General features: G+C 41.9%; 8 protein-coding genes across 11 annotated transcripts in view; 5 read left to right on the top strand and 3 right to left on the bottom strand.

The window, feature by feature from the left end:
* ucmaa (upper zone of growth plate and cartilage matrix associated a) overlaps positions 1–2,884 on the bottom strand; it is a 10,931-nt gene extending 8,047 nt beyond the window's left edge. The window contains exons 1-3 of the mRNA XM_083935160.1: positions 2,758–2,884; positions 673–732; positions 496–588 (exon numbers count right to left, since the gene is read on the bottom strand). Coding sequence (XP_083791286.1) covers positions 496–588; positions 673–732; positions 2,758–2,815 — 211 coding nt within the window. The 5' untranslated portion in view covers positions 2,816–2,884. The remainder of the gene's footprint in view (positions 1–495; positions 589–672; positions 733–2,757) is intronic.
* A 2,801-nt stretch (positions 2,885–5,685) lies between these two features.
* On the bottom strand, positions 5,686–11,825 carry phyh (phytanoyl-CoA 2-hydroxylase). Of its 2 annotated transcripts, none has more exons than XM_083935616.1 (9): positions 11,700–11,825; positions 10,681–10,736; positions 10,131–10,241; positions 9,680–9,848; positions 8,806–8,887; positions 8,454–8,635; positions 8,221–8,370; positions 7,919–8,053; positions 5,686–6,415 (listed from the first exon to the last, which is right to left on the bottom strand). In XM_083935616.1, the coding sequence occupies exons 1-9, from the start codon at positions 11,763–11,765 to the stop codon at positions 6,362–6,364; spliced, it is 1,005 nt and encodes a 334-aa protein (XP_083791742.1). In that variant the 5' UTR covers positions 11,766–11,825; the 3' UTR covers positions 5,686–6,361. The 2 variants fall into 2 exon arrangements, with proteins under 2 accessions (XP_083791742.1, XP_083791741.1); XM_083935615.1 differs by having other exon boundaries at positions 10,681–10,776; positions 11,588–11,781.
* A 3,753-nt stretch (positions 11,826–15,578) lies between these two features.
* On the top strand, positions 15,579–56,368 carry cdk17 (cyclin dependent kinase 17). The gene is made up of 17 exons (XM_083935295.1): positions 15,579–15,804; positions 36,641–36,785; positions 41,673–41,837; positions 47,233–47,366; positions 50,433–50,558; positions 51,518–51,574; positions 51,662–51,776; positions 51,980–52,074; positions 52,416–52,478; positions 53,427–53,550; positions 53,731–53,851; positions 54,139–54,236; positions 54,446–54,551; positions 54,756–54,798; positions 55,295–55,385; positions 55,523–55,600; positions 56,305–56,368. The coding sequence occupies exons 2-17, from the start codon at positions 36,659–36,661 to the stop codon at positions 56,343–56,345; spliced, it is 1,584 nt and encodes a 527-aa protein (XP_083791421.1). The 5' UTR covers positions 15,579–15,804; positions 36,641–36,658; the 3' UTR covers positions 56,346–56,368.
* A 3,347-nt stretch (positions 56,369–59,715) lies between these two features.
* On the bottom strand, positions 59,716–70,262 carry elk3 (ETS transcription factor ELK3). The gene is made up of 5 exons (XM_083935571.1): positions 69,982–70,262; positions 66,302–66,537; positions 65,487–66,194; positions 63,531–63,653; positions 59,716–61,770 (listed from the first exon to the last, which is right to left on the bottom strand). The coding sequence occupies exons 2-5, from the start codon at positions 66,506–66,508 to the stop codon at positions 61,675–61,677; spliced, it is 1,134 nt and encodes a 377-aa protein (XP_083791697.1). The 5' UTR covers positions 66,509–66,537; positions 69,982–70,262; the 3' UTR covers positions 59,716–61,674.
* A 1,629-nt stretch (positions 70,263–71,891) lies between these two features.
* hcfc2 (host cell factor C2) lies at positions 71,892–79,584 on the top strand (the record flags this gene model as incomplete). 2 transcript variants are annotated; one of them, XM_083935581.1, is made up of 16 exons in its annotated part: positions 71,892–72,057; positions 72,887–73,035; positions 73,121–73,281; positions 73,620–73,822; positions 74,166–74,250; positions 74,357–74,460; positions 74,678–74,908; positions 75,400–75,570; positions 75,723–75,787; positions 75,952–76,042; positions 76,616–76,672; positions 76,755–76,906; positions 77,597–77,782; positions 77,863–78,160; positions 78,289–78,361; positions 78,456–79,584. In XM_083935581.1, the coding sequence occupies 16 exons, from the start codon at positions 71,892–71,894 to the stop codon at positions 78,463–78,465; spliced, it is 2,202 nt and encodes a 733-aa protein (XP_083791707.1). In that variant the 3' UTR covers positions 78,466–79,584. The 2 variants fall into 2 exon arrangements, with proteins under 2 accessions (XP_083791707.1, XP_083791706.1); XM_083935580.1 differs by having other exon boundaries at positions 75,400–75,585.
* Positions 79,585–82,008: 2,424 nt separating this feature from the next.
* On the top strand, positions 82,009–92,786 carry caprin2 (caprin family member 2). Its single transcript, XM_083934723.1, has 21 exons — positions 82,009–82,135; positions 82,698–82,932; positions 83,007–83,069; positions 83,149–83,235; positions 83,810–84,048; positions 84,225–84,307; positions 85,552–85,686; positions 85,796–85,833; positions 85,919–86,146; positions 87,206–87,247; positions 87,319–87,447; positions 87,580–87,694; positions 87,953–88,002; positions 88,081–88,188; positions 88,268–88,369; positions 88,474–88,614; positions 89,065–89,191; positions 89,285–89,461; positions 89,611–89,672; positions 91,650–91,701; positions 92,011–92,786. Exons 2-21 carry the CDS (start codon positions 82,711–82,713, stop codon positions 92,583–92,585), a joined length of 2,775 nt encoding a protein of 924 aa, XP_083790849.1. The 5' UTR covers positions 82,009–82,135; positions 82,698–82,710; the 3' UTR covers positions 92,586–92,786.
* A 1,666-nt stretch (positions 92,787–94,452) lies between these two features.
* Positions 94,453–120,719, top strand: ipo8 (importin 8; the record flags this gene model as incomplete). Of its 2 annotated transcripts, XM_083934768.1 has the most annotated exons (25): positions 94,453–94,605; positions 97,418–97,499; positions 98,151–98,307; positions 98,728–98,886; positions 99,196–99,352; positions 99,688–99,777; positions 100,841–100,935; positions 101,030–101,114; positions 101,217–101,351; positions 101,944–102,043; positions 103,058–103,134; positions 103,469–103,585; positions 103,685–103,774; positions 103,857–104,022; positions 104,211–104,371; positions 104,555–104,680; positions 104,842–104,908; positions 108,664–108,789; positions 109,659–109,756; positions 109,873–109,968; positions 111,249–111,469; positions 112,053–112,258; positions 114,087–114,308; positions 115,241–115,370; positions 119,879–120,719. In XM_083934768.1, coding segments are annotated over exons 1-25 (3,048 nt in total). In that variant the 5' UTR covers positions 94,453–94,521. The 2 variants fall into 2 exon arrangements, with proteins under 2 accessions (XP_083790894.1, XP_083790893.1); XM_083934767.1 differs by lacking the exon at positions 119,879–120,719 and having other exon boundaries at positions 104,842–104,917; positions 115,241–115,374.
* Positions 120,720–134,101: 13,382 nt separating this feature from the next.
* The window catches only part of tmtc1 (transmembrane O-mannosyltransferase targeting cadherins 1), a 98,652-nt gene continuing 89,154 nt past the window's right edge, over positions 134,102–143,599 (top strand). The window contains exon 1 of the mRNA XM_083934881.1: positions 134,102–134,472. Coding sequence (XP_083791007.1) covers positions 134,177–134,472 — 296 coding nt within the window. The 5' untranslated portion in view covers positions 134,102–134,176. The remainder of the gene's footprint in view (positions 134,473–143,599) is intronic.

Raw genomic sequence — 143,599 nt, 5'->3', positions numbered from 1 at the left:
ACCATATTTAAGACTATCCACAGTGTGGCCACATCAACCACACATATTTAGACAAACCATTTTACTCATGATCCTGCTGGTTTCCTGCCAGCGATATGACAGACACCATTTTAAACCCGCTCTGTATCATGGCAGTGAGGGCAGTGTGAGCAGATAATTGGTGTTCGGCTTCCATCTGTGATGAAAATCCCTGTGGAGCAAAGCAGCATAGCTGCCAAAATCCACTGGATGACGCGTTTCGCAGATTTGGATTTCGGCGGACCTCCGATGCTTCATTTTGTCCACCATTTATCCTTTACAAACCTTGTTTGAAGCTGTCATGCATGATTATAAACATTTATAAAGAGTTTTATGAACCCTTAAAAATGCATTTTAATGTCTTCTGAATGTGCTCATAATCCACCAGAATGCAATTTCTTCCTGGAAGCCATCTACTGATCTATCTACCATCTTTGCCTTTAAGTAAACATGTTAAACGGATCTTGAGGAACTTACCTTGGAGCTCATAGTATCGGGTTGAGCGGCGACTTCGACGTTTGAAGAAGTTAGAGGCGTCCGACTCGGGCATGAACACCTGCCGTGCTGCGCCTTAAAGTCAGAGGTCATAATGGGTTAGTCACATGAAGAGAGACATGTGTGAGATTATGTGAAATAGGGTTAAACGTGTATCACCTTTAGGATCGTCTGGTTTTGAGTCGTCCCGCACTGCTGCACTTCCCACCACACTGGAAACTATAAGGAAAAGGAAAAATGATAATTTTCTGTCTTCTGAGATTTCAAAAACTGAATTTGTACGTGCATATTTGTAAATGTGTCCACTAATCTTGAGATGTGCAAAGTGTTTGAACATAGGTATCGGATTCGGAAAATACATGTATGTACTCAAAAGGTGAATGTAAATGGCCTTTTATTAATGAATATTTGGAGAAGAGACATAAAAAAACAGAGAAATCAACATGTGCCTATTGATGGTAGAGCGACTTTGAAAACCTCATGTATCTACGGAATAGAACTCATGCAGGCAAACTAGATTATTACATTTACAGAATTCATAGCCTACGACTTCTTAAGTTAGTAATGTTTGTGAGACTTCAGCTAACAATTAGAAATTATTTCTCAAGGAAACTGCAAACAAACAATAAACTTCAATGTCATCAATATTCGGAATGTTACGTTGGGCATAATCATGACTTAACAAATGGTCGATGTGGCAGAACAGGATTTTTAAAAAGCCATAACTATAATTTGTCACAATTACTACAAATCGTAAGATGTCTCGCCTTGCATAGTCTTCTACCAAGTTTCCCTTTGCTCACTGTGGTCTGGAAAGTCCAATTAGTGTTTCTCATTCTCATCATTACCTACTGTATACCCCACCCAGCAGTTCACTGATTGTGCGGGTCACAGCTGTCTTCTAGACACATGTCTCTTTAAGGCCCTTTCACACAGCATTTTCGTTGCGGGACTATTGCAACTTTGTTACTCCCCCCCGTCTGTGTGAAAGGCACAGTGGAGGGTCGAAAAGTGACAAAGCAGCGACCAGAGGAGCCTGAGTTATTAATAAACTTCTTTCGTCTTGCAATCCACTATACTGTAAACCTATAGAGTTGGTGGTTTGTGAGTGGAGTTGGAGTGGTTGATTGGATAGGCTTACACACTAGACACTTCTTTTTCTTACAGAAAAACAGCTGGCTATTTTTGTGAAATCACATCTTTGATTTGTTCTGTGTGAATGAACAAAAATCCAGCGTCATGGCTGGCCTACCTTCAAAACAGCGCTGTTGTCTCTGTGTGGGTATGGTAGAAAGGAGGACATTTCCTGCTAAAATTACATATTTTTTTCTTTCCTTAACTCAAAGAAAATGGAGGGTTTTTGCCTTTTTTAGCCAAACATATGGTGCTTACTTGCCTGTACTGTTGTGGGAATTTTGGATATTTGTAATTCATAATCATAGTTTTGTCAGGTCTAACGCAGTTCAGTGTCTCCTCTGTCTCACCTTCTTAATGGATAAAGCAAATAACTGCCTCATGATGGTATAATGGCATATGTGTGCATCTGCAGCCTGTGTTGGAGACCTTGTGATGAGAGAGTGTTCAGAATTGTAATGTCTGAGACATGTTTTGTTGCGTCTAAAGACGTCACCCAACCAAGGCTTAGCACGTTCTGGCGCTTCCTCTAAGAGACCGAGCACCGGGTGGATCGGGGTTCATTCCTGCTAAACTCAAGGGTTTTGTGAGGAGGCACAGGTGAACGTATTTTTGTCTGCAGAGGAAAATACTTTGTCAGAATAAACCACGGAGAAAAAGCTGATCCTGTTTGATGATCTTTATTGAAGAAATCCATTTCCATAACACTGCCCTTCACTGAAAATATGTTTTAAAACTTCAATGAAAATTAAATTTGGGAGTCCATTAAAGATAACAATCAGCATTTATTGTACAAATGGTCTTTTGCAACTTTTACAAATTCATTCACACTGATCCCTATTGTCGGTAAATTAGATTACACAAATGACGTGCTTTTATGAGGGTAGAATTTTTAAGTAAATGTGGAATTTACAAATCAACCCAAAACAGTTCTGAATTCATGTGAGGCTACAAAATAATATCAGATATGAGTTTTCTTTTCCATATAAAGAAGGACCACACATATCAGTGCTTTATACCCTCAAAACTGTTCTACTTATCTCCCTTGAGGATGTATAATATAAAAACTCACCCAAACCTTTTCCAAACCCACCCAGACGAGGTACTCACATGTGAGGATGAGGAGGGTGGTGGGCAAAAACAGCACGAAGACTCGAGTCCAGGACATCTTGAGAGAGAGAGAGAGAGAGAGGCAAGAACTCTACTGCAATCAACAGCACACCTAACTGAACTGAACTGAACTGAGAGGAGAGAAGGATGAGGGAGGGAAGGAAGGAAGATAGGAGAGTGGGAGGAGAAAGAGGGAGAAAAAGGGGAGGGGAGGGGAGCGAGGCTGCTGGAATATCAATGTCCCAAAGGGAGAAAAAGAAGGGGGGTGATAGGGAAAAGTGAATTAAAAGAAGAGGACAGCCGAATGGAAACTGCTTCAGTCATAGATGGAATTCTGCGTAAAGTCTTTTTTAAAAAGATAATGTTGTCAGAATGCGTGTTAGCTCTGCATCTCTTTGACCCAGGATTGTCATATGCTGTCTAGTCTGAGCGGATGATTCACCCTTAATGTTAATGGCTCTTCTGTGCCTGTAGGATGGAGCTCATACAGACTTCCACAACAGTCGTTTTTCTGTATCACTAATCAAATTTCAGTTTGCTGGCCAAAGTTCACTAAACTTGATTTAGATTGAGCGAGATGAATAGGTCAGTCTTTAGTCTTAAGACTTAAAGTTTAAAGCTGGAATCCCCTCAAAGATTTTGTATCATATAATAGCTGAAGATACTGTGTAGGCAGGTCTTAACACTAACTAATTATAAGTGTTTTCCAGGCTGGCAGTGTTGCTGTCTGTTAAATATAACTAATGCAACAAATTTTAAGAATTTATTTATTTTGGGGTGCACATTTTGTTGTTTGCTGTCCCTATTTTTCATCATTTGCACTGATAGGAACCAAAGGCCAATAATTGGTTGCCAATTTCTCAATATGGATGCCAATGTCAACCCCAATCCCTCTTTATAGCACAGTTTAAGGGACCTTTTGTTGCCTTACTTACATGCTTTATTGTGCATTGTTTCCCTATGAATGATGCATATAGTGTGTGCTGGTGGGCACCTTAAAGCTGTCCTGGACCCATTCATAATCATTCCAGGTAGAAGTGATGTCAGGCCACGCCTGTACCACTAACCTGTGTTTAATGCTACATTCTGCTGCCAGCTATTGACCTGTATATATGAGAAGTTTGGCTTAGATTGAGAGATGCACAAATCTGATTTTTTTCCTTGGACTGTAGTGAAATGTGAAATTAGTTTCCTGCAAAGGAAAATGGGCAGAGACGACCGACCACTTTGCTCTACACAGATTTGCTGTCTGGGAAACATTTAGCGGTGAACGAGCCTGTGTGTGTGTGTGTGTGTGTGTGTGTGTGTGCATGCATTAATGTTTTGCATATGTGTGGAGTGGATAGAAGTAAATGTGCGTGAGTTTGCTTCTGCTAAAGCTTATTTGTCAGACTGTGTGGTACATTTAGATGTGATTCCGACTGCGACAAAGCCCAGCTCAGCTCTCCTGCGAGTGAATGTGAATGTTTCCTGCATTTCTGAATTAAAGAGCTGAGAGCTTCCATCTGGGTTTGAACAAAGACAATCTTTTAACGCACCCACACACACAAACACACATCTTTATGAAAACACACATGCAGGCACATACTCGCTCTCTCTAATAACTGCGCTGGATCAGGTGTTTTTTGGGGAGCCAGGAAATAACTTGGCCTCTATCTGAAAGCAGTCAAACCCTGTGAGACTAACATGTGACTGCTACTCTCCCAGTGTCACTCAGTGTTTAACATGTGGTAGGCTAATACTTAGAAACGGCTGAAGAATCCAAAATGCGATTTAATCGTTTTGAATGCCGTTTGTTCAGGTGCCCAGTTCCAGAGCAACCGGAGCTGAAGCAAGAGTCCCACTGACAGTAACCCGTTGTGGTTATTGTAAGCTGTCAGTGTAACTTTATGTTGTTCTTTTCATCTTTCCAAGCCCGTTGATCCCAATAATCTGCTGAAACAACTCACTGAAGTTGTATTTTTCTATTTGATAAAACAAGTTCTGCTTTTGCCTTGAGGCCAAAGGGAGACTTGGTGAGGACACCTTTATGTCTGTGCTGGACTGTGACGATGTTATATTCTCACACATGCTGGATATTGTCGACCACTGAGATTTATCACAAATCTCACCATTGTTTGTTGCATGCTGGGTTTGGGTTGTCGGCCTTGTCCACCCGTACACTTAACCATTGATTATTCTTATTGATAAGGCTGATCTCTCCAGAAAAGCTTGGGAAGTTATTGTTTTTGCTCCCAGTTCTGAAGTTTCATCTACGTGTCCCTAGAGTCTGTACTGAACTGGGGAAAAGGGTTTTGAAGTTTGCTGCTCTCTCTGATTAAAACCAGCTACAAAACCACCCCAGTGTTCTGGAGCTGGTTTCCTCGGGCGCATTTAAAGTGACGGTAAATTACTTGAAGGCCGGCACATCTGGCTGTAGATTTTTAGTTGTTGTTCAATTTTGTAGATTTGAATCTCACTGAGCCTTTTGCTCCTGGTTAAATAAATAAATAAAGTAAAGAGTGTTTTGGAGTTTCTCTCTCTGGTTAAGTGATTTACAACCCCACCCCCACTGAAGCACAACAGTTCTCTAGTTACAGTTTCACATTTTCCGTAATTGTCCATATTAGAATTCCCAGAGCTTCATCATCACTTGGACGGATAAGATTTTTTAGATAAATCAATACATAAATAAATCATAAAGCCAACATAACATGCTGTCCCTGAATGCAGCATCTTTAAACAAATGTTAATGTGCAAAGTTTTTGCCTTATAATCCATTACTTACTGGATTTAGAGATTATTAATTATTAAGAGATAGAGATAGAGATTTTATTACATTATTGGAGCTACATTATGTTGTCGATTTAATCATTTATAATCGTATGACGTAGCTGACTGTTATGAAATGACATTACAGGTCACATAAGGTGTCATTTATATAGCTGTCATTTTTATTATTAAAGTAATTAAAACATTACATTTGTCACAGCAAGATCTTAGAAAACAAACATTATCTCACTTATTATCAACCTGACACATGGACACATGTATAAGTCAGTAAAAGGTTAAGGCTTCTGTTGGAGTTCATTCATACTGATTATTCACACTTTTAATATAGCTCTCATTATTCTCTCTCTCAACTTAGCTCGACCTCCTTAGCACTCATGACGTTTACATTTTTCAACATGCAGTAAATCCTCATTAACATCCCTCTCCATTAAGGTTTTGGTAAATTAAACTGCATTATTTTGCAGCCGGTGTTCTCATCCCAGTGTGCACATGGTAAATAGTTTATATTTAAATAGTATTTCCTTTGTTTTGTTTAAACGACATGTTCTAGATTACAAAATGTTACAATGAGGACAAGCTCAGAAGCCTCAATTAAATGAGTATTAATCTAAAAATGACTTTCCTTCCATTATGAAAGGAAATTAGGGATTGCCTGATAAGAAAGATTAGACAACAAGATATTTATGAAGACTTCACAGAGCGCTCAGAGGAAGCCTTGAACGCTCTCTGTGCCACTGTGAACATCTTATGCTTCTTATCCAGTCAAAACATCAGTCTGTGGTTGGTCACCCTACAGCCAAGTGGTGTTTCTTTGTTGCACACTTATGGTCCATCACAGTGAAGTCCTCTCCCCTTGCACCAGGCGGCCTCTGAAAGCCCAGGTGTCCTGGAGGAAAAACAGAGTTACAGGATCACTTCAGCAAAAACAAACTTCAAAAGAAAGTCAGTGTTCAGATACTCGTCCGACAGGTACATAGCGTGTAGTGTGCATGCCCGAGAGTGAGACTTTTTATGTGGTAGTGTATATACACTGTATTAAGGTTTTGTGTTTGTGCAGTACTGAGAATACAGCTGGATAAATAAGACTGGGATTATACTGCACGCATGAGACAAAAGTAGTCTACACCAGGAGTCAGCAAGCTTTTTGATATGAAGCGCCTTTTTCACATTTTCTTGTTAATCTGGACAGAAAGCCGACAATTTAAATGCCTTTTTGCCGGACTGGTCCGCATATTCAGACAGATTGCGTGCAGTATATTGCCAGCTGGATTTAGCTGCCGGCTCGGACTCTACACATATTGGCTCGATTTCCATGTAAATAGAGCTTCGCAGCTTGCCGGCACATTGGACTGAGGTGTCTATGATGTGAACTGTTGTGCGACCAACCCACAGCCGGGAGTTTTAAAAGCAGGAAACAGCTGACAGCAGGAAAGAGAGAAAGCAAGTCATCATCTGGTCATTACTTCAACCGCGGCAGCAAAATATCGACCGTAGAGATGAGCAACTGGAAAGCCTGATTAATCCGTGAGATGCTGACCATCACGGCAGAGAAAGACTTAAATTCTCATATCATGGGGACGGTGACATCTTCTGACGCATACGTTGTACGCCACACGTTGTACGCCCCACGTTGTAGGCCACACGTTGTACTCCCCACGTTGTAGGCCACACGTTGTACGCCACGCGTGGTACGTCACGCGTTGTACGCCACGCGTTGTACGTCACACGTTGTACGCCACACGTTGTATGCCACACGTTGTACGTCACACGTTGTACGTCACACTTTGTACGTCACACGTTGTACGTCACACGTTGTACGCCACACGTTGTACGTCACACGTTGTACATCACACGTTGTACGTCACACGTTGTACGTCACACGTTGTACGCCACACGTTGTACGCCACACGTTGTACGTCACACGTTGTACGCCACACGTTGTACGCCACACGTTGTACGCCACACGTTGTACGTCACACGTTGTACGTCACATGTTGTACTTCACGTCACGTCACGTTTACGCGTATCCCAGAAAGCCACATTTTTGCAAAAGAGGAATATCACGCCTCGGTTTCACATAGACAGGACGGCAAATTGCCGCCTTTGCCTGGCCGCCAATTTGAAAGCTTCTCTGTATAAAAACCAGGGGGAACATTTGTTATCATCACTGACTTCTCATCCTGCTAAGCTTTAAAGTATGTGCTGCAACGACGGACCAGTTTAAAAACTACAACCAAGTATCAACAATTTACCTGCTGTCATTTATCCCCATTTATCTGCTCACGTGTTCTGTCTGACTAAAACATAACATTGAAGCCTTAAATGCCAAACTGTGTTGTCAGTAGCCAAAGGGAATGTTTTAAATGTGACATGAATGTACATGTCTCACCTGGAAGGTAATTTCGTTGTCCAAAGCATACTTGCTGGTTGCGATGTCATGCACCTCTTTCTCGATGTTCTCCTGTGTCGTTCCCTTCACATCGATGTAATAACAGTCACTGCTGGCATAGTGGCAGGAGATGGCCTGGAAACACACACATTTTCACACATTATTGCCTTTAAATTTATATTACTTGTATATACATATATATATTTCTCAGCACATCTGTTGTTATAAGAGCATAAAATCTCCTGAGCTGATGAATTATGAAGTTTGTTGAGACTCCAGGTGAATTATAGGAAGCGTAGTACCTTGCGGAATCCCTGTGTCTGATTCATGCCAGAGCCGTGGATCAGCAGTGGATGGAAGAAGACGGTGTCGCCCTTCTCCATCTCCAGGTGCACCCTGGGGTGCTCTGGGTCATAGCTACGCACTCCATGGTACATCTTGTTCACGCCACCCTGAGGACACACGAGACTGCTTATATGTGCGTGTACCTCTGAGCAGGTGTTGTCATACTTCTTGAAGAAGTTTGTGTTTATACCTCCCACTCTGGGTAGTCATGCTCCTGCAGGGTGGTGGTGTGTGTTCCCGGCAGGACGACCAGGCAGCCGTTCTGCCTGTCCACTTTCTCCATCGCCGTCCACGAGCAGACGATCCTGTCTGCTGGGCGGAACGGGAAGTAATGCAGATCCTGATGCATCGGGTGACGAGACGTCTTCTTACCTGAAACAACGTTTGGATCAAATTACATGAGGCTTCCTTTGAAAAGGGAAAAGGGACGCTTTAATGCAGCAGTTTCCACATTGAGGCCCAGGGATCTCTGAGGTTGTTCTGGTTGTTCTCCAGATAATTGAAAAACAGTTTATTGTAGATATTATGGATTAGCTCCAAACCTGCATCGGGAGGTTTGTTGATCAGCATCGTGTGCATGGCCATGATGTTGTGTCCAGTGAAACACTCCACATACTGCAGAATCTGACATAGAAAGCACATATTTGTGTTCAGGTTTAAGTTAGTTCGAACTTAAAGCCGTAGTCTTTATATTTGAGAAACCGTGTTTCTAGCAGCCTCTTTGGTGGTAAGATGTAATTGAATTTTTTTGCTCTTTTGTAAACTTTATTGACACACATTCACCGTTCTACTTCCGGTCTGTCCCCTATAAGTTACCCTCTTAAATCCAAACACACATACACACACATGTTCCTATTATACTTCTGCCCTATACAAGCCTGACTCAGAAGATGGAAGTTCCTGATTTCGGAGTGCAAGTGAATGCACTATATGCTTCAGTAACAAGCTCCACCTGGGCAGGCCAACCGCTGCTGACTGAGGTAAACAGTGCCACTAACATGGTGGTGCATTTTTTTAGAGAGGGAATGTCGCCACGGACACAGATTGTAATACTCGGCAAAGAGGCAAGTACAAGTGCTTAGTGGGTCATATGATCAGGGTCACCGTTGTTTTAACTCACTCTTTGATAGATATTAACTTAACAGACAATTAACTTGATGAAAATAGTATGGATTTTATCTTTAAGTGGCTTAAGTGGTTGTCCTGCAGGGTCAAATCTGTGTTTTTGATAATACTACCAAGGGGGAATCTACACGACTTAAAAAAACAAAACATATGACACTAATATACAGGATAGGGTTTTTAAACAGTGACACACTGCATCTTGGAGTATTAATTGAAATAAGTTTTGAGAGAAATGACCTGCTGTGATCTATCTGTGTGTGGTGTGTGTGTGTGTCTGTGTGTGCGTTGTACCTGTGGTAAATTGCAGTACCGGAAAAGTTCAGGATATTCCTGGAAATCCTGGATTTTGGAGACCGCTTTTTGATCCGGAACAAACTCTGACTTAACGATCGCCACGTCCCTCATTACTATCAGACCGGGAACCTCCACTTCCCTGCGACAGATCCGTTCAAACGCCTTCCTGAAGAACACACACAAGAACACACACAGATCACTTTCAGCCCCTTGATACAGCCATATTTATATAAACTAGAATTACCGCATTGCCGTTGTAACCAACCATCAAACATCAAGCTGCAGATTTCATTCAAACTGTCCAAACCTACATAATATATTTAGTGAAGACTTTGAAGGTTTGATATAAATATACAGTAAGTTGTCATAGTTTTATTTTAGAGGTCTTAAAGTTCAATTCCAGTGACGTTTCCATGTTTATATGCTGGGAGAAAAGTCTTCTTGTCACCTGAACTCATCAATGTCCTCTTCACACACCAGATTCTTGATGAGGATGAAGCCATTTTCCTCATAGGAGAGTCGCTGTTCTGGGGTCAGCAGGTCTGTATTACAGGTGTATCTACCAAAGGAAGTGATAACACACGACTATTTCAGCATTGGGTGTTACTTGAATGTTTATTTGTGATAAAAATGTTTTACTGTAAGTGTGCATGTGAATGCTGCATTCAAGTCATATCTGATGTACAGTGAATTCTGGCTTTCTTTATACTTTGAGTAACGAAAAGCTGCTTTCCAACATGAAACACAAACTAAAGTATCTTAGAAATAGGGCTTGTTGTGTTGTTGTCTTCCAAATAAATGAACCTGAATGCACCGGCAGTTATTACAGAGCATAAAAGTGTGACATTATGAGACACGATGAAGGGAGCAAAGGAGAAACTGTGTTAGAGGTGAATGATAAACATGGGTTATATAACTGTGGATAACCTAAATCCTGATGCCCCTGTTAACCATGCCAAATGCTGTGTTGGAATGAGTGTCCGTGCGTCCGTCCTTACCTCAGTCTCTGTGGGGGACTGTAGGTGAAGGTCTGAGCAGAAGTTGGTGCAGCTGTCTGAAGACGATCAGTGAAGGATATGAGGCAGCAGTAACAACTGAAGACAGTGTGAAAAGTAAAAGTAACAGAGAAGCATTGGAAGTTTTCATTTAACTTAATAATCAAAGATAAAATGCCCACACCAATAGGCTTCAGCTGAACTAAAAACAGACTATCCCTCTAAATAAGGAAGGTGGAGGAAGTACTCATCATCATTTACTTAAAGTAGCAATACCACACACACACACACACACACACACACACACACACACACACACACACACACACACACACACACACACACACACACACTGTAACACATTTTTTTTACCAGGAAGTCCCACTGTAATAAAAATCTCCTGACCTGAAGTAACATTTTACAGCTGGTGAAGGTGGAGCACATATCAACTGCTTTATATAAGCCTAATCAATAACACAGTACCATATTTTATACGTTTAATATGTTTGTTTGTGAAAACTTAATCTGAAAAGAAACTAAAGCTGTCAGATAAAAAGACCAATACTTATGCTACCTCTGAGATGTACCTTAGTGGAGTAAAGGTCAAGTACAGTAGCATACAATTTAAATACATAAGTACAGTAAAAGTACCTCAAATGTGCACTTAAGTGTGGTACTTGAGTATATTTAGGTACTAAGTGACTTAAGTGTCTCCACCAAATAGCTATTAATACAAAATACTGTATAAAACACTATTCCAGAGCCTTCACAATCACCTAGCATAACTAGCATCACACCAACAATGGCGGCAGCCTTAATAATGTTCATCAAAAACGATTAATAATGCATTATAAACAATAATAGCGAGCTGTGGGCCCGCGGTCCACCGAGGGACCCCGGTCTAGCCCACCGGAGGTAACCGCCGCTAGGTGCTCCGCTGCCGGCTAACGGTTCAGCCTGTGGTGCTGTGTGCAGCCGTTGATCATCCAACATCCTAGAAACAAAGCCGAACAAAAGGATACGATGGCGGCGGGGGGGCGATCAAGATGATGGATCAGCAGTCTGAGTCTCTCCGCAGCCCGAGACATTTTCAGAACAGGTAAAGTCCCAGTGTGAGCCTGTGAACACGGATACTGGAGAGAGGCAGCGGGTCTGACTGGAGCAAAGGGCAGTGATGTCAACACACCCGCACACAGCTCATGTGCACCGCTCATGTAAACAGATCTGCACAGCTTTGTACAGTGAAGCAACTAAAGACACACTCAACAAAGTCTGTGTGGGTGTGCCATAGTGTAGCGTGTTGCTGTGACATTTGTCATTTTATATATATATATATATATATAATGACAAATGTCACAGTTATATATATATTACAGTGACGTGCGGTCAGGGGAGGCAGGTGAGGCTGTGCCTCCCCTGTCATCATCAGAGGAAAAAGAAACGAAATAATAAAATAACACAAGTATTAATATTTGTCCTCTGGACTATGATTTTGGTGTGGTTTTTAATGTATTTTGACCGTTTTTATAGTAAAAATCGCAGAAAATTCTGTATTTCCTGCTTAAATAAACGGAGTCTCTTCGGATGCGAGAGGTGAGGCACGGACAGCCGAGCCTCCCTCCAGATTGCGCAATCACTCACAAACTGGATTGAGCGCGTGCAAACTGCGCGTGCTTGTTCCCATTTCTGTGTATGTTTCCAATATGAAGGTTGAGGACACTTTTATGGAATAAAAGCATACGTCTTCTTTTCCATGGTGTTCAGTAATGTATTTTACGTATGTGTGTAATATTTACATCTTATTGATGTGACATAAATCCACAGGGGAAATGCCTGCCTTGAGGCAGGCAGTACCTCTGCCTCAAGGCAGGCGGCGATAGTGAGCAGCCTGATAGCCTGCAGCCAGATCACGGTGAACTCTGACCTGTGTGCAAAAAGTAAACACAGAAGTGTGCTGTGCCAGGCTGTAGAGCTTAGCGACAAGCTGTAATTTCTCACCCTGAAAATGGAGGATTTTATTTCTAAACTAAGACATTTTTCAAAGCTGGACTTTCAGTCAGTAAAGGAAAGATATACTGCAATATACAGTCATTTAAGGTAAAGGTAAGATATACTGCAATATATAGTCATTTACAGTAAAGGTAAGATATACTGCAATATACAGTCATTTACAGTAAAGGTAAGATATACTGCAATATATAGTCATTTACAGTAAAGGGCAGATATACTGCAATATACAGTTGCACTGGTGTTTTAAAATGGTTTTCAGCATCCTATTCTCTCCTCCTATCCTATTGGCATCCTACTGTATGTTTGTAAATCTGACTTGTGAGTCAGTGCCTCCCCAACCCCAACCCTCACTGCACGTCACTGATATATTATATATATGTATATATAACAACAACAACAACAACAACAACAATATTATACAGATAACATATATTTGTAAAAACAGAAATAATATAAAGCAATGTATAATTATCATCCGATTTTTCTTAACAAAAGGGTACAAAAATAACTCATTCAGTAGTGTTCAGGTAGAAAGTGTTCAGATTGCAGACTTATATATAATATATATATATTGTTATTTTTATTATATATGTATTATATATATATAGTTTATAGTTATTTTTTATTTTTTTTTACAAATATATGTTATCTGTATAACATTGTTGTTGTTAAATATGTTGTTTCTTTAGCTGGAGATTGCAACGAAAACAATTTCCCCCTGGGATTATTAAAGTATTGCTGATTCTGATTCCGGAAAACCACAAAATAGTGCAGATGTCATTGACCTCTATTATAACTGGTTATATTGTTGTTGTTGTTGTTGTTGTTGTAGTAGTAGTATCTATTCCGTTGAAGTATGTCTGTGTTGTGTATGTAGTATATTCTTCATATTGAGTATTCTATAGAAATGCTATATATAGCAAAGGCTTGCTGATTCAGTGTCCTCTTTTAAATCACTTCTTAAAATGTTTATAGACTTGCCTTCCTGTGATGCCGTCTTTTTATCTTTTTATCCTTTAATCTCATTGTTCTTCTTTCTTTGCATGCACCTTAAATTAATTAACTAAGCTAATCCTAATTCCCCTTTTCCTTGTATACAATGATGCGTTATTTACGGTTATGATTTACCTCATTAGATTTTACTATTAATATTATTATTCATTTTTTATACTGTAGTTGTGTGTATGTTTGGATTTCTGATGTCAAAGCACTTTATTAACTGCTGTTTTTAAAGGTGCTACACAAATAAAGTTATATTATTATTAGTATTATGTATTTATTCATAGTGTGCAAACGTTTTGTTTTTATATTTTGTTGTATTTTGCATTGAGCTATTGTTGCATCTATCTATCTATCTATCTATCTATCTATCTATCTATCTATCTATCTATCTATCTATCTATCTATCTATCTATCTATCCATCTATCTATCTATCTATCTATCTATCTATCTATCTATCTATCCATCTATCTATCTATCTATCTATCTATCTCTCTATGTATTTATTTATGTAGCCTATTTTCTGGTTTAAGTAAACTGACCCTTTAATCACTCAAGATTATTGTGAAATATTAAATGTCATCTATTGTCTTATTGTTTATAAGGATTTCCAGAATATAATGTATTCAGATTTCCTTATTTAGCTTAACAATGTTGCTGCAGATTGACTCCAGCAGGTGGTGCCATACAACCAAACAATAAACTTAATACTGGCTGTGCTTCTTGTCTGTCCAGTATTTATGTCCAATGTCCCGTTTAAACGTTTCTACTGGTCAAGCAGATTATGGCCATTGATATTAATAATTCATCCTTTTCGAATCAATCAAATTATAGAAGGGGAAATTATTTCCTGAAAGTGCTTGTTTATCTTTAGTGTATGGTTGATCTGTTATTACAAATGGACAGCCAGTAAACCACAATGTAATATTTCAAGGATTACTTTAAAGACGCTTTATGTCTTTTGAATTGGTGAATTAAGGATTTATAGTTTCTTGTCTTCATTAAATGTGTGCGTTCAGTATTTCATTGAAGACTGACTTCATTTTGTAACATTTCTACAGTGTTAAAAGCTGAAAAGCTCCAGTGTTGTGAGTTACAACCAACAGTAGAAAGGAAAGCTCTTCAAATAAAGATACCATTGTTTCGTTTATCTGCATTTCCTACTGCTTCCCTTGCTTTCGTCAAGCTAGCCACATTTTTTTAGCATTAGAGAGGAAGTGGATCAATACACAACATAACAATCTATGTATACATGTATGTAAAGTGTTTGTTTTCATACTAAATGTCTTGAAAACCTAATCCACCCATTGTTAAGACATTTTATTTCATTTGTATGGTATGATTTGCTCAACGATGTTGTCTGCTTCGACTGCTGTTGCTTGCTCGTCCATTCAGTTCCTTTATTTTTTTTAACTTTTTAATTGTTCTGTTTTAGTTGTTATTTTGCTTTTCAATGGTCTTTGTTGTTGTTTTTACTCTTTTTTTGCTTTTTATGTAAAGCACTCTGAGCTGCAGTTTTTGCATGAAAGGTGCTCTATAAATAAAGTTTAATAATAAATACAGATTATTATCATTATTATTATTAGTAGTAGTTGTTGTTGTTGTATTATAACTAATATAAGTATGGGGGTTGTAGAAATTATAGAATGCAATTATTTATATCTCTTTAATTTTGAATACTTTGACTGGAAAATGTCTTTTTTAGAGAGACTTGTGATAGAAAACGACATGCCTTTATTTTGAAACTCTACAGGAAGCCGTGTCCTGAAGCCCCGTGTGGAGCTTGATTACAGTTATTGCGCACCCCTCCCGTCTCCTGTGTCGACACCAGATCCTCCTCCAGCCTCTTTAAACGGCTTTGGCCGCCACTCTAACGACATTTTGGGGGGGGTTTGGTCTCCAGCTCTCCGTCCTCACACCCCTTCATATCTCTCGGCGTGTGTGTGTGTGTGTGTTTCGGAGGATATATTTCTTTTCTAACGTTAGGTAAGCGACACCGAGCACAGCCGGAGCGGGTTTAGGCTGCTTCAGTGGGCGGATAAAGCGGAGGAGGTTCATCCGGGCCTGGCTACTCCGGACAAGAGTCGGGTTGAAACGACGGAATTCACCATTTTCAGGTAAATTGGCTCAAATGTCATTACGGGGTAACAAGCAGCGTGTCCGATAATGGACTCCGCGGCGTTACATGTTGTCCGGCCGCTCAGGACGAGGACTGAACATAGGTGTGTGGAAATGTCAACTCAGAGGAAACAGGCAGACTCCACAGCAGCTATGTTTCATTATTTTACAGCTACCTGCGGGGTTGCCCTTTACACATGGGACTGTTATGTTCGCGCCTCGCACACATTTTACACGTAAAAGTTATTTATTCTTTCTTAATTTTATTTGCTTATTTTTGTTGTTTATTTATTTATTCATATTTTGTATTCATTTATATTTTGGATACTCAAATACATCACTAAGTTTATCGTTTTGAATTAAATACATATATGCAAGACATTTTAATATATATTTTTGATAGAAATATATGGGAAATAAATTGTATTTTGTAAGATACTTGTTAAGTTAAGTTAAAACAATTTTGGTTGAGTTTGGAAAAAACAACATAAATACAAATGTATGACAGAGGAAGCTGTTAACTAACTAACAGTGAATTATAGAGAAGGGGTAGAGGATTAAATAAGTGTATTCTTCCCACTCCTTTTCAGACATGTCAAAGAGAAAAAGAAAAAAAATGTGTAATAACATTATTTTATGTATGACCTTTTCTATTTTCTTTTTTTACATGTTTGAAAATTTGTTTGAATTAAATCAAATCAAATCTTATTTCGGTATAACGGGTGCCAATCGTCTGCTTAGTTTATGTTGTGGCAGCCTTTTCCTGATGTGACATAATACACATCTGGACACATTTGCTTTTCTGCTGTTGGAAGTGCCTTTAGTTCTGCTTGTGCCACTTTCAGTTCATGTGGGAGTAAATGGAAAAACCAGCTGAAGACATTTATTTCCTCCTGTTGACTTGAAAGCATACGTTAACTTGTTGCAATGCCCCCCTTTGAATTGATTGTGTTGAATTAATTTAAAAATGACTCACTGTGACTTTGAAATTAGGCTTTGGGTGGAGGATGATGGTGTGCATCCTGGTTATTAGTTAACTAAACATAACTATGTTTTTTGTAGCCACCTGCTCGAGTGTATGGTCGTTCTGACATACTGTAAACCAGGGGTACCAAACTCAGGCCCGTGGGCCAAATCTGGCCTGCGGTGTAATTATATTTGGCCCCCAAGATCATATCAAGGTTCTGTGAGAGCTGGCCCGCGAGTATAAAGCACATACACCGCTACTTTTCTGTTGACAAACATGAATGTGCATCCATGCTACCAGTGTCTTCGGACAAACTTAATCCACCCCTCCCCAAAAACGGCCAAAAGAAAGATGGAAAACAGGAGCTTTCAGCCTCGGTGGGAGGCAGATTATCTGTTTATGAAGGTAAAGAGCTGTTTGTTTCGTCTGCAGAGCCACCGTGGCTGTAACCAAAGAATAACACATAAGAAACACCACGACAAGAACAAGGACCTGCACTGAAAAGGTTCAACGTTACACATCTGGAGAGAAGGGAACACATGCACATTTGCAGTCTTTTTTTTTTATTTTATTTTTTAGTAAATATTAAGTTTGGCCCACAACTTTGTCCCAGTTTTTAAATTTGGCCCACTGTGAATTTGAGTTTGGCACCACTGCTGTAAACGCACCATGCTGTCATCACGCTGGAACAGTGAGATATTAATTTAATTGTTGTTGGATAAACTCCAATAGACTTCTAAAAGTACATCCCTTCTGTTATAGTTAGTGTGTACAGGACAGTAGCCAATCATGATTTCATAATAGCATCACATCATTACTGTATAAATCAACGGCAGTTATATTGACCACCTGTCACTCATTTCTATAGCGAAGCATCCATGATGCGTTTAGGCTCTCTTCCACTTCCTGTTTGACCTGAATTTACTTCCACTGACCTTCATCTGGATCAACTGGCTGCTCATTTGTGTGCGAGTGTGTATGAGTGTGTGCAAATGCATTGACCCACATTCAGAAGTAGCCTGTTGGCAGTGAGAGTGATACACCCCCAGAGGACAAAGTAATTACCCCGACAACCCCCTCCCCATGTCTGTGGGGCCTATAGCAGCACTGGTATTGATCTGTCTCTGCATTATGTCCCATTCAGCAGGAACATGAGAGCTGAGTGTATGCACACACACTCGCATACACACACTCTTTCTCACGTTTTCTCTTGGGACTGACCAATTAGAATAGGTAGAGTGGAGTTGGTTGTCTCTCAGCAGAGTTAAATCAAAGACAGAGTGAGAGTTTTGGCAGCCCTGTTTTCAGAAGTGGCCACTTTTTAGAGAGATGGATGCAATCAGGGTAGAAGAAGAAGCTTCATGTGCTGTTAAAGGGGCATTCCACCAACCGAGACACACATCAAACTCTGTTTACTAGTCATGAAGAGGACCTTTCAGCCTGTAAGAATAGCCTTCTGTGGCTCTGGAAGAGGTTGCCAAAGTCTGATAAAGTACCCTGATGATGTCATTAGGGGTTATCTTGACTACAAATTTATAGCAGAAAGCCCCGGCCTCTGCTCCTTTTGATTTTGACTGTTCATTTTTTAAACTGTGTCTTGTTAGTCCCAAAATGTTATGAGGTCCAGTGGCTGAATCATTGAAGTGCCCTATTAACTTTAACAAATACTGAAGAGACACCAACAGAAATCATACTTGTTAGAGAAACCAATGAAATCCAGTTGATCACAATACGATATTGCTGCACTGTAGCAGGTAGTCAAAAGCTGGGACAGAATCAAGTGGGCAAATTCTAGCTAAACATAAGACATATACATTTTGAAATGTATAATTAAATGTTTATGATTACGAATACATGTAATGATACAGTTTAATAATACTTACGCTACGATAAAATAATCATCTGTGGTGTGAAGGATTGTGACATCCCACCATGCTTTGCAGCAGAGCTGACTGCTCTTACAGATGATCAGTCTCCAAAACACTGTTGCTATGGACAACCAGGCCAGCCGCTTGCTATCTGTGTCTTTCTCTCTCCCGTTTATATAACTCCGACTTGTGCAATGTTTTATTGATCAGAGAGGTGTGTATGTGCGGCGGGCAGGCTCTTTCAGTGCATTTGATAACATCTTATATGTTACTGTGTGTGTGTGTGTGTGTGTGGGAATGTGTTTCAGTGAATGCAGCACTGTATGTACTGTATGAATGTGTTGCCTGTGTGCATGTGTTTCTCAAAGTGTGTGTGTGTGTGTGTGTGTGTGTGTGTGTTTGTGATCATGTATATATATTGAGCTCAATAAGGCCTTTCTCCTATTTCTTCCTATTCTCTTCTTTGTTGTGTAATGTAAAAAGTAGTCGAAAGTAACTAAATCTGAGAGGAGGACTTGCGAATAGCCCCTGGGGATGATAGGAAATGTCTTCCTGCCACAGGGTGGGCATCATGGAGGTGAAGTAGTAATTATTGGGCTTTTTTGGGGTCTGACTAATTCTAGGGCTCCAGAATGAGTACAATTAGTGTGGGCTGGGTGCAGCAAGAACACACAATTACACGCAGTCGTAGCCATATCAACGCACACACACACACACACACACACACACACACACACACTGATGAGGAAAGTTATGTGAGTCATGCAAGGAATGTGAAATCTCTCTCTCACTGAAACACACACAGTGAGAGAGAGGTGGGTTTAGTTTGGTGGCTGAGATTGGCTCATAATCTGGAGATTAACAGTGGCATTGTTAGAGCAGCAGCAGACAGGGATTACCCACACACAGAGGTCACACTTTAAAACAAACAGAGCTCTAACTTTCCCTCATGTGGTGAGCGCTCGCTGTGAACTCAAGTGGTGTCGTTTGACAGTGAAGATGCTGAAATATTCATCATTTTACACACACACACACACACACACACACACACACACACACACACACACACACACACACACACACACACACACACACACACACACACACACACACACACACACACACACACACACACATACATTAGTGAGGACCAAACACGAGTGTCTCAGGTGATGTTTCACTCTGTTTTCCTGACTGAACAGGAAGAGTGTTCTTTAAATGGACTAAATAACACCAGGAGAAATTACATGTTAATGTAAGAACTGAAAAACACACACTGTTATGCTCATATTGTTTTTCAATCCTGTGTTGCTGATAGTGTGTGCACTACCCGTGCATTGGTGTGTGCGTGATAGAAAACGTTTTTCACAATACAAGATTATAACAGTAGATTTCATGTGCACACAAACACATTAACACACCAATACAGCAACACAGTGTTAGTGCCAAGTACAGTCAGCTGTAGTTGACATTCTGCTGTTCAGTACATCCCGTCCTACACAACTCTTCCCATCTGCTTCTCTAAAAGTATTTTTGCCAACCGTCTCACACAACCGTAACAATGGAATTATTCTATGTGCAGTTGAATTTAGATGATTTCAGAGTCAAATATAGTTTTTAGTGGATGTTGTCTGTTAAACCTTTGAGCTCTGGCATTTCAAGACAGACTGTGTGACCTTGTTCTGATTGCCCTCTATTACTCCAGTCTCAATATAAAAGTGAGTTTCCTTTTTAATTTCAAGCAGGAATCTCTAATTATCGTTCTACTTTCTTCCCAGTGGGTTAATCATCGCCCCACAGACAGACAGAATCAGTGCCAAAAAGAGCATTGAAAGTTCACAGGATACAGGATACAGTCACGAAAAGTGGATCTCTTTACAGAGCCCAGAGAGAAGATAGTCTTTTTAACTCAGCCATTTCAAACTAATGCCGTCAGAAATGTTGCTGTAATGGCTTAAAGCCTTCAATATTCCTCTAAGGTTTCATGTTCCTCAAGCTCGTCACCGTATTAGCACCAATAAGCATCTCATTCATCATTATCTGAAAGGTCAGATCAATTTGAGGTCAGTATCACTTGGAACGTTTGCTCACTCACTAATAATCTGATCTAATCAGATTATCACAACACGTGCAGTGGAAGCAGACTGAGGCTGTATTCTCATATGAACTTTGGACAGTGTCAGGAGAATCAGGTGCGGACATGTCTGGAGTTTCTCGTTCACACATGAAGCACACAACAGGAGATGCTCTGTGTCAGATGTGTTCTAACACCTGAGGAGAGGCACCTGGGGAGCGCATGCAGGAGGCAGGACATGACCCAGATGACACCAGGGTCATGTAGCAGACGATTTCGGCATCAGCCCTTACCGACAGAAATTCCTGAATCTCTTCATTTCTCCAGGTGGATTTTTTTATTGCCATCTTCGTGTAAAGCCCAGGACACACCAGGCCGACAGTCAGCCGTCGGTTAAAGTTGGGCTGACGGTGAGCATCTGGCACTCTAGTTTTTGCAGTGTGTCACCGTTGGCACTAGTCGGCCCTTGTCAGTGACTTTTCAGCAGGCTGAATTGGCGGCATAGCCCATCAGTGAGAGAAATCACTCGGATTGTCAGTTTAAGCGAGTCAGTGCACGAGAAGAGAAAAGGAAGTGAGGAAAGTAATTAAATGGTTAAAGTCAAGAGGCTATGACATTAATAACAGATGATTTTTTTAGCAATCAAGCTCTTTAGCAGAATAAGGTCATAATAGTTTATTTTATAGTTCACCACTTAAATGTAATTTTTCCTATCATCGAGTTGGTAATGTGCTAACCTGCTAACTAGTGTCTTATATCCATTCTGTCAGTCTTCCGGTTTCCACTTTTCAATGATGAAGACTACCACCACCTGAGTTATTTCCTCTCACGCAAGTGCTGAAAGTACGTGCTGGTTGGCCATTGGCTATAAGTTGGGGTGTATACCAGTGAAGCTCTTTGGGCAAGACTCAGGCGACGTGAGCCAGCGCAGTAGCTGGCCTCCATTGCGCTTCTTCTTTGACTTCAGGTTGGTGTGTCGGGGTCTTAAATCACCCTTCTTCTTACCCTCAGATGTTTGGTTTCTTCTGGTTTCGCACCGGCCGCATGATAGAGCATCATTGTCCAGAGAATTCAGAGCAAGCACGTGGCTGTGTTGATGCTTTCTTTATCACACACACTTGGTACAATGGAGCTGCGAGTAAAGTCTGTTTAATGTTCGGTCCAACTGTTTCGGGCATTTGCATTCTCACATACAGCATCTCCATCTTCATTGGTAATGTCTCGATAAGCTCTCGGGTGCTGCGCATTTGTGCTTAAGGAACTACAAAAACTCTGACTTTATTAACAGAAAGACCATAGAAGAAGGCCCTGAACACACCACTGCCGTGAGCACATGGCATCAAATATGGAAACTAGATATTAACAGTAAACAGTCGTCCCTAATGAATATTGCAGCAAGCGAAGAAATAGAGGATCGGCTCCATCATGTTTCTTGATTGTCAGCTGCAGAGAAATATACTTTATTTCTTGTCTGACTGTACAGTAAACATGAAGCTGCATTTAGCAGCTGTTTAACTTAGATTAACACAAAGACTGGAATCAGAGAAAAAAGGCTACAAGGGGTTATGTGCCAGATTACTTCTTGGCCGGACACAGTAACTTCCTGGAGTCTTGTCGTCAATTTGACATTGCCTGGCAACCAGTGGAGAGTCCAGAAAATTGCAGAACACGGCCAAGATATAATCGGGCATGTAATCCCTGTAAAACCTTGCTGTTTCCCAGTGTTTCTTGTCTTTGTGTTAAGCTAAGATAACTGGCTGCTTGATATATATATATATATATATATATATATATATATATATATATAAATATAAATTTTCTGTGTGTAGTTCGACAGAGTTTTTCAGCTTAAACAACACAACTGTTATCTGGTATCTAGTCGAGTCTAAACACAGTGCAGTTTTCTTAGTCACAGCAAAAATCTGCTCAGTTTGCTCGCATGGCGCTAATGTTATTATAACACAACATTTACCCACAGTAATGGAGTGTAATTTATGTCTATGCACCTTACTTGAAATGATAATTTAACAGACATTACAAGCTCTACTCTTCCTCTTTCTTTGTGAAATAGTCTTTTGGAGCCAGTTCTTGGTTCCATACCTAATGAATTGTATGGATAAGCAGAATCGATTACGACATTGGTATCAATAAGATCTGTTCCCATCCCTAGACATGAGAATGCTTTCATTCTTCTCATGTAACTCTTGTCAGGAGACTGAATGCGCTTTGTATGTTTCCCAAAGTTAACAGTATAAAGGCAACAAGTAGAGCCAGTTTCTTCTTTGTTTTCCTTGGAGATAGAACCTCAATACTTGACACATCAGTACCACTGAGTATGGGAAACAATGTTAATGTCAATACTGAAAGTTATAAAAGAATATCTGGTCAAATTTGTAATTTTCTTTTCTTTTTAATCTCCTGATTCAAATGCAATTTCTTTTTAATGGCTTTTGATTTGAAACTATATATTTGTTTAAAAAAGAGTTTTGTAGAAAGGCATGCTTATACCTCAGGTATTAGAAATTGTTTTGATATCTCTATGGAAACTCCGGTAATATACTGACACTAATAAAAAATTCAAACGATACCCAGGTGTTAGACGGCATTAAAGACATTGTTTGCAGTCGACAAACATACAGACCATGATGGAAATTACCATTCATTACCAGCCACGATGGCAAGGCTTTTATAGTTTTCACCTTGTGTGTGTGTGTGTGTTTGTGTGCGTAATCATGACAAAATGTGGACCTGGAGGAACTATCACAGAGGCAGTTTGGAGTAGTTAGCTACGTGTTTAGATGTGTGTCAAATGTGTTTTGATGTTTTGTCACTTTGATAGCATCACAACCATGCAAGACACAGTCACGTAATTTTGCAGGTGTGTAGATGAGATCAAAATGAAAGCTGAGTTTGAAAAAAATGGATCAGAGCAAGTGCGCTGGAAGTAGCGGGGATCAAAAGTGCACTTTGCGCGTCTGGCCTGATATGGCGTCGTGGCTTGTGTGATTGCGTCGCAAAATGGTCTAGTTGTTTCTTGTTTCATGAACTCCAGAAATCATAGATGCCAGCAGGTTTGATAAAGCACCTGAGGTAAGCACACAGATATTCTTTGGCCAGAAAATGTAATGATGTAATGAATTTATGGGAAATGTAATGAAATGAAGCGCCCAGGCCGGTGTTGGATGGTGTAAGCAATACATTTACAGACACACAAACACACACACACACACACACACACACACACACAGCATGGAACATCAGGGAGTGAACACCTGTTCCCAAAGGCCTCGGGGTGAGTGGAGATAGATTTGGAGACTGTGTTCAGGGAGTGGTGGGGCGTGGGAAAGAGGATGTACGATGGAATGCCATAAAACAGACAGAAGAGGAGGAGAGGTGATCATAGAGGCAGGGAGGTTAAATCATGTTGTTCCATTGTGTAAGGTAACCCGCCATCCTCAGAAATGTCTCTATGGTTGAGAGTTGCTTCTGTTTCTGTATTGATGGGTGTGGGAGACTGGAGCTGCTGCTGCTTTGATCTGACTGAGTACATTTTAAAGCTGCATATGGATGACCCCAACTGCCAGCAAGAGAAGGGATGTTTTTTTTTCCATTGAGCTTTTCAAATTAAAAGCAGCAAGTTGTCAATATCTTGCTGAATATGCTCCATTCATAGGCTTTTTTTCAGTCAAAGATGTTTATGTGGAGCAAATTCTCTATCTAAAGGAAAGGATGAGGGTTTTGCATTTGTCAGACCTACTTTGTAGGTCTACATAGTTTGTAATATTATTTGTATGTATTTGAAGTTTAAGAATTTTTTTGTTTAAGTCTTAATTTTCCATTAGAAAAATGTTCATAATACACTCTCTTTGGGAACACAGGTGTGTGTGTGTGTGTGTGTGTGTGTGTGTGTGTGTGTGTGTGTGCGCGTGTGCGTGTGCGTGTGCGTGTGCGTGTGTGTGTGTGCGTGCATGTCAGTTTAAGCTCCTACAGTTTCCCTTCTCTCTCCACTGGAATGTGCCATCTCCAGCTGTGTGTTTGGATTCACCAACCAAACATCCAGACAGGAAAACACACATTCTTGTAGATTGTATTCATCAAGATCTGTGTGTGTGTCTTGAAGCTCCTCATTAACCCTTGTTAGTCTGGTGTGGATGTAATGAGACAGATGAGTGATATGTAAGAGACAGACAGACCACAGGAGAAGGAGTGTGGGTATTGTATATATATGCTGTCGCAGCAGATTATTGTGCCTGGAGGAGCAGAGAGGGTTAACAGCAGGTGGTTAATGTTCAACAAAATCATTCTGCCTTAATTTGCCATAAAAGGCCATATCTTCATCCCTGCACATATTTCAGTGAGCAGGATGACTGTGTATTTATGCCATACAGAGAGAGCCATTTAGACATAACACAAGTTAAGCACATTTGGCAATTTTGTATTGCAACAAACTTGGACCTGATGCAGCTATTCACACAGTTAGTAGTGGTAAATCACTTGTTAATCCAGTCCGTAGCGACAAGGAGGTAAGCAGGGCAACATCATTCATGTTCAGTAAAATCACCTCTTATGTAGTGGACAGCGCCAGACAGCAACCACTTTCACTACAACAGAGATTAGTCAGAGAACTTGCCTCTACTTGTATTTTCAAGCAAAAAAAAATGTTTGGCGGCAATTGATGGAGAGCAGAATCATCTTTCTCTCCACCATGTCACTGAGCTGAAAGACAGCTTTCTCTAATACTGCTCAAAATAGCACCAAACCTCTTCAGTAGCATGAGAAGAGTCCCTGCACATTCAACGAAGCACCAATAACGTAGTTAGTGAATCCAGAGTTTATTTTAAGAGTGTTTTGAAAGACTTTCCAACTGGCCCCGGTACCAGCTCCTCTCATAGTAAAGTCAAGAAGGGACTCCTCTCATGCTACTGCAGAGGTTTGGTGTTATTTTGAGCAGTCTTAGTGGTTAAAAAAGCTGTTTTAATGTCTTCACCGTACTGCCCGAGCTAACTGACTGTCTGTGATTTCTCCGTCAATAGTTATTAAACAAAAATCTGTCTCGATTTCTTATTTGATGTATATAAGGGCGCACTCACACTGTCCTTCCGTATAGTGCCCAAACAGGTTTTACGGGTCAAGCCTAGTTCGTTTGACCAGTGTGAGTGCAACTGCACCGCGCCTAGCTTCGGCCAGCTTGCCGTCCACAGCCCGTTTGAGAGAGGTGCACATGTACAAGCACGAGTGTGCGCAAGTGAACGAGCACGAGGCCTACGGCGGCTCTGACGTCATTTTATGTGCGCCTGTTCGGACATAGAAAAAAAAAAGGCGGACATTTTAACAACAGCAACAAAGGTTCACGTTGGTGTGATGCGGAAGTGTTTACTGCAGATTTGGTTGGATTAAAATATTCAAAAACAGTCGGACAAGACGCACAAAAAGTGCCGAAAAAGACCATGGGATGATTTTGCACCAGAATTACGCCCAAGGGCTCTGACTTGGCTTGATTGTGCATTCAGGTGCACGTTGGCGAAACTGAAAGTTTTTTTTTACTTTTTCTGTACACTATTTTCAAGTTGTCAGTACATTTTTTGTGTGCCTAGGACTTCTTTTTCATGTTTGCCGTGGTAGCGAAAGAGCTATCCAGTAATGTTTTCATATCCTTTGTGTGTGTTTATTTGCTCCAAGTCAGTGTCCACACACAAACATGAATACAGGCGTTGGTGCGCAAAATACTGTGCCTTAATTGCAGTAGAGCAGTCGGTCTGTTGCTGCAGAGAGCTGCACCTTCTCCCAAGTGTGTGTGCGTGTGTGTGTGTGTGTGGATTGATTACAATGCCGGCGTGAACCACTGATAAGAGGATCATCTATCCTGCACACTATCTGTGTTTTGTAATTGGAGATGGATGAAGTGGATTGCCTTTGGCATGACCCCAAGCTAACCCCCTCACACAAACACACACAAATGCACCTCTATATATTTATATATACACAGTGTGTTTGTTTCTTTGGAACCTCACCCTCCCCCTGCTGCAACCAGATGACACTGGAGTGTCTGGGCGTGCAGTCAAACCGTGGCGTGTGTGTGTGTGTGTGTGTGTGTGTGTGTCAGCTGAGTTCCCTGTATGTTTTGTGGCCTGTGGGCTTTGTGTTTGTGTCATGCGGCAAGAGAGCGACGGTAATGGTGCACCATGTGCTATGTTTACATTGCTTGTGTGTGTGTGTGTGTGTGTGTGTGTGTGTGTGTGTGTGTATTCATCTGGGAGACACTGCAGCCTTCATACCTAAAAATAACATCTTCCCCCAGCTCGCCCTTCCTCTCCTCAATCTTTATCTTCATTCCCTCCGTCTTTTCCATTAAACCCCAAGATCTGTCTGCTTGTGCATGTTGTTTTCTTCTCCACTCCTGAATCATGTTTTTGTCCGTCCTTGGTTGATTATTTGTTCTGTTTTGATACGTCGAGTCATATACAGGTAGAAGATACCAGCCCACCAAAGTGAGATATTATTTGTCATTGATATGATTAATTCCATGAAACTTATATAGCCAGTGTCTACAATTTTATGTGAGAAACTGTTCTTTTCTGTCGTGAAAACAGGAAATCGATGCTGTCATTTCTGTTTCTATATCCATATGCTGTTGCTTATCTAAATCTGGGTCCGGGTGCAGTGACAACAGGCCAAGCAAGGTAGCCCCTTGACCTTTCTCCCAGCTTCTATTGGGGGATCTAAAATGCCCCAGGTGGAATGTATGATCCCTTCTCCTGCTCTGGGTCTACCCTGGGGCCTTCCACTTCCGCAGGGTCATCTTAGGCTATCCTTATCACATTTCCAAAGCATCTTAACTGGATTCTTTCAATCTATCTTTTGGAAAAAATGTATTTAAGGTGTACTTCTTTTTAGTTTGTCCCATGTCCCATCCGCTTGCATCGAGAGGCAGCCGATCAAGATGCTTTGGCTTCACTTTTAGGGAGCTGTCAAGTCGTCCATCGTTATATACAGTCTATGGTTGGAACATGGATCAAGTGGTAAAATGATAGCTTCACTTTCAAGCTCCTGATCCTCTTCATCTCCTGCATCACTGCGTGTGATGTCACCTTTCTGTCTGTCATTCTCACGCTCCATCTTACACGGCCTCCAGAGACCCTGATATACCTTAGCTCTTTCACCTGGGGCTGCAGCTCACTTGCAACTCTCAATCCATAATTTTCCTGAAAAATGCCACAGCCCCAGGCTTGTTTTTTTTTTTTGATGATTGGATGGATTGCCATGAAATGTAGTACAGACGTTAATGGTTTCCAGAAGACAAATCTCTATTAATTTGGTGATCTCCCCTTTTTGACCGAAATGTTCCAGGTACTATGCAAACAGAGGAACTTCTCTCAGGACCTTAATATCGCTTTTGTGCATTTCTGATTACATTTCCACGACATCTGAAGAGCTGTGAAGATTAGCCAAATAAGCAAAACAACATTTCAAATTCAGTTTTCACACATGGGAAAACTAGCATCCTGTTCTTTTTGTTTTGTGATTGCTGTTGCGTGACTTATGTTTATTGATTAACAGATTTCAGATTTTATTTAGATATACGGCTGCAACAGTAGAAGTTAAGTTACATGAGCTGTGAGAGATATAAAGAGAAGTGAGATTTAAGTGAGACAACTTTGAGCCAACAAGACACCATATCATCTTCAGCATGTTGAGTGTTTGTACAATTAGTGTCACTGGAAGTGAGGGAAGATGTTTCCCTTCTCTTCCTACATTTCTTTATCAACCGAAGGCATTTTTTTTATTCATGGGATTTGTTAATTTCCTGTTAGTATTAACATTGTAGCCTTTTGTGCTCTTCTAGACACACACAGGGTTATTTCAGCTCGCCCCTCTGGGTCAGTCACGCTGAAGCTCTTTTTTAGTTTTTCTCAAGCAAAACAAAGGGTCTTTCAGAGGAAAGCACCCACTGCACCGGGCAGCGGCACTGATGCTCTGTTTGTGTGTGTTCTCATAGCTGCACAAACACATGATTGTGACTGTACCCGCTAGGGTTCAGCTGGAATGGGTTCTTGAAGACTGATGGAAGTGCTAAAAGTTTTAATATGAGGCAGAAGCTATTTTGGGTTGGTTTTCTAAGGTTTTAACATTTGCTTGTCAAAAAAAGTTTTTGGTGAACAAGCCTCTGAAACACAGTATTGGGCATGGAAAAATTCATAAAATATTCATTCACCTCATGGGTTCAAAGCTGGAAAACTCGACCGACCTAAATGCGGGGGATCTACAGAAAGTACAGCGGAATGGTCAAAGATATCAGATGCAAGGATTCTTTCACCCTTTAGGTTTTGACACCGTGAACGCCTTTGGGGCTCCTGGTCTTTGAAGTGTTTGTAGTGGTGTAGCTCGTGTAGGACAGATGGTAGTGCTTTGATTGTAATGTACACCTTCAGGATGAGGGAAACTCCCCATCTGTGTGATCTCTGTATGATTGCAACCTAAGGCAGTGCAAACATTATATTCACCTGCGATCCTAAAACCAGACATTTGTAAACGAGGAAAAATCAAGAGTGAATTCAGATTTCACCTTCAAGCTTTTTTGGCTGAACTGTAGTTTTTCATCTAGCTTTTTCATCTCTTGCTTTTTAAAATAAAACTGTGATTTCCATAGCGTGTGCAAGGGCAGCGAGAAGCTGCGAATGAGAGAGTAATTGGTCAACGAGAGACATTTGCAGATAAAGGAGAGGTGACGAATGAATTATGAAACCATTTGAAACGAAAAGAAATGTTGTGAAACCACTTTTTTATTAGATAAAAGTGTGTTTGGTAGTCAAGTCAAACAAGGGTTAAAACAGTTAAAAATGATGCTATGTAAGTTGCTGCCAAAGGTTGGAGCATGATTTTAGATATTTTTTGGTGTCATGATGAATTAAATGATGAGGCTGGTGTAATTATATCATTCTTAACATCAGGCTTTGGATAGGAAGTCTTTATTGTATCAAGGAGACAATAAAGACTTTGAGTCGAAAGGATTTTAGAATGTTAGAATTCAATTTCAGGTGTTTACACTGCTATTAGTTACAGCATTAGGTATTTCAACTTTCCTAATAGCGCTACTCTCTAGAGGTGGAGGAAAAAAATGATTCTCTGATGCAGATTCTCTATTGAGTCTAGTGTCTTGTCTCGTCTAAGTCTGGTGGCTCAGTTGGTAGAGTGGGTCAGCCAACGTCTGAAGCCCTGCCCTACATGTGTCATAGTCGTGTCCTTGGGCAAGACACTTCACCTCGTGGGAATGTGTGTGACTGCTGTATGTTTGAGGAGGTGGTCGGAGGGGCTGTAGGTACTGATTAGCACCCAGCTGTGACTACTATCGTAGTTTACCACCACCATGTACAGGTATATCTGTGTGACTGAATGAAACCTGGACTCTGTAAAGTGCCATGAGTACCGAGAAAGGCGCTATATAAATCCAATCCATTATTATTATTATTATTATTAGTCTCAAAAAAGTAAATAATTGTCAATAATAGTCAATAATAATTGATAAATTCTGATTATTTATCTTTTTTACAATATGACAGAATTTGGGTGCCTTAACTTGAGAATTATGACCAGTGAGATTTCTGCATTTATACCCTTATACAAGTTGTGTCTAACTAAACTAATGAGATAATAGAAATAAATTCATCTGTTGTTTTTGTTAATGAATTATTAGAAATATGCCATGTTTTAAAAGTAGCAAGAAGTCACACAGTGAGACAAAATAAATCATGAACGGAGATTTTTGATGCATCAAGATGCAAGGTGCCTAGAGAGTCACACCCGTACTTCTCTCCAACATAGAGTACACGGTGTCAACTCCAAATTGATTGAAAGAAATCAACATTTCAACACAGTTTTCACAGCTTTACGTTGTCTCAATATGCTGCACATGTTGCATACCCAAAAAACATAAATAGATGGCTTCAAATAGCCCCAGTGATTGTTATCAGACGATACTGCTTCTAGTGATTGGTGATCAGCACCAACAATCGTGATCGGAGCCCTTACTAGGGGGGGCATTATGACATCAGCATTAAGGATTGAACCACAAATTAAGCGATGATTAATAGACCTGTTTGACATGAGAGCCTTTTCCCTTGGAGCCTTTTCTGTCCCGGCTCCCTCGTGTCTGCTCTCCAAAAGAAAATGATGATTTTATCTTTTTATAGTTGTGATTACCATATGAGCAGGTCTATTTTGAGCAGCAGTTTTAACAGCGTTATCTTTTGTTTTCCTTTTAAGAAGTGGCGACTGATCAGCCTTCCTCTCAACTCTCCCTCTGGTCTTTGGTCGCCTTGTTTTTATCATCCGTTTTAGATGCTTTTATAGAACTGACTGAAGTTTTAAAGAGCAGTTTTTACATAAGATGGTAGGAGATACTTGTCAGTGTTTGGGCGTTGGATACTGTGGTCAGAGCTCTCTTTAGCTTTTACAGAGTTGGATTTCTGATTCATCATGATTCTGTTCAATACTAATATGAAACCAAACTGAAGAACTGATAAAATCCACTTTTTATGTAACGCTATGAATTTAGGGAACAAACACTGTTTCGATCTGGGTAACACACTCAAAGATCCATTGGATTTGGGAACAAACACCTAATAAGGGAGTGTATTTCGATGACCACACACACACTCTTACACACACACAGACACACGCACACACACACACACACACACACACACACACACACACACACACACACACACACACACACACACACACGATTTGGAAGAGAAGAACACTCCTATCTGTCTGTTGAATATACAGCTAGCTATCTTAGCTTAACCTAGCTTATCTTAGCTAAGCATAAAAAATGGAGATAGGGGAAAACAGCTGGCCTGGCTTCGTCCAAATGTATCAAAATCCATCTACCAGTACCTCTAATATGTTGTCGTCACTGTGAGGTGGTTAGACCGCTATGTAAGGGGCACAAGTTATTCTTCTGAAATTTTTGGCAATTACAAAACAGCTTCAGGTGCATTACCACCACACGGTAGCCCAGGAAACCAAGATGCATTGCAATCAGATTTGTGATCTGTGTGAAGCATTTTGGTAGATCTCAGTTGTATTGAGGTTTGAAACCCAGCACTATTTCAGATTTTAGTAACGCAGCTTTATTACAGTTTTAGGAACATAGTTTATTATTAGTAGCTGACCATGCTGCCGGACCCACCCTCACTCAACAGCAGAGCCTCTGCAGCAGCAGGATCTGATCTGAACTCATCAGCTGTTCCTGTCTCACTTCCACCCTGTTGTGTTCTTTCAGCAGTCAGTCTGGTTTCCTCCTATTCCGATTGGCCGGCAGCACACTGAAACTAGCATGTATGCTAGAGACTAAAGCTAGTGACCTAGAGTTCTATGAATCAATGAAGCAGGCTAACGCCAGCTAGCTCAATGAATCAAACTTGTACTCTAAGATACTAATGACATAAGCGCTGCCAAATCATGACTCTTCTTAGACCACAGACCGCTGGAGTTTGATCAAATATTACTCCACACCATGTTCATGGGGCACTTTCCTAACTGGGCGCCCACAGTGGACACTGAGGAAATTGAGTTCCGCTCCATTGAAATGCGATTTGGTTATGGAAAATGTGACTGATGATTTCAGATGGCTCTTATCATATATGCAGTATTTTTTCAGACAGTTTTTCACATCATAGATGAAATTGTGCTCCATCTGAGAGTTTTGTTACGTTTTAGACAAGTCAGCTTTAAACTTGCATTAAACATCAGGGAAATAAGTCATTAGAAACATCCCTACTTTGGGAAGCAACTAATTCGGTTTTGAAAACATAGATTTAGTAAGCAATTACAAAGGGAATATGATTATTATGACCCGCTTGTTTGGGGAAAAGTTACTGCTTTTAATTCCCAAATGTGCTATAAACACAAAAACTAACCACTGAAACTAAACCAAATGTAGAGTTGAGCTCATACACTCTACTCTCTCTCTCCCTCTCTCTCCCTCTCTCTCTCTCTCTCTCTCTCTCTCTCTCTCTCTCTCTCTCTCTCTCTCTCTCTCTCTCTCTCTCTCTCTCTCTCTCTCTCTCTTTCTCTCTTTCTCTCTTCCTCTCAGCAGCACTGTACATGCCTGCAGTTATTCTGGTGATTTTATGGCTCTTAACCAAACACAAAGACTCCATTATGGCTCCGTTCACTGACATAAGCTCACTTTCTCTCCCCTGTTCCCGTTCACCCTCGTCATCGTCTTCTTCTTCCTCTTCCTCCTCCCACTCTTCCTCTTGATATTCACACTTTCACCCACATCCGTGAGATTCGATGTAAAGCCATATTTTCTGTTTCATTCCCTCATTCTGATATCGGAGTAAGGAAAGAAGAGAGGAAAAGAAGTAGACAAGTAGGGAATGAAATCATAAGGAAGGTAAGGACTAGAGGAAGGAAGTGTGTGAGTGTGTGTGTGTGTGTGTGTGTGTAATTATTAGCCCAATAATTAGGCCTTGTCGCCTGTTGTCTCCCAGCTCACTCACCCTTTGAAGTTTCCTCCCCTGGACTACCCACAATGCACTCGGGAGGCATCCAGGAGGCAGCAGAGGAGTGATGGAGTGGGGGGTTGTCGGGAATGTGGGTCAAAAAGTGTGGAGGAGAATTTCGGGAGATGCTGATGATGAAAAAGAGAGAAGAAGTGTCGGGGGATCTAATTTCTCCGCCTATGTCTCTCTGTCGATGGCAGGCCGCTTTCCATGTCAGATAACCCCCCGCTCAAAACACACACACACACACACACATAATTCTCTTTGTTTTGGTTTGCTGCAGAGATAAAACGCGACTCTGTTACACTCCTCTGTTACACTCCTCTGTTACACTCCTCTGTTACACTCCTCTGTTACACTCCTCTGTAAGGAGACAAAGAGCGCTTATCTCACATACTGTGTGTGTGTTTGTGTGTCTCTGTGTCTGTGTCTGTGTGTGTGTGTGTGTGTGTGTGTGTGTGTGTGTGTGTGTGTGTGTGTGTGTGTGTGTGTGTGTGTGTGTGTGTGTGTGTGTGTGTGTGTGTGTGTGTGTGTGTGTGTGTGTGTTTGTTTGTCTCTCTGTCGGTAAGAATGTTTCTCCAATGCAGTTGTTTTATTTTGCTTTGCCATTTTTTACGAGATGGATTAGCCTCATTAGCTGGAATGTTATTTCCCCTTTTTTTCCCCATTCCTGGACAGTGATAGCTTTTTATGTGTTTATAATGTGTTTGTGTCTCCTTCTGATGTTACGTGTGTGTGTGTGTGCCGTCATCAGATCTTTATGCCGATAAGGCCAACATGACACACTTTCCCTTCAAATGTGGGTTAATGCCAGTGTTGTGCAAGTTCACACTTAATAAGTGCAAGCTCAGAGATCAGTTCGCACAGATTTAGGGCTGCCACTAAGGACTACTTTTTTATCGCTTAATCCATAGACTATTTTACAGATTCACGATTAATATTCCTCCAAAAATCAAATTGACCATTTCAATTAATTTTACTTTGACAAACTGTACTCCATTGTATAAAGAAGGTTAACAAAGTGCAAAACTATAGGTTCAAACTGGCAACTCATCCCACACATAGACTTTATTTGGGCGGGCAGATACTGAATCAAATTGCTGGATCGGGTATCAATCACTATGATGAATTAAATTATGAATTATTATGATCAATTCAATTCAGTGCTTTATTATTCTTTTTATAATGAATACTAATTCAGTAAATGTGTGTCTCTTTATTTTCTTACATTTTGTTTTGCAAAGTTAGTAAATCTGTGTTAAAGCGAAGCCTAATGTTTTGACACATAAAAGACCGATCCCAGTTGCTTCCACACAGTGAGGCATGCAGCTTATTAAACACTGGTACCCAAAGCCCAGGTATTTTTATTGGTACTGGGACTAACAAAGTCATATCAGTGAGAATACAGCCGGATGCTGCTAGAGCTCCCCCCACCCACCAGCAATTTTCTTCTGCTACACTACCAGCAGCAGAACAAGTATTTAGAGACTCAAGTAGAAGTACTATGGCATATCTGTAATATCTCTGGTTGTTTTGGGTCACTGTAACCAATGTTGAAAATCATGGAACAGGACTGCTTTATGTTTTATCCATTGCTACTCACCACTGAGATGAGGTGCCTTTGCTGGTATCCCAAAGAGCGCTCCACTAATTTAGCATTACATTAAAAATTTAAAACCGCAGAATCAGAAATATTGTCTTTTTGAGTCCATGGATTCTTTATAGAGATTCGGGTTTGTTATGCAAGTAGAAGATAATGTAGCTTTGAGCCTCTATCCTGCAGCAGAGATGAGCAGCGGCCTACAGAAGTCTGGTAAACTCACTTCAAACTAACTCCACACCTCCAGATTTTCACAATCCCATTTCGTGCAGCTCCCTCTTGAGTCACAAAAGTCTGCAAAAACTTTTTTTCACATATGCAGTAGTCCTCCCCAAGACCTGTAATCATTTGCTTTTATTCGAAATCACTGAATCTGTTTCAAGATATTAATTTGTAATAATAAAAGCCATTATATAATCTATAACATATGATTTGGCCTTGTGGTGCCACTGCAATTCAGACTACAATAGTCAACCCTTTTTAACTGATGTATTATATTATATGTAAGAATTCAAGATGTTTAATTTGTATTCCGGAGTCTATCATACTACAAACTGGTATTTAAGTTCATTTGACTGACTGCTGTAGTTACAGTCCTGAGCATACAATTTAAAGAACCCTGTTAAAAAGTATATGCCTACTGTGTAATTAATATTCATAAAATGAAAGTCTTTTAATCAATAAATTCCTCTTCCGCTATCCTGTTGGGCTTTAATTAGACCAACTGCTGCCAGCTGCAAGGAAATTCAGGTCATGTCCCCGCACATCCACACACGCAAACCTACAAAGTGTTTGTATTTTCCCTTAAAAGCCTGTGTGTTTCAGTGTACTGTACAGAAACCGATGAACAGGTTGTGCTTGTGTGTTGTGACATCGGGGTTATACGTCCCAATGCTGATTGATGAAGGGTTTCTTGCCACGCAGTGTCATGAATGACAAACTGCCGAAGGTGCGTGTTTGTGTGTGTGTGTGTGCAGAGAAGCAGATGGTGTCTCATGAGTATGAGGGGAGCTAACGACCTTGAGAGAGACTAAAAGAGAGCAGAGAGATTGTGACGGCAGGGGTCAGTTTGTTTTGTACTGAGGGTCGGGCGGGATGGGCGGGACATTTCAGCTGCTGTTTCCTCACTGCATTTCCTCCACTAACCATGAGTGCCTACTCCCCCCCCCCCTCCACTCACTCACTCACTCACTCACTCACTCACTCACTCACTCACACACACACACACTTGCATGGGGCGTTAACACAGCAACACAATGAGCTAAGGCTGCCTTGAGGCTGATCGAGCAAGGTGTTTCCTGTGACCTGAACGAGTGCTGCGTCAACACAAAGAAAGTGTGTGTGTGTGTGTGTGTGTGTGTGTGTGTGTGTGTGTGTGTGTGTGTGTGTGTGTGTGTGTGTGTGTGTGTGTGTGTGTGTGTGTGTGTGTGTGCTAACCAGTTTAACACTCTCCTCCTTCAATTAGAGCTCATTAATTGCTCCTTGTATCATGTGTGAATGTGTGCGTAAGTGAAAACAGCTATTCATCCTTTATTCATGCTTTGTTCATGCTTTATTCATGAGCTGCTCAAGCATTTGCAGAGGGAATGAATATTGGATTAAAAGCAGCTTTAGGTTATTCATGAGCCGAGATATTTTGGATTGTATGGAGGCCTCTGGATTCCCATGCACGTGCACGCATGCACGCGCACGCACACACACACACGAACAAAAAAAAAAAGGCCTTTAAATGTTGTGTGCCTTTGTCTACGTGTGCATCAGTGCGTTTCTGCCGATTCATTGTTGACTGAGTGTTTCTGTGCGTCCCCCAGGCCGTGCACCGCTCTGCTATGGAGAAGATGAAGAGGATTAAGAAGCGCCTGTCGTTAACACTCCGACCCAGTCAGACCATCGACGAGTCGCTGTCTGAACTGGCCGAGCAGATGACCATCGAGGACGGCGGCACCAAGGACAATGGTACTTTTTACTTTTCAGAAACAAATCTCAAATTTGTCATATTTTAAAAATACAAATATTTACTAGTGTTGTACTAGGACCTAATTTACCCTTTACTACTGTATTCTATCATCATCTTTCTTCAGCAGACAACACAGCATTTTTGAGTGCATAGGGACATGAAATGTGGTTGACTAATCATGTTAAACTGATAAAGTCCTTTAAGACAAATCTTTGCAAAATTCTCTCGAAAATACCTCGTAGTAGTAGCAGTAGTAAAGCTACAGTTCATGCTGTAATAAACCCTAAAATGGTCGTAGAGAATCAGTGCCACCATCCAACCAGGAAAGGAAATTCCACTGGTCTGATTTTCAAAATTTCTTCCTGTGCATGTCCGTCAGCTGGCAAGTAAAAACACATGCGCACAGAGCTTTCAGTGTCTTGGTAGCTCTCAGGAGTATTTAAATTATGAAGCACTGTGTGTGTGTGTGTGTGTGTGTGTGTGTGTGTGTGTGTGTGTGTGTGTGTGTGTGTGTGTGTGTGTGTGTGTGTGTGTGTGTGTGTGTGTGTGTGTGTGTGTGTGTGTGTGTGTGTGTGTGTGTGTGTGAGTAACAGCTGTAATGGACTTCCAGTGAGTAGCTCTCTTACAAGTTATGTAAGGGGGGCAAGAGCACACACATATACACAGGCCGCAGCTCAGCAAGGGAGAAGGTAGTGTTTCTAACATCTACTTCTGCCTGTTGTAGAATCACAGCACAGTTTGACTCCAATAAGCTGCTGGTGTGATGGACACGTGAAAGTGATTGGCTGCCACTTGTGATTGACAGCTGCCAGAATAAATGGACATGCACGTCCATCTTTAACAGAAAGCTTCCCATTTCAGTAAATTGCCTGTCACTTCATATCCAGAAAGACTTACAATAAATGCAGCAGTAGATACAACTTCAGTTCCTGGCTCAAAAGAAAAGTATCAGAGAAACAGAGGTCAAAGGTCAAAACCACCCTGTCTTGAAAATAATTATGTGGCTACATAATAATGGTGCCAAATGAAGGAGAGAAGGAAATCTGTGATGTATCTCATGAAACCCACTCCATTCCCATTGGTTTAATGTAAATATACTCACTCAGCCATTTAAAGAAAAACATTTTTAGAAACTTGCTCTCTTGCCAAGAGTTAGATGAGAAGATTGATACCTACTTTATTTCTGTTAAGTAGATATGAAGCTGCTTAGCTTAGCTTAGCTTAGCACAAAGACTGGAAATACTATGATGCGGTAGAGTGCAACGATGCCAAGGTTAGGACATTTTCCCACCAGTTAATAAACTTGTAATAACACTGGCGTTATTGATTAACCCGCCAACACACCACAGCTATGTCTGGCCTCGCCAGCTCTCCGGTCAAGCTTTTGCTGTTTGGCCCAGCCTCCGGGCGCAGACAGGAAGTGGAAGCACCGTGAAGTGCTGCCTGCTACTCTTCGGCGTCCGTGTTTACCATAGACTGTATATAAATCTGAAGTTAATCAGTTGGCTGGTTTAGACCATAGCGGCTCGTAATCAAGTTTCTGTTATATTTTCTCTGCGAGCCACGATTGAACCTAGCCAGAAAAGACACTAATAATGTATTATACTAAACTAATATATTCTATATATAATAAATGATCTTATTCTGCACTTTTGCTTTTCACTTTGACACCAAAATCTTTGCCAATCTCATGTCGGTCTCATCACTTGATGAGTGAAACCTTCTGCTACTCTGTGCTTTGACGCCACTGCTGCTGCTGAGAGCCGAGGCGTGGGTGCTGATAATACTATATCTGACTATAGTATAGGGTTTTGTCATGACACTGGAATTTCTAAATTCCATACGATACCCTTGAAAGTGATCCATATTCTATAGCAGTTTTGACCACAGGAAAAGATTGACACAACATTGAGAGAATAACATTTTAGTTTTTTTTTTATCAAATGTGGTTTGTTGTTGTTTGTGGTTAGCACTGCTCTGTAGCATCACTGACATATGGGCTCATCTGCATCCTTTGCCTTTCCTAGTTCATTTGCCTCAAATGCAAAGTATTTCTAAACAGCACTCACTGCTGTTTTCTCCGTCAACCAAAACCTGCCGTGACAGCTCTGCACCTGCTCTCTTTAATGAGCTAACACCACAGGAAAACCCGCAAATTATTCTGTTCAACTGGAGCGGATAAGATGAGTGACAAGAAGACTGCACTGTGAGTGAGCGAGAGGGGGCGGGGCTGTTTGCGCACCGCAGCAGCGTGTTTGTCAACTCACTGTTGGAGAAAGAAGAGTATAGTGCGGAGAATGAATTTCAAATAGTCAGAATCTATATGCAACACAAATGCAGTCATGGTTGAAGTAATTAGAGCTGTTGTTGGGGTGGATTGTGTTACCTTTGGACAGAGCTAGGCTTGCTAGCGGAAGTAGCTCAGTCCATAGGTGACTTGGCTGGGAACCGTAGGGTCGCTGGTTCAAGTCCCCGTGTGGACCATGTATGGAGTGTGGACTGGTGGCTGGAGAGGTGCCAGTTCATCTCCTGGGCACTTCCGAGGTGCTGTTGAGCAAGGCACCGAACCCCCAACTGCTCGGGGCGCTGGTCACTGGCAGCCCCCTCGCTCTAACATCTCTCCTTACTTGCATGTATAGGCCCTGTTTGTGCATGTGTGTATTTCGGGTCTGTGTGTGTAACACGTATAATAATAAAAGTGAAAAAAAAAAAAAAAAAAAAAAAAAAAAAAAAAAATCCAATTTCCCCTAGTGGGATTAATAAAGTAATTCTTCTTCTTCTTCTTCTTGCTGTTTTTCTGTTTTCAGTGTGTGCTAAGCTAACTTAACCACCTGCTGGCTGTTGCTTTATTTAGTATAGTGATATATAACCATCTAACACTCAAAAAATACATAAAAAGATACAACACAAACCCTATTTCTTTCAATACTATATAATCCTTTTTCAAAAACAGTGAACACTGTAAAGGTGTAAATGTTTGAGTCTCACTTGCTGAACACAATTGTACCACACACCCTGTTTTTTATGGGGTTTTATTTATGAACCAATAATTCTTAAATTGAAATGTAAAAAACATAAACACTTCCAGTTGCTGAAAAGGTTTCTATACTCTGTTAATAAATGCCATAAAAAGCCCAACTGGCCCTGTCATTTTTACCTCCTTGTTCATATAGTTCATGCATGCTCAACTTGTAAGTGTGATACAGCTGACAAGCACCTGCGGGCAGCAGAATGTTAATTAGTGAGGTCGACATGTGGGAACACAGCACAGTGTGTCAGCTCAGAGTTTGAAAGGTCGGGAGAACTAAAGAAAGTTGGCAGGGAAAGAAAGATAAACTTATGGCCTGTCAGATCAGAATGGTAGCTGGGCTCTGACAGCTACTATGGCCACAGGGAGAACACTTGATCAGAATATTTGCCTGTGGACGAGGACTGTAAATCTGATTGCCTTTTGAGGCTCATGTTTTGCACATAAATACCTTTTGGTTATCACTTCCAGTACCTCTAGGGTTCATTTTATTCCCTCCGTACACTGTTGGTCCACATTTGTCAGGTAATGTGTGTTACATTTTGAAAATTATAACTAGGGCCCTACCAATATGGGATTTTAAGACGGATAACGATTTAAGAGGCGAAAAACTCACCCACCTTTGACGGCTGATACAATGGGTTTTTGAGCTAGAATTAAAATAGTCATTTTTCAATGTGGATTTTTCAGCGATGTTACTCTGTAGGGGTACTAACCGGGGTGCTTTCCTAAACAAATAACTTTATTAAAGAATATACATTTTTTTTTATCTTAAAAAAAATGATTTTTTGGCAGTCTTCAAGCCTTTATTATATAGAACAGACAGGAAATGGGGTGAGAGAGAGAGGGGGAGACATGCAGCAAAGGGCCGCAGGTCGGAGTCAAACCCGTGGCCGCTGCCTCGAGGAACCTCAGCCTCTTTACATGGGGCGACTGCTCTAACCACTCAACCGCTGGCCGCCCTTATTAAAGAATATTTAACAGTATTATATGTTATATATACGCTGTATTACATTGTGAAAAATTTTAAATGAACACTGAAAAAATAAAGAATATATATATCAAAATAAAATAAATAGCTACATATACATCATGACGCATATCAGTCAATTGCGCACCATTTAAATAAAGAATAAATAAATACTTATATGCTATCGGATCTATATCGGTCTTGCGATTAATTTTCTTACCGAGAGTTAGAAGAGAAGATTGATAACACTCATGTCTGTATGGTAGAGAAGGTAATAAGATAGAACCTTATCACAATGGAAGCAGTTGCAGTGCAAAAAGGAAAGAGTGCAAATATAAATCTAAAATGTCAATAAGACGCAAATGATGTGAAGCTACAGTCAGCAGCCGGTTAGCTTCGCTTACCAAAAAGCCTGGAAACAGCCAGTCTGGTTCTATCAAAAACTAACAAAATGATGCTAGATAGATAAAGTGACGCAGATGGTTCTTCTCCTTTTCTAATTCTCAGCAAGAAAGTGACAAAACTCTTTAGCAGAACAGTTTCTGTCGCTAACATTTAATTCGGTTCATATTAAGTCACTAACTTAGTGCAACATTACATAAATACAGAGTGTATTTGATGTTCGGTTACATTTCTTTATACATTTTTCCATAATTGAGTCTGATGTTTGGTATTTTTACTTTAATGTCAAAGTTCTGTAGGTTTAAACAAAACTTGGCCACACCGCATGTGTTTGAAAGGAAGAACACACTGCAGGGTGAAGAAGATGAGACATGATGTTTTGTTTTTACCATGTTGCTATTTGATGATATGTGATGCAACTGCGGAGGCTCTGCTGATTTTCATAGCGCCAGACATTCTGACAGTTGTTGTTCCGTTGCGTTTCAGAGCCCTTCATGAGGAACGGTCGCCCCCCCACCTCCCACAGCATGCACTCCTTCTTGCACCAGTACGCCGGCCCCTTCAAGAAGCCTCCACTCCGCCGGCCGCACAGTGTCATCGGTGGCACCCTGGGGTCTTTCATGGCAATGCCACGCAACGGCAGTCGTCTGGGTGAGACACACACACACACACGGAAGGAAGTGAGTAGTGGGAGAGCAGATGGCATCTGGGAACAAACAGGAAACTTGTCACAGTCCTGAGATTTCCATCCTGCTTTTTTATATCGCAAAACAGAGTGACTGGGTGTCCTTCCCGTGAGGCAACTTCTCTCTGCACAGGATTGTATTCACCCGAGTGACAGCTGGATAGGGGATTCAGTCAAACATGACACCGTTTCCTGCGTGAACTGATTCATCCTCCTCGATCCATAGCAATGAGTTTTAGCCCACAGGGTGAGGAAATAATTCAGGGCACAGTACAAACAGAGGACCAAAGTGTTGCAGGTGTCAAAATCCCCCAGCCTCAGGACTTTTTGAATATTCAGCCAAGCAAACAAGCCTGGCAGGAATCTGGAATGATGAGCGTTATACTGCAGCAGTTAATTCTTTGAAAAGCAGCATGTCTTCATAATCTTACTCAGATGAGAACATATCATATGTGTAAACGTTAGTTGCTGGAAATCTCTAACTATATCTGTTTCTTTACCTACCTTGTGAGGATTAATCAGTCTTTACCCCGAAAAAGCACTTTGAAAAGGTTGTTTGAGGGTTATCTTTACACTTGGAAAGTGAGGCCTAAATGTCTTCACTTAGTCAAAACGATTACTTGACCCCTCCTAGTCTTCAGGGCTCTTTGCTATCGTCCAATCCGTCCATGCCTAAATGGCAATAATAGTGTGAAACATTTTTCAAATTGCTTTCCACAGCAAGTACTTGTTTCGTAGTGTCAGCTAATGGTGGTCCATGCTCTTATTCAAGCGGTAAAAAAAAGGTTATTGGAGAGGAAAAGAGGACGGAAAGAAAGCCAGGGTGCTGATGGAGATTGAGAAATAGATGGATGTTGAGATTGAAAGATTCATCAGCTATTTATTTGCAAAACATTCATCTTGCTGTATAAACACAACGTGGAAGACAAAGTAAAGGTATCACAGTGGATCCATCGCTTCCCGCCTCAGGGTTCAATTTCCTCCTGGGTGTTTGATTGATTTCACAGCCTGTTTAATCAGAAGCACTTCACTGTACCAGACAGATGCTACCTTAAACCTTAAACAAACATGGTTTAACATGTTTGACTGATTGTTTTCCACATTGCCAGGCAGTAATAAGCAGCATCTGTGTAAACCGTCTGGCGATTTAGAGTGTGTTAGTGATGGTATATTGTTCATACTTCAGTAAATATGTGGACCCTTATTGATGCTTCTTTTAGATCATTTTTGTAGCCTGGCTACACACTCGAGAACCTGTTGAGCCTCGCACTGGACCCTGGCCTAGTTAGACTGATTTGGATCTAAAAACAGGGCAGTTAAGTAGGACATTGATGTACCACATACTGCTGTTACAATCTGTGTCCTTCTTATTATCTGCTAAAGAGAGTTGAGGGAATAAGTAGGGAGAGAGCAATATCATAAAGACGCACCACATACAAAATACTCAAGAAAAGGAAGGAAGCGAAGGAAGGATGTGTGAAATGATCTGGAAAGAAAGGTCAAAAATTGGCGGAGAATCATATCCTTCAAGGTTTCTGCAGAGAGGAAGTAGTGAGGCAAGAGAAGATAAGAGACGTGTAAAAGAAAAAGAAAAACAATGTAGGAAGATTGGAAAACAGCTTTCGAAGACAAGGAATCAGGTGTGGCTGATGGCGGGAGAAAGTGAAAACATTATTGTGCGAGAAAGAATTTGGGAGTTTTCGGGAAAGATGCGGGGTTATATAAAATAGCAGGAGATAATGAAGTATGAAGATAAAAGGTTGAAAGGAAAAGAAAGTAGGCCAGATGAGATCATTTGGAGAAGAGGCACATAACTTGGAAAAGCACAGGTAGCGTAGGAATGTGTTGAAGCAACAGGGGGAGTCGGGTCGGCTGCTGCCTATGAAAACCTCACAAAGCAGAAAAACAAGAGAGAGAAAAGTGTGGAGGGAGAGGGAAAGAAAGGCAGAAGTGGAAAGTGAAAACCGCGTGTTAGGTTTTTGAAGACACATGCAAACGAGGGGTTGAGAAGTGACAGAAAAGGGGAAGAGAGATGTTTTGGTTTTTCAAAGAGAAGACGCGTTTAAGGAGGAGAGCGGGGCGTCGTTTGCAGTATGTGTATAGAGAAAGTAACAAGGTTAGAGGAATAAAGAGTGGCACTTACTGTACAGCAAAGAAAACAGAGAGAAACATAACGAGAAAGGGAAACATAACGAGAAAGGGAAACATAACGAGAGAAACATAACGAGAGAAACATAACGTGGAAGAATGTTCGAGAAGATATCAGAGTAAGTAGGGAATCTCCTGGGTCCTTGTTTAGAGAAGCATGAACAAAAAACATGTATTCCTCAAACATGCATACGCTCACCTTTATGCATTGAACATTGATAAATCTCACCTGTTCTACATCCATCCAACTTACACCCCCCCCCCCCCCCCCCCCAATACACACCAGAATACCATATAAGGTCAGTCACATCTTTCTCAAAGTACTGGCACCTTTAATGTGGAGTTACTTGTTGTGGACGAAAGTAGCAACCAAGAAATGTGAGAAAATAATGGCAATGAGGTTAAAATCTTTGTTGGTTGGTTTTGGAGTTACTGCTCCCAGAATTCTGGGAACAGCTACTTTGTCAGAAATACCATAGAAGACTGATGTTTATCACACTATTTTGATTAAGTAGTAAGTCAATAATTGTTATATTTCCACCAGGCCTTATTTAATTCTGAATCTCAATTCACACTACAGCCGATGACTAACTAGCACTACGTCCTTCAAAATAACTCTCTCTACCAGCAGGCAGTGGTAGTCTGTATTCATCATTTTGAAAGGGAAACTGGAGGACTGACAGAACTAACTGTTTTAAAGAGATCAGTAGCTACAAAATATTATCCTAACTGATAGAACAACTCTGTATTCCATCTCACAACCTCTCGACTTTAGACTTTTATTTACTTTTACTTCCATTTCTCTTCTCATGCACTCATTCACTTAACCTGAACTTCCGACCAGAGTCGGCCAAAAAGACGCAGACTAGGATCAACTAGTACCAATGTTGTGGGACAAAAACTAGGGCCACAGACAAAAACTCCAAAAATGGCCGCTCTCTTGTTTTGTAGAAGCGATCGTGGTTAGCACTAACATGTGTGATTGTGTCTGATTCAACACAATAAAAGCCACACTATATTTTTTAGCTTTTAATGTGAAGTAGCAAAAGCAACAGGAAATGTTGTGTCTGCCCTAGCAGCAATGCAACAATGTTACAGCGTAGAAGAGTGAACAGTCAACAGTGAGGCTGATATCAGTGAAATCAAACTACATATTTGCATCATTTGCTGCGAATCCCTCGTGCAGCAGTATGAACCCTGCGTGGGAATGACGGACCCCGCCTCTTACAATAGCCCCTTTCACACAGAGATTCCTCAACAGTGCCGTAACATCTCCGTTTGGGAGAAACGATTGTTGACATTCTATCTTATTATCTAATTCTAACGAGGCTCATATGGTTGACAGTAGTGTTGTGTGTTTGTGTGAAATTTAAGAATTTGGTTACCCATTATTACACCTGTTTATCACTGTGGGTTTGTTGGTACACATGGTATCTATTGTACATGTAGAAGTGCGTGTACGTATGCTATATGCACAAAACTAAGCATGCACGTGGTTGATTAATAAAGAGACAAGTGAAGGTAGGTGAGGTAGGAAAAATAGATGAAGAAATGAGGATTTTTTTGAAGAAAGATGGGTTCAGAATAATTTCCTGTTCCTCTTTCGTTTCTTCTTTTTTTTTTTTTTTCTACCTCCCTCACCTTTTCCCATATCCTGTAGACGGACAGGACATGTCTTGTTGCCTGTCGCTCTGTTTTGCTGAATTCCAATGAATACTGAGATCTTACATGTTTTATTCCCCCTAAAGACCTCCTGGAGTATATCAGGTTCTTCCAACTGTAACCAAAACCAAAGTTCAGATGGAGAAGCAGCAGAGGAGAAAAGAGTGACATGCAGAGAGGAAAAGAACGGGTCAGCCCCAGAGGAAAGCTTTCTAAAAGTGGATCAGAATTTCCTATAATCTGAGTAGACTGAGGTTTTTTAACCAGAAGACCACAGACAGGTTCATGTTCTGGGGCAAAGTGTTCTTTTTGGTTTGGCAGAACCCCAGCGTAATGAAAACTTTATGAAGGGAAGTTTGTCAATAAGCTGCGTAAAGTCTGCAAAACCATAATAACTGTTTCCCTAAGTCGAGACAGTTTTAATACAATAATCAATTATCTTTGGTGTGATATTTAGAATAATAATAAGGATAATCGTGTTTGAAACATTCATTTTCAACCGCTTATCCCGGGGTCGCTGGAGCCGATTCCAGCTGACATCAGGCGTGAGGCGGGATACACCCTGGACAGGACGCCAGTCTATCACAGGGCATATAGAGACGAACAGAGACGGACAACCATTCACACCTACGGGCAATTTTTAGAGTCATCAATTAACCTAACACTTGCACGTCTGTGGATTGTGGGAGGAAACCGGAGAACCCGGAGAAAACCCACGCAGACACGGGGAGAACATGCAAACTTCACACAGAAGGGCCCAGGCCGGGATGCAAACCTGAAACATTCTCGCTGTGAGGCGACAGTGCTAACCACTACACCACCATGTAATCTTAACAATAAAAGATTTCTTTCTCTGCTCTGTGCTTTTACATCTGATGACAGACTGCATGGTTGCAGGCGCTGATGCACTGATGACAGAGAACTGCTCAACCATAGCTACTTATTAACTGTGTGTGTGTGTGGTGTGTATGTGTCTGCGCGTGTGTAGTAGTGCGATGCATGTGTGTTTTATATCAGTGTGTGTGTTGTGCTGTGGTGGTGGTGGTAGTAGTGGTAGTTTTACTGCCCTGGAGCTAGTGGTGCAGGTCGGAGTGTTAAGTCTCCTCGGGGATGACAAAGGTGTGAGAGGAGAGAGAGGGGGGGTAGAGAGACATAGGCTATGTTCACGTTGCATGTTTGTTTCTAACGTCCGATCTTCAAAACAGACTGTCCGTTATTTGTAAGTGATCAGATTGGATTTGTGTGTCCAGGCATCACAAACCTACCTGCAGGAGTTGCTGTAGTAACAAGTGAAACCGTTGTCAAGTCACAGTGCAGAAGAGGAGGCTGGTATACTTTTATACAGACAATTTATTTGGGCTTAAAACTGTTAAATGGGGGATATGTTACCGTAAGAACAATCAAACTGCAACCTATCATCATAACAGATTTATAATAAAGGGACAACTTTAGTCTGAGTTATCCAATGTCACTTCGTTGATATCCAGTCGTCTGCATTTCTGTATATTTGTGCCCCATGAAGTTTATTTTATTATTCTCATTACGTCTCAGATATTGTGCACGAGAACCTGAAGATGGGCTCCGATGGGGAGAGCGACCAGGCATCAGGAACGTCTTCAGACGAGGTGCAGTCTCCGACCGGCGTCTGTCTGAGGAACCGCATCCACCGGCGGATCTCCATGGAGGTGAGACACACGCACACAGTGACTGTAAATATGGCTTGCACTTCACACCATTTTCTTTTGCCCGCTGCTCTGCACCTCACCTCTTCCTCAGCCCCCTCGGCCTCATGGGAGATCTGATCTTTTTTTGGGTGGGAGGGGGGAGGTACATCAGTCCTACTGTGATATCATTCTAATGAAACTAGAAATGATCTTTTTATGTCCCTTTTATGTGCCCTCTTTAAATGAAAAAGGAAATGAGACATTTGCATACAGGCAAATAAGTGGTACTGCTGTAAATAGGGCACAGTTGTTACAGCAGACTCCATGCCCTCCGGTGAGTCATTTCCATGTTGTGTTCATATTTGCAGACACAGTGAAGACACACGCGGACATCTTTTTTGATAAAACACTGTTTAATCAACCAGAACAAGCTTTTACAAATATTCACCGGGTCAAAGATGATAAATTGGCTTGGATGGCCCTCAGGGTACACTAGACAGTCAGTTATACAAGCCTGGCAAATCGGATGTGAACATGATGAATAGAGAAACTCCTAATGGATTTTCTAGTTTCTCATTTCTCGCTGTTTGAATTTTCTCAGACATTCTTACTGCGAGCCAACATTAATTTTTCAGGCATCCTTTATATTGTTTCACACTACAAGCAGGAAAAGGTGGTAAATCTGTGTTCTGCAAATAAAGTCACACTAAGTTTTGGCTTTATGTGGGTTCACCCTAAATTACATGTAGACGTTTTGAATAAACCATCTTCATCTTTATAAATATTGAACCTGGGAGAAGTTTTATTCTGAAAAAGGCGAGCCAGCCTGGAGGCCTCCTGCCCCCTGCTGGCTGGGGAACCAACGTGACAAAACCAACCTTGAAAACATCATTGATGTTAGACACACACACACACACACGGGGTGACCTATTTTCCCCTCGTTTTGAGTGTTTATCTCATTTGACTGTGCACCAAACAAGGGCAGCTCAAGGATCTGGTGATAATCAGTTGACTTGGTGCGCACACAACCACACACACACAGACACATTTGAAAGCTCTGTTGCATGAGCAGAAGTGCGCTGCTCTCCTTGTGGTTCTTCTGACAATGCCTGAGGTTTTAATTAAGCTGTATTGTGTTGGTAAGCGCACATTAGCGGACAGTGGTTTAGTGCCTTGGTTTAGATTTAAAGGAGACACTGTTAGACTTACTCAAATGTTATATCATACAGCACCACAGACATGCTGCTCAACACTGATGTATAATACCAGTGAAAGGGTGGAGAATTAAGCGAGTGAACAAAACAATCCATTTTAAATGTTATTACAAATGTAATGGGACCAATAGAGTGTTAAATGTAACTTGTGTAACCTGAGTAGGACTTTATGAAGTTTAATGATCCATCACATCCATTATCATAGCCAACGTGATATTCCGGTGTGCATTTTAAAAAATGTATAGGGTCCATTATTTAGCAAATGCCTATCCATAGATTTTCATATACATCAGCCCTAAATCTCTGAGGACGAACCCACGACACGTGCATGAGTGTACCTTCCAAATCACAGCACCAGCATAAGTTTGATAAGTCTGTTTTCTTCAGTATGGACTGTAATGTAAGTCTTGTGTGTTATTGTTATTTGTAAAACACTAATGTACGAAAGTATGGCTGCAACTAACACATTTTCATTGACGATGAATTGGTTGTTTAGCCGCTAAAATGTCAGAAAATAGTGAACAGTTCCCGTCACAAGGACTCAGAGCCCAAGACCTTCAAACTGCATGTTTTGTCTGATCAGCAGTCCAACAGCCAAAGATAAAACATCACCACGATTTCTCAAGGTTTTTGTCCCACAAAACTAAAACATACAAAAGTGTATTTGACTTCATGCTTCATACTCATCACATCCATGTAAAGGAGGGAAATTTTGACAAGATGGTTAAAAAAGAAAAGAAAAGTACAATATTCAAATAGAAAAAACAAACATGGGTTTATGGAGTTCCACCCTACTCTTCATCAAGGGATTCTTGTATGAAATTCTACTCATCGAGGTACCAATCGGGGCTGATTTTGTGTTTGAAAGGGTTAACCCATGTTGACTGACTTGGCTTTTGTGACCCAGGTCAAGATTTGGGTCAGACACAGGTTTAAAAAAGGGTGGATTTCAATTTGAATGGCATGTTGCAAAGTTTTTTTTAAATCACAAATCACAAAACACAGGACATTTAATAAAGATAGCTTAAATGCTGAGAGGACATTAAAGGACATTAAATGACGAGTTTTCAGACACCAGTTCACATCAAAGGAAAAGCAGCATTATATGATACTTCTCGTCTTCAAGACACAGATGTGCGCCACATAACTGCCTTTTTTATTTGGACTTTCGTTGTCATCATCCTGCCGTCTTCTTTGAGCAGAGCTGTCATAAAGAACAAAGTACTGCAGTTATGCAATCAGAGCAGGTGACTCGATGGTATTTGTGGAGAGGCCAAACTTTAAAGCCTGTATGATTCAGAAAACAGATGTGACATCTTCTCTCATTATTTTTACACCACTCACAGTCAGCATTATGCCAGCTCATCACTATCAGATGTGCTCTTATTTTGATGTTTCGATCCCAGAATAAATGTGATCATCCGCACAGTAATACTGACAATGACAGCCTGTGGTGTGAATACTGTAATAATAAGATCACTGTGAATATGAGCTTTAAATATGAATAAACATATGCATGATTTGTTTTTATCCCCGCCTGGTTTCATAATCACAATCTGATTTTTGCTTATGAATTGTTTTGCTGTTGAGCTGCGGTGTCTGTGTCTGTGTGCGTGTGTGCACCCCACATTACATATAGACACAAGACATGAAGAAGTATATTTTGTCACAGTGTGACGTGATAAAAGCACATCGACTCCTCCATTTAAATTGCAGTGTGTGCTGAGCAGCTACAATTATTGGCTAAACATTTTTATGTAGGTGCACAGCTGCTTGCTCAAACAAACTCCAGCTGCACTACAGGAATGTTAAATGAAGAGCTAGCTTTAATTCAAAACATAAAAAAAAGAAAACGTTTGTATATGTGTTTCAGGACCTCAACAAGCGCCTGTCGCTGCCCGCCGACATCCGAATTCCCGACGGTTACCTGGAGAAGCTACAGCTCAGCAGCCCGCCCTTCGACCAGCCGCTCAGCCGACGCTCCCGCAGAGCCTCACTGGTCAGTGCGAGTGCGAGTGTGTGTGTGTGTGTGTGTGTGTGTGTGTGTGTGTGTGTGTGTGTGTGTGTGTGTGTGTGTGTGTGTGTGTGTGTGTGTGTGTGTTACCTTTTATTGCTTTGCGCTGCAGACTCCCTCTGTGCAAGTTACCATGGCAACTGGCCCGGTATGTCAGACCAGAATGGATTCATCTGGAGTCACAAGTGCTCACCTCCTCCTCCCTTCAAATAAGATTATAAAACTCAGCTGTGGTGTGATTATGCAGCAGCAGAGAAGTTTATGTACATCAGAAGTTTGTCAACAGCGACACACAGGGAGTTTGTGCATAATGGACACGGTGTTTTCTCCTTTCTAAAGGATCAGGTAACAAATTTCTTGCCCCTTTAGTGCTTCGATATATTGTTGTTCTCTTTGAGGTCGATCGGTCCTGTCGGTCACAGAGATATTTTCCCAGCAGCTGCAGTAGAACATGCCCCATTGATCTCAAACAGTATAACACTGTTGGACAAAACCCACTACATTATGCCAAATTATCCATCAGCAGCTCCTGTTAGCAGTGATTGTACCCGTAGATGTACAGACAGTTGTGTGTTACTTTGAAGAAAACATAAAAACGGGATGATTCTCAGCCAAGTTCAGCTTTAATAATTTTCTATTTCTAAGCAGATTCATGGATGTTTATTAAAAAAGTCAATCTGTTTAATATGTATATCACTAGTCGCTGTTTGAAAACCTCTGAACTAAAACAACGACTGGACTCATCAGAGGCACAGAGAAGGAACCAGAATACAACATGTATTATGTTTTGATTTTATATGAAGGGTTATATGAAGGTTTATGACAACTTCCTGTCTGTTGAAATTAGCTTTATTCTTGTGGTTCAGTGACAGTAAAACGCCATATTGAGCATATTTCACCTAAACCTTGATTTATTAATTAATTTGTCTCTGTCTTTCCCTCAGTCGGAGATTGGTTTCGGCAAGTTGGAGACGTACATAAAGCTGGACAAACTGGGAGAGGTGAGGAATTCCTATTGATGAAGGAAATATGTTCCACACCTCACAGTAATTCAGTCATATTGAACCAGCGCTGTGTGTTGCATTCAGGGAACCTACGCTACAGTATTTAAAGGACGCAGTAAGCTGACGGACAATCTGGTGGCATTGAAGGAGATCCGGCTGGAGCACGAGGAGGGAGCGCCATGCACCGCCATCAGAGAAGGTAGGCAGCTCTTGTCTTGGTTTATCACACGAAGCATTGTTATGGAATAAACACGTTCCTTATTAGGACCCTGGAGGTGTCAAGCAAATCATGTCTTTGCAAAACAATTACATTACACAACATTTGTCTATAAAATGTTTTTTACTGGAGTCATTAAAAAGTGTTCTGTGTCTCCCTTTGTGTAAACATCTTTGTCTCTGTAGTGTCGTTACTGAAGGACCTCAAACACGCCAACATCGTGACACTTCACGACATCGTCCACACTGACAAGAGCCTCACGCTCGTCTTTGAGTACCTGGTGAGACTCCCCGCTTCACAACGTCCCCAATGCATTATGTTCGTTTTCCCCTCTGCCAACTCTCAGGTCAATTTATTCCTGTTCCATCATGAAGAACATCATTCATTTAGAGAGGTTGTCAGGTTTTGCTCAGGAACAACAAGAGGGTAAATGTCTCTGTAGCATATAAAGATCTGCAGTGATGCCAAAGCATTTGCACAGATTCGTGCCTTCTGAGGAACAACGATCTGCATCAACAGGATGTGTGAAACAGCAGATTGATGAGTCAGAAAGACAAGATGAACTGTAAGAAAAAAAAGACGTGTCGACTTCCTGTCTGATGGTGTCATCTCTCCCTGCAGGATAAGGACCTGAAGCAGTACATGGATGACTGTGGAAACATAATGAGCATGCACAATGTGAAGGTGAGGGCATCTTTTAAGATTGCTGATCTTTTTATTTTGCTTTTTTTACTTTGCTCTCTTCTCGCCCCTGCAGGCTTTTATTTCCTCTGTTCAATAAACTGTTGTGGCAAGACCAGTTAAAGCTGCGGTAGACAGTTTATTTTGGGTAATGCTGCGCAACAAATCCATAATAATCTTCCATCAAAGTGTTATTCAAGTGGTCTGGGAGAAAACTAGACTTCGGCTGTAGAAAATCTTGCCTGTGACCGGAGACATTGGCCAATCACTGATCATTTCAGAGAGAGAAAGCGTTCTTATTGGCTGAGGAAAGAGAGGGAGAGCTGCAGGAAGAGGTCTCACTCTGCTGCAAAATCAGGCGTTTTTTGATTGTTGTTTTGTTTTGTTTTTTCCACTACTGCAGCTTAAATGGCTCTTTGACCAAATAGTTCCAGGAACTTAACTCGTTGTGGGACTAAGGAGGTTTTGATACATTAAATCAGACTTGTTCACTTTCCCCCTTGGTGCCGTTCGTTTGAGCAGTTGTGAACACAGTATACCCCTGTGGAGCGGTTAGTTTGTGGTGAAAATGTCATCCCACCCTGAGCCAACTCAACTACCAGGTGCACTCCGCAGGTTTGAGCAAGACGCCTCCGGCAGCCAAACAGAGAACACAAACTGTAGTAGTAGCAGCTAGCAGACAATTGCACAGCCATGTTTCTCTCACAGAAATATGCACTAGTTCAGAACACAGGACCTACTTCCTGTATTTACTTTCTCGCCCCCGCCCTGGACACTTCTGTCCAATAAGCAGAGTGAACATGTTTTTTATTGATGCATTTTAGTTCAGTTGATCAGACCAGGGTGAACTATCATTGTGAAAAAAAATCTCTTGCACATTTAGTTTGCATTTACAGTTTTTGCATGATTAGACATATTAACCACATCAAGGGTTTACTCATCTCTTTGCAGGTTTTCCTGTTCCAGATTTTGCGAGGGTTGTCGTATTGTCATAAGAGGAAAGTTCTCCACAGGGACCTGAAGCCCCAGAACCTCCTCATCAATGAAAAAGGAGAACTCAAACTGGCTGATTTTGGTAAGCAGAACCACAGATTCAGTGGAGACTGGAGGAGCAGGAGGATTCCTGTTGTCTTTGCAGTAAATTTTGGAATTACAGTTAACTGTTAAATTATAGTTAACGTTATTCTGTATGATTGGATTATTTACAGTTTTGTTCTTTCCAGAGGTAATGCTGTATGTGTTTGTTGGTCTGCAGGTCTGGCTAGGGCCAAGTCTGTGCCCACTAAAACCTACTCCAACGAGGTGGTGACTCTGTGGTACCGGCCCCCTGACGTTCTACTGGGATCCTCTGAGTACTCTACACAGATCGACATGTGGTACGAGCCTTACTACTACTACTACTACTGCCGATAATGATGACTAGTCCATTATTTAAACAAAAATGACAAAAATAAATAATGTTGATATTCATTTAATAATTTGAGACATTCATCAAGTAAAAATACCAAACAATTTTTACCTACAGCTTCTGAAATGTAACAATAATAAAGACAATCTATCATGAAAATAATCGTTACTCACAGCCCTAAACTACTGTGTGTGTGTGTGTGTGTGTGTGTGTGTCTGTCTGTGTGTGTCTGTGTGTGTGTCTGTCCGAGCGCAGGGGTGTTGGTTGTATATTCTATGAGATGGCTGCAGGTCGGCCGCTGTTCCCCGGCTCCACCGTGGAGGACGAGCTCCACCTCATCTTCAGGTTACTGGGTGAGTGGCTCCTACCAGGTCCGATCACCGTAGTAGTCCTGACTCTCTAGCACCAGAGGGAAGAGGTTGTGTTTTATTTTCGGTCTTCCTTTCCATTAAAAGTGGCTTTCTTTCCCTGTTTTTATCTGACATTGATTAAGCTTGTAACCCACGTGTCACAACACGTTTCAATCCTGTTAATGTGAGTGGCTGTGATTCTCTGACTGCAGGTACACCCACGGAGGAGAACTGGCCGGGAATCTCCTCCATCGAAGAGTTCAAATCCTACAACTTCCCCAAATACAAACCACAGCCGATTATCAACCACGCTCCCAGGTACTGCTGTGTGTGTGTGTGTGCGCGCGTGTGTGCTTGCGTGCGTGCGTGCGTGTGTGTGTGTGTGCATGCGTGTGTCCGCCCCTCAGGCAGGAAATCCTGTGGAATGTTTCAGAGACGGACCTCCACTTCCTTCCTCTCCTGAGCCCCCACATTCCCCAAAGTCACACATTAAACTGTTGCTCTTCCTTTTGTCTCCTCCAGGCTGGACGGAGAAGGCATAGAGCTGCTGCTGGCTTTCCTCAGAGTGAGTCTCCACTTCCTGCATCATACCCATGATAACATTCTTAAAAATGATCTTGAAGCACTTATATTAAACCTGTAAACTATTTCTCTACATGCAGAATTGTGTTATGTTTCTACTGACTTATTTTTATATTCACTGGTATTCTAGGTTTCATTTGTATTCAATTTTTCAAACATAATACATCACAAAATCAGCATAGACACATCATCATTAGCATTATTATAATAAATATTAGCTTTAAATAGTATTAGGAGACATGCAAGTTCATCTTTAACCTTCGGGAACATTATAATGCATTCTCTCATTCATCAGCAGCTTTTATTTTGAAATTCATTTCTGCAGTACCAGTTGTAGACAGCAGGAGGCAGAGATCTACCAGTGGGTTCTTGTTTCTAATGTGTTTTGGTTGATCTGAGTTTATCTGAGTGAATCACTGGTTGCAGCATTATCTGCTGAATCACAGAATGGTTGATATTTCCTGTTTGTGCCTCCACAGTATGAGTCTAAGAAGAGGATTTCAGCTGAAGAGGCCATGAAACATTCCCACTTTAGGCAGCTGGGGATGAGAGTTCACACACTTCCTGAGAGTGAGCACACACACACACACACACACACACACACACACACACAAAGACAGTTGAATGAAACTACAAGCTGTCTTTCTCACTGCATATTTTCTTCTTTCCTGCTGTTTGCTGTAGACTGAAGCTCTCCTCTGTTGCAGGTGTATCAATATTCACATTAAAAGAAGTGCAGCTGCAGAGGGATCCTGGCTACAGGAACTCCTCATACCCAGAGTCAGGTGCGTGGAGAACATTGTTACATCTTGTAAGGTCATTAGACAAAGATTTTAATTTGATGTGATCATGTGGCAATCAACCGGCTGGACATACTCTCTCACTTTACAGCTTAACAGTACACTAAAATATTTTTCTGAAAACACTCTGTGAGAAATAACCACAGAGTGACACTGCATCAGAGACTCCTTGGCTCTTATTGGTTGTTTTTTGTTAAGTCGTGGTGCAATCATGCAGATTCCATTAACAGTAGCCAGAGAGCAGCAGGTGGAGGCAGAGCTACATGATTTTTCTCACATATTGTTGATCATATTGCTGTCAGGAGTAAGTTTCAGCAAATTTGACAAAAAATGTTTTTCATAGACAGTAAGTGAAGTCAGCTTTAAAGGAGGACTAGGCCCAACTTGTCCTCTTCGAATTTATATTCCATGTTGCTTAGTTTTGGTATTCCTTTTAATAAAACATCTGAAATCCGTAGAAAAGTTTGCTATGAGTCTTCACATACAGTCTATTGTCAGAACGAGTCTGAACCCTGCCACAAGATGGCGGCAGCTGAGACGCATCTCACAAGCGAAGATGTGGCATGTATACATCAGGGTGGCGCCCCTTTGAACTGTGTAGAAATAACCATCTATTAATGAAGGCATCTTAAAGGTAAAGCAAATGCATTCTGGGTATTGTATTTTTAGAGTTGTTCCCTTTCTTCCAGGTAACGGCAAGATCAACAGGAGGCAGAGCATGCTCTTCTAATGTCTGATGAAGAGGAGAGTCGACTGCCCAACTTCGTCGTCACTTCCCGCCAACCTCTCGCATGAGCCCACCTCCCCTCGGAGTGACCCCACCCTCCCTCTTACCCGCACACACACACATGCATAAACACGCACACACACCCCTCTGAGCGAGTGACTCTGGGTTGAATATGTTTGGAGACTGTGTTTATTTATTGGGGGCCGAGGTTGAACTTTTTGCTGCTAAACTACTACTGTCTGTATTTAACACACCATGTGTGTGCGTGCGTGTAAACCTATGTGTGTGTGTGTGTTCATGATGTGAACTCAAGACGCCATGCACAGTTGAGCAGTCAGAAAGGTTCCTGTTGTTTTTATCTGACTAGGATTCATCGGCTTCCTTTGAGTTAGATTCCACTGATGTTGACGTCAACGCTGTGATCCAAGTTTTTGTTCTTGTCGTTGTGCTTGGCGACCAAACGCTTCAGTTTCTTCCGAATTTTTTTTTTTTTATAAATATGTATATCTATATATATATAGAGATATATTTGGAGTTTATGTTTTGTTTTAATTCGAGCTTCCGTGACTGAACTCTACAACATTTCCAGGTTGAGAAAGACTGGGACACAAGATGGAGAAAAAAGTGTTGCCCTGGATTCCTAGTCAACATTTTCTCAAAATATTTCAGTCGACTCCTTCTCCTGCTGCCCTCGGGGGTCTGTGAGCGGAGTGAGGTATTAGTTTTAGGCTGAGGGTTAAAGAAGCACACATGGAGTCCAATCAGACTGGGAGAACATGAAACCATGACCGCTCTGCCTCAGCGATGGGACCAAAACTGAGGAGCGGAGAGGCAAACGGTCGGGAAGACGAGCGAAAAGCACGGATGAAAGAGGAGGAATACTGGAGCTGAACAGGAAGTCATGTGACGTCCCACAGGAAGCCGGCCAGTCTTCCCTTAAACCCCTCACAAACTGCCAGGACTTCAGTGCTTTTAAAAAAGAAAAGAAAATGCAAGCTACAGTTTCTCGCTCTCACTGCAGTACGTCTTTGTTTTGAACTTGCACTTGAGTGTGTTGTTTTGGAATCAGGGACCCGTGCCTCGACACGGCCGAGTTTACCCAACAGTATTAAGATGTTCTCTGTGTCTGTGACCTTTGACCTCTCCCGGTGAAACAACAGTGTCATTGTGGCATGTTTTTTTCTTGGATTGGATGGTAGGGGGTGTTCAAAAAACAAAATCATTTTCACTTGGCGTCGGACCACTGCTCGCTCCAGCAAATTTACGCAGGAAGAAGAAAAGATTTCAAATTGAAATTTTAGATTGAACTACCCGCTGTGTTGTTTGCAACTGACAGCGATGCTAGAGATGACGCCGGTTGAGAAGTCTCACTTTTAAATGCATGTTTACTGAAGGTAAAGGTTCAAAGTGTCAGCGTGTGTCTGTGCATGCCTGCTGTCATTCAGCTATCGTGATGTTATTCAAATTCCTGTCGACCAGCGTAGGTGTGGTCACTCTCCAGCAGCTGTGTGAGAGCAAAAACTGCTTTAAAGGAATGGTTGGGGAAATTAACATATTTGCTTTCTCGTGAGAGTTAGACAAGAAGATCGCTGCCACTCTCATGTCTGTTCAGTAAATATGTAGTAAGCACCAGGCACCAGTTAGCTTAGCTTAACACAAAGTCTAGCCTGACTCTGACCAAAGGTAACACATCTGTTAAAGTCAGTTTTTATGTTTTAGTTTTGTTTTTTTACAAATGTTAACAATATTTTCCAAAAAACGGAGTGTGAATAGACCTGGACTATTTCATGGCATATATTAAGTTGGAGTTTTGTAGAGACTGTGAAGTGGCTACGCTGGCCATGAAATAGTCCTGAGGTGAACACCACACAAAACTGCAATATGTCAGTTTTACACTTTAGTTTTTGCATGAAGCAAACAAATGATATGTTGTTTAATGAGCTCCAGAGGTGCTGGTCAGCAGATTTTGCTGCTTTAAGACAGGCTAGCTGCTAAGCTAACCAGCTGCTGGCCCCAGCTACATGTTTATTGTACTGACACAACAGTGGTATCGATCTTGGCTTAAAGAAATAAATAGCTCTCACACTTCAGAGCTACAATCCTCCACTTAATTAGTGCACCTATGTGGTGACGTCTCAACTACAACTGCTCTACACCACACCAGATCTGTATGCCAGCTATTTATTTCTTTACACTGGGATTTGCTCACCTTATACTCACCTGCCCTCTTTGGTTTGGCTGTGCAAGCATTCTCCTAGTAGTGGTACTGATCTTCCCATCTATCTTTTGGCAAGAAAACACTTTCCCTGAAACTATTCCTATCAATTTTTGGCAATCATCAAAGAATCCAAGAGCGCCGTAGCTGCAATATTGATCCAAAATTCAACAGTCACACACAGAGAGAGATCTATCATGGAACAGGCAGAGAGTGATACTGATAAACAGCAGGAATGCATTGAACATCACAGGTGTAAGAGTGTAAGAGAAGATCTGAGGGAGGTGTTCCTGTTACTGCAGCTCTTCTGCTCAACATCTACATGACAAATGGCCCATTTAAAGTATTTGAGCAACAGTAGAGTTACTGATTTGGAAGAACATGATAGAGAAGTGCTAGGAGCACCACTAACACTTGTTAAGCTCATTAACAGATGAGAGCATTAATGTCATTAACATTAACACAGTGTGCCGCTAACAGTGTAATAATCCTGTAAACATACATTCCAGAAGTTAAAGACCATTTCGATGTGGATTCAATTCTAAATGATTGAGCTCATACATTGATAAATATACGCTCAACATAAACTGTCATGACAGAATAAATGCAGATGGGGTTAACATTTCAAATGTAAAAATGATTGTGTTCACAGGAAAGAAGTCATTATATTAATGGTATATATCCTGTATGACATTGACCCATAATTTCTCCCGAGGTAGCTTTACAATGAGTAAATATAAAAAAAGAAAATTCATTTTTCTGAAGTGTCCCTGTCAAACATAAGCATGCATGATTATTCCACTGTTTTCTGCGTTGCTAACAGCAGTTTTCTCACATGAGCCAACAGTGACATGCACAGAAAGGAGATTTCTACAACAGTGTAATATTTATCATTGTAAAACTGTAAAACTTTTTCAAATGTATGAATGACCTGATTTTATGTGAACATGTCTGAACGTGTGTGTGCGTGCGTGCCTGATGCATGGAAGGCCTGCTGTGTTGTGAATTCGACCTCTGAAACACTGAGCTGCCGGCGAACAGTTGTTGTGTGACTCTTTTTACTGGAACTATTTATTTCTCATAACCATCGAAAGTAAATTTAATCTGTTTCATAAACGGTCTGTGCAGCTGTCGTTCTTCGAGTGGTGAAAGAGTGTGTGAAGTCCTTCAGTTTATTAAAAAACAATAACATTTCATCAAAACACAAATCGCTGAGAATACATTTCCATTAATTTCTTTATAAAAAAACAAATAATAACCAGGAGACATTTTACAAAATGAAAAGCTTTTGTGCAATTTTGACCTGGAACATCTTTAAAACCTGGTTAAATACATTTACACAAGTCTTACAATATTGAAGGCACAGCTGGTACGAGGCTGAAAGATACAGTGCATTTAAAAAAAAAAAGCATGAAACTATACAGATAATATCACGTTCACAGCGTCAATTCAAAGCAATACAGATGACAAAATGAAGACTTCCGCAGCGTTCAGCGTGCTGGCTAGCAGGTGCTCTGCCAGGAGTCAGTGAGGGAATCCTATTACGTGGCCACGCTCAAACAATCCAGATCTGGACAAATTCTTTTTAAATTATACTTTATAATACTGTGTGACACTTTTTTTTTCACATCACCAAAACGTTAATAAATGAGACAAAGCTATTGGGTGACTGTTGCAAAACCCCCAAATGGTTCACGTTTGTGTATTTAAAGTAAAACGACTTGCTATCATGGTAGCTTACCAGGGCGTGAAGCCTACAGCATTCAATTATCCACGTGTGACCACATTTAAGAGGAGACACTACAGGTGAATAGAATAAAATATTACCTAGATATCACCATGACATTTCCCCAGTTACTGAATTTCTTAAATAAACCTCTTTTTTTGTCATTCTGTTTAAATATACAAACCAAGAAGTCAATTAAATATGTGCTTATTTGCATAAATGTCCAGAACAGATGTGTGAACGTTGGATAAAGCCAGGTTCAAAATTCAAAAGGTTTTTACAGCGTCACCCCATAAATCAGAAAATACAACAAAAAAATGTCTTCATATTTTTGGCAATTAAATGTTCCGGTTACAAATGATATATGAACAAAGCCCTCTGTAGTAACCCTTCAGAATATAGCTAGGGATGAAACTGGGAAGTGCTACTGGAGTGGAGGTTTCTTTCTGTGAGGAAAGCAAACTTTAAAGATGTGGATTGTTAAATTCACACATTTTGAGAAACACTACAGGTGAATGGGGTTCAAATGTTTAACCAGTAAATATCACCATGACACTTCTCAAGTTGATTACTTACATCAAGACAATTCTTTTGAATCATTTTTAATTATTCACTTTTTTATTAAGTTTTGATGTGCGAATGAGGCAATATCTGATGCTATTTTTTTGTGAATTGGAGAGAAATCTTCAGAAACAAACAGACAAAGTGAAGTCAAATAAATGTTTTCTTTCCAATACATGACAGACATGTTATGGAAGATAAAGAGCCCACAATACTAAATTGACCAGTGCATGAAAATCCTTTACAGGAACACTTTGACATTTTGGGAAATCCGGATACTTTCCGAGACTAAGAGGAAAAGATTGAGAGTGGAATTGATCTTCTTGTTTAACGCTAACTCTCGCTATGTAGGCAAATTCATTTATTTCCTTTAACCTTATGGTCGCATGAAGAACATTTTTTGAGTCTATTTAGTGAAGGATCTGTCATTCTTGAGGTCTTGTTATCCATCAGGATTTCCCCAGATCTACATTGTTTGAGTCGATGGTGTGGATATCAACATTCCTCAGGGCGGGCAGGGGGAACAACAGGAATAACATCATGAGATGAGATATAAAATGAGATGAGAAACGTGACGAAGTCTGACCGCCACACAGATGTAAAGAAGCAGTCCAACTGTAAACCCAAAGAAATGTCTGATGCAAACATTCTTCTCCAGATTGAAGCTCTGGTTTCTTCAGATAATAAATGCAAAGGAACAGGAAGTCTGACTCCTCTGTGGTTCATCGTCAGAGTCTAAGGCTGATTGGCTTGGTCCTCTTCTGTGCTGGTCTGGTCTGGCCTGGCTCAGCCCAGTTTGGCCCAGTTGGCTCTCAGAGCTCGGGCTGGCATCAGGACTTGTGTGAGCTGGAAGTGAGCAGCAGAGGAGAGGGAGCGTCCATGCTGTGTAAAGGCACTGGCATGTGTCCGTTCAGCAGGGAGGGGAACTGCAAAGACAGGGAGAGTTAACACAGCTAATGACTGATTAATAATAACTTAATAACTGCTTTTTCCTTCTTCTTCCACATGATACCATTTTTTTAATTTGTAAAGAACTCTTTTGCACCAAAGACAAAAAGCCCAGAGGCATTAGAGCTGACTGGTAAGACATGACATACTCAGACTGTGATCATCTATTGTTTTGAAGTGTATTTCTGTTCTTCTGTATACTTATTCAAACATTACTGAGTATTTTAATGTTTTATGTGTTGTGTATTTTTTAAAGTCACTGAATGACACGGTCTCTGGTCTGACTGCTACTCATCCGATAGATATACTGTATTACATGACAATGTGGGGACTCTAACCTGGTAGTGCACCACATTATGGGGACGACCTCCGTTTGTAAGGACTTCATTCGCTGGTCATCAGATGCTTAACGGTTTATTTTAGAGTTGTGTGTGTTTGTGTGAGAGGGAGGGGGTGGGAGGGGCCCCTGACCAACCTGCCCTCTCCTGCTCCCCCTAGCCAACAGGAAGTTGCCCCCCTCTTCTTGTCCGTACCAGAACGGAAACATCTGTGGCTTATTTTGAAACCCTGGCACACGGTGAATCACACATACACTAACACACACACACAGAGCAGTGTGAAAACAACCGTGGAGGCAAAATGTGCAGAGCGAGATGACTGTAAAGATCCTGTAGTTATAAGGGAGGGGTTTGGTGTAAATACAGAGTTTACAGGCAGACACAGATGTTGTATCCTTCACCATGAGAGTGTTTCCTCTGAAACGCTGATTCTGTTTGTCCTCTTTAAACGCTAGACGCTCAGAACTGAGATCTGTAGATCTTGTTTTAGAACACATGTATATGTTTATCCAACAGTTTTTAAAACTTGTGTGTGTGGATTCATTGTGTGTGTTTTCTTGCAATATTTAGGAAAACCAAGTCAAGGTAAGAGTTAGAACAAGTACTCAGTGACATCAGCTACACACAACATCTATCTCCTGTCTGCTAACGTTAGTCATACCACATGTAATATATACAGATATGTGCATATGAATATGGAATATGTAGCCAAGAGGACAAGACTTTTGGTATCAGGAGAGTTTGGGTTTCCGTTTGTAGCCTGAGCAGTATTGACCAATCTCGTGGAGAGCGGATACGACGCCGTCCCTCAACTCCAACTCCGTTCTCCTATCTCAAGTTTCTAATCAGACTCAGCGCACAGGCCAGGAAGCTGTGGTCCGGATATCTGCCGGCTACACCGGAAACTCCAGAATATTTGTAGTTGCCCCAGAGGCTTAGTTGATGGATTCGGGGATTGTACCCGACCAAGTCAGGCTGTAGCGGTAGAGCTCCGGAGTGTATGAAGTGAGAAAGGGTGCATTCTCCTTTTCATTAGTTTGGGGTGGGAAGTAGGAATGAGGCCATCACCTCACCACTTCGCCCCTGGCCCAATTTGGCGTCACGTCTGATTTGGCTCTAATTTTTTATAGATTCTAATGTCTTGATTCAAACTAGGGTAAAGGCTTAAGTTAGGGTTAGTTTAAGGTAAGGATTTTATGTTATTAAAGCAAAGTTTACAAAAACAAGGGTGAAAGCTGAAAGCTCTTGTTAACATGGGATTTAGTGTCTGTCTGACAAACTTTGTAACTTTTTTTCGGAGCAAGCAATCAAACCGTCATGCCCACTTTAGCCAGCGTTTATGTGTTGGGACAACGTGCAGTTCCACATGTACAGCAATATCAAATGAGTGTGTGTATTACCTGAAACAGGGGGGCGTGGCTCTGCAGTTGCGCAGGGCTGAGGGGTCCCACCGGACTCAGGCTGGACCAGAAATGGATATTGGAGAGTAGAGGACTGGGTGTGAGCAGCAGACCAGACGGAGTCTACATCGACAAAACCCAAAATGAAATGTAGGATAAATACACCACGATGGAAATGATGGTGTTTGTTCTGGCAGTCTGGCAGTCCAGAGAGCTGTTCAGTCTGTGGTGGGGCTGTCAAGTCATTCAGTCTCACCCAGGGCCCGAAGCTCAAAGCCTGCCCTCTGGTGAACCCGCATGTGCAGACACACTGACTCTGCAGACGGACTTCATGCAGGTCGGGAAGCTCCACTCATACACAATTCATGACATCTACTCTTCTGTCTGGTCTTGCTTTCTGTCTTGCCATATTTGACTAAGGCTAGTTTTGTTTTCAGTCTGCTTCTGTCATGCACATGAAAACAAAACGCTTTTATCACAACACCTCACAAAAGTTCAGGATCAGCAGCTTCTTTGGTGTCTGTCTGTTTACATAAAAGAGAAGTGCAACCACTGAGTTAATTTTAGGAATGCTTAACATAATGCCACATTCTGACTAAAGTCAAGGGAATCTCTAGAAGGCGTCTTGTTGGCCAAGGGATCTAAGGCGCCACCATAGCCATTGTTGCGTGCAGAGCCACACCGATATACTGTATGTGTCAGCCGATATATGTATTGGTATCTGCATTTCTGTTTTCCGATATGCTGTTTTACAGAACATATAATGCAGAGAAAGGTGCTTGGAGTGATTTAGAAATGGTGTCATATAACTATTTGTAATTTCATTTAATTGAAATGATCACTAATTGACTGATACTGAACGTGATGTTTATTTAGCTATTCATTTTATTTACTCTTATTTTTTTCAGTGTCCATTCAATTGGTTAACAATGTAATACATTGCATGTATAAAGTATAATAATATTAAATACTTTTTATTATTAAATATGGTTTAAAGCAGCCTTCTGAGTACCTTTGCTGAGACATTTTGGTGCACAATCCACATGGAAATAGTCTATTTTCATTCCAGCTCATAAACTCGATGCCATATTACCATATTGGTCTTGAGAATCCCATACTGGTCGGGCCCTATTGCATGTCTCGTCCTCTCCTTTCATCTCCTGTCATCTGTCTACTATCAGCTTTCTAATAATGGCATAAATGCTGAAAAATGTTTGAAAATCTTTTTTTCATGACACAGGGCTGTCCTACACTCCTCCTGTGAACAGATACAGGGCTGCAACTTATTGCCAGTCCAGTTTTGTACCTCACATTTCCTTCGTCCACCACTCTGATCTAAAACAGGCGTATGAACCTTAGTGATGTTTACTTTCTCAGGACCAGCTTATGGTGAACTTTTGTCAGTGTTTTGATCTTTCTTTGATGATTTACCAGTCAGATCCAGATCACAGCTTGACTTGCAAGATACTAATTTACACCAAAAGACCATCAACCTAAAAAGTGGTTTCTGGTGGACAACAGGGAGAACTGCAGGGAACAGAAGCACATCTGTCCAGGGGAAAGTGGAGACTTAACTAACATCTCAGGTGTTCCTTGCAAACACTTCATCATAGAAACTGTCCAGTGATGAGTGAACTGTTTAGCATAAACTTTCATTTTCCATTGTCTTATTCCTGATGTTGCTCAGCCTGGATAACAGTCTGACTGTATCTGCCTCTCCTGATTTGGTCAATGTGTTGTTGCCAGTGAATCAGGAGCTTCAGGAACATATGGCTTCACTTATGAACCTCCTCCCTCTCCTCCTCCCCTCTTTCCACTCACGTCTTTCCATCTCCTCCCTGTCTACAAGCTTAACTTTCTTCACTGTCCTCCTCAGTCTGCTTCTTTTGCTCTTTTCCTCACGTACAACCACCTGGACTCTGTGTGTTAATGCACATCTAATGTGTGACGTAGTACCTGTGTGGTTAGGAAGGTAGAGGTCAGGGACCCTGAAGGCAGCGCCGGGCTGTTGAGAGCAATGGAGACGAGGTCACTTCCTGTCAGGAGGAGAGAGGAGGCAGAGATTTCCAAGCCTTTGGGTTTCCTGCTTTTCAAAGGCGCGCTGTTGGCCGACCTCCTCCTCTCTGGCATCGCCGTGCCCTGTGCCCTCTCTCTCTCCCTCTGACCAGATGACAGATTTAGAGGCTGAGCGTTCTGCTCTAACTCATTAGTCTCTACGCTGTGGCCCCGTCCCCTCCACAATGTGTGAGCGGGGCTTTGAGGCGGGGAGGAGGAGCAGGAGGAAGAGCGAGCCGGTCTTGAGGAATCGGAGGTCTCAGCGGAGGATGGGGGTGGGGTGGGAGGTAAAGAACAGTGGCCACGGTTGGTTACGAATCGGATGACCGAGGAGCTGTCGCCGTGCCGATCGGATCTGGGCTCTGTCTTGACGGCTCGATGTGGTTCTGAGGAGTGCTGCAGGGAGCTGACGGTGAAGGAGGAGTACATGCCGGAGTGGAGGTACTGGTTCCTCCCACCTCCATCCTCGTCTTCAGCCTCAGGCTCTGACATCACACTGTCCTCACTGCTGCGGCCCGACTCCACCGCCGCGGGGTCCATCTTCAGAATCTCAGGGAACGACACAAACTTGTAGACAAACTTCTGGCCGATCACCTTCTTGATGATGTTCTGCAGAGGAAATATGTGACATAATTTATTTGATTTAAAACCTCCCCAGAACACTCTGACGATCTAACAATCAATTTAAACAGTACTGAAATTGATATGTTGCGTACTTTGTCGTAGTAGTAGCGCAGGGCTCTGCTCAGCTTGTCGTAGTTCATGTTGGTCTTGTTCTTTCGCAGTCCCCACAGCTTGGCCACGTCTTCTGACTTGAGCAGCTTGAACTCGCCGTCGTTGGATGTCCAGCAGATGAGATGCTTGTGGGTTTGGTCGAGCAGCAGCTGCAGCAGGAACTGCCAGAGAGTGATGGAGCTCTCCATGACTGGATGAAACCAGAGAAACAGGCGATCTGCAGACGAGAATCAAGACGTAATCAAGTTCATTTCAAAGACAATGTATTGCTTCATCAAAAAATTGATTGCTTTATAGGATAAATCAGGAGGGCCATGTCCATCGAGAGGAAACTGAACTAAAGAGTCTCTGGTGAAAGCCAATTGTGGAAGAAAAATAAACCAACATGTTTATGGAAGAAAGGGGGATGAAAAGTCAGTGGGGCTGATGGTAAATGGGCTCCTCATTTTATAGATGGCTCGTTTTAAAGCAGTTTCTGGTCACATAGTGAATAAAAGTCCAAGTCAAGCCAAGTCCTCAAAACCATATCTGGCTGTACACTTAAAACATTTTGATCAAAAACAGCTGCCGTAAACAGGTTTGATGAGAGTGGTGAGAATCAACCTAAACAATAAAGGCCGTAAAAAAACTAAATAATGAGCTAAACTCTTCTGTTAGCTGAGGGGAACATTGTTATTATAAAAATATCGATTAGCACAGCTTTAAACTTCACTGGTAAAGGTCATACATTTCATTTGTGTTTGTGAAACCAGGAAACTGATTGGAGAATCAAGTCACTGGAAAAAAAGAATAAAATAACTTTATAAGTCATTGGATGCCCTTACAAGGTCTTAGATTGAAGTCATTTCACACATTCTCAGACTGTTTAGAGAATCAGACAATCACCACAGAAAACATAAAAAAAAGGGAAGGAAGAACGGAGGGAATTGTAAACGTCGACACAAATCTTTCCTGATGCAAACGCCACTAAAAACCACAAAACATAGCCCTGCCCCCTCCATGCCCCTGATTGGGAGTCACCTGTCCAAAACACTGAACCTGTGAACACAACCGACGGCTCTTCTGGACAGTTTTTGAACAAAATATGTAATCTATATCAACCTGTGCTTTTTATTTCCTCGACTCACAGACTTTGCCTGTCTCACAAAGCAGTAAATACAACAGTAAGTGAAGCCGCTGTTGATGCTCAGGTTACGTTTCTCCATGTGCCCTGACTTTACCTCCTGAACCCAAAGAGCAGGTTTTGAGAACAGATGTTTTTTCCCTTTAATTGACCCATCTGTAAGCATTTTATGGTTCAAATGAGGGATGTAGTGGTGGTTGAATATACTTAAACTTACCTATACTTACAAAAATTTGGTTTCTTAAAGGGATAGTCTGGATTTTTTGAAGTGAAGTTGTATGAGGTAGGGTCCTCAGTCAGCGCATTACCTACGGTAGATGGCGGTCGGCACGCCCCCACTTTGGCAAAGCAGACAGGAGTACTGACACTAAAGCTAAGCAATTTTGTGTTGTTGAAGTGTATGCTATACTTAGAATATTTAGAAACTTTGGTGTTTTAAAGAGGTAGAAAACCAATCAAGGCAGTGATCGACCAGCAACTCTGGTGTTCTGTGAGGTGGAATGACTGTTTTTGTCAGCGGAGTCTGGTGGCTTTGAAGAGAGCATAGGTAACAGCTTCAGTTTCCACCTGTGTAAATTAAATAAGACTATCTGACGGCAAGGTAAAGATGCAAAAATATTCTAAATGAACTGATATTGCTTTTTTGGGTGTAAATTGTTTAACTTCAGAATCAGTACTACTGTCTGCTCCTCCAAACTGCCGACCACGCCAACCGCCATGTTTTGTAGGTAATATACTGTCTATCATCGAAGCTGTCCCTTTAAGGAAAGGAAAACATGTAAAATGCCTGCTAACACTCAAGCTCTCATTACTTGTCTAAAAATCTGATTTAGTCCGCTGTGCTTCTTGTTATTTTACCTGTGTGTGTGTGTGTGTGTGTGTGTGTGTGTGTGTGTGAGAGAGAGAGAGAGAGAGAGAGAGAGAGAGAGAGAGAGAGAGAGAGACAAACGCTTCCAAGCTGGTTGGCCTTTCGATGTTTCCATGGCGATAAAGCAGGATGTGGTAAGTGACCTTCTGCAAAGACAAGCACGAGACTAACCAACGTGTTTACCTGAAAATCACTAAGTGTCTGTCTGTGTCACTGCCTCCTTAACTTCCTCTTCCTCTCTCTCAATTCAATTAATTGATAAGGTGCTTAATTAACAGGAAATACAAAAGAACCTACTGCCAAAAGTATAACATCAAATATGTCATTATAACCAGATTCGATTTGTAACCATGACGATATTATATCACAGTAGAGACTTTGCAGTTGCATCAGAGATCCCCATAGCGACCACATCTGACTCCGTAGTGGAGAGACCTCAGACGTTTATGGTTATTCTTCATAATCAACCATTAATTCAATATGAAAACATATCCTTTTTTCAGCAGAGAGGGGAAAGTGTATGTGGTGCGAACAATGACCCATTGCCATGAACACACACACACACACACACACACACACACACAAACACACACACACACGTCCTCGCTTCCTTTTTCCTGCATGGGTGTGTGTGTTAAGTGATGGAAGAAGTGTTGTCTGTCTGTCTAAACCAGGACTTCCTGTCATTCAGCTTCAGGGGCGTCTGTTCGGAGAAAGGCCTTCCCTCTTTGGGAGGTCGGACGTCCTGTCACTGGGAGCCAGCAGGGACACACACACACACACACACAATGCATCTATGTCCTCATGTAAGACTGTTTGATCTATATTAATCCTCTGATGATTTAACGAATCTCAACTGGAGAGAAACCAGAAGGGAGTAAAATGATTTATCGAATTTCAGAATAAAAGCAGATCGGTGCTGAGAGTTTCTGTCTATCACCTCCGCCTCCCCACCCCTCCCTCTCTCCTTCTGTCTTTTTAAGTGCAGGTGAAAGTTACACATGACTGATCTTCCTTACTCAATTGTAAATCTATCAGGTATACACACAGTGTACTTTGGACACTCAAGATTTTCAATCCAATACAAACAAATAAAAAAGCTTCACATTATTCCCCATCCATTTTCTTATTTTTGGAAGTGTATGTGTGGGGAGGGGGGGTTCTCCTGGAACTCAAATGGTTCTTTGTTTTGCACCAGTGACTCATTTTCAAGATGTTGTCTGCTGCCAGCTTCAATCCGGAAGCGCATGGCAATTAGTCTGCGAGGTCCAGACGAACCAGAAACTAGACTTTTAAAGGAGCCACGCTTAATTTTTTCCCTTTTTCTTCCTTTTCTTCCTCTCATTCCCTTTTTTCTTTCTTTTTACCTTCTCTCTGTCTTTAAAATGTAGCATAACGAAAGTGGGTCAGCGTTACGCATGTGTCTGTGCCAAAGCGGAGAACCCATCAACACCTTTTACGCACAGCTATAAGCTTTTTACGCACAGGTTTAACACTTTACGAGCGGCTTCAATGTGGTCTAAAGTTGACAGTAAATATTCTAACCTGATCAGGTTTCAGAAAATACAACATCGGCTAATAGAAGTGCACTTATGAGTCTCTGTTACGCACGAACGCGCGTACATTAGTCTGGAAAGTTGTACGTAGAGGAAACTTAAACTTGTACCTACCCTGCTGTGGACGGCCGCTGCTCCTCTGCCCGTCTATACGTGTGCGATGTGTGTGTGTGTGTGTGTTTGTCTTATAGCGGTGTGTGTGTGTTGTGTTGGGGCTCCATGCTGCTGCTGTCTGAAAGCGGATCCGCAGCTTCTCTCTCTCTCTCCTGCCTCTGAGCAGGAAGTCGGGACGCGCAGACGGAGAACCGGCGCACTTCCTTTGGCGCAGTATGTGTAAACATGCACGCGCGCACGACCACTAACACACACACACATACATACACACACACACACAGACACACTCTATTTCCAATAAAACACACCCCCTCTCTCAAAACACACAAACTACTCTCTTCCTGCACACACCTTACTCTCTCTCTCTCTCTCTCTCTCTCTCTCTCTCTCTCTCTCTCTCTCTCTCTCTCTCTCTCTTTCACTCACTCACACACACACACACACACACACACACACACACACACACACACACACACACACACACACACACACACATTGTAATTCCGACAACACTCGCGCGCTAAACCAACTGACAACTGACGTCACCTTCTGCCTGCACACCGGGAGCGGTTCCTGTTACACACACAAACACACACACAAACACTCACAGAGTCAAGTTCAGGCCTTTCGGTAACTCAAGATAATTGCTTTTTTGGTGTATTTAATTTTTCCCTCCTTTTTAACTTTATATTCCCTTCTCTAGCTTTGGAGCCTATAATCAAGTCATACTGGAATAACTACTTGTGTTTCTACAAGCGTAATATCATTTGAACACTTACTGGCTGAAAGATAAAAGTCATACACCAGATTAAAAAAAGGATAAAATCACCTGTCCAATGAAGCACCTGACCTCAGCTGACATATATTACCGCACTCAGAACAATGACTGACTGATCTTCCTTACTCAATTGTAAATCTATCAGATATACACACAGTGTACTTTTGACACTCAAGATTTTCAATCCAATAGAAACAAATAAAAAAGCTTCTCATTATTCCCCATCCATTTTCTTATTTTTGGAAGTGTACAATGACGGAATTATTGGTTTCCAGAACGAATTTAGCAACGTAGCCACTCATTTGAGCTATTACTACTGATGATGAAGCATTTTTACAATTAAATTACAGAGAAGTCTCCCCGCAGTTTGTGATGGACTGTGTCTTTGACATAAGTCAGACAGATCTGTTTTCAACCAATGTATTATCCTGTTTATTTAGTGCCTGTCAATGTGGGCTCAGAGCTCATGTCATGTGCTGCAGCTCCATCTCATATCCCTCTTTTGAAAGACTTTGCTCGCTACTTGACCTCATATCCAGTTTGTGACACATTCTTTACAAATGTGTATTTCCCAAGCCCAAGATTACCCTGGTGACATCAGCATTATTAAGTAGAATCAACAAAATATATCTCAAAATCTTCACAAATATTTATCTCAAGTTTTCATTTTCTTATGCCGTCAACTCCCAAATGTCAAAATGTTTTTATACGAATGTGGATATTTAGCTTATATAGATAAATGCACTGTATATGACTGGATATGTATGTATGTATGTATGTATGTATGCATGTATCATAGACTGTATAAAAAGGTATGTATGTATGCAATCTACTGTTCCCTAGTTTGTAAACTGAAACTATTCAATAAAGAATAATGCTATTTGTGATGTGTAATGAAGATTGTGTATGTGTGTGGGGGGGGGGGGTAGTTTTCTCTCTTTTGCTATTATTAATTATTTAGCGAGCTATCCTCTTGCGTACGTTTTAATGTTAATACGAGGTAAACGAGACAGAGTGAGACGTCTGTCTTGTTTCCATCTCTCTGATTGAATCTCCCGGTAACTTCTTTAGCCCCGCCCCCGTCTTTGAAACGTCAACAGCGCCAAACTTCAGCTCCCTTCACGGGACAATAATGACCACTGGTACCGAGGAGCCGCAATGGAGAAAAGTCCACTCTGCCACGGGAGTGATACCGCGGGCCAGACACGGACACCGAGCGGCTGCGATACGGGAGCTGATAGTTGTGTTCGGCGGTGGGAATGAAGGGATAGCGGAGGACCTCCATGTTTACAACACTGGTGAGCTAACGTTAGCTGGGCGCTAGTTAGCAGGTTAGCGGCTAATGTTTTTAGCATGCAAAATACCCAATTAGCCCTTTATTGTTGTTTAAAAAGGTCTACACTTTTTAAAGTATACTTTCAGTGTTGTAGGTTTTGTTATTGTAAATGAGTCACTAACTTGACAAGTTAGCTTCAGTAAGTACTCGTTTTTTCCGTTAACGTTAATTTTAACGCTGAGAAAACGCCAATAACGGTAGCTACGTTATTACCGCTACGCTAGTACGTTGACGTAAAGGAGCCTTTAAAAGAGATTTAGAGCTAACTCGGCCAAACACCAGATGAGCAGTGTAGAGTTAAAAAACAGTTGAACTCTAATGAAAATGTGTGGGAAAAAACAGGTAAATGTAACTGTCATATCTTTAAACATAACAAGACTATTGTCATAATAGTGTTAGAAGATGCACTGCTGTTCATTTATTTTTGTTAATTTTATTTTATTATTTTGTGTGGTCTATTGTTTGTTGTCTTTATGTTTAAAAATAAATTAAATTGTAGTGTTAGAAGAGCTTAAGGCCAATGTTTATGTTTAGGTATGAATGTGCTGGCACAAGGCCGAAGGAGCAATGACAGCTTGACTGTACAAAACAACGTTAACTTCTATTTTGTGGACGGAATTGTGTAATAAATGCCATTAAGGTTTACTACTTTTTGTATTAGAAGTCATGTTCAGGTGGTGTTTGAGGTAATATAGCTCTGTTTGTAAGAATTGTTTGTGTAAAAGGTCTTAGAGGCAGCATTCGCCAGGGTGTTCTGTATAACATGATGACTGATCTGCACATTCTTTCAGTGTCAAAGCAGTGGTTTCTGCCTGCGGTGAGGGGGGACATCCCCCCCGGCTGTGCCGCCCATGGCTTCGTCTGTGAAGGCACTAGGATACTGGTATTTGGTGGCATGGTTGAGTTTGGGAAATACACCAGCAACCTCTATGAACTTCAGGTAATATCATCTCAGTTATTTAGCTGTGAATAACCCTGTAATGAAGAAATTGTTCAGGTCTTGACTTTGGTCCTGTCTGGCTCAGGCTAGTCGCTGGTTGTGGAAGAAGCTAAAGCCCAGAGCACCCAGGAACGGCTTACCTCCGTGCCCTCGGATTGGACACAGCTTCACTCTTGTGGGTAACAAGTGTTACCTGTTTGGAGGGCTGGCCAATGATAGTGAAGACCCCAACGGCAATGTGCCAAGGTACTGTTCAAACACACTGAAGAAACATAACATTTGATTTCTTCCAGGTGTGGGGGTAATTTTATTTAGTAAGCCCTGAACTCCTCCAGTGTTTAAATTAGGGACCCATATAATTACTGTTGTTGATTAATCTGCAGATTATTTTTTCAATTAATAAATGGCATTTTTAGGTCAGTTTTTCGTATTTCTTTCTTGCAAAACAGTTTTTAATAATCAAAATAGCTGCAGATTATTATCTCCGCGATCGATTAATCTTTTAAATCGGTGTTGAATCCAGAATGGACTTCTAGTGACTTGTTGATCACGTTGCTCTTTGTGCAAAAATGTCATCATCTTAGATACATGGATGACTTCTATGAGCTGGAGCTGCAGTCTTTATCGGGAGCGAAAGGCTGGAGCATTCCGGATACAAATGGCGTTGGTCCCTCAGCACGGGAGTCCCACACCTCGGTTGCCTACACTGGCCTCGGCTCCCCGAAGCTCTACATCTTTGGAGGGATGCAGGGATGCCGGTTAGACGACCTCTGGCAGCTTGACCTCGGTAGGGCTCTCTCTCTCTCTCTTTCTCTCTCGCTCTCTCCCTCTCCCTCTCCCTCGCTCTCTCAAACGGCCTGTGATTGGCCAAAGTCTCCCGTCACAGGCTAGATTTTCTAAAGCCCAGAGAAAGAAGCCAAGAGGAGGTGCACAAGTCTAGTTTTCTCTCAGCACACCTGTATTACAATATGATGACAGATTATTGTGAATTTGTTGCCCAACAACGCCAATATAAATTGCCTACTGCAAGTTTAAATGTAAAATTGTGGTAGACTTATTTGTATATTTGCACTTAGTGAGAAACAACTCTCTGTTATATTAGAGCTTCCTTATCATTATCCTTTCCTCAGACACAATGGTTTGGTCAATGTGTGAGACCAAGGGTGCCGGGCCACTTCCCAGAAGCCTTCACTCTGCCAATGTCATTGGAAACAAGTAAGGGATCCCTCGTTATCGCTGTCACATCTTTGTTAAAGCAGATGTCTAGTTTGTATGTGACCCCTGACCTTTGACAAACTGCTCTATGTCCCTCTGTCTGCAGGATGTATGTGTTTGGTGGCTGGATTCCTGTACCAGAGTCAAACCAACACAGTGCTTTAGGAACTGAATGGATCTGCAGCGACTCCTTAAATGTACTCAACTTAGGTCAGTACATCTCTCTAAAAAGTATGCTATGCGCTTGTCTTGAAAAGTACCCTTTATAAGTTCAGTTTTTTGAAAATTTGTTTTTACAACCTAAAGCACTGCTCTGCTTAAGGGAAAACCCAAAGTTATGGTGCATCTGGTTGCTTATTCAGCCCATGGGCTTTCTGCATCATTCAGAGTCCAGCAAGTTCACTACTGCCCTGTTTTCCTGTCACAGACACTATGAGCTGGCAGAACCTGGGCCCAGAGCAGCAGGATGAAATTGGGTCTCAGCTGCAGATCCAGGGACCCCAGAGTGACGACCCGTACGCCTGTAGGCCCAGAGCTAGGGCCGGCCACTGTGCTGCCACCGTTGGGTCCAGGCTTTACATTTGGAGTGGCCGGGATGGATACCGTAAGAGCTGGAACTACCAGGTCTGCTGCAAGGACCTCTGGTTCCTTGAGACAGGTGAAAACGAGCTGTTGAGCGAGGTTTGAAGTGATTCGGCACTGAAGTCTTGTTTATTTTCATTGCTGGACAGAGCAACTTCAGGGTTCCCACTCTTTAAGAAATCATTTTCAGGAGTTTTTCTTGAAAATGCCGGACAGCATTTTCACACAAATGGTCATTTTCATTTACCAGTCGGCCTAGTATTGACACGTTTAACCCGCTTGCGGTTCCAGAAAATATAGACTTGGCGCTGAAAAGTCCGTTCCGCTTCACATCTGGTAAACTAACTTTGAGCAGCTTTTAATACCAACAGTCAAGTTTCAAACTAAATGTGCACCTCGGAGCTAAAATACAATTAATGTCGCACATCGTGTTTCCAATATTGGAAAACTATTCTGTAAATGTCCATGTTTTCCAGGACTCATGGGAACCCTGAACTTGCGCCACTGCAAATAAAATGAACAAAAGGCAAATACAGTTCCTCAATATATTCGGTTTTGTGTCTTCAGATCGACCAGCCGCTCCAGAGGTCGTGTTACTCATCAAATCAACAGTCAGCCTGCTACATGTGGCGTGGCGCCCCTTGGCAGCAGCAGACTGCTACATCCTCCAGATCCAGCCTGCAACTCCACCAGCCAAACAAGGCGATACAACCGGAACAGATGGACAGGACAGGAAGGGTAAAGACTCTGCAAGTATGGAGAAATGCTAAAAAAGCATGTAACAGTTGAAGAACAGAAAGAATAGATGCTACTAAACAAGAGCAAAGAGAGACTCTCTAAGGACATGCGTGACTCTACAGTGAAATTTTGCTTAACTCTGTCTCTCTCAGATGTCCAGTCTCTTCCACCTCAAACTGGAGGAAGCACTAATAAAGAAGTGAAAGCATCATTTCAGGTAGATGGGACTTACTTAATATGCTTAAACCTGTAAATAAAGATGACATGCAATAATACACCCCTGTTTCAGCATTAGATGTACTAAATAGTATATCTAAGCTAGCAGCAGACCACAGAGATGTCAGTTGTTTTAACACATTCATGTGTCCTCCCAAATATCAGGATGCTTCAGCACAGCAGGAAAATACAGCAGAACCATCCACGGGCTCAGTCGAGAGCAAAGCGCAAGGAGGGAGGGACACAGCAAAGGACTGTGAGTTTTGTTGTCAGATGATTCAGGCTGCAACTCATTCTTTTTTTCATTGCCGATTATTTTCTCAATTGAGCAACACGTTGTTTGTTCTAGGAAATGTCAGAAAATTATGGAAAAGGTCTGTATTTCCCAAAGCCCAAGATGGCGTCCTCAAATGTCTTGTTTATCTACAACTCACTGTGAGAGGAAATAGATCAGAAAATATTCATTTTAGTTAGGATGCTGTTTTCAAAAAAAAAAACAGACTGATCAATCAATTATTCAAATAGTTGGTGAGTAATTAATTAGTTGACATCTAATTGTTAATTGATTATTGGTTGCAGCTTTACAAATGCTTAAATGCTGGATAATTGTGTGCTTCCACAAATGTAATTGTTAAGGAAAATAAAAGATGCAGTAGGTATGTTTAAAGTAATAAAGCTACATCCAGTATTGTTTCAGTTGCTTTTACTTCTTCGTCTCAACTGCCCGTCAAATAGGATCCATCTTGTCTCTTGTGAGCCAGTGTTAGTCCAGTTTCTCAGCTTTGATCCACTGACCTTTTTCCACTCTCTTTCTGTGTGTCGGCTGCAGGTGCTGGACAGGAGGCATCACTATCGGATGTCAGCAGCTCAACACAGCAGCGCCCAGGTGATGATGATGCTCAGCGATTAACCAGAGTGCGACACGTTGTGAAGCGATGTTCACTGTGGGCTCTGCTTTGCCTTTACAGAGGAAAACGCAGCTGACGAGACAACAGAAGCAGCGTGGTTTGATGTCGGTGTGTTCAAAACCCTCTTCTCTGAAGTCAGCCACTACTTTCTGCCCGCTGACGGTGAGCAGGCGGCTGCAGCCATCAGCAGCCGGACACCATACACTAAAGAGGTAAAAACATACCCTTTTATTCATGAAAGACTAGTTGTACTGAAATTTAATACATAGTGGGAAGTATGGCTCTGAGATATGACGATATGTATCGCATGAATATGGAAAAGCGTCCACCATTTCATATTTTACTCTATTATTAATATCATGGTGTCAGGAATCATGCGCTTTACAGGCTGAGGGGTGTGTGAAGATGAAGTGAAGCGAAGCCGACAGTCTAATAGCGTGTTGTGAAAGTGAAACTACAGTTCTAAATATACTGTCAGCAATTGTCAAAGAATGATACATGCAAAACACATTTATGTTATAACAACAATACTTTTAATAAGATTCACATACTAGAAATCACACAGCAGTGGACTCGTGCACCCACCGCAGTCCTGTGTCAGGTTTATTACATTCACAGTGCAATAAAAAAATTATAAATAGTCCTAGAATGTACTGGGGAAATGTATTTTGCTGTTCACCTTTATTGAAGCCTACATTTAGCAAAAATAAATATTAATAAAATATATATATATCATAGACTCTAGGAGTCGCCATTTTGTCAGACTTTGACTCCACCTCATTTCCTCTTACCAAAATAGCCCTAGTGGGTACTCATGACTCCTTGAAGATGCCAGTAATCACTGACTTCTTACCCACACATCCTCTGTCAATCATTTGCTTTTCCATCGGCCCTTTCTCCAGAGGAAGCTTCCAGAGCCTCAGGACGTGCAGAGCCGAGCGAAGCAGGAGCTGGCTCCAGGTCAGACCTACAGGTTCAGAGTCGCAGGCATCAACTTCTTTGGCCAGGGAGACTTCAGCCCAGTCAGCGATTTCAAGACCTGCCAGCCAGGTTTCCCGGGAGCGCCCTCTGCTGTCAAAATCACCAAGGTGACACATCAAGCAGATTGAGACTGAAAAACTGTTGATAAATGAAGAAAGCGCTGCTGTAATGTTCCATTTGTGCACAGGCCAACGACTCAGTCCACATCACATGGGAGGCTCCCCCCTCTTCATCAGGTCGGATCCTCGAGTATTCCATGTACATGGCGGTGAGGAAGAGCCGCTCCACCAGCTCGGAGCGTCCGGGTCAGATGGCCTTCATCAGGATCTACCGCGGCACCAAGACATCTTGCTCGGTCAACTCCACCCACATGGACAACGCCCAGATCGACTGTTCTGCCTCCAACCGGCCAGCTGTCGTCTTTCGCATCGCTGCGAAGAACGAGCAGGGCTACGGCCCGGCCACGCAGATCCGCTGGATTCAAGGTGAGGGAGCTCAGTTTGTTTCAGTTTGCTCATTTTTCACATTCACTTCATATCGTTATTATTTTGTAGACAGGTGCCAACTGGATTCATTCGTTCTTGATTGTTGTTTCGTTTGTTTGTTTTTTTAGACCCCAGTAAATTACGAGTGCCTGCATCCAACGCCGACAGCCATGTTGGGGCTGAGCAGGACGCTGCCGACAGGTAACCATGGTGACCTCCTGATTTCTGTTCAGTTTCACTTCCTGCATTCGAGTTTTTAGTGATTCATCTCTTCTTTTTCCTTTTTTTCTTGCAGCTCCAGCTGAAAAAATTTGGACCAATAAGAGTGTCTTTTGGAAAAGCCAATTTGTGCCCTCAGGAAGTTGACAATGTTCGCCGATCAGATGCTGTATATTTCCTAGATAGTTTTGTTAATTTATTTTTTTATATATTTAAATGTTCCCTTGTAAATATATGTTCACGGGGAGCTTAACCACTTGGCCATTTAAGTTCAACAAATGTTTAGTTAAGTGATATGATGTAGACCAAACTACAAGGTTGGAGACTCTTCAAAGGTTGGAGGTGCCTTAGAGCTGACTGCAGCATGCTAATGTATACAGTATGTGGTGGTTCTGTATCAAACACAGAATGATGTTGTTTTTTTTAATTGGTGTGGACCACTTTTACAATCCTACTGACACAGTGAGGTTATGAAATACCATTTATTGTCTCTACAGTGGAATGTTATTGTTTAATGACTTGATTCAGTTTTAAGATTGCGTTGTGCCATGTTACTAAAACATCTTCAATATCTGTTCCAGTGCTGCATGCTTTATGATTTTGTTGAATTTTTTTTATCATAATCATTCACCAGATTGTTTATGTTGTTTAGTTACAAGTTGCAGTAAAAAAAAGTATCTGTCCTAAATCAAAAATCCAGATATTACAGGAATATATCTGCATGTTAACAATTGTACTGTCTCTGGTTTGACCCGCTCACCATTGAGTGGGCTAGAAGTGTTATTATCTTCCCTGTCCTCCATCATGTCTAGAATCTGTCATAGAAAAGCTCTCATTTTTGTATCGACATACTACTTTATGTTTCTGATGAAAAGAACTACATTTAGATCTCTGGCTCAAGAAGATTTGGACGGAACATGCATATAGAGTAGTGTTTAGCTTTAACATTCTGCATGTCATCAAGCTGCAGACTCATTTCCCTTGAAGAAAAATGAGGATATTGATCCCTGTGTTGAGTCTGCATTGTCCCCAAAGGCAAATGCACGTTCTAGCCACAGATGATCCGTACAGTATGTGTAATGCAGCTGAATTCATTCATATATATGTGTATTTTATACACACCAGTAAAGAGATCTGAAAATTCTGACGGCCTGGACACTGTAGGAGCAAAGAAGACACCACTTAAGTGTGTTATTTCCATATGCAGGTCCACTCAAAGTCAGGAACCAGAGAGAGTAGTCTCAAACTTGAGATGTCATCAAGTACAAAGTCCGGAGCTCTGTAGACAATAAATGGGATACCAATTTTGTTTGTTTTCTTTATTCAATTTAATTTACAGTGCCAAATCATAACACAAGTTATTTCAAGACACTACATATAGAGTAGGTTTAGACCACACTCTTATGACTTATTTAGGATTTACAAAGACCCAACATTTCCCCCATGAGTAGCAACAGCAATCTTGTGCGCACAAATGTTGAACAGACTGTACATATATAGTGAGATCATAGTGCTCAATAGTGTGGTTCTGGGAGTAGAAAATAAAAATGACCTGACTCAGCAGCCTACGCCAGAAGAAATAAGTCGAGTCGTGTCCAGTTGCCTCACTTGGCTGAAACTCTGCATGAATGATACAGCAGAATGGGGCCAAACATACTGCCCTACAAAGCCTAAGTGCAGTAACTGCAAAAATCTATGGTTAAAATGAACAACATACCTTTAAAGTTTGTTTATTGTCCCAACAAATAAATATTTGACACACTGATGATGGATTTCGGTTTACTGGTTTGCCATTTGATAATTCTCCAGATAAATCCTAACATCCATACACTGGGGCCCAAAATTGTGCAGAAATCACGTTATTAGTGATTTTGTAGTTCCTGCACTAAGGCTTTGTAGGGCAGCATTCTGGCCCCATCGGGGTCTTTCACAATTCATGTTCTTTGGAGCAGCTCCACACTTTATACCTGGTGACATCACTCATTTCAGTATTAGCACTCTAGTTCTGGGGAGAAAGTTGATCATGTTGACAAATCTTTTTTGTTTTAACCCTTTATGGGGCAAGTAACCATATTCTGTCACTTCCACACACGTTCAAAACACCCTCCCCCTGCCTCCATTTGGAGTTGTGGAGTCATGTTGTTTCTCTTATCCAATCTGGGGAGATCAAGCTAGCTGACACATATTGCAAGAACACCAACATTGTCATGCAGATTGCTTCCAAAATTCTGAGTTCGTACTCATTTTAGCATACATGGCTGATATATTCGCATCTCTCAATCATCTCAATCAGCAGATGCAGGGTAGTGGAGTCAACATCATGGAAGCGGAAGAAAACCTGAAGGTATTTCAAAAAAATATATACCGTTATGGAAACGGTGTAAGTAGGATCGAAGATGTGTCTGGAATCGGAGACATTTCTGTACCCATGGAACTGAAGAAAACAATTTCTTACGCACTTAGATGAGCTTGCAAAGTCTCTCGACGGATACTTCCCTACAAGAGAGTCATATCCAGCATGGGTGAGACAGCCGTTCACGTTTGCTGTTGAGACAGCACATGTCAATGATGAATACCTCGACGAAATCATTGAAATACAGCAGAGCCATGTTCAACAGCAACTCTTCAGAACAACAACGCTCTCAACTTTTTGGTGTCAACAAATGGAAAAGTATCCAGTTATTGCTAAGAAAGCCCTGGATATTTTTATACCATTTGTTACAACATATCTTTGCGAGCAATCCTTCTCGAGGATGCTGGACATAAAAACGAAGAAAAGGGACAGACTTTGCTGTGAGAATGACATGAGAGTGGCACTTGCCAAGGTGAAGCCACGCATATCTGAGCTGGTCTCTCAAAGGCAACAGCAGCAGTCACACTGATTTGCAGGTATGTCATTTGTTGTGAGTTCATGCACTGTGTTGGTTTTGCTCTTTGAACAAGGTGATATTCATGCACGGTTCATTTTGTTACACCAGTAAAAAAAAAACGTATACCTATGTCTTGAATTTGAAAAAAACCCAATTTATTTTTCACTAAAGAAGGGTTCAGTGAATGCGCATATGAAACTGGCGGGGTTCGGTACCTCCAACAAGGTTAAGAACCACTGCTCTAATCAGAGATGTCCCTAAATAAAGGTTCCTTGCTGTTTGTGTGTGTTTTTCACATCATTTTTTACAACTCACTCTGTCATTTTCCCCCCGAGACAGGCAAGTGATCACATATTGACCTTGATTTGCAAAAAGGAAAAATATGAACACATTTTTATAAAAGACAAATGTCCCGTAACACCCCCATTAGCTCTCTGAGGTTCACATGTAGAACTTCCAAAGATTTCAATGAGTGCCCTTTAAAGTGTTAAATAGTGTAATGTATGAATTTTGAACATGGGCTCAGTTCCCCTTTAACTTGTTGCCAAACGTATTTCATGTGTAAGCAAAAACGACACAGCTCATATAGTGATACAATAATTAATAAAAAAGTTCACTGTTCAACTTCCAAACAATAAATAGCTGCTGGAACATTTCTCATGAGTTTATTTAGTTAGTTCGTTAGGATCATGTGCGCGTGCCCCGTGACCGACAGGTGCCAGAACCGGATGCGGTAGGGGGGTGGTACCGGCAGGGTATAAAGGTATGCGCGGACGGCGGCGTGGCCTCTGAGGCCAACATCACGGTAAGAGGGGTCGCTCGGTGTCGGGACTGGTGTCTGGAAGCTCCTCACGAGGATTCAACACGCGCGAGTCAAAGCTACGAGGTGAGTCAGCTGTTTGCGTCCGCGTGGCGTTTGTTTTCAAATGGAATCGTGACGCGTGCGGTGATTTAAAGCGCTGAGATACGGAGCGCGAGTTTCCGTCCTGCTGAAGAGACACCGGCGTGTTTTCAGAGGATGTTCGCTGCGAAGTGTGTGGCTTTTGAACCGCCTGCTGCGGGACGTTTTGACTTGACTGCATCGTGACGACCCACAGCTTTAATTGCTTATTATCAGCTGCTTGATTGCCTGGCGTCCTGCTCTGATGTGAATCCCCGCTCCGGTCCTCAGGAGAATCCGTCACATGCACGCCTGAGAGGAGCTGCTCCTCTTGCGGGTTGTTTCTGTTTTTGAGTCGATGCTTTCATGATTGATCCAGAACGAGCACGCTGGCCGCTATAAATGCAGTGTCACGGGGCTGGCTTCTGCCCAAACTCCCCATTTCTATTGCACGCAGCTTGGCACCGGCACCATCGTTCCTCTGTTGCAGCTGCAGGGCACAGAAACAGCACAGCTCATAGATATAGATAGTTTGTTTCTAACTAAATATGTGTGCCTCCCCTTCCAGTGTGGAGCTCAACATGGTGCAGCTGTCTCCTTCCCCTACCCTGGATGTCACCCCTCCACCTGAGCACCCACATGAGGACCCGGAGGCTGGGAGCCCCAAGGTGGGCTCGCCCGCTGGTCTGAGCGCCCTGCAGCTCAGCCTGGAGGCCTCCACCGCCTACCACGGCTATGACACATACATAGAGGAAGGCCTCATCTGCCTCAAACACAAAGTCCGCAACTTGGAGAAAAGGAAGGTAGGATTATCAGTTTTTAAAATGGACAGGTGGAGGCAGGCGTGCAGGTTGTGTGACGGGTGTTGTCCCCACAGTTGAAACTGGAAGATTACAAGAAGAGGCTGACCTGGGGCGAGGACCTGAACAAGGATCAGATGGTGAGACCTGGAGAAGTACATGTGACCTTGCCCGCTTGTGTTTTAGGGGGTTTGTACCCACTTTTCCTTTGTTTTCAAGGCGGCTGTGGAGAAGTACGAGGAGGTGCTGCATCATCTGGCATTTGCACAGGAGATGCACAAAACGCTGGATGTCTTGACTCAGAGTGTAAGTTTTTAACAATCTCACTATAAGACACTTTGGTTTCTGTGAGTGACAATGGTTGGGCTGTACCGCCACGTCATGTAACGTTGGCGGCCTCTGCTGTGTTGTGCTCTGTTCCGAAGTCATTTTACATACAACGAAAGGCTAAAAGTCTTGCCTCTTCTCACAATGCACATTTTGCTTTGGGTGTTGGTTTTATCTTTTAGGTTGAAGTCTACCTGGACATTTGTCCAATAGGCAACAAGTCATGGCTGACAAACACCTGATTATTTGAACATCTACAATTAAGAACATAACATGCTGTATTCCATGTATCTGTTTGCATTGGCTCTGTTGTAGTAGGACCCTAACCATGTGTGTCCGAAGGCATGAGTATCTTGATCAAATTTTATAACTATTTTTAAATACTCAACTGTAAAAACATTTTCTCCTTTTTAAACACCACTAGTTTTAGCAGTCATTAAAGCACATGCAGAAGTTAACAATGGGCTTTCAAAACGTTACATAAACCAGTTGTACTTTTTATTAGGGCTCGTTCGGTGCCATGTTTACACTCTGCCCCTTGAACCCTCCGCAGCTGCTGAAAGCTCAGAAGAAGGTAGCGAAGAAGGAGCAGCTGGAGAGGGAGGACGTGGAGAGGAGGCGTCTAAGTAGCGTGTTGCAGGTCCAGCACCTCCTCCGCAGCATGCAGCAGGAGCACGTCAGGGCAGACCTGCTGGCTGGACACAACCAGGCGCCCCACATTCCTGCCGCGCAGCTGCAGAACCTGAGTCAGCTCGCCACCCTGCTGGGCGTCAGGAGGGATAACGGGCTGAGGTGAGTCATGGTCGCATCCTGTATCTCTGTCTGTTTGTGTGCTTGTGTGTGTGTGTGTGTATATATAAGCTGCCAGTATAGACTAATTTGGTGTCGTCGCGCACAATGACAATAATATCTGCAGTGTGTTGTAGTTTACTGTAGATGACCTGTCCTCTTCCTCCAATGTGTTGTAGTTTAGAGGAGCAGATGGAGCGAGCAGCTCTGGCTCACTTGGACCTGCTGGAGGGGAAAGACAAGCCATTGGCTGGATCCACATGTGAGTATAAAGCATATAGGCATCTGGGGCTGTAAACACAAAACATTTTATCTCAGCGCTAAGAGCTAAGGAGCACTAAAATGTCTTAGTTAAGAGTAATTCCTTCAAACCTATTCCCAAAGCCTGTGAGACCAACTTTTACTTTGGAGAGGAGAGGAGACCTATGCTATGGTTGACATCATGTTCATAGCTTCTATGCCCTCAGTGATTGGCTGAGAGTGAATTTATGATAGAATCACGGGGAAATAGCCTGTTATGTGCAAATAAAGATTTATAAATAAAAATGAATTGCGTGTCTCTGATTTTAATAGGAAACCAAGAATTGACTTATTTGTCACACATGTTCAGCTTATTGTCTGCCAGGTAGGCCCACTGACATGTCTGACAGCTCATTAGACAAGCAGTGGATACGTAGGCCGATATAAGAAGCATTTTAATTATAGGGCTAGAATAACCATGGCTGATACGGACACATCCGCTCTGCCAAAACGGAAGAGAAAACCAAACTGGACCAATGACCATCTCCTACTCCTCACTCAACATGTGGATGAAGGGTAAAGATGTTGTCAAAGCAAAGTTTGGAGTCGGGATCTCTACAAAAACAAAAAAGAAGCATGGCAAACTATTTGCATGCATGATTTACTCTTATTTTTAAGTTACTCCTAAATCAGCAAGTTAGGACCTACTCTTAGCCTTGAGGTGTTTTGTGAATACGGCCCCTGAGCCCCATACTTTTTGTCATTTTTTCTAATCCGGGTAATATTATTTATGTTCATCTTCATACTGCTAACTTGTTTTTCAAAGGGAGATGGCAAATATAGTTACCAAACTAATTATCCTGGGATAACAATGAGCTTTCCATCATGCAGCTACATGAGAAGTAATGCTTTTTACTGCAGCTGAGCAGTTAATTTGGTGCTATTAGAAAATCATCCTTAACTGAAAAGTTAATATTTTTCATTCTGGACCCTATTTTCCTGAAGACAAAAATGCTGAAATTGGTCCAGTATTAAGTGAGAAGTCTGATTTTTAAAGACCCACGCCCACCCTGGCACTGTGACATGCGATTGCAATACACAACCTTCCTTTCCACCCTCCCATATGACTTGAAACTGTAAATCCTATAATAAAGAAAAATAAAGCCCATAGTTTTTCTGTAATCCTGCTCACTGACTGAGAAACAGACTTGTGATGAAGCGTAATTTTCTTTTGTGGCATCTTCTTAAATGGATTGTCTTTTTTAGTTAAGCTGTTCAAAGAAGAGCTCACCAGGCTGTTGAACTGCAAGTACTTCAGTTGTCTTCCACCACCACCACCACCACGCAAGTCTCCACCCAACAAGTCTGCAGAGGAGTTACTGAGGTCTAACAGCCACAGCAGTAAGATAATCACTTACATTTTCTGTGACTCCCAGCAATCGGAGTTTCATTTATTTATTTTTACCTAGTTTTAATGTTGAATTACATTAATTATTTTTTCTCCTGTCAGCAACATTAAAGTCCAAACCAACAGAGGTTTCTAAGGAGGTAAGCCTGATGAAGCTGTTTCACTGCTGTATGTTTGACTGAGCGTGCTCCAGGATCCACTGATGCACTGTTTGTGATATGGCAGTTTGTCAACAGACTGTACCTGACTGACATGGAGACTCCTTCCACTCGAAGCTGGAAGGGGAACATCCAGACCTCAAAGGAGCGGGAGCCCCCGGACTCCTGGGATATGGAGTTCTCTGATGGACCTGCTTCGCCCCAAGCTTCAGTCCTCAAACCATGGAGGGGAGCTGCCACCTTCATCCCCAAAGTCCTGGACACCACCAAGAAACAACAGGCCGACTGCAAACAGGTGAGTGTCATCAAACCGCTCCAGGCTCTTGACAAAATTTAACATGTGTAGGGTTGGGTCAACAGTTGTATTGCAATTGTATTCATGATCTTGGCTTCAACAATGAATTAAAATGAAAGCCCTATTTGTAGGCTAATGCTCATGGTGGTATGCGGATAGTACAACATGCCTATCTTTTTTTTAATTGATTCCTCAAAGTATTATTGCATCTCCTTTTTGTAATTTGTATCATTTGCAATCAAATAAGAGTACAAAGTACCTCCCCTAAGGAGTCCATTGGTACCAACCGGTGGCGATTGCTCTAAGACTGCAAGGGAAGCTCAGCGTCCCCTAAAATGTCACAAAAAAAAATATGTACTGCTGTGTGTACATTTTATTGACTAACTATGTGCTACAAAGCCTTCATCTTTTGTCCAGAATCAGCTCCTTATCACAGCTAACCGGAGCAACTCCCTTCTCATTAATCCACATAGCAACAGTTGTTCCATTGCAGCGACACTAGACGCTCATTGGATAATTGCTGGGCTTTGTCCCGCCCATCGGACACTCAGCGTCTCTGGGGCAGTGGGCTGGCCTGGACGCTCGGCTTCTGCATGATGATTGGATGGGCTGAGGTGGAATCCTTTTTTGATTGACAGTTAAATGAGTTAATCGGCAATCTTGAAGAACAAATATCCAGCTGAGCATTTACAAGTTTTTCATTCCGTTTTTCTGAACTGATCCGGAGACTTTACCGATTCTCAGAGACTTTGTCTTTGATAAAAACCACTAGCGTTGTGTTTGGTGACTCTGTTCTGTCACTCTGCGCTTTCTTTCCCCAAGACGCCTAGTTGGTCACAGAACGAAGGGTAGAATTTAAACAAACAAATATACAAACACATTTATGATGTAGGCTGGAAAAATGAGCTTCCCCTCCTTGAAAGACCAGCAGCCAGCACTGGTACCATCCGTGTCAGGAAGTGGCTTCAATAACACTCCAAATAACTTTGTAAGGCCATTGTACAGGCTGATATTGTTGGTGGTTGGTGTCCATGCACTAATACGTGATCTTTTCCCCAGAGAAAAGAGAGGACAGCCAAAGGAGAGGAACATGCCAAGTCGGTGAGTACAAACGCTAAATGGTTCACAGTAGAAATGTTTTCAACTAACCACCTTTTCCCCATTCCTAACAGGCACTTCATATGGCTATGCCTGTGGAAGTTTTCAACTCTCCATATGCCTTCCCCAACGACCCTATACTGAGAAAGCAGCACCTCGAGGACCTCATGACAAAAATCCACGGCTCCTTCAGCTTTATGCAGGTGGGGTTTGGTTAAAAAGAATTGCATGGAAACAGCCACTCAGTACAAGATGAAATCATGGTTTGAGTATTTAGCTAGTTTTGTGAGTGTTGAAGATGTTTGGAGGCTTTAAAATTGTCCTGTCCCGTTCAGGACTCTCTTCTGGATGGGGAGATCTCCCCAACTAAAGGCCACCCCAGGCTGAAAAGACTGCCGTCTGGATCTCCATCTCCTCTGGGTAACACTGAACGAGCTAACAACAAGCTTTGTAATTTGACAGAACAATCATGGAAATGGCTCTCAAATGTCAAACATGCTGATGTTTGGGAGCTGTAGTGAGTATGTTAGAAGACCTTTTTAGTGGTTTTTCAGACCTCCCTCCAAAACACCTAAGTATTTTGGTGAAAAGCACTAAAGGTAAACATGTTTTTTGACAAGAAACCTCCATAAGATACTGGGTATGGCATGTATGATCATAAAAGCATTTGACTTGTGTAACTTAACTTTATCTTCCCCAACTGACCAGGTCACACAGACTTGAGAAGCCCAGTAGATGTCCTGCCCAAAATGATGCATGTAAGTTGTCATGTCAGTTGTGATCAAGATTGAAATCACTTGGCCTTGTCATCACTTCATCCTCATCCCCCCACTTAGTCCACCCCACTGCCTATCAGGCTTATGGAGCGCAAAGCCAGTCTGACAAATGGGGATCAGTGCCCGGAGACCTGTGACCAGAAGCTTTCCTCAAGCGACCTACATCATGTAAGAAGCTGCACTTTGGCTGAAACGTATTACTTTTAGCCTGCCTTTCTAAGTGTTTGGAGTTGTCTTGTCTCTGCAGGAGCCATTGCAGTTGGCTGAAAGAAAGAAGTTCCCTTCACCACCGCTGTACCGCAGGGAGTCGAGCATCTCTATCAATCAGGAGGAGAAGAGCCGTCCTTGTGTAAATGAGCATTCTTGGCGAAGTCCTCAGATCAAGTACTGTCCTTAAGCTGTGAAGGGTTTATGTTTTTAAAGTAACGTTTAACATTTCTTGGTGTTCCACAGACGCCAGTAACTGAGTCAGGGAAGCAGTCCCCATGTAATGGGGTAGCTGCTTGCACCTCCACCCCGACTCAGGGACAAACTTTCTCTACACCCCCCACCAGGAGAACTCTAACGTCTGCACAGTTTCAGAACATCCCTTCAGTAAGTCCTAAAAAGTATGCATTTTCTTTTGGGTTTTATGCCATCAAGGCCCAAAAGTCTGTGGGTATCTGGATATTAGGGTTGGGCAATATGTTTAGATTTTCCAGTGGGCCACTGTCAGCCCAACAACCAAATAAGAAGAAATAAAACAGTATTTTTGCTGTTTCATTACAACATAAATGCAGCTGTAGCAAGTATCTTACTAGCTCTGTCCTTGTTTCTATTTTACTAATGCTACAAATTATATCCAGCTAGAAAACAAGTCTAGGGTTAGAACGGAAGTACAGAAGTCTTAACAGGGAGGTTTCAGAACGTTGCAGACCTGCATGTTGCAAGTTTCAACTCTACTCCCTGAGAATCTTTGGTCTGAACTGGGCTTTAGATCTAGACACAATCTGCACAAGGCCTTGCACACTGTCTGTAGCTCTTTACATTGTCTTCTCATTGTAGGTCTTCAAGTCCTCCTTACCTCAGAATGGGGAATTAAACTACAAACCAGATTTCAGTGAGCCCATGTGCAGCACTGCCAGTACCCAAACACCACCTGAGTTTGCTATCTCAGAAGACGAACAGTTGGGTATGTTGATCAAATGTTTGTGTTCCTTAACTCTCACCCAGCATGGGCTGAATTGTCAACAACCAATTGTCTTGTGCTCTGTCATCTTTCTAGTGTACCAGTCAGATTGTACGGTGGGTAATGGTGGACAGATGTTCCTGTCCCCTGGGCAGTCCCTTGGAAGCGTGAGTCGTCCCGGCCAGTCATACTACACCCGAGGAACTGTGAGAGGTATGGCACGTGGTGGCAAGGGACTGGCACAAACCTTTCGCTCTTCTGGGTGGTATCGAGGTATCTATCCTCACCTTTACTTTTCCTCTTCTGCTAGTTATCTGGTCAGGGTCGGGTGTTTAGGGTGTCTTTGTCACATCCTGGTTAAAGCTTGGACTGCAATAAATCTGAGGTAGTTCTCAAGCTCACCATTGATCTCTACTCCTTAGGAGGAACCTACGTACCCCAGAGTCATCTAAGGGACTCTGTTCCTGTCCTTTATGCAACTAGGGTAAGTGATCACTGTTATTCACGTAGTGGTCTGCTTGGCGATTGGCTCTGGGACTGAGGAAGGACTGTGACTAGAATGTGAACTGGGCTTGGATTATAGAGTAAAGAAGTCAGCAGCGGGGGGGATGCTGTCATAAATACAATCCAGTGGGCCATTAAAGTGAAATTTGGTGTATAAACTTTTACCGGAGATTTTCCAGCGAGACTCTAACAGCCTGCCACAGCTAACATGGATTAGCTTGGAGCGGCAAGTTGAACGCATTAACACAGCTCATTACACCAAACCTCTGCAGTAGCATAAGAGACCTTACACATTAATAGAAGCACCAACAATGTAGTTAGTGAGCCCGGAGTCTATTAAAATACTTGCCCTACTTGCCCCAGGTACCAGCTGCTTGTAGTAAAGTCTATTCAAGTTGAATACCAAATGCACCCAAAAGGAAGGAGCCCATTGATGATTCCAGCAAAACGCGTAACCGCTGGTGAAATATCTTTACCTACAGTCTATCCGTAGCCAGTTGCTGCACAATATGGCATTCTCCTTTAAGCATGCCTTCTTTGGGTCAGAAGCTGCAGACATGGTAATCCCTCTGCGTAACTGTCTTGATCTGTGTCTCAATGTCCATATTCAAAACAATAAGCCACTGGTTTATCAGAGCACAGTCATCGTACCGCAATGGCAGCCTATGAAAGGTTTTTGGGTTGTAAGCTTTCATTTTTGCTTCACAGCCGGGAAAGATACAAACGGAAACCATTCGGTCTCTCCATGTCAAGTTGCAGGTTAGTCATCTCTACCTGTGCTTGCACTCACATATGCTGCGCGTCCTCCTGCAACACTGACCTCTTGCGTGCTGCAGGGAAAGCTGTGTGGGACTTTTTCAAACCCTTTACCATCTATTATTAACTTGTATTTCACCAAACTGCCACAAACTACAAAGTTTACGTGTTTTGCTGGAATAAATCAATGGGCTCCTCCCTCTAGATTTCATTTTGTAATCGCCTTGAATGGACTATACGAGGAGAGGCTGGTACCTAGGTCTTTCAAACAAATAAAAAAAGAAAACTACATTATTGGTGCTTCGGTTAATGTGTAAGGACTCTTATCATACTACTGCAGAGGTTTGGTGTTATTTGGAGCAGTGTTGGTGGTTAAAGAAGCGTTTTTAATGCGTTCAACCCCCCCCCCCGAGCTAATCCGTGTTAGCTGCATTTGGCTGTTAGCGTCCGTCCTGGATTACCTCAAGAGCTTATTTGATGAGTGCGTTTGCCTAAAGAGAGCCGGGGATGATTTTACACTGGAATTCCCCTTTAAGTAAGCACAATTTCCTGTGTCCCGTTTGGACAACTTTGGACATAACAAAGAAAATGTCAAAAACTCCCTTAAAGTGGAGCTAAGAAAATTAAAAAAAAAAAAGTAGATGGTAGGGCTGGAATTTAGGCAGTACCAAGTCTGGTACAAACTTCTCCAGTCAAACAATACCGGAGTTCGATCCTTTTTTGTACCCAGATCTAAAAAAAAGATGTCTAATTACTCACTGATTTTTAGGTGTGAGACATGGATGAACCGAGAAGTTTCCAGGGACATGATTTATGAGTCTGAGGTTAGGGAAAACTGAATGGAAAACAAAAGCAAATGGTACAATTATTACCCAAACTGTCCCTCAGTTCACAGGTCCTGCTTAGACTATCTGACTCTCTTTTTTTCTGAAATCTCAGCAATGGTTTTGGTCAGTACAAGGTGATCCAACAGATGCAACTGGGGCCTGTTTTTGGACCCCAATTAGATTTTTTTAAATGTTGACACCAATAAATCATGTAGATTAAAAATGCTTCAGATGACCAAAAACTATCAAGCAAACCGGTCCGCATCAAACAAACAAACAAGCCAAGAAATCGGTATGCTTTCACGCAGCCCTGTGACTCCAGGGCTGTCTTCCTGCTTTGTCTGTTTTACGATTCCTCTGTGGTATTTTCTCAGGACTCTGGATATCATCACAGCTTTAGACGTGGAGGAGGGCGGCATAACTCAAGTGGTAAGAACACAAGTTCTAACTTTCTAAACTGATCTATCCCTCAGGGAAGAACTTTTGTGGCAAACACTTTCTTCTTCCCTAAAAAGATGGTAGCTGGAAGGGAATGTTATTGATACTGCTATTACTTTTATATATTCGTTTGTTAGTGCTAATGGTTTCTTGAAGGCGATAACAAATCGATTATGCGTTGTTGCTATTGAGTATCAAAAAAATGACACAGGGAAACAGTCTGATTCAGCCAGACTAAACAACACGTGTAATGCACCAGTGTTGACGGTTAACATGCATTTCGTCTCGACTCTGCAGCAGCCTGGAGTGACTCTTCCCTGGTGAGCAGTCCAGACCGGGAGGGAGCATTTACAATCGTGGATTCAGGCCATGGGGATTCTTTGTCTGTCTCTACTGTGGAGGTCCCCCTCACTCCTCACAGTCACCACCATCACACCCTGCTCCCCATGCAACTCTACCCGCTCACCCAGCCGCTGCGGGTGGCCTTCAATGCCTCTCGTACTGCCAACTTCGCCCCGGGCAACCTGGACCAGCCCATTGTGTTCGACCAGCTGCACAGCAACCTTGGGGAGATGTACGACACCCACATCGGCCGCTTCACCACCCCCGTCAATGGAACTTATATCTTCCTTTTCCACATCCTGAAGCTCGCCATCAACGTGCCCCTCTACATTAACCTCATGCGAAACGAAGAGGTGATGGTGTCGGCGTACGCCAACGACGGAGCCCCAGATCATGAGACCGCCAGCAACCACGCCATCCTGCCACTCTTCCAAGGAGACCAGGTGTGGCTCCGGTTGCATCGTGGTGCCATCTATGGCAGCACCTGGAAGTACAGCACTTTCTCTGGCTTCCTGCTGTACCAGGACTGAACAAATGTCTTTCTTCTTCTTCCAGCGGGTGGACTGTTTACTTTGTTCTAAATGGTGACTTAAACTGGCATTTCAGTATTGTGGTCAGGCTGCATGCCAATGTCCTTTTCACCATAAAGCCTGTTCATAAGATAAGGTGTGTCAGAGGGTATGACGTGTGCTAACAGCCATTCTGTGTGTGAATACTTGACATAAACCAAATGTATTCATTCCCCATGTATGTGGTGTTCATGATGGTTGTGCTCCCTGTGACTGATGCCAGTACAACTGCTAAGCACCTTGCTGTAAATCGTCCTGTAGCATATCACCTGTTCAGCCCACAGGGCAGTGAGAACTCTAATGCAATGTTATGAATTTGTGCCTTTCTATTTTTTTCTGACTGGCTTGAAAGACTGCACAGATGTTATATTGCCAATGAACTCAATCATTGGCCAATTTGTCAAATTAATTATACTTGACTCTACTATCAGCACTTTGCTTGTTGCTAGGCTCCTATGCATTTGGTCTCACATTACTGTATGCGAAGCTGAGGAAGGAAAGATTGTGTTCTTGGTGGTGGGTATGGTGTTGAACGTTGTTGCACTAACTTGAGAGAGATTCAAGTGGTCCCTTGATGTGCCTAAATAAAAGATGAGCAGTGAAGTTTGGGTGCTGCTTCTTGATTTTTGTCGTACTAACGATTACAGAGAATGGTGTTTGACAGACATGCATCAATGTGATTGGTTTAAAGAAATGCTAACCTGTATGACTACTGTACAGTAGTAATGTCACAACTATACTATGTGGCTGTTAAGTCTGATGTAACACACTTTCAAAATATGATTTCCTGGTCCAAATGCTCCATCAAAAAAAACAACAGCTGAACCAGTGAATAATTACAATCACTGCTGAAATACGAGGCTTGGGACCAGGAATCGTATTTTGAAAGGGACTTGTATCATGGCTTAACAGCCGGATAGGTAGGAAAGTGCTGCTACAATGCTATTGGGGTCATTTCCCCCGGCTGCAATGATTGTGCAGAGATGCCCTGAGCGCAGATGCAGAAAGACTGACCAGTCAGAGCAGACTGGGCTTTTTCAGGAGGGGTCTTAAAGTGACAGATGCTAAAACAGCATTTAGACAGAGTGAATACAGGTATATTCAGACAGACAGTTTGAGAAAAAATGTGTTTTTTGAACATTAAACATGTTCAAGTAGAAACCCAAATAACAAGTATGAGCATAGAAAATTGCATAATATGGCCCCTTTAAGCACCGTACAGCATCCAGCTGTGAGCATAGTCAGGTTGGGGAGACTGTTGTGCGTTTCATAATTTGAGTGTAATATGAACAGAAAGACAAAGGATGGAAGAAGATCTCAAGACAGTTTGAATTCATACTCAATAAATATTACTGAACCCGTGAAGTGCAGCGCAGTTTTTTTCAAATCATAAAAACAGGCTTAATGGATCTGAGCTCTGGTTCACACTCCTGAACAGACGGTGGTGGTAATGCACCTAATATGCTGTTTGCCTACCGCCGTTAAAACCTTAAAAGAAGAAGACCGACGAAGAAGAGGAGGAAAACCGTAAATTGTCCGTGTGCACCTTCCTTTACGCCCAAAGACAGCAGTTGCCGGTAAAAGGGGGCAAAAGCCACCGTTCATCAAACTTGGAGTTCTCCGTCAAGTTTGTAACAGTTTAACGGAAACAGAAGCGGCTGTCCCTTCAGCATAAAAGCTCCACCGCTGCTCTACACACATAACTAATGAGTCTTCCGCTAATGAGCCTTTTATTATGAAGGTAGCGACCGGGACTTGTGTGTGTAACCCGGATGTGTGACCGTGCTTGGGCCACAGTGGCTGCAGAGCCAAAACGTTAGCTGAATATAAACGTGAGCTAACGCTACATGTATGTGATAGTAAAAACACAGACGGAACCGTGAACCCAACACACATAATGGATCCCAACCGGATAATCCAGGCCCTGAAGGGGACCATCGACCCGAATCTGAGGATAGCAGCGGAGAATGAGCTCAATCAGGTGGGAGAGCTTACGTTAGAGCAGTAGGGTGGTTTTTGTTTGTTTTGTTTTTTTCCAGAGGTGCATTCACGGACCGCTTTGGCCCCAGAAGAGATGCCGGTGGTCGTGGAGGATGGAAGGCCGTGTTCTGGTGATTGAGCTCGGCTTCCTGGTGATTCTTTAACCCCGGTCGGTTCGTGAGTTTATAAGATATCGGGCCTGAAATCATCACTGAGACGAAGCTGTTCCCTCACTGACTCCCAGCTGCCTGCGTGAAGAACAATAGAGTCAGGTGGGATGTGACAGCCAGCCCGACCCATCGGGAGATAACAGCCCACTGGCCAAACTTTCTCCCGTCAACACAAACACTCGGCTGCGGCACTTTCACAGTGTCCGTGTTGTCGGACTTGTGTTTAGCTACAAATGATCGGCATAAGCTAATAAAAAAATGAACGAAAAAGGAACATTCACTGATAATCCCAAATAGCGCTGTGCATCGGTAATAATCTGGCGGTACGATACGGGATTCAATATATTGCGATACTGTAAGAAGCAAAGGAAGTCTGTCACATACAAGCACATAAAGAACACACCACCATATGTTTTTGAGTCGGATTGGAAGAGTTAACTGGAGATACATTACAACAGGGTTATGTAGAGGTTGGGGGTTTAAAGAAAGATTCAACTCACGATAACAAATCGAAACATAGGCCGATATTTGCGTTTTCCGTGTATCTTATCGGAGGATGCAGAATGCTACGTTCATTTTTCTCCCTGCATTATTTTCAGACAGGCATCCACAGCCTTTTTTAAGTTTATTACATGTTGCTTTTTTAAATTGAGACTTGTAACATTTGTCAGTTTTATGATAAGCAAATGGTACAATTATTACCCAAACTGTCCCTCAGCTTACAGTTCCTGCTTAGACTATCTGACTGCTTGTTGCTTTTTTTCTGAAATCTCAGCAATGGTTTTGGTCAGTACAAGGTGATCCAACAGATGCAACTGGGGCCTGTTTTTGGACCCCAATTAGATTATTTTAAATGTTGACACCATTAAATCATGTTGATTAAAAATTCTACAGATGACCAAAAACTATCAAGCAAACCGGTTCGCAACAAACAAACAAGCCAAGAAATCAGTATGCTTACACGCAGCCCTGTGACTCCAGGGCCCATATTTGCGTTTTTCCGGTGTATGGTATCGGCCGATGCGGAATGCTGCGTTCCCAGGTAGTTCTTTTCAAGGCATTATTTTCAGACGGGCATCCACAGCCTTTTTTAAGTTTAACACATGTTCTTTTTTTAAAACTGAGACTCGTAACATTTGTTATCAGCATTGTGCAGTTTTAGGATGTAAATTGAGGGAGCTAAAGTAATATCGGCTCATGTAAATCAGCAGTCCGTATCGGTCATCAGCTGAGGCTGATGGGAAAAAAAATCAACATCGGCCCATAAAAATCCATATCAGTCGATCCCTAGATAATAATTGGTTAACCTGCCAATTATTTTCCAATTTAAAGGTTTTGTCTATAAAATGTCAAAGAAATGAGAAACTGGGATGGACATTTTTCACCAAAGTGCATTGTGATGTCTTTAAATGTCCTTTTTTTTGTCCAAATCCCAAAGATGATAAAAAATATTTAAAAAAAGAAGGATCTCTGGATTTTTGCATTATTAATCATTTATCAAAATAGTTGCCGGCTATTCTTCTGTCAATCCGCTCATTGATCAACGTTAGTCGACTAATCGTTGCAGCTCAACAACACAAAATGAACCGTGTGTGCCACAAATCTTTCTATGGAAAGTATTAACTAAAAATTAATACAATGTTATATGAACAATATTGACTCGAGATTGACTTTTTAGGGTTTTAATGTTGTTTTTAACTAAATTTGTTCTGTTGGAGCGGTCGGTGGCTGAGAGGTTAGAGCAGTGGCCCCATGTAAAGGGGCTGAAGGTCCTCGAGGCTGCGGCCGCGAGTTCGACTCCGACCTGCGGCCCTTTGCTGCATGTCTCACCCTCTCTCTCTCTCATCCCATTTCCTGTCTGTCCTATCCAATAAAAACGCTTGAAAACTGCATAGAAAAGACAGTGTCTTTGAGAATTGATGCAGTATCACAAAACTCTCTATTCATGGGACCCTAACTTCACGTGACCCCCATGTTTCCTACATAGGGGTCTAAAAAGTGGTAAATAAAGGTAAATGTAGAATAATACTTGTAACTAATAAAGTAGGGTGACTGATATTATTACAATAATTGAATTGAATTTGAATTTAATCTTATTGCTCATTTCTGTCATATACATTCATACATATTTTATCTTGTACATTTCCTCTACATGTAACTAATCTGATTTAACATTCTGTGAATTTGATTTGACCTGTATTCTTACATCTACCTCATATATATTTGACTAAGAGTTAATTGCTTACTGTTTATTGTTTTTTTTTATACTTTCTGTATTTTATTTAGCTAAGAGTTTATTGCTTACTGTTTATTGTTTTTTATACTTTCTGTTTTTATTTAGCTAAGAGTTTCTTGGTTACCCTATACTGTATTTTTTATACCTCCCTTGTGTTTTTGTAAGCTGCTGGAAACTCAATTTCCTTGCGGGAGTTCATCCCAAAGGATCAGTAAAGAGAAGTCTAAGTCTAATATTATAACTATAGGTCCTCAACACATGTTTTCTCGTGCGCACAATTTAAATTTTGACACATCACGCACACACAAATGGAAAATGTAATTGGTTTATTGACTTCCATTTAATCCGACAAAATATTGAAAAAACTGCTCGTCTGTTTGACGCTGAGTCTGCTCCGTGTGTTTCAGTCGTACAAGATCATCAACTTCGCTCCGACCCTGCTGCAGATCATCGTGTCGGAGCAGGTAGAGTTTCCTGTTCGCCAGGCAGGTAAGACTCACAGCTGACATGCTGCTGTTTTATCTCCCCGCTGAAGATGTTCTTTACGGTCTTATGTTATAACATTGTTTGACCATTTCCGTCTGGATTCAGTAGATAATGAAGGTGTGTTTTGTGCCATGTTTGTTTTTTCACGTCACCTCATTAAAGGACATGTCTGGTGATATTTATCTCAACAAATCCATGAAAATACCAAAACCAACAATGGCTTAGTCTGTCTTTATATTTCATTTCTTTCTGACTTCCTGTCTGTGGTTCTGAGCCTGTTGGTTCCTACTGAAGAAGTAAATCTTTAAAAACACGTCACAGGGTTTCACTAAGTCTCCTTTAAAAAAAAAAAAGGCTCAGTAATTTCCCAAATCATTGTAGTTTTATCAAGGAATTGATGAGAAAGACATATCGGGCTGTGTTATACACACTGTATGTGTAAGGAGAAGTATTCACTGCTGGTTTGGGTGTTTTCATTATTTGGTGACTTTAAGAGAAATATAGAATATCACTGCTCCGGACTTTGAATCCAGTCTGACTCCTGAGATCAGCTGGTCAGAGTTCAGAACATTGTGTGTGAATGATGTGCGTATATGATATTTTTGCCTGATTCCCTGACTGTGTGTGTGTGTGTGTGTGTGCGTGCGTGTGTAGCGGCCATCTACCTGAAGAATATGGTGAGTCAGTACTGGCAGGACAGGGAGCCGTCTCTGGGTGAGGTTGTCTTTCCCTTCAACATCCACGAGAACGACCGGCAGCAGATCAGAGACAACATAGTGGAGGGCATCATCCGCTGTCCAGAGTCCATACGGTACATAGACTCAACACACACACACACACACACACACACACACACACACACACACACACACACACACACACACACACACACACACACACACACACACACACACAAAATAATCCATAAATACAATAAATACATATTCCTATGAAATAAACACAAAAATATGCTTAAAAATCATTTAATTTCATAAACCACATTTATTTATTCCAGAAGACCTTTTTTTCATAATTGCACAAAAGTATTTATTTCAGTAGACTCTTATTTCATAATTCCATATATTTTATTTGAGGGGACTTTTTTTGTTTTTCACCTGTCCTAGATATTTTACAGAAGCCACAGTTAGAACCTAAATGGTTTGCAGACCGAATGAATTAACTTGCTTTCTGGCTGAAGGAATGACTCCATGTGTTTTTACGCTGTCCGTAGCGCCCAGCTGACTATGTGTCTGCGAGCCATCATCAAGCACGACTTCCCCGGCCGCTGGACCGCCATAGTGGACAAGATCGGCATGTACCTGCAGTCTCAGAACAGCGGCAGCTGGTACGGCAGCCTGCTGGCTCTCTACCAGCTGGTCAAAACATACGAGTGAGTAACCGTTTCATGTTCCTGTGTTCCACCTCGACGCTCTGAACATCCCTCCTGGGGAGCCATCAGCTCTCATATCACCACTACAGGTTTAAGAGGAGAATGTTAGGAAAGGACAATCACAAATGACATGGCTGAGAGAAAAACTCTGAACTGTGAAGTATTTAAATCCAAGGAAAGTGGTCAAACTGTGGAAAGCTCTTACTGTTATCTTCCAACATACAGCAAAAATAAGAAGAATAACTAATATAAGAATATACTAAGAACTTTACTACATATCAAGTGTGTGTGTGTGTGTGTGTTTTTCAGGTACAGGAAGGCAGATGAGAGGGAGCCGTTGCTGGCAGCCATGCAGATCTTTCTGCCGAGGATTCAGCAGCTCATCAGCCAGCTGTTGATCGATGCCACCATCTTCTCTGTCCTCATCCAGAAACAGATCCTAAAGATCTTCCACGCTCTTGTACAGGTGTGTGTGTGAACACATGATAAAAGCCAGGACCAGTCATCGCATGATTCAGTCATTTTGGAGCAGAACTTGAGGCAGAACATCTTCATTTGTCAGAGCGACACATCTCAGCTCGCTGTCCTCATCAGGGACATTTTATATGGCCATCACATTACTCTTAATAAATATGAAACTAATCAGAAGTGTGGCAAAGTGTTACTGATGATGATGATGATGATGATGATGATGATGATGATGATGATGATGATGATAATAATAAGGGTGATGATGATGATGATGATGATGATGATGATGATGATGAGGGTGAAGGCACTGACCTTATTGCTGTCCTGCAGTACTCGCTACCTCTCCAGCTGATCAACAACACAGTGATGACTCAGTGGATGGAAATCCTCCGAGCAATAATGGACCGAGACGTCCCAGCTGTAAGGCGCACACACACACACACACACACACACACACACACACACACACACACACACACACACACACACACACACACACACACACACACACACACACACACACACACACACACACACACACACACACACACACACATTGATCTGCACCATTCTCTTGGAGGGGTCAATGGCAGCAAAGATGACATTTATTTTTTTACAAACGCTAAATTCTTACTGTAACTACACAAAGCAGTAGAAAGGAATCTAATGTTTGGGTTGTGGAGGTGCTCTGATTCACAAAATCCATTCCAACTGAGAATGACTGATGAATCTAACTGTGGACTACACACATGAGCTATGAGAAGTGATGTTTAGTTTTTTTGGGGGAGTTTTTCCTGATCTGAGTCAAGGGTCTGAGAACAGAAAGCTGTCTGCATACAGACTGTACTGATTCATGATATTGGGTTATATAAACAAAATTGACTTGTGATTGGCTTTTTAAGTCAGTAGAGAGTAAATACGGGTCTATGATATTTACCTTGTTTGGACACTGGATTGAACTTTTTGAGAAGAATGTATAAATGAAGGTATTTCTACCAGAGGCCTTCTCGATGCTTTCTATTTATGTGCTAGAGAGAGCTTTACGCCCGGGTGTATGCAAGCTTTCAGACAAATGATTGGACCATTATAATCACAAAACTTGCATTGAGTTAGTCACTCAATTCTTTCTCTTATGCGTTGTTTCCTACCCGTCTATCTGAGTCACAAAAGTCATCACAAACTGTTAGTTGTGCAATCTTACAATCAGTGTATAGTAAATGTAAGTGCTGCTGATGAAACTGGTTAGAGTTTGAAGTGGCAATGAGGTCTTAAAAAAGGTTTAATAATGTATTCAATTTAGCTTCAGGGTTCCTGCATATACACCGATCTTGTAAAAAGAATAAACTGAGCAAATGTTTATTTTTCACGCTGGCTGCTGCAGCAATAACCTATGTCAGTTAAGTCTGTCTGCTCTGCTCGGTTCACAAGCTCCAAAAACTAAACCTATAGTGTGTGTCTGTGTGTGTGTGTGTTTTTGTGCTAGGAGACGTTAGAGGTCGATGAGGACGACCGTCCTGAGCTGGCGTGGTGGAAGTGTAAAAAGTGGGCGTTACGCATCATCACCAGACTGTTTGAGCGGTGAGTCCACCACGGAGAGCTGCACTCGCATCACCGCAAAGCACATTTGTAGTTACTTGAGGGACATTTCACGAGCGTCTGCTCTGAATTACAGCTACGGAAGCCCTGGCAATGTGACAAAGGAGTACTACGAGTTTGCAGACTTTTTCCTGAAGACGTACGCCATAGGCATACAGCAGGTGAGGTGCCTGTGTCACTGAGACAGGATGTTGGTATAGACCTTCCTGTTTATTTGTTTGCTAAGGCTCCAACTGTCTCTGTGTGATGCCTTGTCTCTCCAGGTTCTGCTGAAAGTGGTGGACCAGCATCGACAGAAGCAGTATGTTACTCCTCGAGTCCTGCAGCAGTGCCTCAACTACCTCAACCAGGGCCTGTCACACTCACTGACCTGGAAACAGATGAAGCCACACATGCATGTAGGACAATCATGGAGGAATTTGATGCAGAGTATAATTATATTGGAAAGATTTAGCAACTACCCTGGGACAAAAAAAAAAATCATGGACATGGTCATGGAGATATATAAAAAAAAACAACCAACAATAATGTTAAAAAAATATTGCTTTGTAAAATAATTATCAATTCTAAAAAATATCAATGCTAAAAATAATATTCTAATTTAAATCCTGTAATATTTAACTGCTGTATAAGTGAACAACCAACAGTTTTGCTCAAACATGAGCACTCAAATGTGGTCCTGAGTGTGTGTAGATTCGGTTCATACTTGCGAACAAATCCCAAATAAGAAAACATTGGTGAATGGCGAATCCTACAAAAGTGGGTTTTATGAATGAGGCCCATTGCTCCTTCATAGAAAACAAACTACATCTATTATCTTAACGACTTATTCTACTTAAGGTAAAGGTGGGCACAAACTGGAGAAGACATAGGGGGGTCTGCCTACTCACCCTGTCCACAGTTCCTTCAGAAGGATGCAAAGTTCACCGTTGCTCCATTTCTTTCCTTGTTATTGATTGTTGTTTGAAGCTTCTGTAAAATATCTTCCAGACCATCTGCCAGGAGGTCATCTTCCCTCTCATGTGCTACAAAGATGAGGATGAGAAGCTCTGGCTGGAAGACCCCTACGAGTACATCCGCATGAAGTTCAGTGAGTACTCCAACACTCCCATCATCACTGAGCTAGCAGTGTGTAAGATCTGTCAGATAACATATCTGCTGGGACACGTCATTTATCCCACACAGGTCTGTAATTTACATTTAGACTCTCATGCAGTTGTCATGTACAATAAATGATTAGAGCAGGAGATGAACGTTTGCACTATGATCTTTCATGCATCCTTGCCATTTGACAGGGTTCCTACGCAGTATTAAAAAGAATGCGATTTAATTTGAGTAATTTCCAGGTCTGTAAAAGAGTATGGAAAAATGTTTGTGTTGTTTCTATCTAGACTATTATCTTGCTTTCTAAAATAAAATATATTAATGTACACAAATCAAAACAAGCTTACTAACGCAACATAGTCTACAACATAGTCTACCTGAAGATGATATGAAACTAATCACGCTGGCTGTAGAACGGCATCGTTACTGCGATTCTCATTTATTGATTTTCGTGTCGTCTACATTTTATTTCTGATTTATTTGTATTTATTATTATTAATCTATTTACAGTATGTTTACTCCATCTAATAGCCAATGTTTCTTTTGTAGTTTCATGGTTAATTGTTCATCCCTGCTGCTACTGTCTGTAGTGTTACAGGTGCACGGTTATTAATTGCACTGTTTTGGCGTTTAGCTTAAATAAAATGCTGTGCATTGAACATGTCTCGGTCTGGAGTGCATTCACTTATATGAGCTACAATAGGTAGGTAAAAATGCCTTGTAGTTACTTGGCAGCATAATGGCATACATAGTCAGAATTTAACATACATGTTAACAGTTGGATTTTGAAACCATTTATTTACATAAGCATCAAACAATTGGTGTTCAGATGTTTAATATTGACTGAAGAATTCTAAGAGAAGTTTGAAATTTGAGTCCCGGAAAAGAACTTTGAAATGGCAAATGTGTAGGAACCCTGATATAAGTAGAGGAGGAAGGAAGTCTGGTGTGTTTCTGAACGTGTTTGATACCATTCTTTATGGGTCTGTCTCTGTTGCAGACCTCTATGACGACCACGCCCTCCCAGCCACTGCTGCTCAGAGCGTCCTGTGTAAAGCTGCCCGTAAGAGGAAGGAGGTGAGGATGAGGAGCTCAGTGCATTTACTCCACTACGGCACTTCTGTAGTGCTTTTTATGCCAATTGTCTTCTTCTTTTAATGCTTATCCCATTATGTTATTTTAATGCGGCACTAATAATTTTTCCGGATCACTGACCATGCAACCGCTGTGGGAAAGGTCGGATTGAAATGAATATGTGTTTTTGCATTTATAAGTAAACGGTTTAATGTATCTGTGTAATTCTCCGTTACTGGATACTTTTCCAACCACTGCGGTTTAGTTATTGTTCTTTCTCTGCAGGTAGAACAGCGCAATAAGCTACATGTAAGCCTTTGTGTTTTCTTCTCGGCAGGTTCTTCCTCAGATGATGGAGTTCTGCCACCAGATACTGATGGACCCCTCCACTGACCCCCGCAGGAAGGACGGGGCACTGCACTGCATTGGAGCTCTGGCTGAGCTCTTACTGAAGGTACATATGCACCTCCACGGACACACATCTCTGTAGAAGAGCAGATCGGACGGGGCTTTGAGGTGATTTGTATCCTCCCTGGGCTGTCTCACCCTATAGAAGCGGGCGTACCGGGAGCAGATGGAGCTGATGCTGCAGAACTATGTCTTCCCTCTGCTCAACTCTGCCATGGGTTACCTGCGAGCCAGGGTGAGTGAACCCTCTTATCCACAGTTGAAACATGTCCTGGTGATGTGTTAATCTGTCCTTCTTTGCTGTTTTTTTTTGGCAGTCGTGCTGGGTGCTCCACTGCTTCAGCCCGCTGCGTTTCCACGACGAGCTGGTGCTGAGGAACGCCGTTGAGTTGGTCAAACAGGATTTGATCGACGACAAAGAGATGCCCGTCAAGGTGGAGGCCGCCATCGCCCTGCAGACGCTGGTCAGCAACCAGGAACAAGGTCTGCGCAGGAATACAGATGTTTTTTGGCTTTTTTTTACAGTATTCCAAGATGAAAATTCTTAACCAGCTGATACTGTTGCAAGATTTGGTCTGAAATCACAGTTATAGAGGATTTCACACAGGCTGCTCTGTGTTTGTGCGTGTGTGTTTGTTTGTGCGTGCGTTTGTGCGTGTGTGTGTGTATAGCCAAGCTGTACATCCGGCCGTACATCCGACCGGTCATGCAGGAGCTGCTGCACGTGGTGAAGGAGACGGAGAACGATGACCTGACCAATGTCATCCAGAAGATGATCTGCGAGTACAACCAGGAGGTGGCCGCCATCGCCGTGGACATGACGCAGAACCTGGTAGGGACAAAACACATGCATTTCTTATCATTTCATGTGGGACAAAGTCCTAAATAGTATTTATTTGGCTCTCTGTAACTTGCTAGTGTTTGTATATGTGTGTCTGTGTCTGAACTGCGAGGATATGCCGTAATATTGACCTGAAAGTGTGTGCGTGTGCGTGTGTGTGTGTGTGCGCGGCAGGCAGAGATTTTCACCAGGGTTCTTCAGAGTGAGGAGTACGAGGAGAACGAGGACAAGACCGTCATGGCCCTGGGCATCCTCAGCACCATCGACACCATCCTCACCGTCATGGAGGACCACAAGGAGGTCTCACACACACAGTCACACACACACACACACACACACACACACACACACACACACACACACACACACACACATACTGACACCACAGAGAATGTCTACTATGCTCTCACAGTATTGCATATGATGTTTGATACTACATATGTTTTCACTCTGCCTCTCAGATCACTCAGCAGCTGGAGGGGATCTGTTTGCAGGTGATCGGTCTGGTCTTGCAGAAGCCCATCATAGGTATGGCAGGTGTGTGTGCACAGGCGTTCCAGCCATTTTTAAATGAACACACTCACTTACAGCCACACACACACACTCAATCAGGACTATGCTGCTCTCACATCACCGATGTGGAAAAGTTGGTTATCCCTCACAGGTTGGCTTCTTTGATGTGCTGCTGCTACAGTGAAAAGAGAGACTTTTATCTGTGTTCCCTTTTCCTCCAATGAGCCTTTGTGCACTTATAAAAGCTAATGTTCCCAAACTGGTCTGATTCATAAATGACTGTAGAGGAATAGGGTTGTGAGTCTTTGGTGTTGGCCAAAGAGTTTTAGGTGAATGTCACATGGACTCGTATATAAAACCGGTGAAATAGAACCCTGTCAGTTCATTCAACGTATGCGGGCCATTCTGCCAAATGGTGCCATTTGGATGTTCAAAATTAAACTTCAGGTTTTGTTTTTTCAGCCCTGAATCTAATAACATACATGTTTAACTACTCAAAATGTGTTATTGTCAATCTTAGGCTATTACATTTTTTTTATTTTTTTTTATTAGTTTCTTAATGCCAAATACTCTATTTTAGTAACAAGACTGAGGGTTTAGTATAGAATGAGAACACACACACAAATTCAAATTCAAATTCAAGAAAACATAATGATATCTAAGAAATAATTTAGGCAACTAAAACTGCTTGGGATTATCATAAAGTGGGCATGTCTGTGAAGGGGAGACTGGTGCGTACCCACAGAACCCATTTTCATTTAGATCTATTCAGCTGAGAAGTGAAGGGACCGCTTTGAAAATGGCCATGCCAGTTTTCCCATCTGCAGTATTTAGCCTAACTTTGGAGCATTATTTAGCTTCCACATAAGCTAGCATGCAATGGTTGGAACCAGTGGCTTCTTTAGATGGTTTAGTTTCAGATGACACCATCATGATGGGCCGTCCGAGCGCTCGTTGGTTAAAGCGGTGAAGCGTAAGACTGTAAACAATGATGGATGAGGAAAGAAAAGCGTTTAACACATTTGTTGGAGCTCAAGGACACCCACAGTGTCACAGTGTGTTTCGGTGAGACACTGTGTAAAGAAAAAATCTCACTGGGCACCTTCCATGTATCTTCTCTCCTTGATTTGAAAGCAAGGATGTGCCGTCTTTTCTAAAGTAAACACACATATTTATGAGAAAAACAGAATAATAAATAAGGACTGCCGAAAGATGCTTTTGAAACCTTTAGTTGTGCAAACAGACCAAGGTGTGGACGCCATCATGTCTTCCTCACAGGGTTTTGACACTATACGTTTTAACAGAGCAGTGTAATAAGCTCTACAAACCTGTCAAATGTAAAAACGGTGATGAGTATGGAAACAAACTTTTCACTGGTCCACATACAACATACAACAGATGGGTTCAGACTGATAAAGCTTTATATAAACTCTCTGTTTTTAAAGAGAGTAGAGATAGAAATAGTTAATAGAAAACAGGTTTTGTGTGTGTGTGTGTGTGTGGGCTGAGTCCAACACTTTGCTCCAGGGCAACATATCTCAGCAACTAATGACCAGATAAGTTGTGGATATTTATGGTCCCTCTGATCACATCGCTAGCACCACCATCGCTCCAACATGTCCGCCCGTACGAAAAAAACAATCCATTTTCCCTTTTATTTCATCCAGAAGCTCTCATGTTTCTCTAAGAGCCTCGAGTGGCTCTTTAGGCATTTCATTTTGTTCCCTTGTTGGGTTTTTTAGCACTTGAAACAAATGGATTCTAAATGTGACTTTTCCCTCTGTTGTCTGCCACTCTTCAGTCCATTGAGTTTTGCTCATTGTTTCTGTGTTTATGGATCTGTTTAAGTGTCTTTGCTTATTTAATGCCCATGCAGCCCTTAACTAGTGTGGGATGTGAATAAAGCAAAGCAACACTGCAGTGTTGACACAAAGTATTTGGCTGACCTGTTTTAAATGGGTGTTTCTACGAGCAGGTTCAACTTTATTAGCTATGTGCGTGTGGAGGCGTATTAAAGCATTTAATAGTTTATTTACAAATGAGAGATAATGAGGCTTAGCGTATGTGTGTGTGTGTGTGTGTTTGTTTGCTAATGAATGTGTTCAGGCAGAGGCTGATAAAGCAGCAGGAAAGGATCATAATGATAAAATGGAAAATAGAGAGGTCGAGCTAACTCGCATGCAACGCGTGCAGTCCAGCACAGCGGTGCTCTTTGGCCCTGACTTCACAAGGAGGCGGGCACGTCGGTGCAGCTTCCTCACACTGTGTTTCTACTGTGTGCGCTCTTTGTTGTGTCTGTGCTGCTGCCACAGTGCAGCTTAGAGACAGGCCTGGCAATGAAAGACTCAGATGTTCAACCTGTAGATGGCAGTACACACTGCTCTTATCCTGGTTCCTCTCTTCAGTGTCAGAATACCAAAAAATAATTTAAGGTGAACATATAAGAACAGCCTTTGATTGCCTGATGCCTCATTATTTTTCCTCTCCATCAGATCAAAAGTGACCTACAACTCTATTCTAAATTATGTGATGATGACATTGTACTCCCCATATTAATAGCTGGTACCCAGAGATTAAAATGTTCTGTCACTGTGATGGATATCCCTTCCTAGAGGGACTGAGGTCCGACCACTACAGTCTCACAGTATATAGTGGGTAACACTGCTTCTATAATTCATAATACCCAACGCTGGGTATAGAGCTGAGAAATGTATTAATAGGGCGAAGCATGAGTAAATGAACATGTAATGGGAGATAAGCTATGCGACGTATGTTAATTCTGAAGTGTTTATTTGATTATTTGATAGATATTCAGTAGACTCTAACCCGGAGTAAAAGACATTATTTCAAAGTCTGAAATCTTTTTTCCCCTCTAAGAAGGCCGCACTATGTGCACACGACCTAATGACACTGGTTTTACAAATACAAATTGTAGATGGAGAATGTGCTGCTGACTCTATAAAGTCTAAATCACATCGCTGTAGCTTCATCATCACACGCTGAATCCTAGGGGACATGTCTTAGTTGGAATCAGCAGTTTGTTATCAGTCTCTGTTGTAAGGGTCGGCGATCCGTAGCTAGAACTGTGGAACTTTCCCATACGCACAGCACAAAGGCACTTTTTCTCTAATGGAGCGTAGCGTTTTTCAGTCCGTCCCAGATCTTGATGCATGGGCCCCCTGTTGCCATTTGTTTCCTTCAGCGCAGAGCAATACAGCTCCCCAAACCATCTTCTGAAGCGTCTTTTTGAGGGGTCAAAGAAGGTGAGATTTAGATCACCCGAGACTCTTTCACTCTTTTGTAGTTTATCGTTCCCATAGCTTGCAGGTGATCCAGTGAGCTTGTCTCCCCAAAGGTCATTTCTGTGACACCAAACTGGCAGTTTTTCTGTTCAGTGTCAAGCCCCTCTCTTGGACTCTCTTTGAAAGTTTTCCCAGTCTTTTCATCAGGTTGTTGACATGACCCTCTATGTGCCCTTTGGAAGATCTCCGGTGCCAAACATGATGCCAAATGGGACCCAGAGGAGAGACATTTCTGCATATGATATGTTGTCCGTTACACCTGAACATGTGCTTCATGCTCTTTCACTGACACAGCCTCTACCTCCTCACTGCCTTGATTCCACTGCTCAAGAGTCAGTCCATGTTGGCTCACATGCATATATAAACACCTATCATTACACTTATCCCACTCTAGGTGAAGTTATACGGAGTGTGTGTGAATGTGTGTGCGTGAGATTTGTTAACAGCCTTTTCCCGTCCTCCTCGCAGAGTTCTACGAGGAGATCTTGTCGCTGGCTTTCGGTCTCACCTGTCAGACCATCTCCCCCCAGATGTGGCAGCTGCTGGGTGTCTTGTACGAGGTCTTCCAGCATGACTGCTTCGACTACTTCACGGGTATGTGTCACATCGATTGCGAGTGCGCACACTCACTCATTAACACTTTCAGTAGTCCAGGAGATGTTCTCTGATGGTTTCCGGAAATGTAAAGTTAGCTACTGCCAAATACTGGATAATTTTTTTTACGGTTTTGATTTGCTGATTCAATAAAACTCCCGTTATTACAGTTTTCACTCTCATTTTAGCTCTGTTTTGGTCTCCTCCACCTCTCCAGGAAAATATCTGGCTCTTTAACTGCTGGACATTTCCTTCCCGAGTCTGTCGCAAACTTTGTCTGCTGTTTGATGCTGGGAATGTCGTGTATAGTGGGTTTCCTGAAAACAACAACCACATAAGCACTAAAAAGATGCTAAAACGCTCAACAGAACACAGAGTTGCATTGTCACTATGAGCGACACCTTTCATATTACACTTAGATACAGGCCAATGAGTAGGATCATTCTAAGAAACAATGTATAGAATCATACAAAAGTAATATCATTTGCCTTTTTTGAAGTGAGGTTGTACAGGTACTCATCAATAGTCAGTGTATTACCAACAGTAGATGATGGTTAGCGGGCAGCAGCAGACCGGAGTACAAACACTGAAGCTGCTATGGACCGGGCAGCACTCTAAACATATTTGAGACAAAAAAGGCCCACCCAAAAAAAAATCTGTTTCAGTTGTATGTACATTATATTTAGCTAACAGTTATCTACTGTAGGTAATACACTGACTATTGAAGACTACCGCATAGAACCACACCTTCAACCATCCTTTTTAAGCTCCACTGTGAACCGGTCAATAAATGTTACTGTTTGCATGTTAATGCACCAACCCCACAATGGTTGTAGGGTTAATGATGGTCTGTGTGTTTTTGGTTGCAGATATGATGCCTCTTTTGCACAACTATGTTACCGTGGATACAGACATGCTCCTGTCCAACCCAAAGCACTTAGAGGTCATCTACAGCATGTGCAAAAAGGTCAGGCTATAAACGTCTTCGCCCGCTGTTCACAGTGTACCCAGCGCTGCTGCTGCTGCTACTGCTGCTGCTGAAGCTCCTCTGGTTCACTGCTCTGATCTTTTGACCTGTTGTAGGTGCTGACCATCGATGCAGGTGAGGACGCAGAGTGTCACGCTGCCAAACTGTTGGAGGTCATCATCCTGCAGTGCAGAGGCAGAGGCATCGACCAGGTCAGAAGCAGCTTTACTCACCATTACTGAAGCTTCATCCATACTACTACGTTTTCATTCTATCGTTACTCTGTGGTTTGAAAATCATGGCTTTCTGATTAAAAGACAGAGCTTACTATGGAGGAAGAACAGCAATGGTGAAAAGTAAGAGCAGAGATTTACTTGCTTGGACTGACGATGAGGTGGAAGTGTTACTGCAAGTAACAAATGCGTATAAGGCGAAAAGGTGACAGAAAATACTGTTTGGGAGTTTTTCAAAGCAAATATGGTGACATATTAGAGTTGTACTGGGAGCATTATCCAACACCGGAGGAAGCCAGGGCAAAGGGAAAGGAATACTGACAGAAGAAGGAAGAAATCACAAAAAGGTACAGCCTACCTTACTGATAAGGCTTATGTGGGTGTCTGCGTCACCGTTTCCAAAAGTCTCCGTATCTGCCTTTCCAGATTTAAAACCCCAGAGTTTTAAAGCTCCTTTTTTTAACCTTTATTTATTCACCTGGAGAACACTGAGAGAAATGCTTTTTTTTTCAGGAACCCCCTGTTCACATTCACACAATTACACATTTACACCCGGAAGCTGTTTTACTTTAACGTCTTAAAATTCATTTTTATAGACATGCCTTCATGTCATGCCCTCGTTTATGTTTGATCTCTTTCTCATGGCTCTTCTTTATTTGCAAGCACCTTAAATTAAATTAAATCACTAATAAGTAAATCTGGAACTTACTACTATTATTATTATTTATTTATTTACTGTATTTTTACTGTATATATGCATGTATTTTGATTTTGTATATGTCAAAGCACCTTGTAAACTGCTGTTTTTAAAGGTGCTATACAAATAAAGCTATTGATATTATTATTTTTATTATTTTAGGGGCTTGTAAACGCCGGAGTAGTGTGGACGGCAGGTGTAAAAGTAGCGGAAGATGTGCGGTTTTAGACAAAAGTGTAGTAGCGTGGATGAAGCTGAAACATTCTTATCACTAGTTGGGTTTTCATTGTCCATCATCATACTTGTACTGTAAGAGTTATACGTAATGGGGAGGAAAAAAACATGTTAAAGGAGTGCTTTTACATTTTGGGAAAGGCACTTACTTTCTTTCAGAGAATGAGATGAGAAGATTGATATCAGTGACTGCTGCTTACCAGCTTCTTTTAACTGAACAGTGGGAACTTAAAACTAATCTAAAAATCCCAGAATAGAAGTTTTCACTTTGTTTTGACCCACCAAAAGTTGAACTGTAAGATTAACGGACACATCCTTTATGGTGCAGTGCATCCCTCTGTTTGTGGAGGCGGTCCTGGAGCGTCTGATGCGGGGGGTGAAGTCCAGCGAGCTGAGGACCATGTGCCTGCAGGTGGCCATCGCTGCTCTGTACTATAACCCGGCCTTGCTCATCCACACTCTGGACAACATGCACTTCCAGCTCAACCCTCAGCCCATCACCGCACACTTCATCAACCAGTGGATGAACGACACTGAGTTCTTCCTGGGGTGAGGGGAGCCTTCTGTTGTTTTGGACTAGTTAGGGAAGAAATCACACATAATCGATCACCCATGATTCTTAGAAATTTTATTAAAAATAAATATTTTATATTGTGAACAGAATGACCAGTATTGGAAAGGACATGTAACTGACAGCTTGTTTGATAAGAAATTATGAAAATCAAAACCGTTTTTTAAGTGTGGCGGCAGAAGAACTACTACTACTACAACAAGCAGTCTGATTAGAAAGTGACACCGCAAAAAGTGTGTGTGTGTCATCAAGAAACAAGTGACATAATGATTTCTTGATTGATAATTACACTGAGATGGGGCAACTGTGCTGCATTCATGTAGTATCGGAATAATCAGAAAAATGATTCAAGGAAACTCTTTGCCAAATTTATGTCTTTATTTTAGTTGTTAAATCCATCTTAAATTCAATGCAAGGTGAATTACAGTGTGTTAGGAAGGTTTAATTTGTCGTTTAGTGCCTCTAAATAACTTGACAAACACTGAGGATTTCATGAATTTTTTCAAAAGACTCCATACCTTCAGTTGCCCTCATGCTCAGTCTTTCTCTTCCCCTCTCCAGGCTCCATGACCGTAAGATGTGTATCATCGGCCTGAGCGTGCTTATCGAGCTTCCAAGTCGGCCGGCGGTGCTGGACGGAGTCGCCGCCCAGATCGTCCCCTCCATCCTTCTCCTGTTCCTGGGCCTCAAACACCTCTACGCCTCCCGCCTTGTCAACAAACCGGACCTGCTGGCCCACGCAGGAGCACAGGACGAAGACCAGAACGGTGAGACAAGAACCGGGGCGATTTCAGGAAAGTAGAAAGAAGAACCGTGAAATAGGGAAGATGCAGGACAGATGTGAAGGAATAAAACAGGAAAGCACAGAGAATCAAATACATTGGCTTAGTGATAATAAAATGAGGTTCTCCACTTTTGCCAACATCGGATCTTCGCTTCTCAAATCTTCATTCAGCTCTGAGCTCAAATTAACTGCACCACATTTACTTTCTCATCCCCACAGGCTCTGCGTTGCTTCACTCAAGCGTAAAGGAATTAGATTCCTAAATCTTGTCTCCTGCTCGTGGGGCAGACTGATAAATTAACTTAGCACTATACCATGGCAGCTAAGAGTTTCTCCTGCGGCCTGGTGTTTAAAATGCATTGAATTCACCACATTAAATGGTTCAGAATGGTGTTTTCTTAATAGAAAAGCTAACATTTTCTTCCAGCAAATGTTGAACGTGCATGGTTGGAAATATGCTTTCAGTCATAAGAGAAGGATTTTAAGAAGAAAATGTTACAGAACAAATGTTAAGTAACAGAATGATGTTGTCCCTGTTGTCAGATATTTATTTTGACTCCTGTACACTCATCTTGAGAACAAAGACCTCATACGGTACATACAAAATTAGCTCCATAGCTTTTAATACATGGACTGAGTCATATCATTCATAAGACAATTATCTAAACTCAAAAGCTGTTTTCTGGACCCACGGTGGCCATTTTCAAGCAATTTCAATGAAGCAGTCAATGCAGAAGTGTCTTACAGTAACTGTATATATAGACACAGGTGATCATAGATAAACGAATGCATGTCTAATGGAACAGCCTTGCAAGAAATCCTACGTTCATGAAGCTTCTAATGTTCTGTTATTGTTGAAATCATTTAGGGCGGTTTAGTTTCAACTTAATGGTCATCTCGGAGGCTCCATTATGTATTTCTGTTCGATTGAATTGCACCAATCTGAGAGGTATTTTTCATAATTAACATCAGTGAGGGTAGACTAATGACCATCCGTGAGTGTGAGTAGTGGTTTAATGGACCAATAGATGTTGGCTCTTCAAAATGGGACTTCTGCTCTGCTGCTCTTTTTCCTCTGTGGTGGTTTTGTGAATAAGTGTTCCCTGAAGATATACTGTAATAATAGGGGAAGATTTCTTGATTGATAAGGTCAGAAGGGATGGGACAATAATAATTGTATTGAGATTGTAATTAAAAAAAACCCACAATAAATAGATTATGGTGAATTTCCATTACGGGGATAATCGTAAATATGTACTGTAACATTCATTTGGCCACTGCCGAAAGTACCAGTTCGATCAAGTATCATTTATTTTATTTTACAGAAAATCCATCTTCTCATTTGATGTAGCCTATAGAGGAAGAAGTAGAAAGGGAAAGTTGCATGTACATTCAACATGGCTGTGCATGCATCTATTAACCACAACAACAAATGTCAGTTTGGTCATTGTATAGGCTCTCCACGATCGCAGCAAGTAAATCACTTTCAATCTGGGGGAAGAAGAAGAAAAAGAAAATAAGAAGTGTTTCCTATATTTGGTGCAATAAAAACATTTGTTTTGTTAACAAAATGTAAGGTAAAGTGCTGCCAGTGAGGTTCTTGCTAACTTGATTTGAAGACCCTGAGCCCAGAACACTGACGTCAAAATTGAAGCTATATCTTTCCTCTCTTAAAATCATTTTATTCAAACACTGTTTTCTCTGCAAGTGATTCATATCCGTATCATGTGAGTCTGTATGCTTCCTTGTCTTAATGAATTGTCATGTTGAAACTTTGATCCTGATGTCTGTATTATTTTGTGTATGGGCAGAGGAGATTCCCAGTGATGAAGATGAGGTGAGCGAGAACCGTAACGCCATGCAGCAGCAGTCCTGCATGCCGACGGGCCAAGCCGGCGACGACGACGATGAAGACGAAGATGAATACTGGGATGATGACGGCTTCGAGGGGACGCCCCTGGAGGAGTACAGCACGCCTTTGGACTACGACAACGGAGAGGACGAGTATCGCTTCTTCACTGCCGCCCTGCTCCGTAAGTCATCGCTCGAATGTCAAATAATGTTTCTGTTTTTTTTATTATGCATTAACATGCTCACGACTGAAGCATTCACCACTTGTGAATGTATATAAATGCCTATATTTGTCATCGAATGACACAAAATTAATATTTTATGATTCATTTAAAGTATCAAAATGGGTTGAGGATCAAAAGTGGTCCAGATTTTTAGTCGTATTATCTTATTCTTCGATCAGACTTTTTCTGATGTACATCAGGAAACTTTTTTATTAGCCGGAATTAAACAACAACATTAATGACATCGAAATGAACAACATTAGCAACCAAGATTAACCTGTAATATTGATCCCTGGCGTTAGCATGTAGCTCATGTAGCAGTGTATGTAACAAAAACAGTGTAGTAGCGTAGATGAGCATACAAACCATATAAATCTGTCACAGACTGACCTCACTGTTTACGGGGGTTTACTTTTACATATGTTTACCTTATTATTAAGCTTTGGCCAAGTTTAATATGAGCATCCAACACTGTAACATTATATATGGCAGAAAATAAGGAAAAGCATAATTAATCTCCTTTAAGTAATCCAATCATTGAAGCATATCTACACAGTATAAATCTCTCTCTGCCTGGTATTGGTCTGGTAATCAGCCCTTTCAATTTACAGTTATACACAACAGAGAAAAGCAGCAAATCCTCTTGTTTAAGAAGCAAGAAGCAGCATTTATGCTCAATAAATCTTTTGAGCAATTAGTCTGTTATCAGACTGGGTCAACTAATCAGTTAGACCACTCTAAGCTTTGCGTTTGTACTGTAGCTGCATGGGAAAAAAAGACACACACACACACACACACACACACACACACACACACACACACACACACACACACACACACACACACACACTATAATCCTGCTCTGGCTGTGTGTGTATGTGTGTTTTTAGGGGTCCAGAACTCTGATGCAGCCTGGTACCAGTGTCTGACAGCTCCGCTCAGCGACGACCAGAAGAAACAGCTGCAGGAGATCTACAGCATCTCACAGCAGAGGAGGAGCACCGCAGCCAAGGGCCAGTGGTGAGAGGCAACACACACACACACACACACACACACACACACACACACACACACACACACACACACACACACACACACACTGGAGAATAAAGATAAGGAGAGAGAGGAAAGTAAGTTACCCAATATCACAAATCACACATTTGCCTCGAGGGGTTTACTTATAGCCCAACATAATGAAATGACAGTATAGACAATCAGGATGGAAACATTATAGATGGATTATGAACATACTGTTTGAAGAATGGAACCGGCAGGTTGTCAAACAATTTCCAGGCTTCTCCAAACAATAAAGAACCTGAGCCACAGAGAGAGAGATGCAGGACAAACAGGGACTAACTACAAGGCTTAAATGATGCATTGAGACTGAGATGGATCCATCAGCCGGGTAATGAAAGAACAAGCAATTAATTGAAAGTAAAGTAAAAAGATGAGTTTGGAAAGTGAAAGAAGAGAGAAAGAAACACAGGAAGATTAATTCAGTTCAAGAGATGTTTCCATAATTGGAATATATGCCAGAGGGGTTGTTCTGTCACAGTTTTCATCAAGGGAGGTGGAGGTTGGAGGTGGAGGAGACCCAGAAGGGACATGGAGGAAACTGTTTAGAAAGGGAGAAAATGAGAAAACTTATCCCGATAAATATTGTGCTTGTGTCCCATAATGAGCAGCAACAATAAGACCTCTGGTTCAAACGGTTGAGGATAAAGGTATAATTTCAATAAACCGTAACTGACCAGAATATTTACAATATAAAACTCAGAGGTTTTGGATCAGGGAGGTATATCAATAACAATATACAGTATATATACAATATAAAGTAAAACAAAGTACAAACAAAGTATTTTTGGGGGATTTTTCTTTTTATTATTATGATTTTCCAGGTCCATACAGTCATTGATAATACATATCATACTTCTCATTTAGCCATCTGCAAATGTACAATTGTAGCCCACGGTAAAGTATCCCGGACTCAGTAAGCCTTACAAAAGCGTGCAAGGGCCCATTAGGCATTCACACATCCAGTAATATATAACCATTTTTTAAATATAGTAAAATAAGAACACAAACTTAATAAACAAACATGTTGGGGTAAACATCACTGACACATAAAGCCCTCTACAGAGGGAGTATAAAAGAAAACAAAAAGGACACAAAAATCCACTTTAGACAAATAATGGTCGTATTGGTTTGACAAACATTATCCAGTTCCCTGTTGCAGCCTCAAAGCAAAGGCAATCCTTTTTTATCTTAAAAATATCGTAGATTATGTCAATCCGTTCCTCCACAGTAGGTTTTTTCTGGTTTTAACCACCTTCTGGTAATAGCTTTTCTGCTAGCCGCACTTAGGATCTGAAATAAGTATTTGACATTAGAAGAAACATCTTTGATGTTATGGCACCCAAGTATAAAGACTCAAATTTAAATTTAATGTCCGTCTGAAAAATGCTTTGCAAAACTTTATGTACCTCCTGCCAAGCACCCGATCAGAATCAGTTTGCCTCGTGGCATCCACACCAACATGTAGAAGAATTTGTGTAGTGTCTCTTTTGAGCTTGAGTGATGAAGAACCTTTTTCCAGCAAAACTCTCGCCGTACAGTTGAGCTTGAAGTTTTCCATTGTATCTCACATAAGTTATCCCAATCTTCTTCCTTTAAAACAAGGTACTTTCCTGTTGTTGTTTTTTTACATACAGTAAACTAAATTTTGTCTGTTGCTATTCATAGTCCCCTTGTGTAAAAATGTGCAGTATGCTGTCCATGGCTCGCCACCCGGATCAGAGGGTTTTTCATGAGCAAAAAAAACCCAACGTATTCAACGATCAGTCGGCTATAAGCAAGATGTGACAAATCGGATTCAACTATGAAAATTTTTAGTCGGGGACACCCCTATGGATCAGATATACCTAGTGGAAGGGACTGAAATTGATACAGCATTCTGGCGTAATAAACTTTTTGACAGATTCCACGCTTGATCCGAAATTAAGAAAAGGAATAAGATCCAATCTCCTTATGTCGTACCTAATCTTTTTGTTACCCCAATTTTGTCAAATCTTTTGGAAATTTACCCCCAAATATCTTATATCTGATATCTGAAATATCTAAATTTTAAATTGTATTAGGATTTGTGTTTTTGGAACATTCAGCATACAGGTGTATCCAGAGGAGGATCCACATTGTTCCAAGAGTACAAATAACCGTACTAAAGAATGTTCGGGGTTGGATAAATACACCAATACATCATCAGCGAATAATGAAATAATTAGTTCTCCCCCGTTCATTGCTATTCCTTTTAATATCGTCGTCCTGAATGATCCATTGGCTTAGGGGCTCAGTAAAGACTGCAAACAAGAGGGGGCTAATTGGACAGCCCTGTCTTGTTCCTGGTTCTAATGAAAAGGGATTAGACACAGCCCCATTAAGTTTAACTCTCGCCCTTGGGCTATCATAGAGAGCTTGTATTGTTTTAGTAAAGGTACCATGAAATCCAAATTTGTCCAAAACTCTATACAAAGAAGACCAATTTACACAATCAAAAGCTTTTTCTGCATCTCGCCCCACTAATAATGCGTCTTAATTATGCTCTTTTTTTTATAATATTTTTCAAAACAGTCTTGTATTTATTTAAATTTATAGTGTCTAGTATTAAAAATATAATATATATTTTTGTGAATTGACTTCTCTGCCTGTTGTTTTTCAGCCTATGAGCTAAAAGTATGATCCAAAAGGGGTCCATGCTTCCCACATTTCAGCCAACAGTCCTGTATAGATCTTTAGCAAAAGTAAGAAAATAATCAATCGGTGAATACCACATGTGGATTAGACAAAAATGTGTAGTCTCTCTTTGAAGGATGTAATTCTCTCAATCAATTAACCCGATTTCTTTAAAAGCCAGATTTATTTTTTGATTTTACAATTCGGGCTGGGCTATATATGTATTTGAGGGGTCCAGTTTGGGATTCAATCTAAAGTTGAGAACCCCCCAGCGGATTTGAACCCTGTGGGTGTCCTCCATTATCAAATCAAATATCTGTTTACAAAAATATAATATTAAAGCAATATATGCATAACACTGTACACGGTGCAAACTGCCATGACACAAAACCGGATTTAAATCAGCAAATTATTCCTTTAAGCACAACAAATTAAAGATTTAGAAAAAAATAATTGTGCTGTTCTTTAGACTCAGTATACTTTTAATGTGTAGATATATCATCAGACAAATCAAATGACACATCACACTTGAATTACTTTTCTGACACCAATTAGTAATTGGTGCTTTCACTTAGTAGATATGATGAATACCCATTAAATACGACAGTATTATAAAAAAGTCTAAAAACATTGGCTTGGAGCAAGCCCCAACCACAGCGACTTCCTGGTTGATCCAGTCAGGAAGTGGCAAAAATTGGCCACTAGGAGCAGTTTACATAATAGAGCAGTTTCTTATTGACCCCCATGTTAAACAGGCCCTTTTCACAGCACAATTAAACCTATTTTAGGCCTGGTCCAAAAAACATTTTAGTCTGTATGTTTAGGTCATATCTCCATGACAACACTGAGGAGGGTACATTTTTTTGTACCAGGCTATTTTTTTATTTTATTAGAGGTTAAAGTTTATTAATAATTAGGGGCGCGGCCTCTTGAGTAACAACCGCAGACCCTCACATCTCCTCGGAGGCTAGTTGTCAGGATTAGCATCATTAGCATGCTAACTCCGTCATCTCGACCTGGACTGCGGTCATATGTGTGGTGGTGTTAACATAAATGACAAGATGTTTTTTTTCTTCAATCAACTGTACCAACACAGGGTTTAGGAACACTCTCTTTTAGCTCTATTATGCTAATTTAATAGCTGCATCTGCACCTTGACTTGCAATACAGCCTACTATCGATGGCACATACACTTGATGTTAATCTGGTGCAGCAGGAGGATTCAGGCCGTAAGGGTCGGTGTTCTACAGTCTATGGGCATGGTACTGTGTTGAATATAAATTTATGTCATAGATCATAGGTGCTGGCTGCATGCACTCGACTTGTGTATGTCTCTAGCCTCTAATAAATCCCGTTCCCGTTACCAAATTTTAAAAAAATAAAAAAATCTCAACATTGACTCCACCCATCTTGTAAAGTGTTCTATTGGCCTAGCTCCGGGCGGGGTTGCTAATGTGGCTAATTCAGTATACGTCACCCAGATGGATGTATCTCCCTCACATCAATGCCCTTTTTTGGTAAGAGGAAATGAGGTGGATGGCGACTCCAAAAGGCGATTATGATTGGATCAAGTTGAGAAAACAGACCTCCACGTAGATGCTACGTCCATTTTTTATACAGTCTATGGCTGGGATCTTTGATTTTAAAGTCAATCTTGGGAGATACAACTTTTTTCCCAGTTTAAAATGTTAAAAATATTCTTCTCTTCTGGAGTTGTGGAGCAGACTAGAATTTATTGGTAGCAGAATGAACTGATACGCTTTTAAACTTGTTGTAATTTCTGAATCTTGTGTTTTCAGAATGTTGAGGAGACAGATGGACTCCAGAATCAGAGGAGGTGGACAAAGAGGAAAGATGCTGGTCTGACCTGACCTGAAGTGGATTTCAGCCTAATCTGAATGATCTCAGTCCAGATCAGACCACATCCGACTTACTGGATCCCACCAAAACCAGGTCCCAGGGTGCCATCAGAACTGGATGGAGTAGCAGGGGCTGGGTCGGCATTATATCAGTTGTGGACCTGGTGCACTGTAGACCCACTGGAATATTCCTATCACCAGGACAGGACCGCTGGCCTGTGTGTGTGTGTGTGTGTGTGTGTGTGTGTGTGTGAGTGCGTGCGTGCGTGCGTGCGTGCGTGCATGCGTGCGTGCGTGCGTGCGTGTGCTCTGAAATATAAATGTCCTTGACCAGCAAAATTAGTTTTAGTTCTTGTACAGTGCAGTCCTTTTGGTGTGTGCGTGTGTGCGTGTGTGCGTGTGTGCGTGTGTGTGTGTGTGTGTGTGTGTGTGTGCGCGTGCGTGTGTGTGTGTGTGTGTGTGTGTGTGTGCGTGCGTGCGTGTGTGTGTGTGAGAAATAAAAACACATCAGAATGTGTGTTTGTACCTACTGTAAGCCCTCGTCTCTGTCTCTCTGTAGTTGAACACTTTTCATCATCTCATGAAACAAAGGCCTACGAGGAGACGGAGGGCCTTGTATACGGATGAGACGGTTGAGGGGAAAGAATCGTGGCCTCCAGCTATGACATCACATGTCATGTAATGTAAAATGGGAGCGGAATAGCGAGAGGCAGTTTGCTGTCTTTCTGTTTGTCCCCTGGGTTTTGTTTTTTGTAAGGGTCAGAACTAATTTAAGAAAATCATAAAAGTTCATGTAACAAATTTTCTGAGTTGTTATTCCATCCTCATTTACCCCTTCCTATCTTTACTAAATATTTTCTGTGTTTCCCCTGTGTTAATGCTTATTGTACCTGCTGAACAGCTTAGTTTTTTAATAATGAGAATGTTAGCATGCTGGTCCTTTAGCTCCAAGTAGCGCTGTGCCTACATACAGTCTCACAGAGTCACTACAATGACTGTAGAATCAGGTTTTGTTTTATAATGTAGATTTTTTATTGATTTTTACCGTATCATTTGAAATTAAACAACACTGTACCCTTTGAATTCTGAGATAACAAAACATAATAGTAAAAATAATAAATACAATAAATGGAGGAACACAGCAATGCTAAAATAACCCTGCATAGCTGATGACCCAAAATCTCCAAATCCTACCTCTGTATTCCTTCTACCACTGAGGGATTAAGACAAAGGTGGAAGCAGAAGGACCACATGAGCCCATATCACAAGCAAACCACAGGTTTGGGCGTTGTTTACATTTGAACCGATATCTTAACCAAACGGAACTGATACTGAAACCCCAGCTCCCCATTGCCCTGACCTCCTGTGACTTGAACACGCTGTGGGGGGGGGCGTAGTCTCAGACCGTGGGTGTCTCTGCTTGAGATGGTACCCTTAAAAGTACCGATTTTGGTATCCAACCATAACAACCCATCAGAATATGCTGCCTCATCAAAAAACAACCTGATCACCAGAGAGCGGTCTGAAGGTCGTCAAGCAAAGGTGACATTCAAACTCAAAAAATCAAGTTGCCTGGTGATCCAGAAGGGCAAGCCAAGAAGCAGGTTCACACTACTTGTCCAAAGGGATCATCCATCAATCCAAGAAAAAAAAAATCAAGTGCCTTGGAACACGGTATGAAGACACTGATAGACAAAATCAACACATTCCGCATAGAGAAGCAAATGGGAGAGTGGCTGAAAAAGACGAGACAAAATAACTTCCAGGCAAGTCTGGCTTCCCTAACAATTCCAGTGTTGGATCTACCAACATCAGCCCCCCCTGTCCTCTGTAGTAGAGGAGTTCAAAGTTGCCAAATGCAGACTCTCCCTGACATACGGAGACTCCCACTCCACTCGTCAGAGAAGCTGGCAAGAACAAGATCAGTGCAAAAGAGGCCCTCCAGCACTTCAGTCAACTAAGCAGAATACTCTGTTGAGACCATTGGAAACACTTGTCTCTCTGCAAGCTATCTTGAGGGAAGGAACCATGGAGAACCTTCGGCTCAGCTGCAAACGTACTGATGGGGTCATGGTAGGGTCTTGACAACTCTTGCAGATATCCTAGAGCAGGAAAGGAGAAAGAGGCATGCAGCCGAAACAAAACCACCGCTGAACACCATCACCTTTATAAAAGAGAGGCAGAGACTGGTTTCTCAGGATGAAGTCAAACAAAACCTGTTGCAGTGAACCCAGGGGTGGGAGATGAATTTGATTCAGCTGGGCAAGTTTGAAATGTTCTTTAATCTCAGCTGGTATTATCCATGTTTCATGCTGTCTGGAGATGAAGACACGTTATGGGAAGATCCGGGAAGTTGCAGACAGTGGAAACAGCTGGTCAGCCATGTGAGGAATTAGAACTGATACGACAAAGGTGTTTCCATATCCCACTTAGTGTATCAACCATATTTCAATAACAGTAAAATCCACCTCAAACAGGTGTAAAAATGGTTTATGCACATTTGAGAAAGTTTTGTCGAATTTTGCCGTTTCCTTTCAGCTTTTCTAATGTGAATCTTCAAAATGTGCATTAAAATATGTTTATTTAAGCACGGCATTTAGATAGCAGTTGTGAAACATCCTCTTTCAATAATACTGATTACTTACAACTTCAGGTATTTTTAGCGTCACAATTTATTATCTGGAAAAAAAACAGAGTTGAAAGGCACACATTCAAATTTTCAATGGTTGATGATGCACTAAAAGTAAATGTAGGTTTCAAATCTTCCCATAAAGCAATTCTTACCTGATTCTTACCTATCTGGCATTTTTACACTCTTTTGTAATCTTAAAATGCTACGATATATAAGAAATCCACTAGGTGTCAAACTTCATCAATATTACATTTTCATATATTTCTGATAAAAGTCTGACCAATCATTTGATTCGGTTGGAATAAAATGATTATCAAAGTTCGGTCCGAATAAAATGATTTGCCGAGCTTCCTGCCCATCATCCATCGCAGCGTCCCTTCAGTTGCCTACCGCTGTCACCGCTTGCGAGTCGGGCAGAGTGGTAGGGTGGTCTGTGGGCGATAACAAGGAACATCGAAGAACTGATGCATCAAGAGGCAGCTATCAGTTACTATAGTTCTGTAAAACTTTGATATGTTGGAAGATTAGTGTCAGCGCTAACGTCACTGGTAGTGTAAACAAACCAGCCGTTTCACTTGCGCTGCTCACTTTCTCACTGCACACGTTTGGGGAGAGGCGAGCGTCAGAGGTCAGGTAGGGGAAGGGGGAAGGACTTTAGAGGGAGGTCGAGTTGTTCATGTTCGGTGTGTGCAACATGCCAGAAAGGCAAGAATAGTATCATGCAACAGTTGTGTAACTTTGACAAATAATAATACAGACTTTATGTTCACTGTGATAAATGACCGACACAATTTTCAATTGTGAACTAACTGAATGGACTTGGAACCAGTGGCTGCATTGAAGATAGGAAAATGAAGCTAAAAATTACAGGAACCCTGGTATGGTCCTTTAACTGTTCCGAAGAGCAGTGAGACGGAGAGGATTTTAGTGCTGATTGAAGCCCAAAATGTTGATGCTCTCCAATGGGAAGTTGTTCTTCTTTCATTCTCCAATTCTTGTACATAGTCTCTTTCTTATACTATCACTACTCTGGCCTCCTTCCTTCCCTCTGAGTTGGTATTCCCAGAGTGCTCTACTGCAGCTTGTGTTTGGCAATGCCTCTTTTCTCCATCCCTGTGTGAGTTTGTGCAGGACAACAAAGAGCATCCAAGCACAGAGGAGCTGTCCTGGGGTGGAGGGATGTGAGTTTCTTTACTGGTGTTTGTGCACACTCTCGCTCTATGGCTCCTTGGTCAAGGTGCATTGTGCGTAATTCTCTCTGCAGTGGTAGGATCCTTTCCTCCATAATTAGCTTTCTGTCTCTGCCTCTCCACCTCTCTCACACTCTCTTTGAAATCATTTGTCCTGCATGCGAATGACACCGATGGGTGGAAGATGATTTTTTTGTCTGACATATCTAGGCCAAGTGAGGATGCTGCAGCAGCAGTAACAAGCATTCCCAGTCCAGGAGAAGAGAACTGGAGGAAGGTGTTATTAGGAAGAGACTTGGAGAGGGTCGGGTTGATTTGCAGCCCCACTGCTGGCCTCCCTTGACACATTGGTTTGGGTGATGTGGAGTTGTTAAAAGTTGGATTCATCCTTGGTTCAGATTCACATTTAACTCAGACAGAGGGAGAGTAACGGAGCAGAGGTTTATTATACCCAATGAGGATGCCTCTAGATCTACAAAGATAAGTGGTACCTTACCATCAGCAGTAGAAGACCGTCTTGACAGTTCTGCTCTGCAATTCTGGAATTTAATGAAAGGAGCCTCTTGATTGCTGGTTATTTTGTGAAAAAAATCTGTCGTTGGTAACTAGCGATTCATAACTTTTTCTATAAACTTTTGTCTTATATTGGCAATATTTGATTTAAATCCACCACTATAAACATTTGTCCAGATGAAAATATAAAATATACATAAATGCCATGCTGATATTGACCATGTAGCTGGCTCAGTGCCTGCAGGCTGTAAGCTAATGATCCCAATGCAGGATGGCTGTTAGCAGACTGGGGTGAAGGCTGGAGGCGAGCTGACTGAGGTGAGCAGGGGCTAGAGACAGAGAGCCAGGCAAAACAGACAACAAATCAGAAGGTCTTGACAGCTGAATGCAACTCTTCATCAGTGTAAGTGTGTCTGCCAACTTACCAACACTCATCCCTGTAATACTTATATCAAGCAATTGAATGTAACTACAGCATTTTGTATTCCCTGTGAATCTCTTCCACACATGACAATACTTTTCTATCAGCCCCCTGAAACTGATGTCCATTATCTAGCTAGCAAAGAATTGCCTTCACATTCAGCAGATACTGAGCAACATTAGCTGTCATTTTGGGTCATGTTTGTGAATGTTAACCCAATATTCACTCTCCTTTTAGCTCTGTTTTGTTCTCATCCAACAAAATATCTGTCTCTTTATCTGCTGAATGCTCCACTCTGGTGACCAGCAGTGAGTCGGTAACTGTGTCTACCCGAGCAGATAGAGCAGAGTTGGTGATAATCCCTGTGAGTTCATCCCCGCAAGTGACACCTTTCATATTAAAGCTGCAGTCTGCAACATTTTTTTTATCATATTCACTGAAACCGAAGCTTTGCTTTGATAGAACAACATATATCATCAATTAGTCAGCCTACTTCCGTCTAGCGTGCACTCCATGGCATTTATCGATGAGAGAAGCGACGGGCGCGACTGGTGCACGTGCACTGACGAGCACTTGATGGGAGGGAGCGGACGAGCTCGTTCGTAGTGGGGGAGGGGCGTGAGAGTTGTAAACATTTGAAATTTGTCAACTTGATCTGCCAGAGTTTCCGACTGCAGCTTTAACATAAAAATATTGATTAGTGCAGATAAAGGAAATGACTTGAACCAGCTTCACATAGACCAGGTCTTATATCCCCTTTACTAGAAACAGTATTTTGCTATTTTCCGGTCACTACTGCATGAAGCATACAGTAATATAGGCTACTGCTGCACCTCAAGACTGCATAAATTAGCATGTATCAAGTGTATGTAATGAAAATAAGGGACTTCTGCAGCTGAGTCTAAGTGATCAAATCAGAGCTCATTTTGTTGCTGTGTGTTCATAAATCAGATTTGTATGCTCTCAACTCTGCACTCAACTCAGTCTGCAAACTGGAGAGACGACCCTCGGGGTGGCCATTAAACAATGCTTCTATGGCCCCAACTTTACCGACCATCTTCACCTCATAACGGCTTCATTTCTAATTTTACAAAACGGTTATCTCCTGAGCAGCCCACTTTGTGTAGTACCTTTAATTACATTAGCCTTGTTAATCACTCCGTGTGATTGTGCATTAAGTGCTAGTCTTTCTCTTTGACCGCCTGTCCTCTTTGCTGTATCCCTGAGGGGCTGGCCAAGTGCAGGCGTCCCTGTGCTCTTCGTGGCTGAGTGCCACTCTAATCGCCCTTGTCTCTAAAGGCCTATTCAACCTATAGCACTATGGGTTATATTTAACAGGCTCCTATGCTCAGCATGGCAGGCCGTGTCGTAACGAGGGCCATAACCGTTTAGTGGCAATCAACCAGCCAGCTGTAATAATGAAATGAAATACCACAGCGGAGAGCAGAGACCTGCTTGTTCACAGCCATAGTATTTAACTGTCATCTATGTACTTAAACCCAAAATGAAGTGGGCCTATATCATTATGCAAAAAACCTGAAATTGATGGTGAAGCATAGGGCTGGCTAAAACAGTGAAGGAATGTATTGAAAAATACAACAAAAAAAGAAGATAATAAACCTCCAAGCATTACGATTTAGTCACTGAAATGTCAGTGTGTAGAAATGCAAATAAAGATTTGATGCCAAAGAAAATCCTGATTTCTTGTCGGTCTTCTAGCAAATGTCAGTCACTGGATAATCAGTTGGAAGAACTCAGGAGCCGGATGACTTTTCAAAGGGACACCAAAGAGGTTTGGGGACACTGAGAACTTTAACCTTACGGTTTTCATTGAAACGGCACATCACCAGGAGGGGGCTGTCATGCATGGATGACCTCTACACCCAGCGGGGCAGGAAGAGGGCCAATAGGATCATCAGACACAAATCCCCCTAGTCACAGAGAGTTCTGCCTGCTGCCGTCTGGCAGATGGTATGGAACCATCCGGACCATCATCCCAGCACCACCAGGCCCGTGGCTCCTTTCCACACGTCTTTTTTTGTGTGTCCCTAATTCTGTATTATTTAGGGTTGGCACATGCAAGGAAATGCATCTCTTTATGGATGGAAAGAAATGTCGCCACAGAGATCGGAGATCGTGTGATGTTTCTACCTGCAGTCTTGTGAAATTTGCCCATGGAGCATTATCAAAACCGACAGAATGAATGTACATCAATGTCCTAATGAACTCATTCATTCATTCATCTTAACCGCTTATCCCGGGGTCGGGGTCGCGGGGGGTGCTGGAGCCAATCCCAGCTGGCGTGAGGCGGGGTACACCCTGGACAGGACACCAGTCTATCACAGGGCACATAGAGACGTACAGAGACAGACAACCATTCACACCTACGGGCAATTTTAGACTCATCAATTAACCTAACACATGCATGTCTTTGGACTGTGGGAGGAAAACCGGAGTACACGGGGAGAACATGCAAACTCCGCACAGAAAGGCTGAGGTCGGGATGCGAACCTGTGACCTTCTTGCTGTGGGGCGACAGTGCTAACCACTACATCACCGTGTAGCCTAATGAACTCTCCCACTTATATCTATCTTCGATTTAGGTGTTGTAGCCTATGCTAACCATTCAGCAAAACATTGCTCAAATTCACACAATGCACAATCGACGTAGTCAAACAACTAAATTGAATGAAACAGCCTGGTTCTTTTTTGCTAATTCCACAGTTAGCATAGATTGCTATACAGTGCATACAGTCTGTCCGAAAATCAAATGCAAACGTTTTTTCAACGTTCTCGAGGCAAATTCAGAAACACATCGGAGGTTGCCCAGGTACACTTAGGAATGAATGGACTTTGTTGACTTTCATACGTACACAGAGGGATGTGGAAAAGAGGCATTCGTGACAGCTTGGTCCCACTGGCCATAGGACTGCTGAACTCTTGGACTCTGAGCTCAGTACTTTACTCGCACCGTACATATTGCGTTCATTGCCAATGACTGCTTGTTGTGCATCCGACAAGTACAGAACTTTAAAGAACGTTTCCAAACGAGACATTTCTTTACTATCGTATCATCTTTTAGAAAGCAAACCCGTTTCAGAGAGTTTTCTTCCAGTTTCTGACGGTGTTTAGCTGCTTAGCAAACAGCACGCCACACAGGAACCTGAAAGCACAAACTCTTTCAACAAATGCAGCAATCAGCTCTGGCGGGACGCTCATATTTCAAACAGCTGATGGTGAATAATTCCTCCTGGCAGCTCCGCTTGTAGCTCAGCAGGAAGCCGCAAGAGTAAAGCTGAGTGGTGGAGACAGGAGAGAGCAGCGGTTTTATTATCTTTCTTCCCCAAGTCTCTGATGATTCATATTGTTGAATAGCTGATGAGGTGATTACAGAGGGTTGGGGGTACAGACAGGAGCTTCATAAGGACATGCAGCCTCACGGGCAACCTGGCTACAGGTGCTTCTTTCCCCCTAGCTGAAGGGAACCACAAAGCTGACCAACCCCGGAGAAATCAGTGTCAAATAGAAGCAGAGCCGGGTTTCCCTAATGATGATGCTGATGAGGAAAGATGCCAGATGGGGAAAGTGAAAGGAGAAGAAAGGAGGGGAGAAGAGTGTTGAGCACTGCTGGTCTGCACTTTCATCTCTTTCTCCATCCAGTCTGTCTCCGCTCTTTCATCTGAGCAATCTGACTGACTTCCCCCAGAAGGAAACACCTTCCTCTCTACTTCCTACACGTCCATTTTTGAGATACCACTTTTATTAAGCCCCTGTCCAACTCACGGCCTAGACCTCTGTCAGTTGTTCAAGCACTTAAAACAACCTATGTTGTCCTTTTCCTTAAATGTGTTCAGACTGAACTGAATTTTATGTTGTGATTTTATATAAAGTCAGCTGTTATTACCACTACTCATCATTGATCATATTTACTACCATAATTGTTATTATCATTGTCATATTCAATCACCTTAGCTGTGCCTGTTTATACTATTCTACTATATTAACTGCTATAACATATCAGTCATATTCAAATTACCATTGATATTATTATAGTTACTGTTACTTTTATGGTTGCTTGCATCTCTGGAAGTGTCTCTGTGTCTGTCTCTGTGTCTCTTTTCTCTCTTTCTCTCCTTTTCTACCTCCCCACCGGTCAAGACAGATGTCCGTTCTCCACCGAGCTGGGTCTGTCCGACGTTCCTCCCTGTTATAGGGAAGGTTTTCTTTGCCACTGTGTGCACAAGATTGCTGTTGCTACTCATTCGGGAATTGTTGGGTCTACGTGAATCATAAATAACTCATAGAGTGTGGTCTTTACCTACTCTATATGTAAAGTGTCCTGAGATAACTTTTGATATGAAAGGCACTGTAAATAATACTGAATTGAATTGAATTAATGTCAGTTATTAGGGTCGCAGTTAAATTACTAAAGATTGAGTGAATGAGTAAAGATATGACTGACGGCAAGTAGACCTGTCCTTTTTAGTGATTTTTCGAAGTTGTGCCAAAAAACATAATAGTACGCTGCACGAGCCAGGGTACAGTCTGGATACAGAAATAAAACACAGGAGTGAGTTACATTTTAATCCAAATGTTGCACACATTTTAACCAAATTTACAGAAAAAGAGTCAAAGGTTGCAGATTTCATCATCAAAGGCTAAACAAATGATAGAAATGTGACATTTATGTTTGTTTCCTATTTTATGTGAAGAAGGGTGCATTGTCCGCTTTGCTTCACACAAATCTGATGTTTTCCTTTCATGCTTCATGTACGTCACAATCTGTCGCTCTGTTTTTATTGTGTTTATCAAAGCATCAACTTTTCCACCTCAACCCGTGAAACCTTTTTTGCAATATTTTGACTTTTTTTCAAATTTCAACTCATATTTTCTGATGTGCAAAATAAAAATGAAGCTTTAAATGCTATAAAGCTATATTAACTGTCAGAGGGGAAGTTCCCCCAATCCTGCAAAGACATTAACATTAACATCAATATTGCATTGAACATTGAGCCTGCTGCAAATTGTTGGTACAATGGGTACTATACTATAACAAATGCAGTCCTTGACACATGTCATTTGAGAGGTCAAATAATGCCACTAGTGAACTGTGTCTACATGCCACTTTATGTTTACATCCCCTAAAATATTGGTTACATACCCTACACTCAATGTGAACAAACAGATCTATTGTCTAACACATACAGCTGCTATGCTCCAGGAAGTGTTCAGTTCATCCGCAGATATTGTGGATGGCCATCTTTCCCAGTAATGTTTACTGTGCATAACTCACATGGAGTAACCATCCCAAACCCTGCTAATAACCCCACCAAAAAACTCTTCACATGCCTGTGTGTCTGTGTGTGTGTGTGTTTGTGTGTGTGTGTGTGTGTGTAGCAGAGCACAGCAGTGGCTTGTACCAGCAGCAGTCACGTATTACTGCTCCAGTGCCATGTACTTACTAACACACATACACACACACACACACACACACACACACACACACACACACACACACACACACACACACACACACACACACACACACACACACACACACACACACACACACACACACACACACACACACACACACACACACACACACACACACACCTGCTACTATGACAAGTGAAATGTCAACAGAGAAGTGAATTTCCTGCCAAAGCACATGCATGCTTCATCAGTCTTTCCTGGATATTCATGTGTGAAAACCAACTCAAGAGTAGAAACAACAACTAGGACCTTATACCACATATAGTATTCAATATAGTTTACAAAAGAGCAAAAAATAAACACACATAGCTCTGAAAGAACGGGCTCGCCTGCAATTACATCTTACGGCCAAAGAGGCCGCTTTAAACAACGTATCTCAATTCTTACAGAGTACAACTCTAATTACGGTGCTGTAAAGCCGAGTTCCTGAGTTACTGTGGGCAACTCACTGCGAGCGACCCCTTTCCCGTTACACATATACACATACTGGGAATCCACACCTGTGTTAACCTGCACCATAAAATGACACTGTGATCCGCCAGTTTGTTGTCAGTGTGAGCAGCTGTTGCAGTGTGCCTCAGACAGAATGAGCTCTAAGTCAGAGCGGGAGGGCAGGCGCTCAGTGACCAGCTGGACACCATGCAACAGGAATGGCAATGAGTCGGTTTGGCCGCAAGGGGACACACCAGATGTTCAGCATGTTGTTGACTGACTCTGTTGTTTGCCCTCGGGCTCTCTCTCTCTGTCTCTCTCTTAAACCTTCCCTCTGCTCTGTGATCTTTAAATAATCGAAATTCACAGGGAAACAAGTGTAACAGGAGTCAAGAAGAGAGACATTTTTCTCTAAATTCTGAGGTAAACACACTTTAGAGTAAGGAAGAAATATTAGGTACCCTAAAAGTGAATGCGATCTGATGCAACCTCTTTGTGAAGCTTAATATGTCACGTTTTTGTTGGAGACTTTATCAAACTTTGTCCTATTTTGCATTATATTTATGGATGCAACTAATCTTACTTTAATTACCTATTTATCTGTCAACTGCTTTTTTCTTTTTGTTAAAAAAAACATTTCTTTTGTTGTGATTTACCGCAGATGGAAGTAAACGTTCAAAAACAGTGTTGTCCAAAGTTAAAACATACCATTAAATAGTAAACTCGAGATTAAGTTAATTTGTCATTTTGTATAAAAATGCATAACAATTTTATAATAACACACTTTACCAATGTGCATTTTTTCTGCTTTTAGGACCTCTACTTTCTCTCCAAATCACTTATTTTAATAACTTTTTATAATAGGACAGGTGCATGCTACTGTGTCAAATGTTTAATGTCTTTTTTCCCATTCAGTATCTAAATCTGTTCTCAACAGTTATGGATAAGTTGTTTTGAATAGTTAGCTAAAGGTAATGGTTAAAAGCGATTGATAAATTGTTGAAATTCTTAACTAAAACAAAAGTAATGGTTACATTTTAGAAATGTCTAAAAGGCATGGATAAATGTTGAAGTATCAAGCTTCTGACACTGGAAGTAATGATAATAAAAATATATATATATATATACTTATATAGTACCTTTCATGGTACCCAAGGTCGCTTAACAATGGGTGGGTAATGTTTTGAGGTGCTTTTTGAACATAGGCAGGGACGGGGCAGAGCGGACATGGAGTTGTAGGCTGTTCCAGAGTGTAGGAGCGTTGACAGAGAAAGCCTTGTCCCCAAAAGTCCGCAACCTGGTGCGGGGGATGGCCTGCAGGTCCTTGTCAGAGGACCGCAGGGAGCGTGACTGAGTGTAGGGGTGGAAGATCTGTGAGGTATTGTGGTGAGAGTCCATGGAGAGATTTGTAGGTTAGCAGGAGGAAGTGGTAGTACAGTAAGAATGCAAACTTCACCAAACCAACCTAAACACTGACAGTTTGATTGTAGGACAAAATATACACACAGAGAGAGTGAGGGGGTCAACAGGATGTCACTTATTAGACCTCTTTTTGCGGATTGATGGATTTGATTTACACGACAGTCTGCTTTGCCAAAATAACAGACACTAGATTATCCAACAAAGCTGTGTTATAAATTGTAACAATAACCACTTGGTGTTAAAAAGCATCCAGTTTGAACAAATTGCCATCACAGGTGGTGCCACTGAAGGTGTAATTGAGTTTTTCTGACAGGCTATGGGGTTACTTCATTGGGGGACATAGTGCCATATCTCATGATCTCTTCCTACATGTTCACTCCAGGATGTTTTCCAAAGGCCCCCAGCCACCGTTTCAGGAACTCAGCCATGCATTGCCATTAGTGGATTTATGGCCAAATATTTTGAAAGTGTATGATGGCAAAATGTGTGCTTCTTGCTTGAGCTTCATTGTGTAGAATGATGTATGCGGGCATACAGAGTTTGATGCTAGAGGACTGTTTTCCTGCTCATCTGTGGATTATGAACGTATAAGATTATGTGACATCCTAGCTTGGATCCAATCAAGAATGGACTTTCCTCTGAATCAAAAGACGATTGTGTCCAGCAATTATAAACCTTTGACATGTATTATTATTTTGAGTTAAGCAGAAGGAATACACAGATAGATAGGTAAGACGTTTATTGAACCCACCTGTATCAGACAAATTATTATTTTAACATTAGAAATATATCTGGATGGGACCTCAAACTCAAAGATGCTGAATATATAACTTAAATTAATTACAGTCAGATATGATAAGCTTTATACTGTATATATGGCCTTCACTATCCAATATATGGCCCTCTCCTGCAGGAGCACTCTGTAATGTCTCTCCTTGCTCTCTCCACATCATCTTTTCTAACTTGTCAGTTTGTCCTGACTGTGAGCGGAGGAGGAGAAGGTCAAGTGTGAGCCATTGCAATCATGCGTTCCTGTATTTTCTGCTGAGCGTCAAGAGACAGGCAACATCCTTTTGCGCATGCGTCCACAGGCGGGTTCTCCGTGCTGATGGCGCGTTCTGGTACTACACAAAGGGTCGTACATTCAAGACTGATGGATCAACCATGCCTATTTCAATAGTCCAATATTCATACAGTACTAATTCTAACATTGTGGTCTTATCTTTTTCTGTAAAGTGTGTCTACTTTTCAAAGCATAAACTTTTTTTTATATTTTTTGCTACTGCTTTTGCAGCTATTTATTCTTACTGTATGAAAAGTAACTTAGGGTATTTTATGACTGAGTTGTAATAATAAATAAACCCAATATAAATGACTGAGCATTTCTACTGTGCATTTATGTATTTTATGGCTCATTTTATTCAGTTATTTTTGTTTTCAAGAAACGTACAAGACAGTTTTCTTAGTCTTGAACGCAGGCTGTGTCTTGGGTTGTATCTTATGTGTGCTAAATGTATCCCACTACTGCAAAACCCAATTGCCCCACTGGGGACAAATAAGATGGATTCAAATTCCAGTGATTGATTAATTAACTGTGGGTTTTTTTGCCAGCCACTGTTATTTGTTTCACGTGTGACCTCATCACATGGGTTGAGAGGGGGAAATACAGTTTTCCCCCCTTAACTTAGGCGTATCTTTTATTTTAGGCTCTTCCATCTGACAAAACTGACCGGCCGAGTGTGACATCAAGTTCAGATGTTTTTCTTGTCAACGCACATACCATTTTATATTTTCAAACAAGAAATAGACTGTTAAATCAATCATTCAATTTAATAAACGAATTGATATTAAATAATAACACAAATAAAATAAAATCCAACTCATACGAATACATATCCAATTTTCTATTTACATAGAAAGGAAAAAAATTAAAAAAGAAGAGCCCGATGCTCTCCTGTAAGCCGTGAGTCCGACGTTCCCCGACTGTCCCTGAAGGCAGCACAGCACAGCCACACCGTCTCTGCAGTCCACAGCTCACACAGCCGCTACCTGCCAGGCGGAATGGACGTCTCCTCCGGTGCTCCCAGCTTCATCCTCAGCGCAGCCAAGCCGCGGGAGAAGCCAGGCCCGACATGACAGCGCCGGGACGGGAGAAGAAAGCCCGCCAGCAGCCGCGGCTAACTGTCCGGCCCGAGGCGGTGTGGGCTGCGGGTCGCTACGCGCTGCTGACCGCCCTGTGCGCCCTGTGCTACGGCAACTCTCTCCGCGGGGAGTTGGTGCACGATGATGTGTGGGCTATCATCAACAACCCGGACGTCCGACCGGGCTCCAGCCTCAGGAACATCTTCAGCGACGACTTCTGGGGCAAGAGGATGGCGGATAACACGAGCCACAAGTCCTACAGACCGCTGTGCATCCTCACCTTCAAGTAAGTTCTCCCCGCTCTAAACTCACCCGGAGCTCCTGAAACTAACCCCGAAGCACACTTTAAGTTCACTTGTATCCACATTAACCCGAGCGGAGCGTCCGTCGTTAACGAGCGGATAGAAACACGAGATCAAAGCTGACGTCACCCAGCTGTTGCAGCCGCACAGTTCACTTCAGAATAATGAGGTTACAAGCGGATTATTATGCCATTAAAGGGGAATTACTTCCACAACAATGCATACATGTTATTCTTTTGACCCAAAACAGTCAAAATATACTAGTAAACACGAACAAGTCTCTCCCAAATCCAAAAACTAGAGTGCTAAGACTCAAATGCGTGATGTCATCAGGTAAAAAGTCTGAAACTGCTCCAGTCATAGTCGGAGGTCGGACTTTCCCAGTTGTAAAATGTCCAACTTTTGAACCCCAACTACCATAAACAAAAACAGGGGATACGCCCCCTCTCTTCTGCATGCATTCGGCCCAAGTTGTGGAGGCGGTCTCCTCACTTTTTGAAGTAGGAGCTCATGGATTTTCAAGTTCAGAGCACTATGGAGCTGCTCCATAGACAACGAGCTGTGAAAGATGTCTCATGTGACACTGAGAGCACCCAGGGAAGCACATGGGTACTTTTTCTGTTTCACAACATTACAACAGAACATAAAACACAACAAAAAGAAAACAAAATCAGTCTCAGGTTAATTGTCTATGGAGCAGCTCCACACTTAATACTTGTTGCAAGACTTCTCTGGTTTCTGTCTTTGCAAGGGAGGGAGAGAGAGGGAGAGGGGGAGAGAGAGAGAGGGAGAGGGAGAGGGAGAGGGAGAGAGAGAGAGAGAGAGAGAGAGGGAGAGGGAGAGAGAGAGGGAGAGAGAGAAGGAGAGAGGGAGAGGGAGAGGGAGAAGGAGAGAGGGAGAGGGAGAGAGGGAGGGAGAGAGGGAGGGAGGGAGAGGGAGAGAGAGAGGGAGAGAGAGAGAGAGAGGGGGACAGAGAGAGAGAGAGGGAGAGGGAGAGAGAGACACACACTCATGTTCATAAATAATGGTTGAACTCTCCTTGGCTATGAAAATAACATATTGGACTACTTCATCCAGGTGATGTTCCCCTTTAACACCTTGTTGTAGTGGCCTCATGAGAGCCTACCTCACAACAGACTTGCTGGAACTCCCTGTTAGGGTGTGATAGGAGTATTATAGAAGTGTCTGCTCCACTTATAAATATTTATATAATGAGTTAGAGCATGAGAGAGCAGCTCGGCTGGCTGGCCAGCTGCGTGTTGAACTTGTCCTAGCACATCCTGGTCCTCCTGCCCACAACGCAACACTGGTTGGATTTCAGGTTCAGGGATTAAAGGAATTCAGATGCGTCACTGAGCCAAAATACACTCAGAGATTGGGTTAATGTGGAACGTGTAGCACAGTTTTGCAGGACTTTCACTTTGGTTGTGGAGTTAGAGGTGTGCAGTAGGCGGGGATGTAAACGTTCTGGAAACAGCGGTTGAGGGTGGGGAAACATGCAGTGTTTTTTACAATGCGGTGCTCCAGGAGGGCGGATCGGTTTGGCACTGGATTTCTTATGGAAGAACCAGGAGAGCTTCCAGGACAGAACAGGGTGGGATTGTGTCCTAAATGATATTATGTTGCAGGGAGTGTATGAGAAAAAGAGGGCAGCCCACATGGTGTTCCTAAATGAGGGATTATGAGCTAAACTGAGCCTTCTGATGCAAAAGACGATTGAAACACACACAAAAAAAAATTGTTAGAGTGTATTCCTGCATGCAGCATACATACATTAGGTTTAAGATGGGTTTAAATTCCAGAATCTAATGATGACTGTTCACTCTAATCATCATTGAACTGCATCATAAAAATGCGGGTAAAAAACTAACAAGGTGGCTTGGTGTCCAAATGTATGTTCCTGCAGCCGTCATATTCTGGATGAGAATATCAAATGAGCTCCTGATTTTGCTCTGAATTGCCACGGTGGAGCAGCGGACACAGACAGCTTGTCTTCTCAGTCCTGTCACACATTGTGACGTCTGTGGTCCAGCTGTAGACCGTTGACGTGCTCCATGCATGCACACTCACTCAATAACCTGCTTATTGAATGACAAGGCAGCTCATAACAAATGAACGCCATCAGCTGCAGTTCAATTTAATATCTTTCTTTGCAGAGGGGATGAAAACAAAGAATGGAAATGTGTTTACGATTCAGTAATTAAGCCACAATAGTTATATTTTCCGTCTGTTGTTATGCAAATGTTGACTGGGCCAAAATCCAAACACGTTTGCTAGTTAGGTAATGTTGTTATTACTAATGTTGGCTTGTCACATATTCCAGGGAAAGCAGGATTTTTCTATTAACCTAAGTCATTTGAAAACGAGTCCTCCGTAAACCACAGCAAGTATCCATCAACAACGTAGCCTATGAAAAGCAGAGTCTCTCTCACTCCCAGTTAACAATCACACACCACGGCTCAATAGGATAACTTAACTCTGCTTTCAGAGATCAGATGAAGTGGTGAGAGATGAATGAGAATAGGGAAGTGATTTTTATAGTCTAAGTTTAGATATCTGAAAAGTTAGCGGAGCTGTGCCATAGTGAAAAAAGGTGGGCTGGGATTGCCTCCAAAAGGCTCTCACAGACTGTTCCCTGATGCATGAAATACCGTTGTTCTTTCAAGTCCACGTGCATCTGGACCGGCTGTCAAAACAAACAGCAGAGAAGTCCAAATATTAATGTTACAGCTCTTTTAAATATGGTTGAATGAGCGGTTCTTCACAAAGCTGTAAGCAACTGGCCCCTTCTGAGCAGGCTCTGCAGTAGTTGCTATTATATCAAGAAAAGGACACCCTGAACCAGGAGCTCCGCCCACTTTGGCTCTGGAAGTAGTTTTCCAGGGGAATATACATCAAGGGGGAGACCAAGAAGAGTGTTATGGGACGTGATTGGCCGCTCTGGTGACAGACATAATGTGTCCCGCGGGGGGAGCTCCATCAGCACACTCTGCACTTAGGGTAACTACAACTGAGAATCCTTGACTTTGAATGTGTGTGTGTGTGTGTGTGTGTGTGTGTGTGTGTGTGTGTGTGTGTGTGTGTGTGTGTGTGTGTGTGTGTGTGTGTGTGTGTGTGTGTGTGTGTGTGTGTGTGTGTGTGTGTGTGTGTGTGTGTGTGTGTGTGTGTGTGTGTGTGTGTGTGTGTGTGTGTGTGTGTGTGTGTGTGTGTGTGTGTGTGTGTGTGTGTGTGTGTGTGTGTGTGTGTGTGTGTGTGTGTGTGTGTGTGTGTGTGTGTGTGTGTGTGTGTGTGTGTGTGTGTGTGTGTGTGTGTGTGTGAGGCAGCATCTTTTGATGATAGACAGTGTAATTACCCAACAGCATTAAAACCCTCAAGCACTTTCTAGCCCCCTGTCTTGTAATACAGTGGACGAAGAAGATATTGGCGCCTTAATGCTTCTCCTGAGAGCGAACAGTGTGGCTTGAGGCGTTTGCAGGAGCATCGGCTATCAGGAACACACGCAAACATCAGTAAATGAGTGTGCCCTGGAGACACAGCGACATTGGACAATGCAGGGGAAGATGATCTGTTAGGCGTGGCAGGTGTTTCCTTATTGCTCACCCAGGGGAGGTTGTAGCTTGCAGCTTCCTCAAGAAAAGGTCCATTGAATGGGCTCTCTTCAAATCTGCTTTAGGGCACAGTAACACATACGTGAAGGCAATATTCATCCGGGTCAAAGTTGAACTTCACACAAATTTGCTTTACCACCGGAATCTAATGTTTTATCTGGCAGTTCAGTTGAGCTCACATAGAATGGAAGTAAATGGGAGGTGATTATTCTGCAGTGTTTGTGCATGTGTAGCACCCCTGAGAGGGAATGGCCACATTAATATTATTTTGTATAACGTGTTATGGGACACTTTCATTAATATATGTATTTATTTTCATTAATTTTATTTAAATATAGAGAACCATATGAAAGGGGTCATTTTATTTTGAATAGCAGTGGGGCGGAACATTTGCGGTTGCTCCAGGTGTTTGGGGGGTACGGTAAAGGAGCCCCACCTTCCGCTGCTGCTCAGACACGTTCTGGAGGGAAACGGAGACGCATGGTGTCCTTATTACTCTGCTCTTCACCTGCTTCTACAGGTAACATATTTGTCACCACAGTCCTCATCCTTGGGACCCGTAACACATGTGTGACTTAAGCTGTAACATGTGTTTTTTCTGGCAACCAAGGTGTACAAAAAATGACTCAAAAGAGGTTTTCATCAGGAAACAGGCTACATTTTACTAAAGCTACAGAAATGTGATTTTCATCATTAGCATTGCTTATATTTAGGATGCGGATGATTAATTCTGGTCTCCGTGGGCCCCCTTTGGTTGCTGAGCCTTTGAAAATTGTCCCTCTTTTTGCTTCCTTTTGGGCATCAGCTTTTGGCTGCAGACACTGAAAATAATGTTGCCATTTTGTACTCATTTTATATTCTGAGTAATCAAGATACATAACAAGTGACATGAAAGACCCAGTCTTTTGTTTTTTTGCTCAGGTTCATCTGGTTCTTTGTCAGTTGAATCAATCTGCATGTTTATTTGGGAATTTGACGACTTAGAGGAACTTTTCACCCCAGTCAAAGAACTTCATTCGCTTTGTCGCCTGTAAAACAGATGTGCAAGAATAAACAAACCAGAGCACATGCAGCGCTGTCACATGCAATTCTCCAAGTTCTAACTGTAACAGCAATATTTAAATTTCAGTAATGCAACAAATATTAAACATGTTTAATTTGGGATGCAAGTTTTTCTGTGTGCTGTCCCTGTGATATTTGTTTAAAATGGTTGCTAATTATGCTGACCAAAGGCCAAGAATTGGTTGCAAATCCCTCAAAATTGTTGCTAATGGCAACCTGGCAACTGTTACTGTCAAGCCCTAGAAAATATTTGTTAAATGGAAAATATAAAAATGACCGATAAGGCCATAATTAAAGACAGACAACATGGCATGTGTTCACGTCACATTCCGGGACATGTTTTGCTGTTGTGAGCGAGTCTAGAAACATTTTTGAATCCCAAATCCTCTATGCTGCAGCTGTCTCAGCATGAGGTATGATTATTTAGTCAACAGGAATAAAGAAGATTGTTGACTTGGTGTCATAGATTGGAGTCAGACCAGTGGACCTAACAGCTGAGAGAGGCTCAGGGCTCAACTTAATCACTTAAGGCCCCGATTTACTTCAAACAGATGTGGACAGCAGGGTAAACGGTGATCCTCATATCTCTCCTGGCCCCCTTCTGCAGAGGCGTGGCTGACAGCATGAAAACCTCTGTGTTAAACTTACATAGAATGCAAAGCTTCCAAGAATGGTAATGGATTTGTGTACCCCTGTGGTGAACCTGTGGGGAATGTGCAGCCAGTACAGCATCGCCTTTTCTGTGCCAGTGAACACTGCAGGGCTTTTGGGATGCTATCAAGGTGAAAGACACACAGGAAATGCACACACACACACACACACACACCCACACACACACACACACACACACACACACACACACACACACACACACACACACACACACACACACACACACACACACACACACACACACACACACACACGCACACACACACACACACAGACCCTCAAGGCCCTTTTTCTAGCAGAGCCCTGATGTGCACCACAAACTGAGCAGTGATTGTGGCGAGGAAACAAGGACGATAGGGAGAGGGGAACAAATAAATGGGGAGAGAAAGAGATAGCAAGAGACTGTGCGATTAAAATAGAACTGCAAGGACAGAAGACACAAGGGGGGGTGATGAATGAAGAGAGGAGGAGGAGGAGGAGGAGAGGGACTCAGCAGATAATAGAAAGAGACAGGAGCAGGAGATGAAGAGTGAAAAATAAGAAATGACAAAGTAGAAGGTTAAGAACGTGATGGATGACATTGTTAGAGTCCGAGAGAAGCTGATTCAGACGATATGAAGGCTTCATTTCCCAAATGCTGTTTCAGAATAAAGTTCAAGTATCCAGTTGGGGACATGCTGCCAGCCAGGATATTGAATTATCTGCTATCCTGTATTTCAGAAAGAGGTCTTTGTTTTTTCCAAAGCTTTTTCGCCCTGTTTTCGGTTGTCTTCCCCTGTTGCCTGCAGTGCTTTATTCAGCCTATTTTGCATCACATGGATCGGGTGTAGCTGTTTACTTCCGAAGCAATGCTCTCCAGAATAATTAATGACTTATTTTTAGTATTCTTGCAACCTTCCTTTGGGTCATGGCTGAGGGCTCCGTTATACAAGGAAAGTACAGGAAGTCATGCGGCTGCTGCTGCTGCTGCTGCTGTATGGTCACTAACCAGCAGAGAGACAGAGCTCAATTATCTTTCCTCGACCTCTCCAGCATGGTAGTCACAGAGGACACTGCGTCCGTCTCACTGGATGTGATCTCACCGCGTTGTGCATGCCCAGTCCCCAAATGTCACTGATATCAAATCCTTTTACTTTTGCTCTGCTAGTGGTTGGGCCTGAAGGCGATGTGGTTGGTTCATCATGATGAGATATGTAATACCACCAGCATTCCCTGGTCTGCAGCAGGAGTCTCCTCCTAGCTGCTCTACCCTAGAAAACCTTGAAATGGAGGTAACCACTAGGATCTTTAACTGGCTGTTATTCACACAAAAAAGCAGTGCTCCTTTATTGCCCAAAGCTCATGATCGATGATGAGGATTGGGAAAAAGATCAACCTGTAAATTGAGTGCATGACCGGCAGCCTCAGCTCCCTCATTAGGTGTGTTTCCATTAGCCCTATAGAGTGGCCTCCCGGAAAGTTTCAGGGCACGCCCTCTCGAAATGGCCTTTCACTCACTGGGTTTCCATCACTAAAAAGGCGCTGATCAGTGATACAGCGGTGCGTTCTTCCTCCAGAGAAATACATAATAGTTGTAGTTTGATTTAAGGTGGATCGTATGATTCACAAAGTCAACTTATGTACACGTAACATGGAAGAAAACATTCCACCTTAAAAATTTGAGGCGCTGTAAAAGTGTAATAAACAGGCTGTCACTCCGCTGCAGTACTCTGTGTGTGTGCGCACGCACGTGTGTTTATGTGTAAATGGTTGTGCTGTGCTCTTCTACACCACTGGATAAAAGTGTCTACTCTACTTCACCGTGTTGTGGTGGCGTCTGTACGACCACACGTCACATCCCGCTGAGGGCTACATCCAATCAGCAACCGGGTAAATCTCAGGGGACAAAGGAGGCCCTGCTCTCCGATAGGGCCTCTTTCTACTCGGTCAAACGGCCTCCTGAGCGACTCACATGTAAATTAGGGGCGTTTTTGGCAAGATAGACCCGCCTCATTTAGTGTAGTCGACCATAGTGGAAACGCAACTAGTACCACAACAGTCAAGAACAGTGACTGCTGATGTCGCACGTATCCACTTGTCGATTCTGCCATTCCAAGACTCCAAAATACTTGAACTAAACTTTGCGCCTAAAAATTGCTTATGATATTTGTGCTCCCAAAAGGGTAATGAGCCCATGACCTTTCTTAAAGCAAGAACGTGTTGTTCACTTCCCTCAACAATTTCGTACAGCAGGGTTGGATGTTATTGTCTCAGGGGGCTGTCAGCTGTTTAGACTTTTAGTGTTGTTGTTTAGTCAAGAAAAACCCTCTTTGCTTTTGTTCTAACAGGGAAATAAGTAGGCCTACATTTAATCTGATTCCTTGGTTTTGTCAGTCAGTTTAGTGGTAAAATGTACAGCCTCTATTGATAAGTTAGGGCATGGTCTTCTGTCAGTTAAACCTTTCTAGACTTCTAAGCTGTGAACAAACCGTCAATTTATCAGACTTTTTGTCTGCTGAAGGATAAATCACACCAGGGCCCAATACGAAGTGACAGAAATGTTAGAAATACCATCACAAAAGCTGTCACATCTGTTTGTTCATCTATTGTGGGCTTCTCACACGTGTCTGTTGTGGGCTGTGGTATTTTAAACATGTCGTCTTCGTCTAATTTGCAATCATTGTGTCATGTTTTCCTCCAGGCATTTGCTCGCTCAGCCAAGCTGTCATGGAGCCAAACTTTGACAATTTTGTCTGGTAGGAAATCTGAGAAACTTGAGAAATGTGTGCCTGTATGTTCTTATTAATAACCAAGACTGGTGAACAAAGCCACAGCTGTGACTTCTTGTAGGACATGGATCCCTACATGTCATCGTGAGTGTTGTCGGATCGGCTAACTTCCACTGTCAGCCAGCCCGATAATCTGGGTGACGATAGCCTGAAGATGTGTCAATTTGGGACACATCTTGTACTTAGGTCACTGTTCTACCCAATCCACGTAATAACGCAGCATTTCTTGTGGAAAAATAGGTTCACAGTTTTACAAGCCTGTCTACAAACAATAGCCAGGTGCCAATATGAACATAGGTTGGCTCGCTTGGTTCTCATTTCTCCTGTTCATACTGGCCATTAAATATACTCTCCAAATTGCTTTCAATGTAAGCTGATTGGGAACGAAATCACATCATCATTTGTTGCAAAAATGTGTGTGAAAGTTTATCTAAAGCTAATATGAGGTTTATGTGACTTTTGAAGATATCCACTTGATTTATTGAACTGCTGAAGCCTCGTATTAACTTCACATACACTTTAGACTACATTCTTTGCACAGAAAAATGACTTTTGTCCCCCATCACTTACATTGAAAGTGCATTAGGAAAGGATTTTGTAATGGTAAGAATGAGCAGCGACCAAAACTTGTTTTAATGGTAACATGGGCACCTTACTATTTTGTAATGAAAGGCTTTGAAAAGGGAACATATCTTTTAAGCTGTCATGTGCTGCGAGGTTGTCACCCTACAAAGTGCCTTGCAGATAAATCTGATACTGTCAGCCTCTTGCAATCCAACGGCCATTTGTTGGATATTCAAGTTTTTGCAGACTAACTTGATGCCATTGGTGCCATAAAGGATTGGGCGAAATATTTTTTTTGGGGCTGGTTATGGGGACATTTTTGTGTTTTTATCAATAAACAAGGCAGTTAAGCTAAAGGAGCTTGAATTCTGAAAGCCTTTTCTGAAAAATATGCATAAGAATATTTCTTTCTTTACATTTTTTTGAGTGTATTTTGT

This window comes from Echiichthys vipera, assembly GCF_963691815.1.
Source record: "Echiichthys vipera genome assembly, chromosome: 20".
NCBI classification, from domain to species: Eukaryota; Metazoa; Chordata; class Actinopteri; order Perciformes; family Trachinidae; genus Echiichthys; species Echiichthys vipera.
This window is presented reverse-complemented; position numbering and strand designations above follow the sequence as displayed.

Coding starts and splice junctions, on each gene's coding strand:
- phyh (XM_083935615.1), bottom strand. CDS start 11,670: ATGTTGGATGATCAACGGCTGCACACAGCACCACAGGCTGAACCGTTA. Junction 8,371..8,453: donor ATGACTACCCAGAGTGGGAG/GTATAAACACAA, acceptor GTGTGTCCTCAG/GGTGGCGTGAACAAGATGTA. Junction 8,054..8,220: donor AGACACAGGGATTCCGCAAG/GTACTACGCTTC, acceptor GTGTGTTTCCAG/GCCATCTCCTGCCACTATGC.
- cdk17 (XM_083935295.1), top strand. CDS start 36,659: ATGGAGAAGATGAAGAGGATTAAGAAGCGCCTGTCGTTAACACTCCGA. Junction 54,799..55,294: donor TGCTGCTGGCTTTCCTCAGA/GTGAGTCTCCAC, acceptor GTGCCTCCACAG/TATGAGTCTAAGAAGAGGAT. Junction 55,386..55,522: donor AGTTCACACACTTCCTGAGA/GTGAGCACACAC, acceptor CCTCTGTTGCAG/GTGTATCAATATTCACATTA.
- elk3 (XM_083935571.1), bottom strand. CDS start 66,508: ATGGAGAGCTCCATCACTCTCTGGCAGTTCCTGCTGCAGCTGCTGCTC. Junction 66,195..66,301: donor TGCGCTACTACTACGACAAA/GTACGCAACATA, acceptor TTTCCTCTGCAG/AACATCATCAAGAAGGTGAT. Junction 61,771..63,530: donor GCCACGCCCCCCTGTTTCAG/GTAATACACACA, acceptor CTGTCTTTGCAG/TTCCCCTCCCTGCTGAACGG.
- caprin2 (XM_083934723.1), top strand. CDS start 82,711: ATGGTGCAGCTGTCTCCTTCCCCTACCCTGGATGTCACCCCTCCACCT. Junction 88,370..88,473: donor AGGAGAAGAGCCGTCCTTGT/GTAAATGAGCAT, acceptor GGTGTTCCACAG/ACGCCAGTAACTGAGTCAGG. Junction 91,702..92,010: donor AGGAGGGCGGCATAACTCAA/GTGGTAAGAACA, acceptor TCGACTCTGCAG/CAGCCTGGAGTGACTCTTCC.